This window comes from Hippopotamus amphibius, chromosome 12 (genome assembly GCF_030028045.1).
Source record: "Hippopotamus amphibius kiboko isolate mHipAmp2 chromosome 12, mHipAmp2.hap2, whole genome shotgun sequence".
NCBI lineage: Eukaryota > Metazoa > Chordata > Mammalia > Artiodactyla > Hippopotamidae > Hippopotamus > Hippopotamus amphibius.
In genome coordinates this window covers 87228105-87371152 of record NC_080197.1, presented here as the reverse complement: position 1 = coordinate 87371152, position 143048 = coordinate 87228105, and the positions used below count along the sequence as shown (strand labels likewise).

The window sequence follows — 143048 nt, the reverse complement described above, 5'->3', positions numbered from 1 at the left end:
AGGACCAACTACAGCAGTGACAGTACACAGAGAGAAGGTGAGAGGAACAGTAGCCTAGAGTGATTCCCAGGTGTCTGGCCTGCATGACTAGTTGGGAAAAGGTGCCACCCCCTCCCCCCAACCCTAATACAGTGTGTAAGAAAACACTAGCAGGTAAAAAGTAGATCACAAACACTGGACACTATGCAATGAGTAGTATTAATCGAACACCTACATGAACAAGGCACTGTTAATAATACAAATTATTTAGTACAACATTTCATCTTAAAGGAAGGCAAGATAGATTTGGCAAAGGCAAGAATTAGCCCCAAACTTGGTGACTAGAAACAGAAGCATCTATGCTTTTTAGACTTCTGCAATTCAGGGGTGACATGTAGGGTCATCTTCCATCCAGTTTTACTTAAATCAAATTATTCTGATTCTCTAACCTGTAAGGGCTGAGTATTTATTTCTTATATATTTCAATTATTCAGTGTTACAAGCAAAACCATGAATGGCCAGGAACCACTTACCAACTAATCTCTATTCCCCATTGAAAGCCTGAGCAGGAAGGCCTCCAGAGCCTTTTTTTAACAATCAAGGACCCTTCAGACAAAACTCTCTGTGAACTGACCAATTGTTCTGATCCAGCCTCAGCTCTGTGTCTATAACTAGGATCCCCTACCCCAGCAGGTGGGGCTCCCGGCTGCCCGTCATATATCTGGCTCATTCTTCCTCTTTAATCCCCTCCCATACTGCTCTGGCCTTCAGCCTCCTCTCTCCTGATCCATACCTGTCCCCTTTAAGACCTGATTTAAAGTCCATGTCCTCCTGAGAAAACTGCCTGATTAGCAATCCTATGGCAGGTTAATCCTTCCCTAACCCTCTAGTCCTTCTGGGCTTGGAGCTGTGTGGCACCTCGTCACTTCCTGATCTCATCTGGTCTTCACAAAAACATCTCATTGGTCAAGACAAATAGTAGCCCCATGTTACAGATAAAATAACTGAAGCACACAGAGAGCTGCACAGACAACCTCATGACACATACTTGTTTTAATTCTCTAGTTCAAAGTACAATTCTAAATATGTATTTTGTCTCTCCAATTTGCACCATCTTCTATTTCTTTGGTATTCTCCAAAGCACTCAAGAAAGTGCTGTATATACAGCAGGCACCTAAGACCTATTTTCTTAATAAATCAAGAAAGGAAAGGAAAAATATTTATATTTTTTTCTCAGATTCAGATGTGTTAAGCACGATGAAAGAAATGGGACTATACAAGAGTAACTCTTTTATATAAAGTTGTTGAAAAGAAGTGACGAGAATTGAGACCTGCAGGATGACAGGGAGCTTGGAGAAAAGAAGATCATTTTGATCCAACAGAACAGAAAGAGCAAAGACCCCGGGGATGGGGTGGGACATGTACTTGGCATGTCTCAGGAACAAGAGCCCTAAGGCTCATGTCAGGCATAGGCTGGAGAAGTCAGGGCTCAGGCCAAGCACATGGCAGCCTATGAAAGGGTTTAAACAAGGCACTGACATCAGATTCTTACCATAAAAAACATACTGCTGGGCTTCCTAGGTGGCGCAGTGGTTAAGAATCCGCCTGCCAATGCAGGGCACATGGGTTCGAGCCCTGCTCCAGGAAGATTCCACATGCCGCGGAGCAACTAAGCCGGTGCGCCAAAACTATTGAGCCTGCGCTTTAGAGCCTGTAAGCCACAACTATTGAACACATGTGCTGCAACTACTGAAGCCCACACGCCTAGAGCCCGTGCTCCACAACAAGAGAAGCCACAGCAATGAGGAGCCTGCACACCACAACTAAGAGTAGCCCTCACTCATCACAACTAAAAGAAAGCCCGCACACAGCAAAAAAGACCCAACACAGCCAATAAAATAAATAAATGAATAAATTTATTTAAAAAAAAAACAAAAAAAACATACTGCTATGAGAGAAGACCAGGTAGAGTGGAAGGAGGGAGACCAGTTGCGAGGTTAATGAAAACATGAACAAAATGATGGCTTGTAAAAGACTGGGTGACTGGAGATGGAGAGAAATACATCAATTCCAGATAATGTTTGAAAATGTAATGCACAGGATTAAAAGTGAGTGATGGTGAAATAAATGATGAACTTTAGATTTCTTTGAGCTCTGGGTTGGAGGGAACTGAGAGGTATAACAGGAACATATTCTGGACTCAAATTACCTAACTTCAAATCCTTGGTGTGATACTTGGAAGACATATGCCACATATGATTGTGGGCAAGTTATTTACACGCTGTCTCTCAATTACTCTTCAGTAAATGGGGACAATAATAGTAACTGTTCTTGCAGGTGGTGATGTGAGGACTAAAGCAGCTGATACATGCGAAACACTTAGGTTACTACCTGTAACAGGTACTCAGTAAACTTAGCTGTCCTTTTTTGGTGGGGCTATATAATGAGATGGGAGAAGGCGTCTGCTTCCTTTTTTTCCTATCTTATAAATTTATTTATTTATTTTAAAAAAAAATGAAATGAAAGTAGAAAGTCTCTCATAGATTCCAAGGCTGCCTCTGGGCTTCACTGAGAGGGGAACCTTGGTTATACCCTCTCCTAACAACCTGTTCTTTGCCTCCCAAGGACATATAATTTGTGATTAAGTATTTATTTGTTTAATATCTGCATTCCCATCAACTCCATGAAGGCAGAGGTAATATTTGTTTTTCACCACTGTATACCCAGTGGTAACACTGGCACATAGTAAATAAAAAAGGAAATACTTGTTGAATAGTGAATATCCTAGTGGGATAGCTGTGATTCAAACCCAAGTCTGGCACTCTAAAGCCCAAATCTTCCCACCACACCTCTTAGCAAAGGAAGACTTGCTCTACTTTCCCTGCATTCCTCTGTAATATATACAATCCCTACCAAATCAGTACTGAAGGCAAGGTGGCGGGGTTGGGGGGAGGGCTGACCCTGGAAAGAGAAGGAGATTGTAGTTAAGGATGTGGGTTTTGGAGTCAAACTGCTTGGATTCAAATTCTGACTTCATCACCTACTAGCTGTGTGATCCTAGGTGAGCTGTTTAACTTTCCTGGGCCTCCTTTCCTCCTCTATAAAATGGAGATAATAATAACTACTTCACAGAGTAATGGTGATAAAATGAGATAATGTAGGAGAGTAAGTCAAAAATTATCTGCACTCTGGCTATAGAACTTACAGAAGTTTTAATATAACTGGAGTGTGGATAATTTTTGACTCATCCTCACACATAAAGAGCTTTGCCAGGTGCCTGACATACCATTAGCATGCAATGAATATTATCTGTGAAAATGATTAGCTATCCATATTTCTGGGAGACAAGAACCTAGAGAACATAGTTTCCTTGGGGGTTGGGGCTGCTGAACTGACTTAACTTTGAGAAGCTTAGCTGCAGTGAAGCCCAGAGCTCATGTTTATTCTCTTTGCTGACTTCACCTGCTAAACCTCTACTAAGGCTGGAGGTGCAGTTTTCACCAGCCTAGAAATGAAAGAGGCTAAAAATATACAACCTGGCTGTGTCTGGGGGACCAAGACTGTGCCGACACTTAAGAATTTAAAATACAGCCTCAGGGCATAAGGGAATCTTTTAGGATTCTTTCTACTATGAAAACTAGTGCCAAGCTCAGTACAGGGCAGGGGATGGCCCCACTGGTGTCCTTTCTCCCTCTTGCTTTCTTCTTTTGAGAGAAGAGCTTTCGTTTTCGCAATAAAAGCCTTCCTCCCCTATTTTTATTCCTCCTTTTCCCTTAAAGAAGGAACAAATACATGGGTACATACTGTTAAAAAATTAATCAACTCAAAAGCTTATAAAAATAAAAAAGTCACTGTTCGGTCCCCAACCCTCTCCATCCCCCTCCATAGGTCACCACAGGGACCAAGAGCTGGTATTGATTGTTCCATGCCTTTTTTTCTACGCATCTACATACAAACATGTGGCTTTACAAACATGTCTCCTTTTAATTCCCCTTTCAGATGATTTTTTTTAAATTTATTTATTATTTTTTTTGGGGGGGTACACCAAGTTCAATCATCTGTTTTTATACACATATCCCCATATTCCTTCCCTCTCTTGACTTCCCCCCCACCCTCCCTTGAGTGCCCCCCTCCTCCCCCTCCCAGTCCTCTAAGGCATCTTCCATCCTCGAGTTGAACACCCTTTGTTATACAACAACTTCCCACTGGCTATCTATTTTACAGTTGGTAGTATATATACGTCTGTGCTACTCTCTCGCTTCGTCTCAGCTTCCCCTTCATCAGATGATTATATTTATACACACACATATCCTGGAGATTCCCATGAACCACAACCATTTATTGAGCACCTACCCAGTGCCAGGTGTTTGGCTGGACAGTGATACGCATACAGAGTCTCCACCCTTATGGAGTCAATAGTCTGGGAAGACAGATAATAAACAAGTAATTAAACACATAATTTTAAAATGGGAAATAATACAAAAGAAGTTAATAGGATGCTAAGATAGAGAATAAGAAGGAAGAGAGGTCTCCCTGAGAGGTGGTATTATTAACACTGAGCCCTGAAGCATAAACTAGATTGAGCCATTTGAAGATCCAGGGACAAGGCATTCCAGGAGACAAAACAGCTTGTGCAAAGGCCCTGAGACAAGAAAGGAACTTGTCCTGAACCAAAGGAAGGCTAATGTGGAGGCAGGCAATCAGGAGGGTGAGTAAGGTTAAAGAAGTCAGCAGGAGCCAAATGATGCAGTCCTAAGGGCCAAGGCCAGGAGTCTGCTTTTTTTTAGTGAAAAAGGAAACCATTAAAGATTTCTAGGTAGGAAAATGATGCTATTTGACTTACATTTTACATTTGACTGCTTTGTGGAGAACGGATGGGAGGATAGACAAAGGAACAGTAGAGGAAATTGGGAGGCCAACTGATTGGGTGTAATACAAGCCAAAGTTGATATCAGCTTGGACTGAGGCAGTGGCAGTAGAGATAGAGAATGGGTAGATACGAAACATATTTTGGAGATGGAATCGTCAGGGTAATAGACTGGGTATGGAGAAGGAAGAAGGAAAAATTAAGGATACCTCCCAGTAATTGCCTGGAGTAACCAGATGAATGGAAAAGAAACAGATATGGACAGGAAATGGACAATCAGGTTTTTCCCGGGTGTTTACTGTTAAACAATGCAGCCCTGAGGATCCTTTCCATGCACGTTCATGCCCACGTATAAACAGTTCTGTAGGACAGCTTCCCGGAAGTGAGATGACCAAGTTAAAGGGTATGCACATTTGAAACTGGTAGACCCTATAAAATGTCTTCTAAAATGCCTGTACCAAATTACACTACCACTAATGGCATATTAATGTACCACTAATGACAACCATAGACATCACCGATTTTTAAAATTTTGCCCAGATGATTAGTATAAAAGTGTATCATTGAAATGTTCATTTCCTTGATTTCTAATGAGGTTAAGAATTTTTTCTTTAACTTTTAATTACATAACTAACATGTAAATACATTCTCTTGGCGCTTCCCGCGGCCATGAAGAAGAAAAAAGGACTAAGTGCAGAGGAAAAGAGAGCCCGCATGATGGAAATATTTTTTGAGACGTCTTTTCAGATATTTCACTTTTGTTATCCAAGTTCTTTTTACGAGTTCAAGCAAAGCTTATTACAAGAAGAAAGGAGTACTTTAAGACATTGATGAAAGAAATCAAAGACGACACATACAGATGGAGAGACATACCATGGTCCTGGATTGGAAGAATCAACATAGTGAAAATGACTGTACTACCCAAAGCAATTTACAGATTCAGTGCAACCCCGATCAAATTACCAATGGCATTTTTCACAGAACTAGAGCAAGAAATCTTATGATTTGTATGGAAACGCAAAAGACCCCGAATAGCCAAAGCAATCTTGAGAAGGAAAAATGGAGTTGGTGGAATCAGGTTTCCTGACTTCAAACTATACTACAAGGCCATAGTGATCAAGACAGTATGGTACTGGCACAAAAATAGAAAGGAAGATCAATGGAATAGAATAGAGAACTCAGAAGTAAGCCCAAACACATATGGGCACCTTATCTTTGACAAAGGAGGCACGAATATACAATGGAAAACAGACAGCCTCTTCAATAAGTGGTGCTGGGAAAATTGGACAGCAACATGTAAAAGAATGAAATTAGAACACTTCCTAACACCATACACAAAAATAAACTCCAAATGGATTAAAGACCTACATGTAAGGCCAGACACTATCAAACTCCTAGAGGAAAACATAGGCAGAACACTCTATGACATACATCAAAGCAAGATCCTTTTTGACTGGTGCACCTCCTAGAATCATGGAAATAAAATCAAGAATAAACACATGGGACCTCATGAAACTTAAAAGCTTTTGCACAGTGAAAGAAACCATAAACAAGACTAAAAGGCAACCCTCAGAATGGGAAAAAATAGTTGCCTATGAAACAACGGACAAAGGATTAACCTCCAACATATACAAGCAGCTCATGCAGCTTAATACCAAAAGAGCAAATAACCCAATCCACAAATGGGCGGAAGACCTAAATAGACGTTTCTCCAAAGAAGACATGCAGATGGCCAACAAACACATGAAAAGATGCTCAACATCACTAATCATCAGAGAAATGCAAGTCAAAGCCACAATGAGGTATCACCTCACACCAATTAGAATGGCCTTCATCACAAAATCTAGAAACCACAAATGTTGGAGAGGGTGTGGAGAAAAGGGAACTCTCCTGCACTGTTGGTGGGAATGTAAGTTGGTACAGCCACTATGGAAAACAATTTGGAGGTTCCTTAAAAAACTACAAATAGAACTACCATATGATCCAGTAATCCCACTCCTGGGCATATACCCAGAGAAAACCATAATCCCAAAAGAAACATGTACCATAATGTTTATTGCAGCACTCTTTACAATAGCCAGGACATGGAAGCAACCTAAATGCCCATCAACAAATGAATGGAAAAAGAGATGTGGCATATATATACAATGGAATATTACTCAGCTATAAAAAGGGATGAGATGGAGCTATATGTAATGAGGTGGATAGACCTAGAGTCTGTCATACAGAGTGCAGTAAGTCAGAAAGTGAAAGACAAATATTGTATGCTAACTCACATATATGGAATCTAAAAATGGTACTGATGAACTCAGTGACAAGAACAAGGACGCAGATGCAGAGAATGGACTGGAGAACTCGAGGTTTGGGAGGGGGTGGAGGGTGAAGGGGAAGCTGAGACGAAGCGAGAGAGTAGCACAGACATATATATAGTACCAACTGTAAAACAGATAGTCAGTGGGAAGTTGTATAACAAAGGGAGTCCAACTCGAGGATGGAAGATGCCTTAGAGGACTGGGACGGGGAGGATGGAGGGGACTTGAGGGAGGGAATACAGGGATATGTGTATAAAAACAGATGGTTGAACTTGGTGTACCCCCAAAAAAATAATAAATTAATTAATTTAAAAAAATACATTCTCTTATAAGAAATGTCAACATTATAGATAAAGCTAAATTCCCTTTGACTTCCCTGTTCCTCTTATGATTCCTTCCCTACATTTCAGAGGTAACCACTGTTATTAGATTTATTTGTATACTTTCAGAAATTTTTCTATGCATTTTTAAATCTCTACATGTAATCAAGGATTAAGCATCTTTTAGAAGTTGTATTTCTAGCAGTCCCTTTAGCACGAACAAAAAAATCTAACCAAAAATTTTTACTTAAGGCCTCTCTAAGTGACATCTAAGCTGAGACCTTCTCAAGGTTAGTTAACCCCTCTGAGCCCTGTTTTCATCACCTGTAAAACAGAAGTAAAAACCATAATTCAAAAAGATACATGTACCCCAATGTTCACTGCAGCACTATTTACAATAGCCAGGACATGGAAGCAACCTAAATGTCCATCAATGGAGGAATGGATAAAGAAGATGTGGTACATATATACAATGGAATATTACTCAGCCATAAAAAGAAACAAAATATTGCCATTTGCAGAGATGTGGATAGACCCAGAGACTGTCATACAGAGTGATATAAGAAAGAGGAAAACAAATATCGTATAATTTTGCTTATGGGACTTCCCTGGTGGTCCAGTGGTAAAGAATCCGCCTTCCAATGCAGCGGATGTGGGTTCAATACCTGGTCAGGGACCTAAGATCCCACATGCTGCAGGGCAACTAAGCCCACATGCCACAACTACTGAGTTTGCACACCTCAACTAGAGAGCCTGCAAGTTGCAAATGACAGAGCCCAAGCACTCTGGAACCTGCACGTCACAACCACAGAGCCCACGAACCCTAGGGCCTGTGTGTCACAACTAGAGAAGAGAAAACCCACACACCACAACTAGAGAAGCCTGCACACAGCAAGGAAGAGCCCACGCACAGCAACGAAAGATCCTGCATGCCTCAACAAAGATCCCGCGTGCCACAACTAAGACCCAATGCAGCCAAAAAACAAAAAAATTCTGCTTATATTTTGAATCTAGAAAAATGGTACAGATGAACTTATTTGCAAAGCAGAAATAGAGACACAGGGGGTTTCCCTGGTGGCGCAGTGGTTAAGAAGCCACCTGCCAATGCAGGGGACACAGGTTCAATCCCTGCTCCGGGAAGATGCCACAGACCAACTAAGCCCATGTGCCACAACTACTGAGGCTGTGTGCTGCAACTACTGAAGCCCACTCACCTAGAGCCCGTGCTCCACAACAAGAGAAGCCACTGCAATGAGAAGCTGGTGCACCACAATGAAGAGTAGCCCCTGCTAGCTGCAACCAGAGAAAGCCCATGCGCAGCAACGAAGACCCAACGCAGCCGATAGATAAATAAATAAATAAAAGTTAAAAATAATAAAAAACATAATAAAATCATGTGGCATATACCCAACAAAGGTTGAACTCTCTTTCCTTAACCTATACAAGTTAAATCTAGGCATTTGGTGGAGACCAGAAACTGAGCTATTCCTATAAAGATGAGATGGGAGACTCTACCCAGAAAAAAAAATTTTTCAATGTTGTCCCAAAAAAACTTTTTATCATAATAAATTAAAGCCCCTAGAAGATCTGAATTTTTCTTCAAAAATTTTGGTATAAAATATTCTGAGCAGTCAAAAAAAGTATAGGTCTTTTTTTTATATATAAGGTAGAAAGCAAAAGGATTTAAGCATAGAAATAACTGCTAGAGACTGGATATCGAAGTCCCCTGTTAAGGCACAACCTGGGAAACCACAGGTGCCTGGATTTTCCCAGAGACCTTAGGCCTGCAAGGAGAGAGTTGCGGCTCTGGGCAGGTACTACCTCCAAACATAGAATATGACCTAACCTTTGGGCTTCACTGCAAGGATGCCACTGGTTCCCCTGGCTTGTCAAAGCATATCCTGTCATCTCTACCTGGATGCTCCTGGAGGTTGAGGGTCTGGCTCAAAGGGGGAAAACCTCACCACAAAGTGTCCTTAGTCAAAGCTAAATTAAGATGTCCAGGGGCCAGAATATCTCCCTCTGAATGGCATTTCAACCAAGTTTCAACAAGTTCCCTTTTTTGGAACCATGAGCAGCGGCATCATTTTATCTGAACTGATAACCAGGGCTCCATTCCCCTTACAAAAATATTGAGTGCTGTTTGTATCAAGGAGCTCCTGCAGTGGCTTCTCCTTGCCCAGCTCTCCCTTCCCATTCCTCTAGGCTCAAAGCCAGGGATTCTCTAGCAGATCCAAGAATGGGTTTTAAACCCCCAAAGGACTGTATGTGTGCACAGAATTAGGGAGTCACAAGTCTAATCAGATTTTCAAAAGAGTCTTTTACTCAAAAGATTCAGAAGCACTGTTCAAAAAGCTCTCAAACATATTCCCAACCTAAAAGGATGTTTATCCTGGCTTGAGGAGCTAATGGGGTTAGTAAAGCTCAGCAGTCAAATGTGTATACCCCAAACTACTCCTTGGCAAGTTTCAGGGTAGAGCCCGCAGTCCGGAAGGAACCAGGGAATCAGCCCTTAAACCTACAGACAGAGGTAATAAAAAGACAGAGGTCCACCTCCTGCTTGAAGGTGCAATAGGAAATGGGAAAACCAAGAAAGCACCAAAAACTTGCTCTGCCTTTACTTTCACTGCTCTTAAAGCTTCATACCCAACTGGGACACAAGGCAAGGAGATACAGATTAGCAGAGGATAATTCACAGCAGAAGTGCTGTAAGCATTTTGGGTAGGATCATTCTTTATTGTGTGGGATTGACACAAACACTGTAGGATAGTTAACATCCCCAGCCCTCAGGCACTAAATGTCAAAGGCAACACCCTCCCCCACCCCCATGCCCCCCTTCTCGTCAGTGTGATAACCAAAACATCCTCACTTGCCAAAACTCTCTCCTGGGACAATACCTCCCCCAACTGAAAACCACTTTAACTAGAATAGAGGTGGTGTATGGTGGGTAATGCATATGCCACAAACATTTAATTGTAGAACCTTTATAAAGTATTTTTACTATGTTGTTTACTTTAAACATCCTCAAAAGCCTGTAAAGTAAGTATTATCACCCATTTCATAAGGATGAAATTGGCTTAGAAAAGTTATACACTTTGCCTAAGGTCATCAGCTGTGGGGTGGGGGGAGGCTATCAAGCTGGATCAGAACCCAAGTCTTCCAAAACTGATGTTCTTTCTTTCAAAACATCCTTAGCAAACAAACAAACAAAACATCCTTAGACGGCAAGAGTCTCAAACCAGCTACTTCCATCCAGGACAGATTTTTTTATTTAAGGTTTCATGGGAAATACTGGGAAGATCTAGCTGGCTCCCCAGCTCCCTGCAAGTAAGCTGGTAAAAAGTGAGTGGAAACTAACTCTGCTCTAAACTGTAGATAATTCTTACAACAAGATAACCATCTCCAAAAGAACCCAAACCCCAGGCTCACGCCTAGCTCTTACTTACAGACCTGCTGGAGCAATTGGAGGAGGGCTATGACACTCTCTAGTCTAGATCTGAGTAGACATGAGCAAGCAGGGGAGGAAGAGAGTATATCCCATCCCCGTTAATGTTTTTAGGGACTGAGTGAGGACCACCAGTCCATTCAGCCCTGTCAATAACCTGGGTGAGGGTGAGAAGGTAAAAGAGATGGGGAGGGAATGAGGAAAGAAATGAGGACAAGAATTGAACCATCATGGGTATACACCAGCCTAAATCCTTCCTCTAGTTGCAAAATTTGTCACATAAACAATTCTGCTATCCCCTTATGGTTCTGAACATTATTTAGAACACTCTTCAAGTGCCTCAAAGTATTTTATAAACTGAGAAGAGTATGCATATTAGTGAGGGGTGGGGGAGGGAACTGCGCTGACAAAACCCTGTCCAGGTCCTCCCCTACCCAACACACAAACTTCTAATCCACAACTTCACTGTGAAGTGATGGGAGACAGAAAGTATAAGAGATTCTGCAAAGAGGATTCTGAAAGATGAAAACAGAAGAAGCAGAGAGGAGGGTGAGAGGCAAAGACAACCAGAGTATCTCAAGGACAGAGAGGCAGCCTGATACCTTAACATCTTTTTTGGGGGACTCATTCTTCCATGGAAGGAAAACAAGATATAAAAATTTGGCTCTGCTGAGGGAGGCAAAAGAGAGAGTGGAAATGGCAACTCAGGAATTCTAACTGCCTAGTTCATCCCTATTCTGGAACCCTCTTCTTCATGGATGACAATCTTAAAACCCTTAAGTTCCCATATGGTGCTATTCAAAGAGGGGGCCCTAAAGTACCCAGCAAGAAGCAGGGAGCGGGGGCTGTGCAGAGACAGCACCCTCTCTTATCTTCAAAGAAAAAGGTCCTTCCTCTTCTCTGAAGTGCATTTCCGAACTGGAATGAACCCCCGGCCTTTCCCTGGCACTGCTTCAGCTCAGCTCCGACTTAAGAGAAACATTTCCCCAGAATGGAGGTGACCAGCCTGGCTGAGAAGATAACACGCTGACTTCAGGCATCCAGCACTGCTGTCCCCTGGGCCAACTACAGTCAGCTCTGGGGCAGATTCTTTGGTTTTGACCACAGAACTGGGGCCCTGGCTCCAACCAGCCTTCCCAGGCAACCCCAGGGGCAGGGGAGGATCTGTGGTCTCATTTCCTCTCCACCTTGGCTTCTTTTTTCACTTCATTGAAGATTAGCTATTTCCACCACGACCAGTTCCTGTTCTCACCAGCTGTAGCAGTTGTTTCCCCACAGACAGAGCTATGAAGCACTGGTGTGGCTGCCACCTGGACTGTCCCAGCTGCAGAAACAGACCCAATAAGTCCTGAGCTAAAGGCCTTTTTCATCCCAGATAAAATAGCAGGGAGAAAAAATTAAGGGGCAGGAAGCAATTCCAAGAACTCCCCAGTGGATACCCTGGTATCCATTTTATTACTATTTTAATCTTACATAATAGTTACAAATGCTCTTTCATATATGAAAACTATTTTACAATGAAAAAGTTTGGAAATGTATATACATTTATTACATAGAAATATGTGTATATAATAAATCCCCAACAGAGAACTAAGAACACATTAAAAAGATGGCCAAAACACTTACGATGAAATGCTAAAAGAAATGCAAATTAGAACAAAATACCATTGCTCACTAATTAAACTGCTAAAGGTGTTTAAAATTAAACCATTCAGTGAGCCACAATTATTGAGCCCATGTGCCACAACTATTGAAGCCCACACGCCTAGAGCCCGCGCTCCACAGCCCACTACAATGAGGAGCCCGTGCACCACAACGAGTAGCCCCCGCTCGCAGCAACTAGAGAAAGCCCGTGTGTAGCAACGAAGACCCAACGCAGCCAATAAATAAATAAATTAATTAATTAAAATAAACCATTCGGTAATAGTCAGCTTATTGAGAAAGGCACACTATCAGCCAACTGGTACAACTTTTTTAGAAGGCATACTTCTCAAAGGCCTTTAAAAAGCATATACCTTTGATCCAGTAATTCCACTTCTAGCAATTTATCCCAAGGAAATAATTAGAGATGTACACAAATATTTAGGCACAGAAAATTCATTACAGTGTTAATTACAGTAGCAAAAAGGAGAGACAGAGAGAAATAAAGCAGTAATAAAATAGTATATTACGGAATACTCTGCAGCCATGAAATAATGATACTGAATAATATTTAAACAAATGAGAAAATGCTTCAAATAGTAAATTTAAAAATCAGTTTACAAAACAATATGCACAGTATGACTCTAATTGTTAATATATAAGTACATCAAAATGTTAATAGTAAATGGAGAGATTACAGGTGATTTTAATCTCTTCTTTATAATTTTCTATATATTTTATACTTTTCATATTTTTTAACTTGTAAATTTGCTTAATAAATGTTATTTTCAAAATCAGGAGAAAAGCTATTCTCAATCCTCCTACTTCCCTTTAAAGACACTCACATACATTAATCTCTTTTTAAAAAACATTTGGAAATACGTATTTAGGACCTTACAAACAGTATATCCTACAATCTAGGAAGTTCAATTTTGGGTTTCTACCCTAAGGAAAACTCTATTGAAAAGGTACACCAAGATGTTCATCGCAGCATTGTTTATGATGGCAAACAGAAGCAAACAACCTAAATGTCCAACAACAGGAGAAGAGTTAAGTAAACAATGGTACATTCACTTGATGGACCATTATACAAGCATTTAAAAATGTTTATAGGGACTAGCCTGGGAAAACTAATGAAATAACAAAAGCAAAAAAAAAAAAAGAAAAGCCATGTTGGATAAATATATGTATGTGTATACACATACACACACACACGCTACTATCATAGCACTGTACAAAACCCTATGCAGAGACAAAAATATGAAAATTGTTAAAAACATTGTCTCCATTTGCTAAAGGAATGGAGAAAATACGGACTTTTTTTCTTCAATCTAAATCTTCAATCTTTACTTCTTTCTAAATTGCCCAAACTTTTTTTTAGGGAATGAGTATTACTTTAACAGAAAAGAGAAAAAAAGCTGAGTCTCCCTTTGAGCAATGAAAACATTCCCAAATCACAAGTTCACTGCATCAGTTCCATCTCCCTCCCACCCACCCCTACACCTCCCCAATCTAAAGAAGGGTCATATGGGAAAGTCAAGGAATGAGACTCCTCTCTGTGGCCTAGGGTCTTCTCAGTGGGGTCTCTAAACAAGGAGGTTCCTCTGACCAGCTGCTGTCAAGGGCCCTTTCCCTCCCTCAAGTCCTATCCCAGCCTGAACTAATTCACCACAATCCCCAGGGCTGGGAAAAATATTTCCAACATGGCGATTTGGAACTTGATATTTAGTCCAAGTTTTTCCCAGCCCCTTTCTATGTCAAAGGAGGCCTCTCAAAGCCTCTTGACAACTAGCACCCAGGCCTGCTTAGCTCCCACATCAATGCTACACTTATAGCAAAACCCTAAGTCATCAGTCACCATCAGGGAAATGTGAAAGGAGGGGCCACAGCAGGGACAGCCTATCACACAGCCCCACCCTCATGTCCTGAGAGCTTCCTCTTGAGGAATATCCAGGGCTTTTTCTGGCATCAGAACCTTTAGACTTCATTTCAAATCCGTAGTAAGCCAGCAAATAGAAAAATCAGGGTGCAAACACAGCAAAAGCAAACAGCTATCCTTTTAAAGCCATTAAAGCGCTCTGCCTCCCCTCTCTATCTAAGGAAAGGCCAGCACTGGCCAGCATCCTAGCTGCTGAGCAACTAAGGATGGGTAGTAATCTAGTCGGGACCAAAACACAGAGAAGGGGGCTTTACTAGACCAGAGATCGGCTCTCATCCTGGTATTAATAAAGAGGAGCTGCAATAAATGCCTAAACTTCTCAGTCCTCAACAGAACAGGGGCTGCTGCCAAGACAGGGGGTAAGGAAGGATCCCAAGGAAATAGTGTAACACAGAAGCTTCACAACCTTTTTAACATCAGGGCACACCTAGAAAATAAGACTATTTGTACTGTACACAGGGTAAAAGGTGGAAGCAGATCCAGCCAGAGGGGACCCATGCGGGACCTGTGCGGCTCCCAGGGCTGAGGGGATCAGTATCCCTGCACACCAGTAGGGAAGCTCTGGATTAGGACACTGGGCTGGGGTAGGACTCTTGGGAACAATGTGCCGCACAAATCACCTCATGGGTTTGGACTTTGAGTTCTCCAACCTCGGCTGACAGGCTGTGGGTCATATCATGTGTCTGCACCAGAAAGCTGGGAGCCTGTGGTCTTGACTCAGCAATGATACAACTTCCCCAGCCAGGGTGCTTTTCAGGGGGGGTTTCCATAGACACATTGGGACTGGGGAAGCCCTCCATGTGACAGCAGCAACATATCCTGAGTCTGGCTATACAGGATGGGGTAACTGGTTTCATCAGATTTCTTAACTTAAAATACCTTTTTGGGAATACAACTGATCTCAGATCTGAGTCACTGCTGCGAGCTACACATTTAAAAACTACCATTTACTGAGCATATAGTAGATGCCAGATTCTTCTAACTAAGTACTTAACTTCTAGTTTCGTTAAATTCACACAATAACCTCATGTGGAAAATACTATTATTATTCTCATTTACACAAGGAAACTGGGACTCAAAGAGATTAAGTAACTTGCTTGAGGTTAAACACTTTTCTAACAGGGGACTGTGAGGAGCCAGTATTTGAGCCCACTTTGACTTGAAAATCCATATGCTTAGCCAGGACACCAATACATCACCTCAGCAAAACCAACAAATAGCTTTATCATAAACCAAATCAATCACAGTGAATCTGACAATCTAGGAAAGAAAATGGTGAAAAAGGAGCAACCTGTCAGACTCTTTTATACAATCAAGAAAGGAAACTAATCTATAGTGAGTATCTACTGGGTGCCAAGCACCTTGTATACATACCTCACTTAATTCTCAAAATCCCACCAGGATGGGAATCATTAACCCCATTGCACAGATGAGCAAATCTAGGCTCAGAAAGGTTAAGACAATCGCTAAGACAGAGCCCCTACTTTTTCTACTGTCCTATGCGTCTCCTGACTGTCAGGAAGTATACCTGAACCTGTTCCAGGGTCAAACAGCCAATAGCTAGAACTGTTCCCAAAGGATAGCGGAAAGGGAATGTTTTAGGAACAGAGGAAAGGGGGATCTTTAAGAGCCCCGAGAGAAGAACACAAACCCCCAAGAAAGCATGATTTCCCTGTGTCGGAAAACTGAGGTAAAATCCCCTCCTTTCCTAAGACAGCTAACTAGCCCTGGCCTGCCCTGTTTCAACTCCCCATCAACAGCAGCTCAGGCACACAGAAACAAGACCAAAACAAGAGCCACGAGGAAACAAATCAAAACTTTATACAGAAAAGAAGGATTGCAAGTGGGTGGTCCAGTCCCCAGCTTGACCTGGGCTCTCTGGCTAGTAATCAGGATACCATGTGCATTTTGCGAATATTAAGCCATTAATCTGCCAACTAAACAAACCTGTCAACCAAACTCCAGTGAGGACATGACCAACTCCAGTTCTAAGCTCTCACAGCAAACACCCTGATAGCCCCTACCTGAGGCAGCCTCCCACCCAGTCCACCTCTGAACATCCCTCTCTCTCCAATTTCTGTAGCTACCTCATGCCACTCGATGAGGGTTTTCACACCCCCACTGGAGTGCAGATTCCCTCCCACTCTTTTCCCCAACAGTTGAGCTCTTGTTCACAAGAGCACCAAGTCCCAGGCTCTCCTCCTCAGCCTCTGAGATGGCCACAGCACACAGCACATTAGTAACCACTGACTCACCCCATCCCCCTGAGGAGGCTGGGGGGAATGCAGTGGGCCACAAGATACGTGGCCCAGATCCCACTGGCCCTTCACAGAGCTGATGGGTAGAGAGGTGCAAGCTTCCCCTTGGACCCTCTCTGATCCCCCTATGGTGCCAGTGGGCTGATGTCAGGCTCTGCACCATCGGAGAGGCCAGGATCTCTAGAGAGCTTCGCTGATGCCAACAGATCTAATCTTTCTATTCCAAAGCAGATGAAATCCAATAAGGCTGCTAAGTCCACAACTTATCCCTCCTCACAAGCAAAGGCAAAGTCGGCCCTTCAGGCCATAGTAACAATAATGGCAGCCTTAAACTGCCTCTTAGAGAGTTCGCAAAGAACTACTGGGGAACTATTTCCCCAAGTTTCTCTAAGATTTACCTCTGTTAGCAAATGTTCCATCACCTAGTTCACTTTCTTTCTCCAAAACTTCATTTTTTAGCTCCAACATATTCTCTGCCTCCATCTCAGTGATACCAGCTCAGATCCTCTGTCCACAGAACCACTGACATCAATGTCCAATTCCCACATCAAAGAAGAATCCCAAAGTCAGCTCTAAAAACTCATCCACACAGATCATTTAGGAACCTACAGAAAGGCTAAAAAGAAGCACAGGCGGAAACACAAACCAGCCACTAGGGCTTAACATAAAAAGGGGGAGGGGGGAGAGGCAGGATGGTTTGTGTATTGTTTCAATTGGAAAAATACACTAGTGAAATGGCTTATCCACATGTTCAGCCCTTTTAGGCAAACCCACTGTAACTTTGCAGGATGCCTGCAGGCCGTTCTGAAAATAAGTGGAATGGCATCACTCTTTATTCCACCCCCTCACGAGTTGCCAGCCCCCCTCCATTCCCCCCCCACCCCCACCCAAGACATCTGGTCCGGGCTGCGAGTAGGACCCACTCCCTGGAAAGCCTCCATGTTAACACGAGAGGCGGTCTCCCCAGTCAGAGAACCCGGACTTAGGCTGAGGAGTGGGCTGGCCCTGAGCAAATTCCCCCGCACCAGCCAGAGGTTTAGGAAGGAGAATCCTAGGGACCTGAGGAGACTGTCAGGGAAGTGAGGAGAAGTGTGAAAGGCGGCAGAAGCGGGAGGGAAGAGGAAGAAGTCTGGATCCTGGGGCGGTCCCGAGCTGGGGACCCCTCCTAAGTGTCCAGCGGTTGAGGCGTCGGTCGGGAGGTCCCCGACGGGGTTGCTCAGAGGTTCCTGGGAAGGCGCTGGGGGTCGAGATCCGTCGGGGGGCCTGACTGAAGGGGTGGACCGGACCGAGGGACCCGGGCAAAGCCCCACCCGGGGCGCTGGGACCTGGGGGGGCGGTGGGCGGTAGGAGGGGGAAGGGACTAGGCTCAGCTCTCACCAGCACCAAGGCGAACCTCTCTTCCAGCTCACAGGGCTCAGGCATCGGCATCTTGCCGGGCGGCGGCAGCAGCGAGACAGAGGGAGGCTCGCCCGGGCCCCCCTCGGTGCTCTCCAGGTTGCCCATAGCGGCGGGGCCCCCTCGGGGGCCTCAGCCCCCCACCTCCACGCCCGGGGGTCTTGGGCTCGGCCGATTGGACCCGGCTGCTCCCTCAGCGCCGGCTACCCCAGTCTCGGCTCCTCCGCCGGGTCGGGGGCTCCTCGGGGTCGGGTAGGAGGCGGCGCAGCGGACAGCGGCACCGAAGCGACAGGCACCGCGGCCACGGCTCTAGCTCACACCCGCCGCCTCGCCGCTCTCTTCGCACCGCCCCGGCACTGCGCCTCCCCGCCCCCCGCGTTCTTTCCCTCCCCCCCACCTCGCTTCCTCCCACCCACTCCCGGCCCGGACTCTCGCTTCCCCCGCGAGCGCCAACTGCAGCAGCGCGCCGCGCGCCCCATTCATGCAGGTCCCGCCTCTCGCCCACGGGCCTCTCCGGCGGCCCGGCCCGCCCCGCCCCCTCCTGCGCCTGATTGACGGCCGCAACTTCCAATCACAGAGCCTCCAGCCCTCGGCGGCTTCGCGCCTGGCGCTTGGCGCGCCCTGGCGGCCCTGGTGCGTATCTAATCGTCGCAGTTGGGAGGGCGTGAGGGTGTCGGCTTGGACGCGGGGAACGGCCCTTTTCCACAACTCCTCATAATGTTTGCAAATAAGTAACATATAGAGCACAGTGTGAAAAGATAACTACAAGAGAAGTAGAAACAACTAAGATGCTCAGATGTGGGAGAGAGACCACATCTGTTAAAGAGTCATGGTAAGGGAGATCATATTTGAATCTGGCATTTAGGGATGGGGAATACCTTAACTGACAGAGACAGGTGACAAGGCATTTAGGAGGAGAGGACCTTACCAACTTTCAGAGGTTGATCTGGTTGGAGGTGAAAATGGAGGGACAGGAGACGAATGCTGTTCTGGACTAGGTCTGCTGGGTGGGTCATCATTTGTGATATGTTGGACATTGTTGTTTCTGCCCCCCCGAGCCTTACACCCTTCTTCTTCAACTGATAGAACCCCATTTTCTTTTAGGGAACTACATTCCCCTGTTCTCAGTCTATGTAGAGCTGAACTTCACCCCCATCCCAGGAGGCTCCATGACCCAGGCCTGGCCAGTCACTAGAGACTGTTTTAGGAATTGGCACTTGACCCAAGCCAGAATATAAAACTCATTTCTAAGGCTTTCACTGGAATAATCATGGAAGAGGCACTCTCTTCCCGTTAAAGTTGCTGAATTGCGAAAATGTAGATCTGGGGCTGCTGGTAGCCATCATGCCATCACCCATAACACCGCAAGCCTGTTTGAGAATGAAGTCAATGCAGAGGAAATCAAAGCTAAGAGAGAGTTCTAATAACGTGCTGAGAACCTGACTCCAACCATGCCTGAAGTTATCACCTTGACTTTTTATTCATTTATTCAACAAATATTTACTGAAACATTCGTTATAGGTCAGATACTGTTTTAGGCATTGAAGATGTTATCTGTGAACAAAAAAGGCATACAGGGAATTCCCTGGTGGTCCAATGGTTGGAACTCTGTGCTTCCATTGCTGGGGACCTGGGTTTGATCCCTGGTTGGGGAACTAGGATTCTGCAAGCCGTGAAAAAAAAAAGAAAAAAAAAAGTAAAGAAAAGAAAAAAAGAGAAACAAAAAAAAGCATACATCTTGCTCCCCTGGAATCTACATTCTGGATAGGAGAAGAGATAGACAATAAACTAAATAAGTAAAATGTACAGATGTTAGTAATCTATGTTAATAAAAATAAAATCAAAAGGGGATAGAGGTGGAAGGGGGTTACAGTTTTAGATAGGACAATCAGAGCAGGCCTCACTATTAAGATAAAATATGGATTAAAGATCTGAAGAGGGACTTCCCTGGTGGTGCAGTGGTTAAGAATCCGCCTGCCAGTGCGGGAGACATGGAATTGATCCCTGATTGGGAATAGCCCGCGTGCTGCAGAGCAGCTAACCCCTGTGCCACAACTACTGAGCCCACGTGCTGCAACTACTGAAGCCCTTGCACCTAGAGCCTGTGCTCTGCAACAAGAAAAGCTGCTGCACTGGGAAGCCCGTGCACGGCGACAAAGAGTAAACCCCGCTTGCCGCAACTAGAGAAAGCCCTTGCACAGCAACGAAGACCTAACACAGCCCCAAAAAATTAAAAAAAAAAAAAATCTGAAGAAAGTGAGGAATTAAGCCATGTGACTATCTGGGGGAAGAATGATCCAAACAGAGGGAATGGCAGGTACATCCTATGCCTGATAGTTAGGAACAGGAAGGAGGCCAATGTGGCTGGAGTGCAATGAGCAAGGGGAAGAGTAGTGAAAGATGAGGTCAGAAAGGTAACTGGAAGCAGGGCACTGTAGGCTGTTGCAAGGACTTTGGTTTTTCTCTAAGTAGGATAGGTAGCCATTGGAAGATTTTAAGCAGAGGAGTGACATAATCTAAATTATGCTTTAAAGGATCTTCTGGCTCTTGCATGGGAAATAAACTGAATAGAGGCATGGGCAGGAAAACCAGTTAGGAGGTTATTACAGTAATAGAAGTGAGAGATGATGGTGGTTTGGAGCAAGGTGGTAGCTGTACAGGGAGAGAGAAATAGTCAGATTTTCGATGAATTTGAAAGTAGAGCCAATAGAATTGTTTGACAGTTTGGATATGGAGGGTGAATGAAAGTTAACTCCAAAGCATTTGACCTGAGCAACTGGGAGAGTGGAGTTTTCATTAACTGAAATGAAGAAAGATTGTGGGAGGAGTAGATTTGGTGAGGGACAGCCAGAAAGAGAAGATCAGGAACAGTGTTTTGGCCATGTTGTGCTTGACTTGCTGATCGGACATCCAACTAGTGGAAGCCACCAGGCATTTGGATACGCATGAGACTGGAGATCCAGGCTGGCAATATCAATTTAAAAATCATCAGAGACTTCCCTGGTAGCGCAGTGGTTAAGAATCCGCCTGCCAATGCAGGGGACATGGGTTCAATCCCTGCTCCAGGAAGATCCCACATGCCTTGGAGCAGCTAAGCCCATGTGCCACAACTGTTGTGCCTGTACTTTAGAGCCCGTGAGCCACTATTGAGCCATGCGCTGCAACTACTGAAGCCCATGCTCTGCAACAAGAGAAGCCACGGCAATGAGGAGCCTGCACACCACAATGAAGAGTAGCCCCTGCTCACCGCAACTAAGGAAAGCTCGTGTGCAGCAACAAAGACCCAACACAGCCAATAAATAAATAAATAAATTTATTAAAAAAAAAAAAAAAAGGATCCGCCTGCCAATGCAGGGGACTTGGGTTTGATCCCTGGGCTGGGAAGATTCCACATGCTGTGGAGCAACTAAGCCCATGCACCACAACTACTGAGCCTGCGCTCTAGAGCTTGGGAGCCACAACTATTGAGCCCATGTACCGCAGTTACTGAAGCCCAAGCGCATAGAGCTAGTACTCTGCAACAAGAGAAGCCACTGCAATGAGAAGCATGTGCAGCGCAACGAAGAGTAGTCCCCACACGCAGCCATGAAGACCCAACAGATAAATAAATTTATTAAAAAAAGTAAAAATAAAAATCATCAGCATATCGATGCAATTTAAAGCTGGTAAATTCTACTTTTTTGTAAGTCAGTCTGAGTTAGGTTTCTGTTATTTACAACCAAAAAGTGAAGTCCCTGTCTTTGCAAACCGTTGAAACTCCCAAAAAGCTCAGCCTCCTCCAGTCGGTTGGACAAATCAATTAACTCACATCTTATCCCCTCTCCTCCTCCCTCACTCCAAATACTTTCCCAATTGCTGTAGCAGACTCTTCTAAGACAGATGAGTTATAACAGAACTGAAGACTTCCACTAGACAAAAAAATTTAGAATTTGAGAGAGGAAATAATTCACCAGTCATTTATTATGGAAGCTTAAGGAAGAGCTAGCAAAAAGGAGAGACTTGATAGGACAGTTAACAGTGATGTATTACTCCTGTGAGGTTCCTTGGTCCCAAACTTTTTATTTTTTGTTTTATTTGACCACCAAATTTACATACTCTAGTGTCTTCTGGAGTCTGCTAGATTACTTCTTTCATTGTTAACTCTCTGCTCACCCACCTTCAAAGCTTTCTTACTTTATACGGGATAAAGCCAAACTTAATCTGGTATTCAATGATCTGTATCATCTCCAAACCCCGATGCCTCTCCAATCTACTTTTCCTGTCTTACCTGGCTCTAATATTCATGAACACTTTGCCTCAGCTGGAAAGGTCCATCTCCTAACATTAGTTGTGCATTCTTATGTCTTGAGCTTTGTTTCTTGCGGTAAACAGAATAATGGCTCCCCAAAGTACCCACATCCTAATCCCCGGAACCTGTGGATATGTTATTTTGTGTGGCAAAAGGGACTTTGCAGATGAGATTAAATTAAGGATCTTGAGATGGGAAGATTATCCTGGATTATCTGGGTGAGCTCAATGTAGCCACAAGGGTCCTTAAAGGGGGAGGCAGGAGGATCAGAATGAGAGAAGGAGATGTGACAACAGAAGCAGAGGTTAGAGTGATGCAGGGTCACCAGCCAAAGAATGCAGCAGCCTCTACACACTGGAAAAGGCAAGGAAACAGATTCTCCACTAGAGCTCTTAGAAGGAACACAGCCCTAACAATTTAATTTTAGCCCGATAGGATCAGTTTCCAGACTGCTAACCTCTAGAACTGGAAGATAATAAATCTGTATTGTTTTAAGCCACTAAGTCTGTGGTAATTTGTTAGAACAGCAACAGGAAACAAACACACTCCTGCTGTGTTCCTGATCTGGATTTCCGCCTTCTTCTATGTGCCTGTTCAAATCTGCCCCCACCCCCACCCCTCGTTCAGCATAATCTTTGGTTTTTAACAAAATGCAACAAACATTATTGGATGCTTATCATGTGCAAAGCGTCTGGCTAAATACCAGTAGATAAAGAATGCAAGATACAAAGATGAGTAAGGGACTCCCCCCTCCCCGCTTCAAAAGAGCTCACAGTCTGGAGCAGAGGAGGTAAGGTAGGAGGAGGAGTATGGACTGAAGTTTGAAGGCACCGGATAGGATAATTGGTATTATATCAGTGGGTACCAGCTTTTAAGTCCCATCCTGGAGTTCTCCCAGATTTAAATGATCATGATTCTTATTTTCTCTACTTTTCATTTGGAACGTATTTCAGTGATGTTACTGAGAATCTACTACATGGCAGACACTGGGCTATTTGCCATGCAGGATACCCCATATATAACTCATGGTTCCTCTACAGCCCTTTATTGTTTAACTTTTTTGTGTATGTCTTGTCTGGACTGTGGGCTTTTTTAGTTTGTTTATGTAAGATGTGTATTCACTACCTGCTTTGTTTCAAGTACAAAAGAAGATTCAATGATGAATGTGTCTTTATTTCAGGTTCTTAGAATCTAGTAGGAAAGACTCTGAAAATAATGTTTACAAAACAATGTGATACATTTTGTAATAGAAGCGTATGCAAAGCGCCGCCTAAGACTTCAGGAAGTAGATGACATTTGATCCAGGGCTGAAGGATAAATAGATGTGCCAGTGGAAAAAGTGAGGCAGTGTGAATGAGAAGGTGATGGAAGGAGGGGTGATCAGAAAGGGGAAAAGGCATTTCAGGAAGGAGGAACCATGCAGGCGAAAGTGGAGAACTGTGAAAGAGCACAGAATGTCTGAGCAATGGTAAGAATTTCAGTGAGGCTGGAGCAGAGGGTATGTAGTGGGAGGACAGGAGACAAAGCTAGAAAGGCAGGTGAATCAAATTTAAAGGCATTTCATACTCAGCTGAGTCTTTTATGCTGTAGATCATGCTATGTCCTAGTCAGTTTTTAAGTATACTCTTTGGAAGGATTCCTTTAACAGCATTTGAGAATTCAGAGAGGTCTGCGGAGATGATATGGAGAAGATAGGGCCTGAACAAAATTCAGGACAGGAGGATGAAGAGAAGTAAAATTGGGGGGAAAGATTACATTAGTCTGCTCAGGCTGCTGTAATAAAATACCAGAGACCAGGTTCTTAACCAACAGAGATTTATTTTCTTACAGTCTTGGAGGCTAGAAATCCAAGATCAAGGTGCCATTAGGGTTGGTTTCTGGTGAGACCTCTCCTCCCAGCTTGTAGACGTCCACCTTCTCGCTGTGCCCTCACATGGCCTTTCCTCTGTACTCACATGGAGAGAGGGCTGTAGTGTCTCTTCCTCTTCTGAATAAGGACACCATCCTGTCGGATTAGCACCCACCTTTATGACCTCCTTTAACCTTAGTTGCCTCCTTAAAGGCTCTGTCACCAAATACAGTCACATTGTCAACATACGAATTTGGGGAGGACGCAATTCAGTCTATAACACAGATATACCTGAGACAGAATCAACAAGACTGTTACCTGTTTGTTAATAGTGACTAATATTTTTATAGTGCTTTATAATTTACAACTTTTTTTTCACATCCACTATCTGGTTTGACCACCACAACATTGTGAGAGGGAGATAGTATCATTATCCTCATTGCATAGATGAGTAAACAGACTAAAAGTTAAATAATATGTCCAAGGCCTTATAGCTAGTAAGCAGAGACCCTGGCGCTGAACCTGACAGTGGACTCCAAATGCCATGCCATTCTGATTCTCTTGTGAGAAGTGAGGGGGTAAAGAGGATTGAAAAGTTGAGGCCAGCTTGAGGCTGCCTTACCCTTAGTCTCTAGGGAAGCCCAGAATCTCTCTTAGGTCAACTGCTTCCACCCGCTTACTCAAAACACTTTCAAACTCCCGCCTCTGCCTGCTCTCTCCCCACCTAGGAAGCGCCTACATTAACCCCAGCCCCCTCCTCTAAGGTCTTTAGAAACACACATTTGCTCTCTCCTTCTCTCTCCTGCAGAGGTGTGTGTATAGGGGGTGTGAATACAGAAATTTAAAACTTTTTCTTAATAATTTACACTGTTACTGATAGAAGGATCGTCCCCTTCCTCTTGGCTGGCTAATTCCTACTCATCCGTTAAAACTAGGCTTACAGGTCATCTCTTTCATGACTTCTCCACATTTGATGAGAGCATGTCTGCGAGCACATAGTGTCCCAATATATCTCTGTCATCATATCATGAATCATCAGATTGTGTAAGCTCCTTCAGGGAAGGCTGATATTCTTAGCGTCTAGCAACAGCACCCACTTTGTGTCTGTTACATGCTCCTTGAACAAATGAAAGATTTCATACATTGAGACATTCTTCCCACACCACGAAGCCCTTTGACTCTTCATCATTCCTCTCAGATACAGTCTGACTGCTTGTATCACTGGGGGTTCAACGAAGGAAAAAAAAAACCTCTCCAAGTAGTACAAGGATATGAAGACATAGGTGCTTACAAAATCAGTTGGAAAGTCTAGAGGGGCTCCCCGGGCTGAAACTCTATCAATGAGCTCCAGAACACGATAAAAGTGCTCTGCCAGGGAAACTGCTACCTCTGCCATAGTCAGGGAGGGTGGGGCACCTAGGGGTCTCCACGGACGATGGGGCCTGAGAACAGGTAGTTGCAGCTATGGTCCAAGGATCTGGAATCTATGATCAGGATATTGCCGCTGCTACACTCTGATGCAACCACCTCTCAATAGTTGCAAAGCTTGAGACATCACTGGATTACTGCAGTAGAAATAGATCACATCTCCATGGCCTTGCTTGCCAGGAGAAATAGCCAAAGTAGCAGCATGATGGCCTTTGTCTCATTTCTGCCTTTTAAATCTCACCCGAGTACATCTGACTGGCTACAAGGTATGCTGAGAAATAATAATCCTTATCTTTTCAGCCTCTGCAGTATAGGAAAGCACACTGGAAGGAAAATACATGCTGGGAATGTGGGAATATATGCTAAATGCTAATAAACCATATCCACTACTCTGCTTGTGTGAAAATCCACCCAATGTCTTAATCACCTGCAACTGGGTCTCTTCCTTCTCTGCCACTCCCCTTGCCCAAGGGCCCCCTGGTGACTGTCCCTAGTCCTGTCTCTTCAGTCTTCTCCTTCAGGCTACAGTTTGGGTGAGGCAAAATTTCTTAGCTATCCTTAGCACAATCCTTAAAAGAACAAATGGATATACTGGACTTCATCAAAATTAAAAACTAATGCTCTTTGAAAGGCATTGTTAAGAGAATGAAAAATAAGCCACAAACTAGGAGAAACTATTGCAAATCACATATCTGACAAAGGACTTGTATCCAGAACATAGAAATAACTCTCAAAAAACAGTAATAAAAATGGGACTTCCCTGGTGGTCCAGTGGTTGACTCTGAGCTCCCAACGCAGGGGGCCCAGGTTCCATCCCTGGTCCAGGAACCAAGAGCCCACGTGCCACAACAGAAACCCAGTGCAGCCAAAATAAAATTAATTAATTAATCAGTTTTTTAAAACCCAAAAAATATTTTTAAGAAATCAATAAGAAAACAAACAGCCCAATAAAAATATTGGGCAAAAGATTTAGCAGATTGTTCCGCAAAGAAGATATGTGGACGACAAACACATGAAAAGATATTCAACATCGTTAGTCATTAGGGAAATGCAAATTAAAACCACAGTGAGAAACCACTATACATACACCTAAAATTCAAAAGTCTGATCTGAGTGTCTGTGAGGATGTGGAGAAACTGGATCTCTCATAGACTGCTGGTGGGAGTGTAAAATGAATGGTACAACCACTTTGGAAACAATTTGGCAATTTTTAAAAAAGTTAAACACATAGCTACCATATGATTCAGCCATTCTACTCCTAGATGCTTACCCCAGGGAAGAAGAAACTGCTGAGCTCAGAAAGACTTGTACACAAATATTCTCAGCACCTTATTTATGATAGCAAAAAAACCCCACAAAAAACCAAAGAAAACCCCACAAAAAACTGGAAACAACCCCAGAATTCATCACCAGGTAAATAAATAGTTTATGGTAATCCATACAATGGGATACTTCTCAGGAATAAAAAGAAATGAACTATGGTACCACAACAATAGATGAATCTTGAATTTATGCTGAGTAAAAAGAAGCCAAAGACAAAAAGAGTCTATATTGTATGATTCCACTTACATAAAATTCTAGAAAATTCAAACTAATCTATAGTGGTAGAAAGCAGATCAGTGGTCGCCTGTGGATGGGGAAGGGGGCTGAAGGCTGGAGAGATTATAAAGGGCCATGAGGAAGTCTGTGGGAGATAATGGATATGTTTATTATCTTGATTATAATGATGGTTTCATGTCAAAACCTTATGAAATTGTACACTTTAAATATGTGCAGTTTATTATGTCAGTTATACCTAAATAAAGTTATTTAAGTATTAAAATAAAGCAGAGGGACTTCCCTGATGATGCAGTGGTTAAGAACCCAACTGCCAGTGCAGGGGACATGGGTTCGAGCCCTGGTCCAGGAAGATTCCACATGCCACAGAGCAACTAAGCCCATGTGCCACAACTGCTGAGCCCACGTGCTGCAACTACTGAAGCCCATGCTCCTAGAGGCCACACTCCACACAAGAGAAGCCATTGCACTGAGAAGCCCATGAACCGCAACAAAGAGGAGAAAAGTAGCCCCCACTCACCACAACCAGAGAAAGCTCACGTACAGCAATGAAGACCCAATGCAGCCAAAAATTAATTAATTTAAAAAGCAAAACAAAATAAAACACTAATTGGGTTATGTGCCTAGTTCTTCCACAGAATCTCCTTGTCATTTAGTTCCCCTCTTTTTTTTTTTTTAAATTGGAATATAATTGCTTTACACTCTTGTACCAGTTTTTGAGGTACACCAAAGTCAATCAGCTGTATTTATACACATATCCCCATATTCCCTCCCTCCCTCATAGTTCCCCTCTTTACCCCAATGATTGGCACCCAAATGTGTTTAAGCTGTGAAACTCTCAAGCTATGTCACATCATCAGCTTGAATCAAGAAAGGAAACTAAGTAAGGGTATTAGTTATATATTTCTGCCTAACAAATAACCCCAAAACTTTGAGGCTTGAAACAAAAACAACCAAAAAAGCATTTATTATCCTACAGTTTCTGAGAGTCAGGAATCTAGGAAAGGCTTTGCTGGGTGCTTCTGACTCAGGGTCTCTCATGAGATTGCAATAAAGCTGGAGCTCCAGTCATCTGAAGGCTTGATTACTTTTTTTTTTCTCTTTTTTCCTTTTTTGGCTGTGCCTCGTGGCTTGTGGGACCTTAATTCCCCGCAATGCACTCTCAGCAGTGAAGGCACAATTCTTAGCCACTGGACCACCAGGGAATTCCCTTGACTCCTTTTAAGATGCTCACTCACAGGGCTGTTGGCAGGATGCCTCAGTTCCTTGCTAGTTGTTGGCAAAAGGCGCCAGTTCCTCACTACATGGGCCTTTCCACAGGGCTGTTTGAGTGTCCTCCTGCCATGGCAGCTGGTCCTGAGTGATCAGAGAGAGAGCAGAGAGGAAGCTGCAGTGCTTTTTCTCACCTAGTCTTCCTAATCTCCATCATTTGCACTTTAGAGACAGTCTCCAACTTACCCACTGTTAAACTTACAATTCTTCAGCTTTATGATGGTGTGAAAGTGATACACATTCATTAGAGACTGTGGTTCGAATTTTGAATTTTAATTTTTTCCTAGGCTATTGATACGCAGTACCATACTCTCTCCTGATGCTGGGCAGCAGTAGGGAGCTACAGCTCCCAGTCGGCCATGTGATGGATTGTGAGATAAACAACTGATACAACCATTCTGTACCCATACAACTGCTGTAGTTTTCACTTTAAGTATAGCATTCAACAAATTACATGAGACATTCAACATTTTATTATAAAATAGGTTTTGTGTTAGATGATTTTGCCCAACTGTAGGCTAGTAATATGCTTTCTGAGCACATTTAAGGTAGGCTAGGCTATGATGTTGTGTAGGTTAGATATATTAAGTGCATTTCAACTTAAAATCTTTTCAATTTTTGATGGGTTTATTGGGATGTAGCCCCATTGTAAGTTAAGGAAGATCTATATTGTGTTTATTAGAAGCAACTCATTAAGTCCAGCCCATGCTTAGGGAGGGGAATTAAGCTTCACCTCCTGAAGGGAGAAGTCTCAAAGAACTTGTGGACCTATTTTAAAACCATCACATAATATAGAAGATAAAAAGGAGAATAAAAACGTACTAACATGATGAAGACTGACAGAAAATACAGAAATATGAATACAGAGAAAATAAAATCATAATAAAATATTTTGCAGTGGCTTAAATAAATAAATAAATAAATAAAACCATCACAGTAAGGCAAAGAAAAAAAGATATGTTGAAGCCTTAAGGAAGAAAGGATTTGTGTCGTCAGTTGTGAATAGTCATTTAAGAAGTCAGGGCAGTAAGCAATGTTTACAAAAATTCAGTGTCTTTCTACTGAAACTGAGTCCCCCCTAAAACCAAGTTCCCCTGCAGAGTTTATGATTAACCTCCCTACCCAGAATTTTATTCCCTTTCTGGTCCCCTCTGACCTCAATCCTGTACTAACTGAATGCTAATCAGTCAGAGTCAGGTGGCTAAAATTGCTGCTGTCAATAATAGCGTTAATGACTAAAATTGCTGTTGTCGATAACATCACTACTGTACAAACTCAAATTGTTTCTCCAGGGCAAGATGAGCTAACAGACCCCCAAGCCATGGGCCACCTGGCCAGAGAATTATAAACCAGAGATATCCTGATTCCAAAATTACGATTAAGAAGTGTCACTGAGGGAGTTCCCTGGTGGTCCAGCGGCTAAGACTCCATGCTCTCAATGCAGGGGGGTTGGACTCGATCCCTGGTCAGGGAACTAGATCCCACGTGTTGCAACTAAGAGTTCGCATGCTGCAACTGAAGATCCCACATGCCACAACTAAGACTCAGACCCAGCAGAGCCCCCCCCAAAAACGTGTCACAGAACTGTCACAAGATGATGATTAATCCCAGCCTCTTTGCTCGTCCCCTTTAAAAAGCCCCTAAGTGGGAGTGGGAGTGGATCGGAGGCTTGTCTCCCACTCTCTTGCTTGGCGCCTGAAATAAATCCTTACTCTGCTGCAAACTCCCGCTGGCAGAGGTTGGCTTTCTGCACCTTGGGCACAAGAGCCCTTTGCTTTGTTTCAATACCTGCACTACGTGACAGAGGTAGGACCAGGGAAAGCAGATGAAGAGGTTGGCCAAGTGTTTGGGGCTTGGAAATGGTGATGGGATAGAAGAGTGTAGACTTTAGAGTGCTGGGAAATAGTAAAGTAATTGATCTGAAACTCAGACTGAGGCTCCACAGTAAAATGGAGAGAGCTAATTACTTCTCAGAATGAAGCATCTCTCGTAGCTCTTTACAGAAACTAACAATCTATTTGAGTTTCAGTTTCCTCATCTGTAAAATGGGACTAATTGTAACTGAAGTACCTTCTCCACTGAGTTGTTACACAGATAAAATGCAATGACAGATGGAAACTTACTTTGAAAAGAGTAAAGCATTCTTCTAATACTCGTTACTGTTAATCACTGCACTCTGAAAAGTTAAAAGGGGGTGAAAAAGTACTGCACTCTGAAAAAGTACAGTATTGCAAACTGTACTTTTTAGTTTTCTCCTGCCAGTCTTCAGTAATAATAGCCCATAATACTGTGATTGGAAAAAGAAGCTCAATTTTCTTCACTCCTGTCCTTAGATGTCAATGGAAATGCAAATGAGACCTGGGAAGTGAAAAGTCTCCTCCTAAATCTTAAACAGAATGTTAAATACACATTTATAGGTGATGATGTGGATTTTAATGTGTTTCATTCCTTTTAGCTGCTTGTATTCATAACCATTGGGCAGAACAAGGTCAGTGAGTTTGAAGGAGGGCCTGGAGTTATAAAAGTAGACAAGGAAAGGTGTAAGATTCAGAAGACATGACCTCAGGGAAGCCATATTTATTGTTGGGAAACCACTTAGCTTCCCTGCCGTTAAGAGTAGGGCCCCCAGTCATTCCAAGTTGTCCCACTTCTGCTTCTCTCAATCCTTGCCCTGGGCTGAAGAATCCAGCCTGCTTTTCACCGCCTCCCTAGCTTCTGGAATGCAGAATCTGTTGCTGTCTTCCCACCTCCTCCCGACCATTTCTTAATCTCCCCTAGCCCTTAAAATCAAGTACAACTGCTGTTTTCTTTCAAAGACTTTATAAAAAAACAAAAACAAAAAAAACACACAAAACTTTACAAAATTGCAGAAACAATATGTGCTAATTTTACAGTGAGAGGCAGTATAGCTTAACGATTAAGTCTATGGGCTTCAGAATAAGGTACTCAGAGCTCAAATTCAAGCTCTGTGACCTTGGGCAAACTGAGTCTTAGTTTCCTCATCTTTAAATGTAATACTTGTTCCTGCCTCTCAGGGTGATTGCAAGGATTAAATTAGTTTATACATATAAAGCATCTTAAACACTGTCTAAAATATAAGAAGCAGTACACAATACATATTAACTAGTGTTATTGTAGAAAGCAAAGTAAAAAGAAAAAAAATTAACCTATAATCACAAGTGTTTTTCTTCTGCTCACTAATAAAAACAAGCAATAACATTACAAACGTGAGACGTTATAAAGCTAAAGAGATCTTCCTGAGGTCTTTTGCTTCTTGGTCATTAGTTGCATCTACACTCTTTGACATCATTGGAAACCCAACAGAATTTTCCTTCAAATTCATTTCTTCACTTAGCTTTCTCTTCTCCTGCCATGTCCCCTGCCAAGCCCTCTATCCTACAACCTTCACTCTGTCCCAGGTTTAGGACTGGCAATCATCCCAGTTTGCCTGTCCTGCACCCTGGGAAACCCCTCAGGCCCAGGAAAATGGATGGTTGGTCTTTTGTTCCCTTAACTTTGGGTTGGACTTATACACAGGGATTATCTTCAGGTAGACTGAGTGATGGGCATTTCCTTGGGCTTCTGTCTTATATTGAAACATTCTCCTTGATCCATTTTCTAAGAATATTTCTATGCTTTCCAAAAGTCAAGTTCCAGCTCTCTTGGGAGGTGCCTTTTATGTAATTGAGCTTGGCATTGGTGGATAGAATGGGAACCAAAAGGTTGACAGTGATGTGAACAAATAAAGAAGCAAGGGGAAAAAAGTCTAATTTAGGAATCTTGTCTGTTTAAATTTCACAATGTTGTAAAAGGATCTAAAGTACAGTGCCTATCAGATAGTAAGTACTCCAAACATGGCAGCTATGGCTGAGTGTCTTAAATCACATTTTAAGACGCTCACCTTTATTTTTCCCTTAGTTTCCCCTATCAAGTGGCTAGTTGGCTTCATGCTTATTTACTTTGAGGGGAAATATGACAAATAGGGCAGTGTCGGTGAACAAATAATGTCTGCCAAGCATTTCACTCATTGGCAAAGTACTCAAGGGTGTGGGCATAGTATCCTGGCCAGATAAGAAAGGAGAAGGACCTTCACTCCACCAAACCAAGAATTTCCCTCCCTTGAGTTAGAGACATGATGGAGGGGAGGTTTGTAGGCACCTGAGAGCAGAGGATGAGGCAGGCAGTGTTTTTAAAAACTATTTGTCTTATAAGCAAACCCTGTCCGCTTCATCCATTCACATTTTATCTTGCTAAACTGGATTTCACTGACACAGACTCATGCAAAACAGATGCACTTCACACATACCTAAAACAAATAGGAATGTTTTTTAATATTTAAATTTTTATTTTCCTTCAATTTGAAAAGTTTGGGAGAAAGAAAAAACAGAAAAGCACAGAGAATAGTAATAAATGCCCACGTTCCCATTGGTTAGAATCAGGAATTTTAAGATTTCATAACTTTTTCTTCAGATGATTTCTCATAAAGGTAGGATATTATAAATACATTGAAACTTCCTTTCCCTAATCTCATTCACCAAGCATCCTCCTCTGAGACCCCTATTATCATGAATATAACGTTTATACAGTTCAAGTTTTTTTTTAAACCTTTGCTTTGTACATATTTAAACAATATACATTATTGTTCTGGATGTTATTTTATATTTAAGTCAATTGTACCATTTTGCTTGTAATATTATGTAATTTGTTTTCATTCACATTGTGTTCAAGAGGTGTCCATGTTGATACATATAAATCTACTACATTTGTTGCAGCAGCTGCACAGTTTTTCACTGTATAAATTGGTTTCTCAAATTTTCTTTTGTTATTTCCCCCAGAGAGAAATTTTAATTAACTATGAGTTATTAAATGAATAACATTTAATTTTAATTTAATTTCTCCCAACCAGAGAAGTTAATACTAAGGAATAAGATTTTCGTTGGATAGAATTGAGCTTTGGAGGGTCACTACCACAAACCATATCTAAATTTTTGGCACCCCTAAGAATGAATTTTCATGCCTTTTAGGGTGATTTGCCCCTGTTGAGAATGCATGGTATAAATATACCATGTTTCTAATTTTTTGTCTTTCAAAAAATGTTGCAATGAATAACCTTACTTTGTATCTTTATACTTATGCATTAACATATACATCTAGGGGACTTCCCTGGTGGCACAGTGGTTAAGAATCTGCCTGCCAACACAGGGCACACAGGTTTGATCCCTGGTCCAGGAAGATCCCATATGTCGAGGAGCAACTAAATCCGCGTCCCTGGAGGCTGTGCTCTGCAACAAGAGAAGCCACTGCAATGAGAAAGCTTGTGCACTACAATGAAGAGAAGCCCCCACTTGCCACAGCTAGAGAAAGCCTGTGTGCAGCAGCGAAGACCCAACACAGTCAATAAATTAATTAATGAAGATAAATAAGTAAAATGAAATATACACCTAGAAGATATGAGGTATGTTCATTTCAGCTTCGCTAGATCTTGTTAAATTGTTCTCCAAAATGTTTATGCTAGTTTTTCATTATACCAATAGTGTATGATTTCCTGTTTTTCCACTTCTTCACCAATACTGGGGTTGTCAGACTTGTTGATTTTGCCAATCTTATGTAAAATGGTATACCATTGTTTCAATTTGCATTTTTTAAATTACTAGTGAGAATGAACATACTTTCATGTTTATTGGCCATTTGGGTTTTCTTTTGGGTGAACTGCCTGTTTATACCCTTTGCCCATTTTTATGTTGGATTTGTAGAAAGAACACATTTATCCACGCCACCCCAAATTTGGCATACACCAACAACCATCTGATTAGGCCTGTGGATTCTATGAGACAGGAATTTGGACAGGGCATAGCAGGATATCAGCTGGGAAGACCTGAATTGCTGGAATCATCTGAAGACTTCATTGCTCACATGTGTAACATCTGGGCTAGGATGACTCAAAAGTTGGATTCAATTGCAACTGTTGATGGGAGCACCTATACAAGGCCTCTTCAAGTAGCTTAGACTCACAAGCTAGCAGCTGGGTTCTAGGAGAGTCTCCAGAGAGTATTCCAAGAACAAGTGCTCCAAGAGAAACAGAAGCTGCACGGCATTTAATGACCTTGTCTTGGCAGTTACACTGCATTACTCCTTCTGTAGTTTGTTACCGGAAGCAGTCATAAGCTTGCCCAGATTCAAGGGAGAGGAAATTGACTTAATCTCTTGATAAATGTCAAGCATTCAAGGCCATTTTAGGAAAAAACACCCCAATTATGGCTCCAGATCCAGCAATTCCACTCCTAGTAATAGACCCAAGAGAAATGAAAACATATGTCCACACAAAAATTTGTACATGAATGTTCACAGCATTATTTATAATAGCCAAAAAGTGGAAACAGCCCAAATGTCAATGGATGAATGGGCAAATTGTGGTATTGCCATGCAATGGAATGTGATTCAGCCACAGAAAGGAATGAAGCACTGATATATGCTACAACATGAGTGAACATTGAATATATTATGCTAAGTTAAAAAAGTTAGACACAAAAGGCCACATATTGTATGATTCTAATAGATGAAATGTCCAGAATAGGCAAATTCATAGAGAAAGTAAGTTAATGGTTGCCAGCACTGGGGAGAAGGGGAATGGGGAGTGATTGCTCATGGGTACAGAGTTTCTTTTTGGGGTAATTAAAATATTTTAGAATTAGTGGTGATGGTTGCATAACCTTGTGAATATACTAAAAAAAACAAAAACAAAAACAAAAAACAAACCACTGAATTGTAGTCTTTAAAAGGAGAAATTTTATAGTATGTGAATTATATCTCATTTTTTAAATGAATTACCAAATTTTTGAGCCTATACAAGGTATAATGATTTATTGATGAAGATTTAGAAGAATGGATAGTGAAGAGATATGTTTGTTGTACACATCAGAGGATGTGTAGCAAAGAGATATGTTTGTTGTACACATCAGAGGATGTGATGATTCTTCCATGTCCAGGTATCATCTCTTCTTGTTCAGGTTCAGAAATCATTTTCTTCACGTTCTTTACTGTCAAATGTGTCATTGCTGGCTAATTTCATATCTCCTACAAGGGGAAAAATTATAGTAACACTTTTTTTTTAAATTGAAGTATAGTTGATTTACAATATTGTGTTAGTTTCAGGTATACAGCAAAGTGATTCAGTATATATGTGTGTGTGTGTGTTTCAGATTATTTTACATTATAGGTTATTACAAGATATTAAATATACTTTCCTGTGTTATACAGTAAATTCTTGTTGTTTATCTATTTTAAACATAGTAGTGTACTGATCCCATACTCCTAATTTATCCCTTCTCCCTCCCATTTCCCTTTGGTAACCATAAATTTGCTTTCTAAGTCTGTAAATCTGTTTCTGTTTTGTGAATAAGTTCATTTGTATCATTTTTTAGATTCTGCATATAAGTGATATCATATGATATTTGTCTTTGTCTGACTTACTTCACTAGTATGATAATCTCTGGGTCCATCCGTGTTGCTACAAATGACATTATTTCATTCTTTTTTGTGGCTGAGTAATATTCCATTGTATATATGTACCACATCTTCTTTATCCATTCATCTGTCAGTGGACATTTAGGTTGCTTCCATGTCTTGGCTATTGTAAAGAGTGCTGCAGTTAACATTGGGGTGCATGTATCTTTTCCAATTATGCTTTTCCCTGGACATATGCCCAGGAGTGGAATTGTAGGATTATATGGTAGCTCTGTCTAGTTTTTTAAGGGACCTCCATACTGTTCTCCATAGTGGCTGTGCCAAATTACATTCCCACCAACAGTGTAGGAGGGTTTCCTTTTCTCCACACCCTCTCAGGCATGTATTGTTTGTAGACTTTTTGATGATGGCCATTCTGACTGGCGTGAGGTGATACTTCATCATATTTATGACTTGCATTCCTCTAATAATTAGTAATGTTGAGCATCTTTTCATGTTCTCTTTGGTCATCTGTATGTCTTCTTTGGAGAAACGTCTATTTAGATCTGTCCATTTTTTGATTGGATTGTCTAATAACACTGTTAATATAACGCCAAGTGTCTTTGGACTCTGTTTCTAGTGAAACAATATAGATATTCTTGTTCTTGTAGTTCCCTTATACTATTTATATACTCATGGTTATATCATTACCCATGACACCACATTATCCACCATGTCACCCATGACTCTCTCAAAAATTATTACTGTGCTTTGTTTATGAAGACCACAAATACATCTTACCCAGAATATGCAAGAAAATTTGAACCATCATTTGTTTCATGGTCATGTTAAATTTTTATTCAGAATTTCATACCATAAGCATAGAACAACATCTCTTCTAACAGTATCTTCTCTTATACTCTTTAAACCATAATCCAAACTCTTATACTCTTTAAACCCAGACTGTGATCTCTTTCAATGTTAACCACTCCCTTACCTTCCACACATCATGGATAGAGCAAGAGGAATGATGTTGTTTGTGCATGTCTCATTTGGCATGACTTAAGACTGACATGGGTGAGAACACTGTATTATCATAGCATTCAGAAGCAAAAGAGGACATTAGTTGGGAAGGGCCTGTTGACACTGTAGAGCAAGAATCTCAAAAGCACCCAGAAGTGATCTTGGAGGAGAAAGGTGGGGCTATTCCCAGAGGACTGCCTGACATATGTCCCAGAGTCTTTGGAGGAGGTGGAGTAACTGCCCTGGGTGCCACTGGTGGGGTGAGTGGGGGGTGGCTGTGGGGTGGCTCGTGTATGGTAATGTACGGGGTAAAAGATGCCTGCTGTCACTCTGTTGTCCTCTGGTGCTATGGACCACACATAGCTCCACAGTCAGAACACTAACAGGAGAGGATCAATACAGGGACCCACACACACAACTCAAGGCCAAAGGTTAGTAGAAGACTGTAGCCCAGAGGCCTGAGCTGATCTTCTGTCTGACCCCCAAGTAGGTATGTCAGCATGATCCTGGAGACCCAAACTCATGCAATTCCACAAAAGAAATACTGTGCTGGCTAGCAAGAGTGATCAGCTCACCAGGATGCCCTCTTGGAACTGAGACCTGATCACAGGGCCTTAGGATAATGCCATTGGCATGAGTTCCAGAGTTCCTCAGGCATCCTGGAATTGGAGGATCCCATGAAGGGGAGAAATTGGGACAAGGGCTCAGCAGGACATGGTCTGGGCTGAGCCTTGATGGTACTACTGGCCCAGGTTGATCCCAGGCACATGAGGAGACTTAGAAAATTTCCAGAAAGGTGCTCCAAATCATGAGGCCCTCTGAGGCACAAGACCCAGGACAGGAGTCTGGGAATAAGGGTATTATTATAAGGGAGTGCTTGCTATGCAACATATGAGGATAAATTATAAAAAGAGCTTCCATCTAATTCTCTCTGCCACTGGGATTGCTCACTCTGGGAGAAGCCAAACCTCACACTGTGAGGACATTCAAACAACCCTATGGAGGAGCTCATTTGGAAAGGATCTAAGGCCTCCTATCAATAGCCAGCACCAAATTGTCAGCCATACCTTGGAAGTAATTCCTCTAGCTCCAGTCAAGCCTTTGGATGACTGCATCCTTGGCTGAGATCTGACTGCAACCTCATGAGAGACCCTGAGCTAGAAACGAGTAAATCATCTATGTCATCAACGAATGAATAAACTCTGTTGGTTAACACCGTACAGGCCGAAGTCTTAGCAATCTCTTGTTCTAGGTAGAGAATTTGATATTAGCTTGACAAAAGGTTTCTTGTGCCTTAAGTACCTGAAAGGGCCACACCAGTACAAAAACCTCTGCAGCAACCTGTATGAATTGATGACCAGGAACCAAAAAACCCTGTTCCCAAGTACTTAAGCCCCAGAAATGTGGCAGAAATTAGGGTAGGGTAGGGTAGGGAGACAAACCTCAAGGAAGACTGATAATGTATTTTCTCGCACTCTGGTAGAATAAGGTTCAGAGCAAACATTAGATTGCAGCATAGAAAATAAAATGCTTATTGCATATCTGCATTTGTGTACTGAGAACCATACCCTGCCCATTTGTATTCTTTACTGAAAAGATAGCTATTCTAGCCTTCAAGGGAATTCCCTGGTGGTCCAGAGGTTAGGACTGTGTACTTTCACTGCTGAGGGCCTGGGTTCCATCCCTGGTCTGGGAGATGCCACCAAAAAGAAAAAAAAAAGAAAAAAAAAGCTCTTCTGTCCTTCTAGAAAGCGGTTTCCTAAATCCTACATTCTGATTTGTTCTTCACCAGTCAAATGCTTAATCTAAATTTCTTCCCTTATTTTGCCAGAATCTTTTCTGTCCATGGGCCTGTTTCCTTATTTGTAAAATGAGGGGCAGAGGTGGATCTATGTTTTGTGCAGCCCAAATACAACTGTAGGGCTGTATTTAAGAAAAAGTATACAAGATTATGTAATAAAGTCAATATTTATTTAGAATAAGAAATCATTACAGATTTTAAAATGCTGATGAAACCACAAACAATTCAAAAAACCCACATTATTATTATTATTAACTTGCCCGTCAACTACTATAAGCTTTTTTCTATTTTTCTACTTTTTTGGGCTGCATACTCTTTGCCTCTTGTCTCTTGGTATGACCATGTTGTATTATTTTTATAAGATATTAAGAGATATTGGAAAGATAAATTAGCAAAAAAATAATTTTTGGAAAAAATTGATAGTGTAGAAAAGTTTTTTTGTTTTTTGTTTTTTATCAGTTTCACAACTCTTTACTATAGGTTCTTGCGCAACTATTGCTTCTCGTCCTCGGGGAGCCCTAGCACTTTGATCTTCCTTGGCTTCGTTTCTTCAGGGCCGCCACGGCAGCTCGGGCAGATAGCCATCCTCGTTCCCCTCCCACTCACCGCACTAATACCCACCTCCCCCAAGCAAGGTGGATGGGGAGGTGGTCCTGGCAGCCCGGTGGCCCCGCCCACGACCGCAGGACCATCTCTTAGGCTTAGAAGGTGACCTCCAGGGTGGGCTCCGTGCGTCCGATGCAGGACTGGGGCTGCTAATTCCTCCTCGCGTTCCTGGAGAATTCGCTGAGACTTCAAAGGTGTTCTGAAGTTTAAACTTCACTAGATTCACGGTAAACTGGCCCTTGTGAGAGCGCTTTTCTGTGTTCTCTGAACCTCTTTCCCCCTTTAACATTCCATAACAAGCCTAAAACCGGAATCCCGGGACTTTGAAGCGCTATCCCACCGCGCCTGTTGGAGGCTGCATTACTTGCCCTGTGTCTTGGGTGGGGCCTGCCCTTCCTCTCTTTGCCCACTAGAGGCGGCTTTGGACCGCGACCCTTCCCTACTAAGCGGGAAGAAGGCGGAGATCTTTTGTTACGACGCTGGTTGGCGGCTAGAGTCTTGATCGACAAGGGCGTGAAGCAGATGGCTCTGAAGTAAGCAGCCGTTGTTTATGCACGTACAGCCAATGGAAAGGCAGAAGTGCAACCAACGGCCAATGAGGACTGGCGTTAAGCGGAACTCGGGGGCGGGGCTTCCCTCGAGGGGCGGACGCAAGGTAAAGAGTCTGGAGCAGACCCTGGGAGAGCCAGAAGCACATCCGGTGTTAGAAGAGCTGCGTGGGCTCCTGAGCGGTGGGTGAGAAGGTACGTCTGAAGCTAGAACTGCGGAAGCCGGGAGTGAGAAATGGAGAGTTAGCAGTTATTGTCTGAGCAAGAGAGGGAGTAGCCTCCGTTTTCGGACGGCCTGCGCCCTGGGGGAACTGGGCCCTGCTGGACAACTGGACTCCGGAAAGCTAGGCGGGGAGGGGAGGGGAGGGGAGGCGGTAGAGAACTACCGCGCATGCGCAACGGTATCGGAGCGGGGGAGGGGCGGGGGCGAGTCCCCAGGGTCTTTGCGCCGCGTCGAGGCGCGGATTCTGCACGTGAGCTCTAGCGAAGGCCCCTTTTTGGCCTTTCTTGGCGCGGACTCCGCGTCCCTCTTCCTCCTCCGCTAAATGTAGACAACCCAGGCCCAGCCTCGATCTCTCGAATTCAGGGCACGTCCCCCGCACCTTCCTTCGGAAGAGGATGAGAGCGTAACTTTACGGGTTTGTGGTCGTTCCCGGCCCGCCCGACCGGTCGCTGGCCTGCTGGGGTTCTCTGGCCGGGCCGCCTGTGGGAGAGCGGCGGGGGATGGGACTCAGGAGGGCCTGGCCCGGCAGGCTGCCCTGTCACGGCCGGGCGGGTGATGTCACACTCCTCTGTGACACCCGAGGCTCCTTAGTTACTTAGAAGCCAACAGCAGAGGCGGATGGTGAGGGGAGACCGGGGCTGGGCCTGGCGTGCCAGCCCACAGGACAGCCCCGTTCTGGTCTGATTGGTTACCTTCGGACAGGTGAGGTGGCTTTGGCTTTGCTTGGTCCTGGGCCTTGTGGGAGTCTTTCTCAAAGTCCGTTCTCCAAGTCCGTCTTTGGGCGGTTTTTTGTTTGTTTTTTTCTTGGACCTACTTGCTGGAGCTGTGGCATTTTTGTGTATTTATTAAAGTGAGGAATTGTAGCCCCGTGCCAGCCCAGGTTGCATTGTCTGCTGCATCAGCCTTTCATTGAGCAAACAACAAAAACCTTTCTGAACTTGGGACTCTGTTCCAGCAGTAGTTAACTTGTGAATGTGTAATCACGTAGAAGAGCAGACTGTTCCTGAAACAGAGACAAAAATTGCGAGGTTAAAGGTTAATAGCAAATGGGCTTTTCTAGTTATTTATTTCAACTTTATCTTTTGGTTGTTATGTGTAGTTTAAGAGTTAAGTTCAAGAAAGATAAAAGTTTCATAACCACATTTCTTATGTCTTCTGCAAACACATTTCTGTAATTATTTGATGTACTCTTTTTGGTGTTTTCCTCTTCCTCCTTGTGTAATATTTTTTTTGTCCCGGCTTCAAGAATATGTTGACATTTAGATTCTCTGCCATTTTCCTCCAGTGGGGTCAGAATGGTTGAATCCTTGAGAAATGCAGTCTGTAATTTAAATTCAGAGCTTCCTTCTTCCATTAGTCATTTTGTTGTGGAAACCTGGCTTAGTACCCTCTTTTTTCTCTTCATTCCTTTCCCCACTGTTGATCCACTGAAGTCTCACTCTCCTGAAGAATAGGAAAGGTAAAATTGTTCCATATATTTTGTCAGCGTTTCCAGGTTTTTTCATGATTTATGCATATGGTTCATACTTACTGTAGAAATGCTGAAAAATACAGAAAAATATTGTATAATAGGAATCAGCATATGTTTGTTGTTGTTGTTTTACAATTTCTCTTGACTTATAGCTGAAACTGCTTTAAGGAAAACTTCCTTTTCTACTGTAGGGTGTAGTAGTAGAAGGAGCACCAGACTATAGAGATCAGAAGACCCCTAACCTGGTTCTGGCTCTGCTGTTTATTTCAACTTTCTGATGTTAGTCAGTACTAATGTCCATTTTATGTCCTTTGCAAAGTGTTTAGCACTTTACAGTAATTTCACAGAGATTTTCTTACTGGCATTCAATGAGCTTGGTAGAGCAGGTATTAATCATCCTTATCTTACAGATGAGGAAGCCTAGATGACCTTAGCTAAAATGATTTTCCTGAAGTTATGTGGTAGAATATGGCAGGACTTGTGACTCCAAATCCAGGGCTGTGCCACTATTATGCTGCCTTTTTGAACTTTCTTTTTTAATCTTTAAAGTGGTGCTAATCATTCTTGCCCTTTTTTCATGCATATGACGCTCAAGGGGGATAATGTATATAATAAAACACTTTGAAAGTTGTGCAATTGTATATAAATGCAGTCAGCAGTATTGTTATAGAAGGTACTACTGCTACCCTGAAGAGTTTCACTTTATTTCATAAAGTACCCAAGGGTATTAGTCTCCTCTGGGAAAACACTGAATATTCTCTTGATGGACTATCTTGCTAAATTTTCCTTTGCTACTTTGACTTGGCTGTAGAATCTGGTAGAAGTGTCTTTCACTCCACATTGTTTTCCTCTGGAGTTTCTAACCAAATTTCACAGAGTAGCTTTTATATTATACATACACATCTTTGTTTTCAAAAACAGTGTTCAAACCAGGGAGAGAAAAACTGTAGAGATTGGCTTTTAGGGCCTCTTGAGTGACCCTTTAAGGTAGGTCCCACTCTGAGCCAGCTGGGGAATGTTGATTTGTGGTTTCCGCATTTGATTAGATAAACAGGGTCTAGATTTACTCTGGAGACTTAAGTGGGGGGTGGGGGGGGATGGTGAGACGAATCAGATGCAAGCTCTTTTCTCAAGGTGCTTATAATGAAATGTGTGAGAAAAGTTTCTTCACAATTAACTGGAATCCAAAACACTTGGGGGAAAAAAAGCGCTTCAAGGATGAGGTGTGTTGTTTGACCTAATCTATGCCTGCTGTCATTTGGGCTTAAATATGGTTTTATTAGGGAGGGATTGCTGGTTTATACTGGAGGATGACTATGTGTTTAGGACATTGGGACCTTTTTACGGCTCAGTGTCTGTCAAACAGTTGTGCTTATAGAGAGGGAGATTCAGTAGTGTCAGTTTGATGCAAAAAGTAATAATAATAATTTATTGAGGACAGTAGACATTCCATCTCGAGTTACTGGTTTGCTTCTGAGATAGCCTCCTAGAGATTCAGTGTCACCTAATCCAGGGATTTTGGTCCAAGTTAAGGGATGGGCTGGAACATCTAGAGTCCAAATCTAGGTTGAGCAAAGTGCAGCCCTAGTCAAGACAGAATTTCTTGGATTTCCTGAAATCAAACTGATCTGCCTCCTAAGGGGTGGCAAGGAAAGCATCAAGCTAATACAAGAAACGTTTACTTCATCAAATTCTCTACCACCTCAGATTATCACTTAGTGGTTATTAGGCTGTCTCAAAACACCTCTGTGGCCCTAGGGGACAGGAGGTACAGTGTAAATGTGCCTGAGGAGAGACATGCCATTTAAACAAAAGTCATTGTAATCAGTAGTAAGGTTTACCAGGTTCCTTTAAATTCCAGTTTATAATGTTCTTAGATGCCCTCTCTCCCACCATTTAACTTTAGACTTTTAAAAGGTGGAAAATCACCACCTGTAGCCCTGTGAAGGGCGTGTTTGGAACATCATTAAGTGATTATAAACAAACAAACTTTTTTTTAAAAGGGAAAATCATGCACTGAAGACATGAGAGTAATGAATTATACTAGTAATAACAATGATTAATATATTGAGCTGGTCTTATGTATGAAGCACTATTCTAAGCACTTTGTATTATCTCAGTCTTCGTCCCTGTGAGGTAGGGAATATTAAGTGTTATTATTTTACAACTGAGGAAGCTGAAGCACAGTGAGATTAAGTGCCAGAAACTTGCTGCATCACACTGCTAAGGAAATAGCCAGGGTTCAAATGCAGCAGGCCGTGCTCTTAACCACTGTGCTAGGGACATGGTTGTACAGAGTCTACAAACTATTCAGTAGGAAGAACTACTAAACAAAAAACAACCCTTTTTTTTAAACCACATGAGATTTTTCTTCTATCAGTTTGATCCCTTTTGGATGTATGGGAACAGGATTCAAGATGGTTGAATTACTGCTGCAGGAATGAAGAACCATGTAGTTCACACACAGAATGTTTAAATGTGTAAACAATGTTTCTTTGACTTGTTGGTTTAATGTTGTTAAACTGGATACACTGAGGCAGCTTCTGTGCTGCCTCCAGAAGTCAACAAGCTTTTCTTTTTCAAATGCAAGGACTTCTGAAAAATGGATACTAAATGGGTGATTGTTTTGCATGGCATTTGGTGTTTCATATGCATTGTACTTAATAGGTGTTGGAATAAGAGGAGCTTTTTTTTTTTTTAAGTCTTGGCTGTTGATAATGATATTTTGTTTTAGAACAAGAGTAAGGAAGATTCTTAGAACAAAACAAGAAGAGATTTAACAATGTGTAGGAAGACATAGGTGTTCACTGATGGTGTTCTCCTCCTAGCTGCCCTTCGCTCCTCAAACATAAGCAGATGGCAGGAATACCTAACTCAAACATTGTGTTTACTTCAGTTTTTCTTTCTTGGTAAAACTATGCAGTAAGTTTTTTGTTTTGTTTTTGGGTGGCTGTGGCAGAGAGGCTGGCCTGGGGAACCACAGATGGTGATACTTCCAACAAAGCTTTAGCAATATATTCATGATAAATTTTGACATGTTTTGAATATTCTGCCTTTCTAAGGATGAAGGCATAAAGTGAATCTCTAAATTAAAGGAATTTGGTTATGGTTAACATCTGAACATTTATTTCTCATTTACAAATGCAGCAAGCAAATGTCCCATGAGTCTCAGAGGCACTGTCCACCTCCTTATTTTAGATTTGAGTATAGAACTCTGTATGAGTTGGGGTCCAGGGTGAGACAGACCAATGCTGGTATCTATTCCAAATGGGCTTCGATGTATGTTAGGGGGAATCCTATTATTGAATAATTTTTTAGTAACATGTAGTATACTTTTCCCCTTTAGTTTGGTAAAATACACATAACATAAAATTTATCACTTTAATGTACTTTTAAATTTATTTTGTATTTTATTTTTTGCCCGTGCCACGCGGCTTGTGGGATCCTAGTTCTCTGACCAGGGACTGAACCTGGGCCCTCGGCAGTGAAAATGAGGAGTTCCAACCACTGGACTGCCAGGGAATTCTGTACTTTTTTGTAAAACAAAGATTTTTACTTAACTGCGGGGACCCCTCTGAAATTTTAGCCGAGTTACTTGGTTTTAATGGTTTTGAACACTTAAAGCCCTGTTAAGAGCTGACTGTTCTTGGGACTGAAAATGCTTTTGGTATGGGTGCTGCTATTTTTGAGTAATGAATGCAATTTGATCTTCTTCAGCTGAGTTTGCATATGAACCATTGCAATGTAGATATCTTCTCTGCAGCTTCTGAGCACAAGTAGTTGAGACTAAGGTAGAAAACTGGTAAGTTTAGTCTATCTGGCAAAACCTGTAAGAACAGTTTTAACCCATTACTTGTCTGTATGTTAGTTCTTGTCTGGAACAGACCAAGAGCAAACTGTCATGTATTTCATTGATTCTAAGACCTAATTTTTTTCCCCTCTAATTTTAACAGTTCTGAATTATGTCATATATACATCATGTCATATTTATTAAATGTATACTTTATTGCATTTCCCCCCATAAAGCTGCTGCTAAAATTGCTGTATACCTTTGTGTCTAGAAAATTTGGTAATTACGTATTGCACTTAAATTTTAGAGTTGGTAGGAATGTTGGAAAACTGGTTTTATTAATTAATTTTTTAAAGATTTTAAATCACAAGGCACTAAATCATGAAGAAATTCTTATTTGACACCTCCGTGCCTACCCTCACAACCTTTGATGGTTTTGGTTTTTCCATCAGCAGTTGTAAGAGAGACAGTAGCCCCTGGGAAATGCCAAAGAGCAAACTGTCATTCTCCCCTCCCACAGTTTCCACTCAGTGGGGTCTGGTTACAGAGAGTTGCCCCTTTCTGACTAATAATAATCCCCAGGGTATTTGAGGATTTACAACCCCGCCCCCCCAAACTCTTGAAATTGAAAGCAAGAGGCACTGTAGCTTTGTTGTGAATACTGAGAAACTTGGCTCTGACTGTTGCTTCAGTGCTGTTGCAAGTTCTGTCTAGGGATGTCATTAGGGCTGTTAATGAAAGCTTTAAACAAAGACACTTTCCAGGTGGTGGATTCTGCCATCCTGTAAGTGTGTTCTCTAGAGGATGGATTCATCATGGTTATGGAAGGCTTTGGTTGGCCGTGCAACAGCCTGCAATCATTGCACCATCTAGATCAAGAGGGCCCAGAGCCTTGTGACTTAGAGGTGAGAGGAGCAGCTTTAGTAGGTTCTGCAGCTTCTCACTGTATCAGTCCTTAAGAACAAAACTGAGAATACAATTGAGGTGAGTAGGGATGCTGGTGAGAAAGGAAAGAGGAAATCAGAGAAAGCCAGCCTGCCATTGGAATTGTCTTCTATGTGAGCGAGAGCCTCAGGATAGTGGTGCTTGTGGACTCTAAGGATGGCATCTTTCCACTGGCCCAGGAGTCCTCAGGAAGTTGGTTTCGGGATTGTAACTTTTATTGTCTGGATGAATTTTGCTGAGTATTGGGCTAGGTGCTGATAGAATGGGTGTAAGTAGTTGGCCTGTCTTTCAAACAATTTACTTTTGTGTTTTAATCCACTCCTTTCCCCTCTTTTTGGTTGATTTGAAATGAATAGGTATTATGGGTCTAATAAGAATCTGGAGGGTTGATATTTAGGAAGGGTGAAAGCTCTTGATTAGATTTTAGTTCTATAGGTTGAATGTGTTTATTTAGGATTGCATGTGAGATAGAGGAGGGAGCAAAACTTAAGATCCTGACTTTATGGTATTGATGTAATGTAACCTGGCTGTGGTTCAGTGTTAAAATGCCCTTTCTGACAGTAGGGACAGTTGACAAGAGCTGAATAAGGTCTGTAGGTTAGATAATAGTATGGTATCATTGTTAATTTCCTGATTTTGGTCCTTGTTTTCAGGATATACATGCTGAAGTGTTTAGGTGTATAGAGGCATTTGGTCTTGCTTAGTCAGGAAAAAGTCTCCATATATTGCTATACATGGGAGGGGGAATAAAGCAGATGTGGTGAAATACGAACATTTAGGAAATCTGGATGAAGTATGCAGAAATTGCTTGTACTGTTCCAACTCTTCTGTAAGAAAGGTTCTGAAATTGTGCTTAAAAAAATCCTCTCTGCACAAATTCCTTTTTCATGGAGGAACTTTCCTCTTTTAAAAATTCTGGCTCCCTTTCAGTTAGTTCTAAAATGCATTGGGTGGAAAGTTTCTAAGCGTATATTTTAAAAATGCAAGCCCTAGTGCCAGACCCAGCTTTATAGTTTTTCTTTTTTATCTTTAAGCTTCTGTGCCTTTGCTGAGGGAATTCTCTGGCATCTTGAAAAAATGACATAAATTGGTTTATGTTCCAGTAGGACTGGGTACCTTTAACTAGATTGCTAGTAGAGAATTTCTCAAAACAACAACAACAACAGCAACAAAAACAAACCCTGTCTTTTAAAGGGGCAAGTTACCTTCTGAAAGAAATTAAATGCCAGTAATGAAACAATTTAGGGAGAAGAAGGTGGGTTCCCCTTTCTCCTTTAAAATGGTTGCGTATGATTGCAAAGGTATTCTAGAAGGAAATATATAAAAATGAAAATGGTGGTGTTAGGGCAGTGGGATTTTATAGATAACTTTTGTTTTCCCAAACTTGTATGTTGCTGTTTTTCTTAAGAAAGTTATTTATTTTGTGTCCTTGTATCCTTGAAATAATTTTTCTTATGTCTTTGATGCCACAGAGCGGAGGCTGTGTCCCACAGACTCTAGCATCATGAACATATTTGATCGGAAGATCAACTTTGATGCACTCTTTAAATTTTCCCACATGTAAGTACTTTGACCTTGACTGTACTTCCTTTATTACATTTCCTTTTATATTTTGTTTCTTTTCCTGGTGTATTAACTTTAGTATGTATAAACTAACAGATTAACTTTGTTAGAATCCAGAGGCTCTGATGAAAAGCACCCAGATCCCAAGGGCTGCTGTATGGTCACTGGAAAGCCATTTAGTTATTATAGTCTGGGTACTGATTGTTCATAATTTTAGGCTTTGGGGCCTTCCTCAGCATTTAAGATTTTCTGTTTGTTAACCTGTTTTTCAAAGCATTCTTTTTTTTATTGTATCAAAACTTTCACATATTCTCTGGGAAGAAGGAAGATTATTCTTAGCTTAGAGATGAGATTGGTCCCGGAGTGATGGCTGTTATTGACATTCTTTCCTAGAACCCCCTCGACACAGCAGCACCTGAAGAAGGTCTATGCCAGTTTTGCCCTCTGTATGTTTGTGGCGGCTGCTGGGGCCTATGTCCATGTGGTCACCCGTTTCATTCAGGTAAGAGCGGCTTTCTCCTCTAGTTGCTGTGGCACAAATTGCATTAGGAAGAAACTAGCTCTGTAGGATGGTACAAGCCTATGTCCTTCCTCAAAATGCTCTTCAGTAGTTTGGGACCTGAACCCAGGCAGAGCTAGCTGTAAATCAGGACATGCGAGCTGTTTAATTTTTCTGGCAACTCTGCCCTCTAGATACTGAAAACAGGATGTCTTGACCCTGGGTGTGCTGTTGACGTACAAGACCCCCACCCACTGAGTAGAGGCTTGACGTATGTGCTGGGGTGGTTTCACACAGTAACCTTTTTATCTTTTCTTCCATTCTTCCTCTTTTTTTTGCCTGAATGACTGTGGAGTACTTGGATACAAAACACTGATTGTATGATTAATTATCAGGAGAGGCAGGGTTGAGACCTTTAAGGAGTTAGCCCATTTTATTCTTTGATTCACTTATATTCGCATGGTTGAGTCAGAACCTTCGACGACTCATTTTCCTGTGTTGAGAGAGAGTTTGAGTTTGGTTAGCAGCAATAAAAGGGATTGTTGAGGAATAACCAAAAAGTTTGAAGCTCACTAACCAAGGCTTGTCCCTTTCAGAGTGTCCTTTTCAGTGTAAGTACAGGGGTGTGCCTGTCTTGGCATTTGCCGCTGATGAGGAGTGGCCTGCTCAGGCATCCCTGTGCTCAGGTATCTCCTGGCAGAGGTTGTGTGAAAAATTACTCTAGATACTCAGAGATAGGGCTTTGATCCCTCAAATTTAGACTAAAATGTAGTCTACCTTTTAAGCAAAAGTGTCCCTTTTGGTTTCTGGTTGTGTTTTGTTTGTTTTTTTAAGTAATGTAGTGAAATAAAGTTATCCTGTTTATTCATGGATTCTGTTTTTGTGAATGTTACTACTCTCCAAAATTCATCTGTAACCCTAAAACCAGTCTTGATGGTGCTTTTATGGACATTTGCAGCCATACACAGAGCGGTAAAAAATTCAAGTTGTCCATTGCACTGTGTTATAGCTGAGGGTGAACAAGGCAACACTGCCTTCTTTCAAGCTCTCGTACTGTAAACAAGTATCCTTTTCATAGATTATTTAGTGTCATATTTTTTGCGTTTTTATAATTTTTGTTGGCGATTTTGCTATTTAAAATGGCTTCAGAGGGACTTCCTAGGTGGCGCAGTGGGTAAGAATCCGCCTGCCAATGCAGGGGACACGGGTTCGATCCCTGCCCCAGGAAGATACCACATGCCGCAGAGCAACTAAAATGGCCTCAGGCATGGTGCTAAAGAGTGTTGTCTGGTATTGCCAAGTGCAAGCTTGTGATGTGCCTGGTGGAGAACATATGTGTGTTAGATAAGCTTTATTCAGGCATGAATTACAGTGCTGCTGGGCACAAGTTCTATGTTAATGAGTCAACAGTGTATATCCAGGTGTCTTTAAACAGAAAACACATACACAGCAAGGATTTTTCATATTGACCAGTTGATAAAAATGTTGTGATAAGAGGCTTGGAAGAACTTAAACCTTTATTTCCTCCCTGAGCATTTGTTCAGTATCACAAATTCATTGCTTACAGTGACAGTATAGAGCATAACTACTGTGAAAACTGAGAATTGACTCTACCCTTAAGAAAAGGAACGAACTTCGGTGTCTATGTATATCCTTAACGGTTTTCCTCTCCTTCTAATGCCTGTAACTTTTTCCACTTGCTTTAAAAAAAAAAATTTTTTTTCTTATAAAACGAGTGCATGTTCATTGTAGAGAATTTAGAAAACAGACTAGTGATAAGAAGAAAATACAAAACTCCATAATTCCATCACCCTAAATTAACTGTTAACAAATTTTGGTTCTTACTCTCTGTCTCAGTTCATTCAGGCTGCTCTAACAGAATGCCATAAATTGGGTGACTTAAACAACAAACATTTCTCACAGTTTGGGAGGCTGGCAAGTCCAAGATCAAGGCCCTGGCAGATTTGTTGTGTGGTGAGGCCCAGCTTCCTATGTAAACAGCCATCTGCTCCTGCCATGGTAGAAGAGGCAAAGGACCTCTCTGGAATCTCTTTTATAAGGTCACTGATCTCTCTTTATGAAGGTTCCACCCTTATGACCTAATCATCTTCTGAAGACTCCACCTCTAAATACCATTACATTGAGGGTTAGGATTTAAACGTGAATTTTGGGAGGGACACAGTCATTCATTGTTTTCTCTGTGTGTGTATATTTATTTGTGTGTGTGTTTTAAAGTGATCAAAAAGAGGTCATTCCTATTTGTTGTGCAGATTGGAATGTGCTTCAAGCACTTGTCACTTTGATTCCTCTTTTCTATTTCTCAGGCAAGACCATAATTTGACTTGGGTAGTTATAGTTGATGGACTGCCTCCAGCTTCCACCATGGTTGTAACCCTGTCCTTCAAGGCTTCTGGTTTTTCTTCTCAGCCTTCATGGCCTTTTCTACTGCCTCCAGGTTAGAAGCGACTATTAGGAAGTTCAGATGGGTATTTGAACCCAATAAGATCTCCTGCAAAATAAATTTGATATTTTCAAGTATTTAATCATTGACTCTGGGTCTGACAGGCTGGCCTGCTCTCTGCCTTGGGCTCCCTGGGGTTGATGATTTGGCTGATGGCAACACCTCATAGCCATGAAACCGAGCAAAAAAGACTGGGGCTTCTTGCTGGATTTGCTTTCCTTACAGGTATGTTAAGGGATTGGTCTAATTTTGAGGGAGGGACACTGTGTTTTTAGCATCTCTTTAGACTAAGGCCCAAGATATGTATTTATTCCGATGCCCCCCACCTGGCATACTGTACTATCGTGTCTTGTATTCGAGTGTGCCTTTGTATTGCGTTCTTATTTCATATAGGTGCATCTTGCTTCCCCATTCAGAGGACTAGTGACTGTGACTTCTACTTTTGTATCCAAAAATAAGCATTTGTATGCTTGAATGAATGACGTTCAAGAGCTTAGGTAGAATAACTTGTCAGTGGTGAACAGGGGACTAAACTAGGCTCAAGAATCTGACTTAGTTGAACTCACACTGGCAGCTATCACAGGAGCATCTGTTCTGAATCTTGCAGATAGTTAATTAAAGTCACACCTTGAGATCCATCCTACAGGGCACTTTGCTGATTCTCAAGAAAAGAGTTAAAAGCACAGATCTTCTAGAATTGTCATTAAGGGAAACAGGCCCCACGGTGCATAGTAAAAATACTTGCAAAGCAACATTTGAGTTAGTACAACTCGTCCTGAGTGCGTCTAATCTATACAGTGTTGAGGAAATTATAGCAAGGAAGGGATTTAGAGATTAAGATTTTTAGGTCAGGGAAAGCTACTTTTTGAGGGTATTAAAGGGGTGGGATTTTCAGAAGGGGAGAGAAAAGCCAGAATAGAGGAAATGTTAGAGCTGGAACAGGTTGCCACTGCACCTTCCTGTTGGCCGGTGTCCACCTGCAGAACCAGTCTGGCCTCTCCTGCTACAAAGGCAGGCAGTGAGCACGGCTGCACAAGGCACTGTGTTGCTCTTTATCCTTTTCTTCTCTTCTAATTACAGTCTCACATCACTGCTCCTCAGAGTTTTGCAGCCTTACAGTTTACCTCGAAAATGTTTGACATGCCTGCTTCACTTTTCCTAATGTCTACTCCTCCTGGGTCGTCCATGATTTTCAGCCAAAGGGACAGTTTTGCAGCTCTGTCCATAGATAACTCAGTCAAGTATCTGGTCTCTGGAAAACAGTTGAGGATGGAGGAGAGAGAGATTTAGTTATGGTAGTCCACATGTTTTGTTGTTTTCCAGGACTGTAGGCATGCCCATGCTATAGATGACCAGCTTTTGGATGAGGATCCTCTTCAAAAATTGGTGTTAATGCTGTTTTCTGGGGCTTTTTGTTTTCTAGGAGTTGGCCTGGGTCCCGCTCTGGACTTGTGCATTGCCATCAACCCCAGGTAACTATTTAGTAGTGTCTTATGAATATACCTTCTAAATATAGGTTATATACCTGTAGCCCTTGATATAACGGTCTTTTTCTTTAACAGCATCCTTCCTACCGCCTTCGTGGGCACAGCAATGATCTTCACCTGCTTCACCCTGAGTGCACTCTATGCCAGGCGCCGTAGCTACCTCTTTCTGGGAGGTATGTGTGGACTGGAAAATAGGGAGAGGGTCTCCACTTTAGCTAGAATTCTCACAAGGACCCTTTCCTTCCCCTCCAACTTGTGAGTTTTGGGTTGAAATTGAAAGCCTTCGTTTTGGGGGGATGGTAAAGAATGGCCTTAAGGGGATTGCTTCTTTGCTTTGGCTTTTCTCAAGATGGCTTTTTGTCTCTTACAGGTATCTTGATGTCAGCCATGAGCCTGATGCTCTTATCTTCCCTGGGGAACCTTTTCTTCGGATCCATTTGGCTTTTCCAGGTGAGATTTGCTATAACTTTGCAGCAACCATTTACCTTGCATATCTTTTTCTTGCTTGATCCCTGAAAACCAAGATAGACTAAGAGTCCTCCAGAATTTTCCGCCTTGTGGGGAGTGCTCTTGAGGCCTGCGCACTCACCCTCCCAGGATGGAGCCTTCTGCTCCAGACTGAACAGGGCTTGGACATTGCAATGGAGAAGATGGTTTGCTCAGAGATCATTTTTCTAAAGCCAGTCCAGCAGTGGCTCCTTGTTAAAATGATTGAAGCTCTTCCAGTGACCTAAAAATAAGTGCAGAATTGTGCCTAGGGAAGTAATATGGACTTCACTTTGGACATCAGTTCCCATGAATGTTAATGTCAGTAGAGTTAGCGTTTGATGTACTTTCAAGTGTCCAAGGGCCAGGAAGAGGTATGGCTGTTTTTTCTCTACAGTGTCTACCACATGGTAACCTCATTTCATTCTTTTTTGCTAGGCAAACCTGTATGTGGGGCTGGTGGTCATGTGTGGCTTTGTCCTTTTTGATACTCAACTCATTATTGAAAAGGCTGAAAATGGAGATAAAGATTATATCTGGTGAGTGTGAAAACTGGTCTTTAATGAGTATGACGAAGGAGGCATACTCTTCCATTTGATGGCTTTTTTCTGAATTTCTGGGATGATGTTTTGCTGGGCTCACTTTTCTTTCCACATTGGTAGGAATAAGAGTGGACCAGATGGCACTGGCTGACTGATGTGGCCAACCTTCAGGGATGTGCATGATAGGCTATCCATGGTTTTGGAACTGTGCACCAGAAAGCATCGTCTCCCTCCATTCCTGAAAGACATCAGATTTTTAAAGTTGGACTAATAATATGTTTTTAATTGTCCATACTTTGAAAAGTGGTTACCTCTAGGCAGAGGAGAGGGAAAGGGATTTTTCACCTTTTACTCTTTATACTATTGTATTCTTTAAACCTTTAACAATGAGAAGAAGATATACATATAATTTTTTATTTTTTTATTTTTATTTTTTTAAATAAATTTATTTATTTTATTGGCTGTATTGGGTCTTCGTTGCTGCACACGGGCTTTCTCTAGTTGCGGCAAGTGGGGGCTACTCTTCCTTGTGGTGTGCGGGCTTCTCATTGCGGTGGCCTCTCTTGTTGCAGAGCACGGGCTCCAGGTGCATGGGCTTCAGTAGTGTGGCACATGGGCTCAATAGTTGTGGTTCACGGGCTCTAGAGCACAGGCTCAATAGTTGTGGCGCACGTGCTTCGTTGCTCCGCGGCATGTGGTATCTTCCTGGGGCAGCGATCAAACCTGTGTCCCCTGCATTGGCAGGCGGATTCTTACTCACTGCGCCACCTAGGAAGTCCGTGTATAATTTTTTAATGTAGTGAAATCCTCTCAGAGTCTCAGCTAGTTAATGATAATTCAGGGTTCAGACTTAGGCTTCTGCAGAGTCTAAATTTTCTTTTCTCTATGCTCCATGGCTTCGCTGAGTTGAAGAGGATCTCAGACACTAGAGTTTTTCTTAGTTGGTGGTGGAGTGCTGGGGAAGCTGACTTTTGGGGTTGGGGTGGGGTTTCTATGTTCTGCACCTTTGTGGGCTTGTGCACAAAGGTAGTGGGAAGTGCAGTTTGTAACCTGGTTCTTCTCTTTCAGGCACTGCGTTGACCTCTTCTTAGATTTCGTTACTCTCTTCAGAAAACTCATGATGATCCTCGCTATGAATGAGAAGGTTAGCACCACCCAAAGAGGAAAGACTGGCTCCTGAGCTCAGCATCTGTGTGTACTTCAGGCTTGAGAACTCGCTCACACTCTGTGGGCCCAGGGTAACTGAAAGGCAGGCCACTAAGGAAGAGTTAAACTAGAAATCTTTAGCTGTTGGAGAAAAAGGAACAAGTAAAAACAATTTTTTTTTTTAATGTATCCCTGAGATTAATATCAAAAGGAAAAGAGCTTCAGTGGCAACAAGAAACAGTCTACTGAATGAAGAATTTAAAGGCTGTAAAGATAGTTTTGACTCGAAAAGCTATCCTAAAAGATTTGTATAATACTGACAGCCAACTTTTATGTATGTATTTCAGAAGTAGGCCGATTTTACCCATTTGTCAGTCTTAATTTTTTTCAGGAGAGCATTCTATATAGGGTTAGTGAATGGCAAACATCATCTACTCCAATAGTAGGGGAACAAATGAAAGCACAAACCTTTCTTTACAGAACTTAAGATGGAAGGAGTGTCAGTGCAGTGGTGGTAGAGGCAGGTGACTAGATGGGATTGGTGGTCCTCTGTCTGGTCTACGCGATTGGACTGAGCACCAAGTAGGTCCTCCAGTTTCAGTCAGAACAACTTGCCTTTCATCCATGTAATGATATGCTGGGCTTTCCCCCCAGTGCAATGAAAAGTTCAACTGGACTAGATTATTCTGAGTATTGTTTTATGCCCAGGATTTATGCTTCCTTCTTAGGCCTAATGGAGAGTTGATCTTGGCTTGTTCTTGGCCTCTCATTTAGTTCTTTTAGGGTAGACTGCCAGTCTGCAGCCTTCAGTGGTTGGGATCTGAGCTGTCATGGTTGTGTGTAGCCAGGAGTGGTCAGGCAGCCCACCTAGCTTCTCATGGGGTAGGAGTGGCAACAACTGCTTAACCTTTATTTTTGCCAAGTCTGTAGCAACTTGGGGGACCACCAGCAGAAGACGGTTAAGATTTAATTCCTCCTACACTGAAGGAGCATCTCTCCTTCCTTTTTATCATCCTGATCCCTTCTAATCCCTAAACAAAGGCAGTCAGGTATCGGCTCACTCAAGAGTTTTAGCTTAAATGTCAGTGCCAGAAGTTAATTAGGTAATTTTCCTCCATTTCTAGGACAAGAAGAAGGAGAAGAAGTGAAACGACCATCCAGCCTTCCCCAGTTTGACTTCTCCCTCCACCCCTCATTTCCTCTTTGCACACATTACAGGTGGCGTGTTCTGTGCTAATGAAAAGCATCAGAAAAGCTTTTGTACTTTGTGGTTTTCTCTATTTTGAATTTTTTGATCAAAAAACTGATTAGCAGAATATAGTTTGGAGTTTGGCTTCGTATTCTGGGGTTCTTCCCCACTCCCTTTTCTGTCAACCCCCACCCCTAGCCTCTTCCCCTGCTCAGGCAGCCAGTCCACCATGATGAGCAGCGGGATCTGCAGAGGAAGCAGACTCCAGGAGTCCACTTTACGACTGAGCTTCACCAAGTGGATCTGAACTGTTTGATAGAGACGCTTCAGCGCTTCCTTCCCCAGCCTTGTTTGGTTTGTGCGCATTTCCTGTGAGACTGGGCAGTGTGTTTTCCATTGGAAAGACATTTGCTGGTCCCATTGTTATCCAGGCTCATTACATCTGAGCTGTCAACACCTACAAAGAAAATGAAAAGCCTCTTCTGGTGGATGCTTTGCTTCCTCTGAGCTGCCCAAGTCGCTGCTGGTCTGGCAAACACACCTTTCTGCATTGCTGTCAAAAAGGAATGTGGGTTTGTGTGTGTTCCCTTTCCAATCCCTTGTCTGACCCTCAGGGAATTTGCCTGCTTTCCATCCATGGGGTGGGAGGATTTCAGCACAAAGGGAAATTCTTATTGGGCATTTATGTATGGCAAGATATAATGTAGAATTCCCAAACTTCCCCAGTCTTTTTTTTTTTTTTTTTTGGATTATTACCTTAGTTACTGCGTGGCCTCTACCAGGTGGCTATGATTAAGGGTCCCGGGAGAGGAAGGATAGAGAAGGGGCATGGTTGAGCCTCTGGGGTAATTGTAACTAATACAGACAAACCCAGCTAAGGACCAGTTTGTGGCAGGGAGGAGTAAAGTCTCCCCCACTAACAGAGTGGATCTTTGTTCAGACCAATGGAATGGGCTGTGATGACTTGGGAGGCAGCATTCATAACAGTCCTTAGGTGCATTTTTGTCTTATCCCACCTGGGCACCAATAGGTAGTGTCAGGCCAGAGATATGGGGCAGTAGATAAATGTCCATTTTACACATGCACTTCAGTTTTTGGTCTGTTCCCCTGTTTCTAGAAATCTACAGCCTTCTTTAGGCAGGGGCCGAGTGACCACACCTAAGACTTCAGATTTCCTACAGCTGTGTGTTTGCAAGTGTCGGGGGGCAATACTAATGGGTATCGCCAGCTCCTTCCCTATGAGCTGCCATAGTCAGCTGGCTCAGGCAGCCTTGAGTGGTTGTGGCTCTGGCTACTCACAGGGCTTCAGCATAAGGGGGACTGAGCCATCGGAAGACCATTGCTAGTAGGACACTATTTTTGGCTTTCCCTGTTCACAGCCAGTACACAGTTTGACCCAGTGGCTACTGGTTCACAGTGCACCACACCACTGTGCCATCCCGTGCAAGTTTTGTTCCCAGGCTGTGTGATTCCTGGAGTGGCATGCCACCTGGAATGGCTCGCTTCTGCAGAGGATGCCGCCCTCTGATTTAGCTGCTGTCTCCCGCCTGTGGCTTGAGAATTTACTAAAAGGGATTTCCTTCCCATTAAACCCCCAATAGCAACTCTCCATAAATTTGTTGATTCTCTGCTAGGCCAGAGAATCTGAGTTACATCTCCTGAAGCCAAACTCCACCTCTTGTGCTTTTTTGCTTGGGATAAAGGAGTTTTTCTTTAGAAACAGTGCCAAGAATGACAGGATGTAAAAAAATGACTTTTCAAGAAAATGCCTAACAGGTTTTTAATACAGCAATTGCTGTAATTATCACTTTCTTTTCTAGTTCTTTGATTTTTCAGCTCAGGCTGCATTCTCTAACTCATACTGTGAAGACAAAGGTGTTTTTGATTCAGAAATATATGAAATCTACATAGTCTTAATTTGTAAAAAATAAAATTCCTTAACCTTTCGTGGTGTGTGTGTGTGAAATTTAAGGCTGCAGATAAACGGAATTTGGAGTGCTGTCTGACTTCTTGTTCTTGGGGCTAGGAGTGGGATAGGATTAAGTTTCTGTTCTAGGTATGAATAGAAACAGACCCCCACGTAGGCCTCCCACTCTGTAGCCCCAGCTTGCCACAGATTTTGGGAATACTCTGTTCCGTACACACCCCAGGCCTTTTTCTGGGCCCCCCCACCAGCCTTCATCATAGGGGGTTCACGGTAGCGGCACATGTAGTTGGTTCCAGTATGCAGCCAAGCTTTGAAATTTGGGGATGCATAATGGAAAAAGCATCAGTCCACTCATTGTGCAAGTATTTGTGGTCACCCACTGGGCCAGGCTCTATTTTGGATGCTAGAAATCATCGGTGAAAATGTAAAAACCCTTATCTTCATAGCATTTATATATGTGATTATAAACCAAAATTTGCATTACAGTCAGGTTAGTCCATTTTGGCACCCTTGCCCTCTGGTTGTCACCCTCATTGTAAACAGCTGCCTGTTCCTCTGACTCCTGGCTAAGGCTCCATCTGAGGTAAAGCGGGAAATGTGAGGTGTTTCAGGCACTATTTCCCCACCCCCAATCTTTGTAACCGGAGTAGGACAGTGAGCTAGCTCCCTTTTAGCCTTCTTCCAACTAGCCCACCAGTACTAGTTAAACAGAAGAAGTTAACACACAGCAGCTTATTCCATCCCTAGCAGACCTGCAGGCTGAACTAGAGTGGGGAAGGCATTGGGCGGCAGAAGTGGAGGGACGTCTGTGTTGGGAGAAGAGAGTCTGTCCTGCTAGGCAGGGGATCAGATAGGGGCTTGCACTCGGTGCCAGGTAATATGCTCCATGCTGGGGGTAAAGATGGGTAAGGCAGTTACTGCTTTTCAGTCCTCAAAGCAGAGCAGTGCAGGAAGAGGTACATGCAGACGTTAAGTTCTTACATGTAAACACAGGGACATGGGACAACAGAGAAAGACAGCCCTGCCCCTGTTTCAGGGAAAAGTACTTTGGAGCTAAAGTGAAATCTGGAAGATGGAGTCAAGTGAGATAGTTGATGAAGTTAAGAAAGGCAGTGGTGGGCATAAATTTGGGATGGTGGGCGTGGGGGGAAGGGTGGGAGGAAGGTCCAAGAGGGAGGGGGCATAGGTATACATACAGCTGATTCACTTCATCGTACGGCAGAAACTAACAACATTGTAAAGCAACTATGCCCCAGTTAAAAAAAAAAGTGGGAGTGGGTGTTTTCAGGTCGAGGGATTAGTATGAGAAAAGGCACAGGAGTGTGACTCAATGTGGGGAGTGCTGGGAGCGCAACTGCAGGGTTGTAAATTTTAAGGAGGGGACCAGTAGGAAATGAGAAGGAGGTGGTAAACAGCAACTGAGGGCCTGCTATGTGATGCTAAGGAGCTGGCCTTGTCCTGAGGGCGGCAGAGAGCACGGAAGGGCTTCGAGCGTGGGAGTGGTCAGGTTTGTGTCCTCTCATCTCAGGTGACTAGAGAGTAGACTAGGGGAAAGGGGCTAGTTGAAAGGCAATTATACACCAGTGTCCAGATGTGGCCTCTCTCCTGTCTCACTAAGAGGAAGCAGAGCTTCTTGGAGAAATGGCACTTAGAGGTTGGTCCAGGATATGTACAAGATGAACCTGGAACATAATGTTATGTCAGAAAGCAAAGGAGCTGTCAAAGATGACTACTGTAGTATCATTCAAAAGGACTCGGGCTAATTTAAAGAGGCTCCTCCTGGCCAAAGATGGGATAATTTGAGCATCAATAAGAATTATAAGTGTAGGGCTTCCTAGGTGGTGCAGTGGTTAAGAATCTGCCTGCCAATGCAGGGAACATAGGTTCGATCCCAGCTCAAGGAATATCTCACATGCCACGGAGCAACTAAGCCCGTGTGCCACAAAAAAAAAAAAAAAAAAAAAAAAAAGAATTATAAGTGCAAAGGGTTGAAATATTTTTAAACTCAAGTTCATGATGATATTTTTAAAATATTTTATTGGTCACCTTTGGCGGATGCTAGAAACCAGTCACTTCTGAACACTTGTCAATAAATAGGAAGAATTTATTCTTTTCTGGATAAACTGTACTTCAGAGTGATCAAAAAGTAAGTAAAAGTTTCTCTCTATAGAAGTATTCCAGGGACTCCCCTGGTGGCACAGTGCTTAAGAATCTGCCCGCCAATGCAGGGGACACAGGTTCGAGCCCTGGTCTGGGAAGATCCCACATGCCTCGGAGCAACTAAGCCCGTGCGCCACAACTACTGAGCATGCATTCTAGAGCCTGCGAGCCGCAGCTACTGAGCCCATGCACCTCAACTACTGAAGCCCGCATGCCCAGAGCCCGTGCTCCGCAACAAGAGAAGCCACCGCACTGAGAAGCCCTCGCACCGCAACGAAGAGTAGCCCCCGCTCTCCACAACTAGAGAAAGCCCTCACACAGCAAAGACCCAATGCAGCCAATAAATAAATAAATAAATAGAATAATAAATCTTAAAAAAAAAAGTATTCCAGCTAATAGATGAAGGAATTATATAGCATTATATAGCATTAGTGTGACTATTTTGTAAACCTCAGACAAAATAACGAAGCTAGGTGATGAGAGTCAATAGCCACCAACATCGTATTAAGAGCCAAACTGACATGTGCCTCCTGATGGAAGTCAGCAACTCTACCAATACAGCTTAGGTGCCAGAGAAAGGTGAATCTAGGGCATGTTAGGTCCGAGATCCAAATACCTGTTTACAGGAAAGACTGGTCAGAGGACTATGTTATAAATGACATCATGGGGATGCAAGCAGCAAAATCTAGTAAAACGCTAGGGACAAACAACCTGGTTTCTTTTCCAAAAAAAGAAAAGGCAGGGGGCTTCCCTGGTGGCACAGTGGTTAAGAATCTGCCTGCCAATGCAGGGGACACGGGTTCGAGCCCTGGTCTGGGAAGATCCCACATGCCAAGGAGCAACTAAGCCCGTGCACCACAACTACTGAGCTCACATGCCACAACTTCTGAAGCCCACACGCCTGGAGCTCGTGCTCCGCAACAAGAGAAGCCACTGCAATGAGAAGCCCAAGCACCACAACGAAGAGTAGCCCCTGCTCGCCGCAACTAGAGAAAGCCTGCGCGCAGCAACGAAGACCCAACACAGCCAAAAATAAATAAGTTAATATAAAAAAAAGGCAAAGAAACAAGAATGCAATAAACAAAAGAGGGAAAGGAACCATATCAAGAAAATGCAATGATATAGACCTGAATTGGATCCTGATTCAAATAAATCAACTGTAAATGTGAAATAGAAACAGAGAACTGGGGCCATTTGAACCTGTGGTAACCATTCTCCAGGATGCACCCCCCCCCAAAAAAAAATCCTGGCCTCCTGGTACTCACACCCTCTACACTGAAGCAGGCTGGCACGTACGATGGGAGGAATACTGCAGAAATGTGTGTGATTTACGAAGCTTCGTCATGAAAGGCATTGCAGCTTCCTCCTTGGTTCTCTGGTTCACTTGCTCTGAGGGAAACCAGGCCTGAGTTCTGAGGCTGTTCAAGCTGCCTGATGGAGAGCCCTCACAGAGAGGACCTGAGCTCCCTGCCAACAGCCAGCACTGACTTGCCAGCCACTGTGAATGAGCCACCTGGAAAGCAGATCCTCCATGACCTGTCAAGCTTTCAAGTGACTGCACTCTCAGGAGACACTGAGCCAAAACTAGCTAAGCTGCTCTTGAATTCCTGACCTACAGAAACTGAGTGACAATAGATGTTTAATGTTGTTTGAAACTACTAAGTTACCCAGCAATAGATAACTAATACCAACATGGAGTAGATAGTTGATGATTTAAAGAAATATTGCTAATGCTAAATATAATATAATACAGTATAATGTTAACCATGTAATTGTGATGTTCTCTAAAAGTTATCTTTTAGCGATGCATACTGAAATATCTATAGATGTATTATTATGCTGTCCGAGATTCACTTCAAAATAATGCGGTTGGGTGGCAGCAGAGAGTGGAGGGTGTAGATGAAGTGAATGGTTATGAGTTTGTATTGGCTGTAGCTGGGCAATGGACATATTCATTGTACCATTCTCTCTAGTTTTTTGTATGGTTGAAACTTTCTATAAGAGAAAATTAAAAAAAAAAAAAAGTACTTAACAATGGTCCAGGCAAAAGAAAAGATGGTCTGAAATAGAACAGTAGTCATAAGGATAGGAAGATGGACAATGAAATAAAATAATCAGGAGGTGAAATGTCCAGGCCTTAGAGACTGAACAGATGTAGAGAAGAGAGAGAAGAATCTAGGGTACCTCTCAGGCGTTTAGACGGTCCTACCGGCCACTTGCCAGCTCTGCAAATTTGGGTGAGTCACTCAACCTTTCTGTGCCTCATTTTCCCATGTGTAAAATGGAGGTAAAAACAGTACTTACCTCACAGGATGATTGTGAGGGTTAAATTAATTAAACCATGTAAAGTTCTTAGGACGGTGTTTGGTAAATCCTCCAAGTGTTAGCTTTTTCCACCGGGGAGGCCCAGGACAGGGGGTAGGATGGCAGTTTGGGTTTTGGACATGCTGAGAAGGCAGCCATCAGGGACTTCCATAAAGATGGCAGGAGGCCTTTGCTTATGAATCTGAAGCTCAGGGGAGAAGTCAGGGATAGAGATGTGGATGGTTTGGCACATTTTAAAACCGTACAAATGAGTCAGCTCCTTAAACAGACACTTCACCAGAGAAGATACACAAATAGCAAATAAGCACATGAAAAGCTGCTAAACATCATTAGACATTAGGCAAATACAAATTAAGGCAACCATGAAATACCACTATACACTGATGAGAATAGCTAAAAATTTTTTTTTAATTGTGATAAAACCAAGTACTAGTGAAAATGTGGAGCAACTGGATCCCTCACACACTGCCACGTGGTGAGGCAAAATGGTACAACCTCTGGAAAACAATTGGCAGTTTCTTATAAAATTAAACATGCATTCACCATACAATCTAGCAATCATACTACTGGGTATCTATCCTAGAGAAATAAAAATTTATATCCACCCAAAAATCTGTACATATATGTTCAGAGAAGCTTTATTTGTAAGAGCCAAAATCTGGAAATGATCCAAACATCCTTCGACAGGGGAATGTACAAACTAAGAGTAATACAGGCAAGCAGTGGAATAATACTCTGCAATGAAAAGGGAAAGCTATAGACACATACAACTCAGGTGGATCTCAAAGGCATTATTTTATGAAAATTAAGTGAGCCCAGTGGAACTCCAGGAACCTCACCATTTAAGGAGCATGTGGAAATCTTTTAAATCTGTGCACTGCCCTCTAACCCCACTCCTGCTGCCTAGGTGCAGGCCCTACTGAATCTTGCCAGGAATATTGCTCCAGCCTCCTCACCGGCCTCCCAGCCCCCAGCCTTGGGTCTCTCCTGTGCACTCTGCCCATGATTTCTAAATGACTCTTTCTGATGGCGAACATTGAACTTTTCAATGACTCATTTTTGCTCTCAGGATAAAGTCCAAACTTCCCATCATACATTTGAGTCTCCTGCTTACCTCTTCCTCTCATCTTTTAGTCCTGCAGCCATAAAAAACTCATATTTATTTTAGAATGTTCCATTTGAGCCCTCACTGCTAGGCCTTGGTATTTTTATTTTTCTGCCTGGAACCCTCGTCCCCACCCACTTTGCCTGACTCATCATACCCACCCTACAGGTCTTAGTTTTGATACCACCTCATCTAAGAAGCCTTCTCTGAGCCCCAAGACTGGGTTTTAGCCCATTCTGAGACCTCCATAGCATCCAGGCACCCTCCATCAGAACACTACCCGCATTCTCCTGTGATCTATCACCCGGTGACGGCACCACCCACTAGAACTGTGAGTCCTGAGGGCTGGGACATGCCACGTTCATCTCTGGGTCCCTGATTTAGCTCAGCGCTTCGCATCTATTAGGTGCCCAATGAACGTTCATTGTGTGAACAGCGTGGGTGGAGGGGGAAATGAAGGAATGAAAAGGGAGGCATGGCGTGGCGGGGGAGGGCCCAAGCAGAGTGTCCTGACTTCAGAAAGGGCAGGAAGAGAGAGGCAAACCAGGCCCAAAGTCCCTTTTGCTCCCTGGTCAACACTGCCTGCCTTGGGACTGGCTGTGGGAAAAGTGCCCGCCCTGAGGCCCAGCTGGAAGCTGCACTGGCGGGGGAGGTTCCAGGGTTAACAGCCTCTAACAGGGACAGTTTATGTCTGTCCAAGTCCACATATTCATGTTCTCTGTACTTTGTGCAATGCATGTAGTGGGTGTGGGGAGAGAGTAGCCAGGATTCACCAGCGGTGAAGGGCGTGCACCCTGCATTTCCTCTTCTCGCCACAGGGTGGCACTTCAGGCCTGCAAACCTCTCAGATGGGCGCGGCCGCCATTGCGCCACCTGGTGGCCATGTGTTTTCCAACTCTTTAGTAGGAAATTATTTTTTTCTTTTCAGGTTGAAGAATTTCAAACAAAGAACATACTGCGGCATACTTAAATTTGAGGTTTTAAATAACTTCTTGGAGTGCTTCTGCCTTAGAGAAGGCCCCCAGTGCTACCCTGTTAGCTTCCTAACCGGTTAACGACACACACCCAATGTTTTGGTGGCTCCTGCCGCATTAGGCCCCAGCTGCCCTCGGCCCAGACTGACTTGCCCGCTCCCTCTCCTGCAGGAATCAACCGCGGCACTTATCAGAGACCTGTCTTCAACTGTGCTCCTGTGGGTGGTCCTCCACCACCCACTCCCGGGTTCCTCGATCTTCACGCCTCCCAGGACTTTCACCTCTGGCTCGTCTCAGCCAGCCTCAGAGTGTAGAGGTCAGCATAGAAGTCCACTCTTCCGCTCTCAGAGCACAGCCCACAAGGTCCCAGCTCTCGCACGCTCTCTCCCCTGCACTCTGGGTGCACTGAAACTTCAGACCTGCCCCCTAATCCCTCCACTTTATCCTGCTCCTTTCAATGCCACTCTGGCATCACCTTCCGTCTTTGTCTAATGCAGATTCGAGCTGGATTCCCTGGGTTTGAATCACAGGGCTTCCACAGATAAGCTTTGACCTTGGGCAACTTACTTGAGCTCTTGGAGCCTTATTCTCATATTAAAATGGGGACAGGGCTTCCCTGGTGGCGCAGTGGTGAAGAAGCTGCCTGCCAATGCAGGGGATGGGTTTGAGCCCTGGTCTGGGAAGATCCCACATGCCCCAGAGCGACTGAGCCCATGCACCACAGCTATAGAGCCTGTGCTCTAGAGCCCGTGAGCCACAACTATTGAGCTTACGTGCCACAACTACTGAAGCCTGCGTGCCTAGAGCCCGTGCTCCACAACAAGAGAAGCCACTGCACTGAGAAGCCCATGCACCGCAACAAAGAGTAGCCCCAGCTTGCCCCAACTAGAGAAAACCTGCGCAGCAACAAAGACCAACACAGCAAATAAATAAATTCATTTTAAAATAATAAATAAATGGGGATTAAAAACAATATCCACCTAAAAACGTTGTGGTGAGGGTGAACTGAATTAATGTGTGAGCACTTAGAATAGTGGCTCGCACACTGTACATGTTGTGTACGTATTTGCTCTTATATGTTATTATTATTGCTCAAGCTGGAGCCTACGATGGAGCCTATGGTACCAGCCACTCAGCAAAGCCCATCCTTGCACTAAGCCCACACGCTTCCTTTTCTAGTCCGAGAACCAGGCCTCTGCACCCTGCTAAGAGAAGAAACAAGAATCACAAAAACCCCACTTTCCTGCAGATTGTGCCACTGGACATTTTTGCTTCTCGGCCTCCCCTGGGCTCCAGCCTCCTTTGAAAAATCCTTGACTTGTCTTTAGGCTGGTCCCTCTCCTCTGTCTGATGTGACCGTTCCACACTGTCACCACTTGCCCCACGAAATTCAAAGGGTATCAAAGGTTACAGTGAAAAAAGAGTCCCTCTGTGGTAACTTGATGAACACGCCACCATATTTTGCAGTTGCGCCCCTTGAGGCGTGATGACCCTTTGTCTCCCACACTCTGGCCCTCACAGCCCTGCACGTTCCCTGCTCTCTTCCCATCTCCTGAAACCCTTCCACTGGGCCCTCTCAAGCTCATGGCTCTTCAGCAAACTTTCCATGGACACAGCCTCTTTGAATAGTCCCTTTGACGCCCTCCCTGCAGACCTTTCTCCCTCAGCCCCTGGGCCATGAAGGCCAGAGGGTGTTTAGGTGCCTTCCTTCCTCCTCGGTGCTGCTTTCGGATCGTTCTGCTTCCTGAAAGTCCCTCAGCTTTGAATCTCAGGTCAACGGGCTATTCCACCCACCATGCCCCTCTTTTCCACTTGTCTATCGGTCTCTGGGTTACTTCTTCTTATTTCTTGGGGTTTTGGCTCCTGCCTCACTGTCACCCCCTCTGGTGCTAATTCTGTCCTAACTCTCAGAGATTTCAATATCCACAGAGATAATTCTCCCAATATCCTGGCCCCTGCATTCCATGACCTCTTCTCCAATGACCTTGCCCTCTACCCTATCTGAGCCTCTCACTCCCTGGTCTTTCTCGTCATCAGTGACTGAACCCTTGTGGGGTTAGTGTCCCAGGGCTGCCGTAACAAAGTGTCACAGATTGGGTGGCTCAAACAACAGAAATGTATTGGCTCACAGTTCTGGAGGCTAGAAATCTGATCAAGGTGTCAGCAGGATTGGTTCCTTCTGAGGGCTGTTGAAGGAGAATCAGTTCCCCTCAGCCCTCTCCCGCTAGATTCTGGTGGTTTGCTGGCAATCACTGGCATTCCTTGGCTTGCAAATGCATCACCCTGATCTCTGCCATCATGTTCACGTGGCATTCTCCCTGTGTCCGATTTCCCACTTTTTCATAAGGACCTCAGTCATTTCGGAGTCGCGCCCACCCAAATGACTGCATTTTAACTTGATTACTTCTGTAAGGTCATTTTCCAAGGTACTGGGGTTTAGGATTTCAATATTTTTTAAGGAGGGGAGGGACACAATTCAACCCCTAACATCTCCCATTCTCCCATAATCTCAGTTTCATGCATCCCACCCTCTATCACCTCACTTCTTCCCAGCATCTTTCCAACTCATCCCCACTAATACTTTATCTCCAGATCTCCTTTGATCCCACCAGGACCTTCAGTCCACTGATTCTGCCTCCCTTTGTGCCTCTCTCCTTTATTGTTCTCTCTTCCCTCTTTAACCAATGCAAAGCCCACAGCCAGTTAGAATCGCTTCCATGCATACATCTTCAATTCCCTTGCTCCCCTCTCTCTCTGTTGCACTTATTTGGCAAATTGGCAACCCTGGCCAATCCAACTTGCTGCCTATTCTGTACTTAATACGGCAGGAGAAAACGCTCCCCCCACCCCGCCCCCGTCCCAACACATTCACATTTGTCAGTCTCACTTTTAATTTCTCATCATGTCAGGTGGACCCTTCCTGCTGCCTGGTAATCCTACTACGTTCTCTAGCCTGTTCACTAACTTTTGAGCTCCTAGATAAGTACTCACACTATCTCCTTTCTTCTCAAACCCCCAACAACTCTTTCTCCCATCCTTCCTCTTGGCCAATGACCGTGATTAATTCCTTGAGAAAATAAAAGCAATCAGATAAGTAATTCTATGAGAGACACCACCACATACACTCACCTAGCTGTCTTCCTGTACCTGTGGATGCTGCTTAAGTCCACTTGTGCACTGAAACCCAATAACTTCCTCTTTTCTCTTTAGCATCATCAAATTTTCTCTATTTTGTCATTCCCATAAGTATAAGAAAATGCTTTAACTTTTGTCTTTAAGAAACCCTCTCTTACAGGACTTCCCTTGTGGTTCAGTGGTTAACAATCTACCTGCTAATGCAGGGGACACGGGTTCGATCCCTGGTCTGGGAAGATCCCACATGCCGTGGAGCAACTAAGTCTGTGCGCCACAACTACTGAGTCTGTGCTCCAGAGCCTGCAACCCACAACTACTGAGCCTGTGTGCCACAACTACTGAAGCCCATGCACCTAGAGCCCGTGCTCTGCAACACGAGAAGCCACTGCAATGAGAAGCCCTCGCACTGCAATGAAGAGTAGCCCCCAATCACCGCAATTAGAGAAAGCCTGTGCGCAGCAACGAAGACCCAATGTAGCCAAAAATAAATACATAAATTAAAAAAAAAAAAAAAAGAAAGAAACCTTCTCTTAGATCCTGAGAGCAGCAACTCCCCCATAATAATGAGCACACCCAGTGCCCAGATCTTGGTTTCTAGAGATTGTTCCCCACTAAAAGAGAGCAGGGCTCTTAGGAAAAATGGCTGATTTCAGGGCTGGGTTTGGGAAGATGAATCTTGAACATGTTACACCAGAAGGATGTACTCAAAAAAGAATGATAGGGATCTGTCATAAAACAAAACAAAACAAAAGCCAGTTTTAAGAGGCTCCTACTGGCCAAATCATGGACAATTTGAACACCAAAGTAAATAATGGTAGTAATGGATTATAGACCATTGAATAAAATAGGACACCATGAGTCCACATTGATATAAATAAAGGCATAAATAGAAAGTTTGATGAAAGTGAAATATTTACATAGTTTCAAAGTACCTTTCCACTATGTTCTGTGCTGTTTCTGCTTCATTTCCTCTACCTCTAAAGAGATGGAGTATCCCAGGGCTTAGGACTCAGACTCCTCTTCTTACTCTCTTGGTAATCTCATCCAGTCCCCTGGCTTTAAATAACAACCATATGCTGATGACTTACCAATTTATATCTCCAGCCCGGACTTCTCTTCTGAACTCTAGACTTCTGTAACCCACTGCTTACTCCACATTTTCCATTGGATGTTGTCCAATAGACATCTCAAATTTAGCACTTCCAGTACTTACCTCTTGATCGTCCCTCCCCCAAGTCTGCTCTATCCAAAGTCTTTTCCATATCAGTTAATGGCAACTTCTCCCTACCAAATGCTCCAAAAATCTTAGAGTTATCCTTTTTTTTTAAATTGAAGTATAGTTGATTTACAATGTTGTGTTAATTTCTGCTATACAGCAAAGTGAATCAGATACATATATATACACACACACATACATTCTCTTTATATTCTTTTCCATTGTGGTTTATCTCAGGACATTGAATATAGTTCCCTGTGCTATACAGTAGGAACTTGTTTTCCATCCATTTTATATCTAATAGTTTGCATCTACTAACTCCAAACTCCCAGCCCATCCCTCCCCCACCCCCTCCCCCTTGACAACCACAAGTCTATTCTCTATGTCTGTGAGTCTGTTTCTGCTTTGTAGAAAAGTTCATTTGTGTCATATTTTAGATTCCACATATAAGTGATATCATATGGTATTTGTCTTTCTTTCTGACTTACTTCACTTAGTATGACAATCTCTAGTTCCACCCATGTTGCTGCAAATGGCATTTCATTCTTTTTTACAGCTGAGTAGTATTCCATTGTGTATATGTACCACATCTTTAACCATTCACATGTTGATGGACATTTAGGTTGTCAGCTATTGTGAATAGTGCTCCTATGAACATAAGGGTGTATGTATCTTTTTGAGTTATAGCTTTGTCCAGATATATGTCCAAGAGTGGGATTGCTGGATCACATGGTAATTCTATTTTTAGTTTTTTGAGGAATCTCCATACTGTCTTCTATAGTGGCTGCATCAACTTATGTTCCCATCAACAGTGTAGGAGGGTTCCCTTTTCTCTACACCCTCTCCAGGACTTGTTATTTGTAGATGTTTTACTGATGGCCATTCTGACTGGTGTGAGGTGGTACCTCAGTGTAGTTTGTTTATTTATTTATTTATTGGCTATGTTGGGTCTTTGTTGCTGCACATAGGCTTTCTCTGGTTGCGGCGAGCAGGGGCTACACTTTGTTGTGGTGCACCAGCTTCTCATTGCGGTGGCTTCTCTTGTTGCAGAGCACGGGCTCTAGGTGCACAGGCTTCAGTAGTTGTGGCATGTGAGCTCAATAGTTGTGGCTCAAGGGCTCTAGAACACAGGCTCTATAGTTGTGGTGCATGGGCTCAGTCGCTCTGGGGCATATGGAATCTTCCCAGACCAGGGTTCAAACCCGTCTCCTGCATTGGCAGGCAAATTCTTAACCACTGCGCCACCAGGGAAGTCCCACCTTAATGTAGTTTTGATTTGCATTTCTCTAACAATTAGGGATGCTGAGCATCTTTTCATGTGCCTGTTGGCCATCTGTATGTCAGCGTTATCCTTAACTCTTCTCTTTCCCACAGCAATTGCATTAGCAAATCTTGTTGTTTACAGTGCCTCTGCCCTGGAACAGGTCCCCGTTTCTCACTGGAGTTACCCAAGAGGCTCCCTTACTGGTCTGCTTCCATACTTGCCCTCTACAGTTTATTCTCATCACTCTCTAACTGCTCCCCATTTCACTCTGAGTAAAAGCCAGAGTCCCTACATTGGGCTCCAAGACTCCAAGACATGATCACTTACTCCTGCAAAATTGGCTAAGAATAAAAAGTTTGATAATACTTGATATGGAAGATAGTCCCTCTTATACATCGTTAATGACGTGCAATTTGTTAATATCTATAAAAAATTTTTTAAGTAAGCATATTCTATAATGCAGCAATTCCATTTATTGGAATTTATCTTATGGAAATACACAAGTGGCCAAAGACACATATGCAATGTTCACTGCAGCATTGTTTGTCATGGCAAAACATGTAAACATTGCACACCCACACGATGGAAGACCGTGTATGATAACGGAGGTTCACAGGCTTTGGAAAGACCTCCAAGATACATCAGTAAGTGCCAAAAGAAGAAGCAAATCAGTAATTATAGAATAATCTCATTGTCTAATAAAAGGTCAACATGAACATGCTGTGTGTGTATATGTGTGTGCATTAAAAAGCAATTTGAGGGAGCTGTCCCTTAGAGCTATCTGAGAGATTATCTTCTAGGCCTGAAGTCCTCAGGATGTCTGGGGTATAACACATAATTCTCAAAAAAAAAAAAAAAGTGATTTGAAAGAAATACCAGTCAACTTGGGTTATATCTGGGGAGTGAGACTGGGAGTTGGAATACGAGAGACTCTTCCTCTTCCTTATATGAATATTCTATTCTATTTCAATTATTTTTTAAATGATGAATATGCACTTTTATAATCTATATGTCTTTAATAATTACAAAAAAGGTTTTAAAAAAGGTCCTTACCCCAAGATCAAAGAAATGCTCACTTATACTTACTTTAAATTCACATTTAAAAAAAAATTACTTATATGTTGAATTAATTCAGCCTGGACTATAGAATGGGGATATGTACCTAGAATTTGTTGCAGAGAATGCTTGTTTCTTTAAAAAAAAAAAATTATTTATTTATTTATTTATTTATTTTCAGCTGCGTTGGGTCTTCGTTGCTGCATGCAGACTTTCTCTAGTTGTGGTGCGTGGGCTTCTCATTGCGGTGGCTTATCTTGTTGTGGCGCATGGGCTCTAGATGCTCTGCAGCATGTGGGATCTTCCAGGACCAGCTCGAACCTGTGTTCCCTGCATTGCCAGGTGGGTTCCCAACCACTGCACCACCAGGGAAGCCCCTGATTGTTTCTTTAAAAAACTTTTTTGATAAAGAAAACAACACATACTATTTGTAGAAAATCTAGAAGAGGATAAGGAAGAAAGTGAAAACCACTGGCAGCCCACAGAAAACCTCCATTAGCATCTTGGGACATTTCTTGCAAGAGACAGGGTGCCCAGTAAGGTGGAATCTGGAAACTTTTTATAGTCTTTTGCTGATGCCTTGATGTGAGGGACAAGGATGGGAGGTCTGGAAGTTTTGGCTTCTGTTGTTTGGGAAATCCAACAGAAAAGGTCATATGCAGTGGTGAGGCAAACACTCACCCATTGTTCCCGGAGAAAGCAGTGAGGTCAGCTTAATCCTGCAAGCAGATGTTGCAAACTGAGATATGAAGTGTTCTGCCACAGTGAGGATAAAGTGGTCTTTTAGCCAAACCCTTCCTTGAAGTGTAAAGAGAAATTGGTTTCCTGGGAGTGTCTTGAACTCACCTGTGTGTCCCCTGCCACGGAATTACTTCAGATTCAATATTCTGTGTGGAGGGCACACACAGTCATGTGGGCTTCTCTGGGCCCAGCACCCCTTAGCAGCACACTGGAGGACTTAGGAACGAGAGCTGCCCACCTTGGAGGAGTCGGTAGGGAAGGGCTGGCTCCAGATAGCAGGTGTGGCTGATGCTACTCTGCCCTGTGACTGACTGTGAGCTTTTTCTCAGGTGGCCCACATTGCCCTGGGGCCCAAGAGGCCACCTTGCATTTGCAAATACTGCAGGACAGAGCCCGGCAGCAGACTGAGCAGACCCTGGTGACAGAAACATACATGGACCCTTGGTCTCAGCTTGTAGGAGGTGGCGTCCAGAGTCGAACCCACCATGCCAAGCTCCTTCCTGGAAAGGAAGCAGGATAAATATCCTGTAGGCGAACAATTCTGTTTTAACAAGGAAATGAGGTAATCCATCAGGTTCAAACAGAGAAAAGGGCTTAAGGAACCAAGAAATAAAAAGTAAGAGAAGGATGTAGACTTCTTTGAGCCTGCCTGGCAAGAGGCAGAGATCAATGGCTTGGTAATAACATCCTTAAGCCTATTAAAAGCAGATGGGACAGTGGGATAGGCACCTGGAAGTAGAAGACAGAAGAAAATGCAATCCTGACATTTGAAGAAAATCAAGACATCTGACTTGACCCTTCTCTAAGTTTTCCTAATTTCCTCAATGCTGACATCAACTAAGGGAAACAGGAAGGAGAACAGCCAGATTGGGAGAGGGGTGGGAAGAGCAGAAAGCTAAGGAGAAAGCTGGTCTAGTCCAACTTCCCAGTCTTCCATAGATAAGGAAAACCAAGGCCATGGGAAGGGATGTAACTTTCCCCACAGAACCAGACTCAATGGCTAAGACTCTTGACTCTCAGTCTAGTGCTCTCCAGCCCTGCCCGTCAGGAGTGATCCAAGGCCAAAAAGGGAGACTAAAGACCTGGCAGAAGAAAGCAAAGTTATACACCCCAAAAGAATCACTCCCACCAGGCTCCATCACTTCTCACCCTTGGAAAACCACTGAATGTTTATTTTTTTGGCTGTGCGGTGTGGCATGCAGGATCTAAGTTCCCTGACCAGGGATCGAACCCATGCACCCTGCGTTGGGAGCACAGAGTCTTAACCACTGGACCACCAGGGATTTCCCCCAATGAATATTTTTGAGCTTCAGTGTCTTCATGTGTGAAACGAATCAGCAGGCTGGCAATATGATAGGTATTTAACAGGGAGTCCTTTCACTGCCCTCTGGACCATTCAGAGCTGCAGAGACACTGCTGGAAGGAGCTAGTGTAAAGGGAGGCACTGACATCCTCCCCACCTCCAACCTTCCTTGGGCTGGGGAACGCACAGGATGGCATCCAGTGGTATAACCGAGTTGTGAACAGGTCCAGCACTACTCCCCGTCCAGGCACTCCTGACCTTGGCTTGGCAAGCCTGCAGTATCAACCAAGACCATGTAGTCACTACAGGGCCCCCAGCTCCATGATGAATTGTCCAGAGTCCCCGTCACAAGGCCAGGGATGTTAAGCATGCATGATGCCCAGGTGGCCTCCAGACAGTATGTCATGGGGAGGCAGCAAGTGTAGACTATGGCAGGTGGGTGCTCTGGACAAGTCACCCCAGATCTTGCAACCTGGGCCAGGAGGCCCTCTAGGCCCAACCCAACGAGCCAATGTGAGGTGGGCTGGGGCCACCTGGGTCACCTTCAGGTCATTGTCCAACTCCATGCCCAACAGGCAATCCAAGGGCTGGAGGGCCACAACCATCCCGTGGCGTTCTCATCTCACATGGAGAGTCCAAAATAAATCCTAGAAGACTAGACCCTCTCACACAGCCTCATTCTCGGTCCCCCCAATCCTAAAGTGAGAATTTGAGAGCCAGGGGAACCTCTGGTTGAAATCTGACGTAGAAATAGGGGCAAGAAGATCTGGGGAAGGCCCAGAGTCTGTGGAGAGACTAGAAGGCAGCACGTTTGAGACCCAGTCGCGCCTCACTTCGTGACGATAGAAGGCTGTGGACACAACCCTGTCTACCCCTGGGACCCTGAAGCTCAGAGCTTGCACATCCCACCCAACCTGGTATGTCCAGGAGTTCAGTGCGTGCCCCCAGCCACCCTCCTCACCTTCCTCTCTGAGGGGCAGCTCAGCCTTCTGCCTCGGGCAGAGTCCAGGGCCCGGGAGTCCAGCACCCTGGTGCCCACGCAGTCACCACCCACCTGTCCGCCCCTGCGTCCTCCCACAGAATGAGCAGAGACAGGGTCAGGGAGGGGCCTCCACATTTTATTAGGGATACGGCATAAGCTGAGGCTGGAAGCAGAGCAGCCGCGTTTTTAACGACAGATAAATTAACCGCAGTGCGGGGATGGGGGTGGGGTGGGGATTGGACCAGGCGCTTTATCTAAAAACAAAAACAAAAAACAAAAAAAACCCAACACAAAAGACAGACAAATGGACCCCAAAGACATGGGGCAGGAGAGGGCAGCACCATCCAGACAGCGGGGAGGACCAGGGCAGACAAAGAGAAGGCAACTTGAGCCCTCGCCCCTGAACTCCACCAGCATGGGGCTTCTGAGGCAGGCGAGCCGCCTGGGTGGGTGGAGATGGCACGGCTGGTGGGCAGGAAGCCCAGCACCACAAGATGGCTCAGCCTGAAGTGGGAGCTGGAGGCCGGGACACAGCGGCCTTGAACCCCCAGTCCCTCAGAGGAAGAGCCTTACTCTGGGTGAGAGATGGGACCAAGGGTGGGGTCTCTCCCTGAGCTGAGAGCGTTTCATCTCCTCCACAGCAGCGGCGGGGACCTCCTTCACCTTCCTGTCCATCTGCCTCCTTGGTCCCTTCAGGGAGGGGGCCGCACGGCCCCGAGGGGGCGGGGCGTGAGGCGAGCCGGTCCAGTCCCTGGTCTCCGACTCCAGAGCGGGCGCGGCTGCCGCAAGCGCTCAGCCCTGACTCCCGCAGGAGGACAGCGAGTCGTAGAGCGAGTCGCTCAGAGACTCCGAGGTCTCCAGCCCCGGGGGGCCCCCACTGGCCGCTCTCCCTTCCTCGCCCACGTCCGATGTGCTGGGGGTGCGGCTGCCCGCAAACGCCGGGCCCTGGGGCGCAGGGGCTGGGCGGCTGGGCTCCAGGCTCCGCTTTCCGTCCACGGGCAGGGCCTGGGGAAGGAGGGGAGGCTGCGGCGGAAGCTCCTCTCGCCTCTCGCCGCCTGAGAGGCTCTGCCCGCCTGCTGGGGACGCTGCAGAGGAAGCAGGCTGCAGGCGCGACTGAGCACACTCCTACAGTCCTAGCAAGGCTCCGGAAGGAAAAGAAACCCTTTCCCCAAGAGGGGTGGGAGAAGGCAGGGGGGTGGGCTGCCCAGAGGGGCATCCAAGGGCCTGGCCACTCACTCCTCCTCCCGGACAGGGCTGTACCTCACCCCAGGTCATCCCCTCCTGCCCTCCAGTGCTGTTTCCTTTCCCCTTCGGCCACGCTCACCATGGGGGTTCTGGGCAGCCCCTCCAGCTGTCGGGCTGGGCATAGGAAAGGGTCAGAGGAGCCGCTGGCTGCCCTCGCGTTGGGGAAGGTCCAGTTCTTGGCCAGCTGGACAGGTGGAGGGCCTGGGTCCTCGCAAGGATCTATCCGAGGATAAAGGGAAGGTGGGTGTTGGGTGCAGCTCCCAGAGAAGCCCACCCCCCTGCCCAGGCACTCACCGTCTGGGCAGGTCTGATGGCCCCGGTGGCCCGGAGCAGCCGTTAGCAGGGCAGGGAAGGCCGGCATGCTGGGGTGCCGCCCGCTCACCAGCAGCTCCTCTATGCCGGGCACCTCACGCTCCAGTGTGTGGGCACGGCGGGGGACTTTGGTGAGGGGTGGGGGCCGGGCTGGGGGCACCCCGGGTGGGGCCTCCAGCCGCGGTGGCTTGGTCTTGGGAAGATTCTTACTGGGGGTCCCACTGCTGCCATGGTCTGGTGGCGGGAAGGTCCCAATGCCACTGTCCAGAGTTCGAGTCAATGAGCCACAGGCTGGGGAGCGGAGGGTACGTCAGGGCAGTGAAGCTGCAGGCGGCTCAGCCTCGCTGGCTTTCTGCCCTGGCCCAGGCTCCAGCCTTGGTCAGGGGCCCTCCTGGTCCCACCCGATCAGTCATCCCTGCCGGCCCTGCCCCACCTCCCCTAGTTCTGGGAAAGAGGGCAGGGCAAGTACCCTATGGGGTAGGGAGGGTTTTATTCCTGTACAGCCCCAGTGCCCACTGGTGCTTGGCACCAAGGTGGTACTAGGGCCTGGGACCTGTGTGGTGACAGGAGGAGTAAAGTGAGCAGAGGTTGAGGGGCAGGTCCCAGCCTTGGCCCTTGACCCTGCTGACCTGTGAAGTGTGAGGTGGGCACTGGCTCAGCCAGACTGTCCTCTGAGGGCATCTCTTCCCGCCTCCCTGGCTCACTGCTTGGCTGTACAGGATACAGGAGACCTCAGAGCCCATTCCTCCTCCACCCCAACTCCCTCCATCAGGATCCCTGGAGTATGGGTCTGAGAGTCCTGGCAACCTGCCAGCCCTCTCCCCTCCCCATTCTCCTTGGAGACCAGAAAGGCATCCAGCAGCTTCCAGGCCCCAGGGAAGGGGAGCCCTCCAGGGGTAAGAGACCTGGCAGGGCCACACAGCCAGGCCCTCCACCCAGCCCCTGCTCGAGGAACTTACCTTCCCTGGAGGTTTCCCGCAGCCCTGAAGAGGGCCTACCAGGCCATTTCTGGGCCCACAGGCTGGCCAGGGGGTTTTGGGGTCAGAGGACACTGGCCGGAAATCGCCGTATTCAGGTTTGGGCTCTTGCCAGCTCTTGGGGGGCAGCTCCTTGCCATCCACCCTAGGGGCAGCAGTGCAGATGGAGGTGAGGGAGGCCTGGGCCCACCCACACACTCTGGCCTGGATCCCTCCAAAAGTGCTGGGGAAGGGGACATAACCCTGGTGGCTTCCCGCATCAACCTCTCCTGACACCAGGAACGGGCCAAGACCCCAGGGAAAACTCCAGAGGACCAGCAAGAGCAAGGAAGATGGGAGAACTCCCCCAAATCTACCCAGGGTCAAGCCTAGAGACCTCTCCGACAATGTCTGCCAGTAGACAGCAGACACAGTCACATCCTGCCTGCCCCAGCTGACTTTGCGAGCGCTTGCTGTCCAAACCACATTGTACCTGGAGCCCGAGTCCTGAGGACATTTTGCCTTACCTGACCCAGACAGAGCCAACCCCAAGAGGGGGTGGCCCCTTCTCTAAACCACAGCTCCCTCTGCTAAGTCTATGGCAAGTGCCAAAGGGCAAGATGGGAAGGGAGCCCTCCTTGTTCTACAGGATAGAAAACCCCGGAAGGAGAAGACCTGCATCAGCCCACAGTTAGGTACAGGCACTCCCTTGACTACTGGCACATTGCACCTCAGACAGGCTGCCTCATCTGACTTGAGGCGATCTAAGAAAATGTAGACTGTTAACTCCTATCAAATGAGAAACTGGGTCTCAGCAAGTCGAATGTCAGCCAGAGAGGAGGGGAGCTGAGGCACAAGCCCTTGGCTCCTTGTTTGAGGGCCCAGTCTCTCCTCTGGGCCAGGCCATTAACCCCCAGATGCTTTGGTGCCATTTCATTTGACCACCTACATCCTTTGACCTCTGGGGAGTCCCAGTTCCCAGGAAAGGCAATCCCAACCCCAGAGGTGCCTATGGAGGGAAATGTGCCCCCAGCCACTGAGTCCCTGACAGCTGGTCCCAGGCTCTCACCTGTTGAGCAGCTGCTGCATGAAGGTGTCCGCACCCTGGTACATGCCGGCCAGCTGGCCCTGCACCTGCCCCAGGCCTGCACCGGGCCCCGGTGCTGGTCCCCCGGGCCGTGGCCGGGCCCTGCTGCTCAGGTAGGCCTTCTCCTCTTCCAGCGCCCAGCGCAGGTCTTCTGCCTTGGCCATCAGCTTGGAGATGTTGAGGCTCTCAGCCTCCAGCTTCCGGGCTTCCATCTTGACCTCCTTCCGGAGTGGGGAGCTCCCGCTGGCCCCTTCCTTGCCCTTGGCGGCCTCTGTGCGGCGGCTCAGCGCTGGCAGCTTGCTCTTCTTAAGGCCGAACCAGCTGGCGATGCTGCTGGTGTTGCGGTGCTTGGCCTCGGTGCCAGGGGCCCGCTCCTGGCCCCGCAGCCGCAGCACGTTCTCCTCAATGCCCTTCATCACCTTCTCCTCAATGGCCGAGTGTAGGGCCCGCCCCTCAGGGCCTGGGCCTGGGTCGGCAGGGCCCGGTGCTGGGGATGTGGGCTGGGCCGTGGTGCTGCCACAGTCTGCCCAGGGTGCGCCCTTCCCCTTGTCAGGCTTGGGGGGCTCCTTGGTGGCTGGCGGGGCCACAGGCCGGGGCACCACCTTGGTGGGTGACTTAGAAGGCAGCTTTGTTGGGCTGCCGTGGGGGCTCTTATTGGGCTTGCCAAGGCTGGGGGCTGACGTGGGCACTTTGGCAGGGGCACGGGGTACCTGGGGACACAGGGCCCCTGCCAGCCGGCTCTTGGCCAGCTCCACTTTGGTGAGGCAGCTCCTTGGTGAGACAGGCTCTAGGTCCACCCGGGCCCCCATGGAGTGGGAAGAGTAGACTCGGGCCCCAGGGTCCCCCAGGAGCCCAGGTTCCTGTTGCTTCAGGCTGCTTGTGCCTAAGGCCACCGCCCCTCGCAGGGCCCCCTTGGCTTCTGGCTGCTCAGGGGGCCTGGAGGCAGGGGGAGCTGTGTCTCCAGTGCTCTCCCCTGACCTCCCTGCTCCCCGGGCCTTGTCGGTACCAGGCCTGGCTGGCACCCCATTCTTTTCTGAGCCCTGGGGCCCTTCGGAGCCAGTCTTCAGTTTCCCCAGGGCTGCCAGTCTGTCCCGCAGAGGTGTGTAGCCGGGATCCCCAGGTCGCCGGCCCGCCCCCTGGCCTGGCTTCTTGGACGAGCTGCCTGGGGTCCTGCGGCCAGGATGGGGAGACTCTGAGCCTGCCTTGTCCAAACTCTTCTCCTGGGCGCTCTCATAGGGGCAGGATTCTGGGTGGCAAGGGCTGGAGGGGACTCCAGGGCTTCTGAGGACCTCGGGGGCCCGTGGCACCTCCAGAGTTAGTTGTGGGTAGGTGGGCACCTGCAGTGGGGATGGAGGCGGCTCTGGGGAGGGCCCCCTAAAGGTGCTCCGGGAAAGGTCCAGAATGTTCTCGTAGCAAGGAGACACCACTGGTCCCGGGGAAAGTGTAGTGGACAAGGCTGGCTGGGGAGGTCTGAGCTGTGCAGAGTCCGGGGTTGTGGAGCAGGGTGAAGGGCTGGTGGGCAGGCCCTGAGCCCCGTCTGGGGACAGCTCTCCTCCGCCCAGACCCCTGCGGGCCAGCAGGGGGGAGGGGCTGCCGTCTGAGCCACTGTTCCGACAGGGAATTCGGGAGTTCCGGGGGAGCTGGGGGCTGAGCTGGGGGCCTCCTGGGCTGGGTACCTTCTCTGAGGCTGGAGGCAGCTTTAGAAACTTGAGACCTCTGGCTGGAGAGGGCAGAAGGGGTCCTTGGGTCTCCCCAGGAGAAGGGGGGCCAATTTGGAGCTTGCTTTTCACCTGAGATGAGGAGTGGGGGTGGCCAGGCCGCGAGCCCAGGGGGGCATCCCCTGCACCCATGAACACGCTGAGGAAGGGGAGGGGCCCCTGGCCCTCTGAGGTAGCACCAAAGCCCGGCCTGTGGGCCTCTGGGGTACCCCCACCCCAAGCTGACTTGGGGAGGCCTTTGGACGTGGACAGCTGTGGGGGCTCCTGGTCTGGGGAGGATGGCTGCCTGGGACCTGGGTGGCCCCCACTGAGTGGGCAAGCAGCCCCGGCCAAGAAGGCCTGCAGGTAAGACTCGGTATCCTCAAGGAGCTGGCCCAGGTTCAACTGTTTGCGGGCCAGGGCCCCGAGCAGGGTGTCGGGGCTGGGAGCCTCGTTGGGGTCACCGGCCTCATCAGAAGAGGAGGAGGAGCTGCTGCCTGGGGCGCAGGGTGGCCCAGAGCTGTTGCCCTGGGCCCCTGGGGAGCCCCGACTAGGGCCCCATGGCCGCCCAGCACCCTCTTCCTCCCCTGGGCCCCCTAAGAGGCGCTCCCAGTGCAGCAGGCCTCCCAGGCTACCAGGACCCAGTAGCAGGTAGGGGGCCCAGGGGGAAGGTTCAGGCTGAGGTGGGCCATATAGCTCGCCATTGATGGGCTCTGGGGAGCCAGGACCCTCGCTTGGAGGCTGCCAGGGGGTGGCAGGTGAGCACAGAAGCAAGGGGTCAGTCTCTTCCAGGGCTCTCAGCACCTCCAGGATCTGCGCCTTCTTTCGAAGGAATGGGGATAGGGCATCCAGCGCTGGGGGTGGGGCAGCCGGGGGTCCTGGGCCTCCTGGCCGCAGCTGCTGCTCCCAACACACCTTGGGGGAGAAATGGCATGAGGAGGAGACCATGTGCAGGCCGGGGACCTGAGCTGGCATAACTAAGTATGTCAGGAACAGAGCTGGCCTGGTTTGTCTGTGTCCCCAAAAGGAACGGATAGCTTCTGGGATGTGCTGGAAAGCTTCCTCAAGAGTCTCTGGGTCCTGGTTACCCCAACTGTCCTTCCTGGCACCTCTGGGGTTGGGTGGGCACCCACCTCGCTTCCTGGTTATTTCAGTACCACTACCTACCACTATTTGGGTCAGCAGGGCTGACCACCTACAACCCTGGTATCTATGTTTGCCCCAGGGGAGGAAGGCCTGTCCATTTCTCAGGCTCCAGAAAGAACACAGACTCAGGAAAGGGATGTGATGTGGCCAAGTCCTAAGTCAGTCGCTGCAGGCAAGCCCAGGCCTTCTCGGGTCAGACAGCTATCCTGCTGAGCTGATCCCAGTGGGGAAGCAGACTGGGGATGACTCCATTGCAAAGCCCTTTCTTGCTTCTCCCAGGCCCCTTCTTAGGCCTGGTCTAGCCTGGTATAGTCTGGAGCCAGACTGTGCAGGTTCAAGACCCAGGTCCACTGCTTCACTAGTTATATGACTTTCAGCAAGTTATTTAATCTCTAGCTTTCACTGTATCATCTGTAAAATACGATGGTGATTATGTCTAATCTCATAAGATAAATGAAACCAGATATGCAAAAGAATGAATAATGGTTCTGGACTTGGATAAATAAATATGTATGATTATAAATTTATGCCAAAAATGACTGGGGAAAAAAAAAAAAGATAAATGAGATCCAGGTGTCCAGCACAGTGCCTCGCACAGAGTAAGAGCTCAGGAAGTGTTAACTCTGAGTCTGACTGCTGTACTATAATGCCTTTGCTCGTGAGACCAGAGGTTGGGGGTGGGGATCTGTTTTTCTTGGTACAAGGCTGACAGTTGAGGGCTCACACCCAGCCCGGAAGCAGCCCTTCCCCTGGGACTCATTAGGAAACAGCCGTGGAGCACTGGCTGATGAGCCCGGAGCCAGAGACCACGGTGCCCAGCCCTCCTACCTCTCTCTCTCCAGCACAGCGCCCCAGAGGCAGCGAGGTGGCCGGTCCCTCTGTGGAGCTCAGGGAGGGGGAGGCTGGTGGCTCTGAAGGAGGCTGGAGTGGGGCCAGTGGGATCTGCAGGGGAGAGGTGAGGTTAGCACAGGTTCTGTCCGTTGCAGGTCCCTACTCCTTCGGGAAGCTATGGCTTCCCATCCAGGGGCAGGAAAACATTCTTCCAAGTCTGCTCCTTCGGTGATGTCTCCTGGACCAAGGTGTGGCTTTCACCACTTGGTCAGAGGAGCCTCGAAAGACCATAGCACAGGTAGATTGAAGAAGTGCAAGCCCAGGTGACTGGGCAGTGGGACAGGGTAGGGAGCTCTGGAGAAAAAGGGGCACCCCTGGGCCAGCAGAGGGCCTAACACGGATGTCCAGTGAGCCTCTAGGACTCTGCTTTTCTGCAGGGCCTCTCCCCTGATTACAGACAGGGTGAGCCTTGAGGGCCCTTCCTGTTCTGACTACCTGTGACCCAGCATCCACAGGGATGGCTGAGACTAACGGAAGAGGCATTTGTTACTGGGTCCTGGAAAAGAGATGGCGGGAGTTATCACTTCTGTCTCCCCTGAACGGCCTTATGTAAAACCTCTGCTCTGAGGATTACAAAAGTAGTGTTTTTTTTTGGCTGCACCACGCGGCATGTGGAATCTTCGTTCCCCAACCAGGGATCGAACCCATGTCCCCTGCAGTGGAAGCGTGGAGTCCTAACCACTGGACTGCCGGGAAGTACCACAAAAGTAGTATTTAATCATGCATCACATCTCTCTCATTCCCCTTCTCCTAGGCATCTTGACTAGATACAAGTCAGCTTTAACTCTCCCCATCTCATCTTCCACAGCTGTTAAGTCCTGTCTCTGTGGTGTCTCTGCCTCCCCTCCAGCCTGCCCATCTGCAGCCTCTCCTTCAGCCCGCGGTCCTCACGCCTCTGACCTGGACACTGCTCAGCATTTCAGTCTCCCTGACCTGGCTGGGTGGCTTTTCAATCTCTTGTGCACGAGGCAGCCCAAAGCATCTTTTTCTTTTTCTTTTTTGTCTAAAGCATCTCTGTGCTCAGAGCCTCCTCTGCCTGCCCACTGCCTCCAGAGACAAGTCTGAACCCCTCTGCCGGCATTCTGGCCGGGCCTGCCAGTTCTTCCCTGATGCCGTCCCCAGCTCTGTCTCACTCACTCTTTACACATCCTTTGCTCAAGTCCAGCTGAACAGCTCTTGGCTCCCTAGGATACCCTGATTCCCTGCTCTGTTCCTTCCACAGGGAACCCCTTCTCTGAGACCCCTACTGCAGTCCCATCCATCAGGGCCCAGGTCTGACGTCACCTCCTTCAGGGAACTCTCCCCAGCCCACCTCTGACGGCCTCTCTCCCCCCGGGCTCTTGGTCAGCACTGTCACACTCTGTAGCCCTGCCTTAGTGTCCAGCAGCCCCAGCTCTCAGAGGTTACATTCGCTCTGCACAGGCCACAGCTCTGTCCAACTCCATACCTGCTGGCAAAGGCACTGCTCACAGTAAGAGCTTAATTAGCATTTGCTCAATGGAGCTTCCATCCTAGCAAAGCACAACTTGGAAATAACATTAATAATGATAACTAGCTGCCAATCATTGACTGTCCACTACGGGCCAAGCACTAGATATTATCTCATTTAATCCTCACGACAACCTGCAATATAGGCATTTTTATGCCCATTTATAGGGAAAAAAACCTGCGGTTTGTATGGTTAAATAATTTACCCAAGGTCACACAGCTAAGAATTAGCTAAGTTAGGGACCCAACCCAAGTTTATCTGAGGCCAAGGTTTATGCTCTTTCCATTACGTCATGTTACTTCTGGGGAAGATAAATCTATGGTCCCAAACCCCAAAATTCATTTAAAATTCCCCAAGGCAAATCCCAGAATTCATTTAAGTAAAAAACAAATGATTTCAGGATGATCTACACCTCTCTTGTCGTCAGTCACTGAGAAGGGTATGGACAGGGTACGCTTGGCTGGTGTGGACAGGCCTCTGGGGAGTCCTGGGTCAACCCTACAGCAGGGACAGACCCAGGGCAGGGGAAGCTGCAGAGTCACTGCTGCTGATTCACCCAGGGCTGCACCAGCCTGGTGAGACAGGGGCTGCAGAAAGGCCATGGTGGTGAGAGGCTTCCTCTGCCAGGGGTCAGGCTTCCCAGGGAGCTGAGGGCATCCTGCTCAGGGTCCGAGGGCCAACAGCTGCCTGGTTTGCATCACGGACACACAAATTCAGACACACACGTATAAGGTGCTTCTCTTCTTGTCAACGTCGGGGTGGGCTGGGGGTGTGCTGGCTGACCTCAGGACCCACTGTTCACCTCAGGTACCTGGAGCTGCTCCTGACCCACCCAGGCCTCACTCCATCCTTGGGCCTTCCTGACAGAGTGGACCCTAAGTGACATCTTAACTGAGCCCAGGATTCACTCCCAGCAGCCTCCCGCTTCTCCCGGGTAAGGCAGGTGTCAGGGCTGGAAGCGGGGACAGCGTCTGCAGCCATGCCTGCGTCAGTGGGTGAGTACATGCAGCGAGGCGCACACAGAGTCCTCTGGGTGAAGTTCCTTTCCTGACCTCTCTGTGACACCAAGCACTGGGTGCCTTACAGCCGGCCCCACCCCTGCCCCTGGCCAAGAAGAGGCAATGCAGTAGCCAAAGGGGCCCCTTGGGAGCTTGGAATAATTGCATTTTCAGCCTCCACCCATCTCCCCACACAGGGTGGAGGAAGCAAGGACCTTCTCTCTCAATAAGAAGGGATACCATCCAGCTGGGCAGGGAGCACGTTGGAGGTGGGGGAGAGCCAAGCTTAAGGGGACTCAGGAAGTTTCCTCCCATCGAAGGCTTCGATCTATCAGGCTAGGTCTGCCTGCCCTGGATGGCCACAGCCCCCAGAGCGGAGGGCAGTGGCTGACGGGCTGCTTCTGTGGGTGTCTGGGAGAAAAGAAGGCGATGATAAAGATGCGGCTGGAGGGACGCAGGAAGCTGAGATGTGAGCAAGGAAGGAGAATCACTTGTGCCCACCTGAGGGAGGGAGCCTGCGGTGAGCTGGAGTTTCTGCTGAAACAGGGCGCTCAGCATCTGGTTCTGCCGTTCTAGGTCAAACACCCTCTTCTTCAGCTTGATGCACTCCTCCCGCAGGTCCTGCCGCCCCCAGGAAGCGGAGGAACACAAGGAGAGGACGGTGGGGAGAGGGAGAGTGGTGTGAGCAGAGTCACCTTCATCAGAGCAGCGGGCGCGCCTGCTGGGCATGCCCTTCCCTTGCGACCTCCTTCTATGAGGGAGCCGAGCCTGCCCATGTTTACGCCTATCACATCTCCTGGGGGTGGTAAGTCTTCGAAAGTTTACTACCTCTGATTGGATGTAATTCCATTCCCTTTGGCAACTTTTCCCTCCTTGGAGCCAATCCCCTGCCTCTTAGAAATCACACATCAAAGGAGGGCCCATATAAGACAAAGGAAGACCTGGGGGTCACAGTGGCACACATGTCAAGAAATTACCCACAGTACTTGAGTAAATATTTAGATGTCACCTTATGCTCACAATATCAACGCTGCTATCAGGGCTATCACAACCTGGAGAAACTAGCTGGGGCCAGGACAATGGAAGGATTCAATCCCAAATCAAAGTTACCATAGCTCAGAGACCTGGCCTTACCTAGCCCACCCCTGGCTCCAGGCAGAACGGTACAAACTGTCCAAGACAGAGAAAGGGGACTACGTTGGAAAGGGGACTACGTTGGAGGACCAAGAGCCATTTCCACCCTCCTCTATCCGCTAGCGAAGCAGGCTCAGGGGTCCCCCTAGGAAGGACCTCCCCTGCTGTACCCAGGGCCTCCTTTCAGGGCGTCTGGGCTCAGGGCGGAGGGTGAGAATGTCTCGTGGCCTTTTACCTTTTGGTTCAGCAGCGCCTGCACCACATGGTTGGCAACCTGGGGACAGAAAGGCAGGACTGAGGAAAAGCTGTCTGCCAACCCAGCCTCTGCCTGGAATCGACAAGCTATCCTCCCCACGGAGAGCATCAGTCCCACAGACCTCGTCCAGACAGCGCTCGTAGGTCTCCCGCTGGTTTTCGTTGGCCTGGGCAAGTGCCGAGTTCTCTGCCTGCAGGAGGGAGGAGGAGGGTAAACAGGAGGCTAAGGGGTCATTCTTCCCCTGGGCAACTTCCTCCTGGAGAAAGGGAGGCAAGGAGTCCACTAGCTCCATCCCTGTCCCAGCTCTTGGCTCTGCCTGATTATGCCATGGGGAGGCCTGCAGAGACAGAACCAGGGCATGAAGAAGGCAGAGCTGAGACGGCTGGTGTTTTGTTACCCCAACTTCAGTCAGTGAGGCTGGAGGGACTGGGGAGACAGAGTAGCCAGGAAGACCGAAGGTGGGAGGTGCCGAAAGTAGCCCTTATTTCCCTGGGGAATGGGCAGAGGAGGCCGGAGGGAGGAGGGCACGGTCTTAGGAATGGGGCAAAAGGCCTAGTTTAAGGATCCATGTCCTTGTCCCTCAACTCCTGAGACCCTTCTTTCGGTGGCCTCTGCAGCCACCCCTTTTGTGAAGCAGGGGCATGAGAGTGGGGAGAAGAGGGGAAAGGAGGGGAGACATTTTGGGGATTAGGATGGCCCCACCCTTGCGCACGCCTCTTGTCCTGAGCTGGCACGCGGGCTGGAGGGCAAAAGAAAGGGCTTCTCAGAGGGGCTCTGCTAAAGAAACTCTGCTCCAGCCTGGCAAAGTGGGCTGAGAGGAAGGTCCACCCACACCCCAAAGCCCACCCGGCTCCCCAGGGCTCTGGCCAGCACTGCTGCCCCTCCACTTCCCCGTGCCCCACCTCCAGTTCCCGCAGCCGGTGCAGGAGCTCCTGGCAGGTGCCCGGCTCAATGCTGCCATCACCACCCTCTCCTGGCTTCGGATTTCCAGGACTCCCGGCCGGCTGGTCCATAGCCTCCGACATCAGGCCCTGGGGACAAGTGAGAGAAGCCCTGGCAGGCTACTCCAGGGCACAGGGAGGTGAGCGGAGGAGGAGGAGGAGGACAGAGAGGAAGCTTGTCAGTATTCTTGGAGTTTGGATCAGTGGGACCCCTGTGCCATGGACACTGTAACAACCCGGGGTCAGGATAGGACTCTTGGTCATGGGACAGACGCAGAGACACAGCCTTCCCATCTCAAGAATAGAGACCATTGTTTATAAACCCCTATAATTGCCCTTGCCCTCTCACAGGTCACCCCGATGCTGGCCAGGAGCCAAGAAACCTGAATTACCCGCCGAGGTTGGCCTCAGAACGGCGCCTGTATCCTCTCAGGCAGAGTGGGAGGTGGCCTGCATGCCTCCAAGGCTCCCAGCGAGGCCCCGGCGGACCAGCCTCTGTGCACGCTGGGCCCTCTGTAGGGGTCTTTAATACCCACTCCTCCTACCACTTGGCCAGCTCCTTCCTATTCATTATCCAGGGCCCCCACTCCAAGGCTGGATCAGGTACTGCTCCTGCACGGCTCTATAACTCCCCCCAGACTGTCAACTCTGTGAAGGCAGGGACACTATCTTCATTTCACTGTCCAGACTCACTCTTCTTGGTGACACCTGGTGTATAAGAGACAGACTGACAGCTGTGCAGACTAGTTTGTCATTGCCTGAACTCACAGAGCCAGGTTTCTGACCTGTATTGCATTATGTGATACCTGTACCTCCCCAAACTGTTGCCATAGTGATTGGCTTTACTTGACTAGTTTTCATCTTCTATTTGAGTTTCAAATTCTCAGCTAGAGGAAAGTACTCATTTCCTTCCCCTGCACAAATATTGTAGAAATTTCCAGCAGATGGGAAACCCTTTCTAACATAAAAGGGTGGAGGCCCCCAGTCTACCACCAACTACTTGCCTCCCTGATCCACTGAAGCTCCCACAAAAGGGGGTTAGCACTTTTGGACCAAGGAAGAGAGGAGCCCTCCGCAGCTCACCTGCCAGGCATCTGAACGCTCTTCCCTCCCGTGGGGCACAGGGGCTGCCTCTCCCACCCCAGCCCTCCTCTCCTCCAGCCCCCACCACCAGCACGCACAGGCTCCACAGCCCCTCACCTGTCTCTGCCTCCTCGCCCAGGCTGGCACACTCACGCAAGCAGCCAGAATGGTCACCTTGCCTGTGGAGACACAGAGGGAGACGATGTCAGTCACGCCGTTGTTGAGTTCCCGCTGCCCGGCCTCCTGGGCCATTGGGATAAACGAGCCAGAGAAAGCCCTGCCTTTATGAAGCTTCCATTCTACTGGGGGAGGCAGGTAATACCAGATAAACCAATGAACAGACATCAGGTGCCAAGAAGGCTCTGGAGGGGACAGAAAGGCAGAGACCTGAATGAAGCCTGGATGAAATCCTGGAAGGGGAAGAGCATTGCAGCCAGAGGAAAAAAGCCAGTGCAAATGTCCCCAGCTCCCGGCCAGAGGGGAATGAACAGCAACACAGCCCTTCCACAACATACACTGTCTTCTTGAATCCTCATAACCACAAAGGGTTATGTGCTATTATCAACACCTGTATTTGAGATGAGGACGTGGAGGCAGAGAAAGCTACACTCACATACCCAGAGTGCAACCTGTGCGCTGACACTTTCTCACGCGTCATCTATCGCATCTGATTCTCTACTGACCTTGTAAGGAGCGGGGAGGGGTGGGGTGCAGGCTCCAGAGGCAAAGGCTGCTGCCCACATCACATGGCTGCTTCACCAAGCACACTGGACAGGCGTGGGTCCCCCCTTCCTATGCAGCCTCTCCACACACACATGTTGTACTGTGCTCTGTGTAGTTAGTCCCAGTGCTCCCAGAACTTTGCAGTTGGATAGATCTGGGTTAGAATCTGACTCTGCAAAATCTGTTTCCTCACCCGTATAATGGGGATAAGAATACTTAGCCCACAGGGTTGCTGGGGCATGAAGTGAGATGACCTATGTAGAGTGTCTCGCGTGGACTCAACAAATGGAAGCTTTTCACATTTTGGAGCCGCTGTCACTCCAGCGGGTCCCCTGCAAGCAGACCCCGAGTCCCAGGCCCCTCACCCTGGGGGTCTGAGCAGCAGGGGCTCCTGAAGACCTGAGGGGCAGCCCCTGTGCCCTGACCTTGGGGCCTCCTCCTCTCCAACCCCCTCCCTGCAGGGCCAGCCCAGCCCTCATTCTTCTCTGCCTGGTACCCTAGAAAGAGAAAGGGTAACAGCAGAAGGGGAGGATGCTTCTTCCTGGGTAGGGATGGGGGTGGGGGGGTGGGGAGGGAGAGAGAACCAGCATGTGTGCACAGTAATGGGAAGGGGGCTTCCGAAACCTAGAGAAGAAAAAACTGTGTAATGCTTATTTTTAACCCCCTGCCACACTCTAAAGTCCTTTGTTATTTTAACATCATAAAAATGTATCAAGTATAACTTCATTTGCTTGTAACATTATCATGCTTGATATATTTAGCTATGGAAAGGCCTTGAAAGAAATGAAAAAAATTCAGGAAAAATCCTCCTTCCCACGTGCACAAAGAGGGGTTAAAACCACAAAAGGCCTCAGGTTACCTCCACCACTGGACCAGTTCCAGCCCACCCCACACCACTCATCTCTGGGCCACTATCCCCATGCCAGGCGGAGGCTCCCACTGCGCTAGGAGAGGCCTGTCCCCACAGATCACCAGCGTCCCCTCAACCCCCTTCACCACTTAGTTCCCCAGTGGACACCTCCAGGAATGGAGGGGTTGGGGCGGGGAAGGGAGTGCTGGGGAGTGTGAGAAAAAACCAGGAGGATGAAGGAGGGGAGCGGGATGAACAGGGCGGTGTCTGGAGGCCAGAAAAGGGAAAGATAAAGCAGTAGACACCTTGAGTCTTTGTTTTTTTCACACAACAACAAAAACCAAACTATTAGTGAAGGTGGTTTAGGAGGGTATCTTTTCCTAAATAAGTAAATAAATAAGCAAGCGAGCAAGCACCCAGGTTCGGCACAAGGCCCAGGCCGCGAGGGCTGGCTGCGGAGTCCGTATGCATGGTTTTGTGTGTGTTGAGGTGGGCGGGGACCCAACACACTCCATAAAGCCAACCACTGCCACCCTCTGCATCTGGGGGATCCCAGCGCAGGGAGGCCTGAGTCCCACTGTGACCTGGGCGAGACCCTCCAAGGGACAAGCCACCCAAGCACAGCAGCGCGGTCACGGGGGTCGGTCTCTGCATCCCGGGCAGGGCCTGGAAGAGGCTCCGGGAACGTCGGCTGAAGGCAGGCTATGACTCAGCCCCGCGTCGGGGAGACGTTTTCTGCCCTCAGCCGAAGTGGTCTGGCCCGCTCAGGACGATGGGCCTTCTCTGCGTCTGCAGGGCCACAAGCAGAGGGCAGGAAGCTGTCAGCCTGGATTGTTGAGTCACTCGGAAGAGGCCTGCATTTACACTTGGCGCTGGGGAGGCACGCTGGCTGTAAGCAGGGTGAGTCTGAGCTCAAGATTTCTATGGTGAAAAGAAAACTCTGGCCTCTTTACCCTCCTCTAGGGACTATTAAGATCCAGAGAGAGAATACCACCTCTAGCTCCCGATCAGCGCCCAGTTAGGAGTCTGGCTCTTCAGAGTCTGGGTTTTCGACCCAAATCTCATGAGAAAAATCACCACCCCCCCCCCAGGTCAGCTCCCCAGTGGCTGTCCCTGCGGGGTCCGTGGGGGCCCCCTCCCCAGGGCCGAGCCCCCTCCTTCTCAGGCCCCACAACTGCTACTCACAGCTTCTGTGCTCAGCCCCACCTGGGGCCCACGAGAACCCCTGGCCTGGGTTTTTCAGGATGGCCCTGGTTTCAGGCATTCCTCCGGGGGTCCCACAACATAACCCGGATATTGGATGTGAGTCTGGAACACAGGACGCTGGCCGGGCTGGGTAGGGATGGAGCTGCAGGGGGTGGGAGCTCGAACTTGAATCAGAGGCTTCTCCCGCCAGAACTGCCAACGGGCAACCCCGCCCCCCACAAAGGCCTGATTCAGAGGGAGGTGACCTCAGTGCCGAGGGGAGGGAGGGGACGGGAGGAAGAGCAGAGCCTCTCGGGCCCTCCTTCAGAGGCGACAGGGCAGGGGGAACAGCGGCTCAGGGGGTCTCCGGGTGACCCGGGGATGAGGCGGGGGCAGCCCCATCCCGGAGTGAATCTGGGAGACCACCATCCCTCAGCCCCCGCCCCCTCCGACGACGGGGCTGCCCTGGCCTTGCCACGGAGCGGAGCCTGCAGCTCCCAGCCCCTCCCCAGCCGGGGCACAGGCAGGACCCCTCCCTAAACTCAGAGTCCAGGCCGGAGAGGAAGGGGCCAGAGAGATGGCAGCAAGCCTGTCCTCCAGGCTCCCTCGTCCTGGCCTTCAGCCAAGGCCTTCGGGCCCTGAGGAGCCCCTCACTCACCAGCTGTTCCCCCCAGAGTCCTCTAGGGAAAAAAAAAAAGTAAGGGGCCAGGAGGTGGGGGAGGGGTGGGCAGCTGTGGGAAGGCAGAGACGGAGCTCCCTTTAATAACAGCACCATCCGTAACACAACCGTTTCCCCCTCTGCTCCCCCCATCCCCCAGCTGCTTTCTGGAATCCCCGTCACACCCAAGAGTCTACTCGTAAACAGCAACTTCTTCACCCACAGCAAACACTCCTTTCCGGACAAGATCTGCCCTGGGCTGCCCTGGGGTGTGGAGGGGAAAATGAGGACGGAGGCCCCAGCGCATTCCTAGCCTGAAAGTGGCCGCCTCAATCTGGCCTAAAGCATCCTTTAGCCCTAAGTATTCCAACTGGCCTCCTCCCCCCTCAGGGAGAGAGGCAGACAAGAATTTCCTTCCCTCCTGACAACTGGCCCTAAGACACAATAGCCCTTCTGAGAGGCAAGGGTCCACAGGGAAGGGGCCCCCTGCACCCCTCCTCCAACTTCCTCTTCACAGGCACTCCAAGAACCTGCAGACCATGGTGTAGGTTCTTTCAAAATGACAGTAGGTCCGTCCCTTGCCTTTCCAGTCAGGGCAGCAGGAAGGCCATAGTGTTATGAGCCCAAAAGGCTTATAGATTTCAATACCCTTTCTCTCTCCTCCCCCCCAGATCCTTCATGTTCCCTGTTCACAGCATAACCAACAATAAAGGCAGCTGCTGGGGGTGGGGAGAGAGAAGGGGCTCCTACAGACACAATGGGTTTATTTATAGGGCCACACGCCAGGGGCTCTGCAGCCAAGAAGCCTAGGCCCCACTCCCAAAAGCCCAGCAGGCCCATCCTAGCCAGGCCAAGGGTACTGGGAAAAGCCTCAGACCAGAAGGCAGAAGGCTTATAGTCCCAACAATGCAGTTTATTTGCTGTGTGACTTTAGGCAAATCACTCAGTTTCTCAAGGATAAGTTCCCTCATGCCAAGTGGAGGTTGTCCTAGAACAGTGGTTCTCAAAGTGTGGTCCAGGGACCCTGAGGCCCTTTCAAGGAGTCCACAAGGTCAAAACTATTTTCACAGTATCACTAAGACATAATTTACCTTTCTAACTCTCATTCTCTTATGAGTATATAGTGGCATTTTCCAGAGACTACGTGATAGATAACACAACAGATTGAACACAGAAGCAGACATGAGAATCCAGCTGCCTTCTATTGTCAGACATGACAGATTTGCGAAAATGAAGAACAATGCCATTCTTTCCACTATTTTTTGCTTTGGAAAACATATAATTATTTTTCATAAAATATGTTAACATGGGTTTATTATTTTAAAATGAATTAAATAAATATTTAAAACTCCAGGTTCTAATTTATATGACAGTAAATGTCAATAGGTACAATCCATATGAACCAAAAGCTCTTTGGGGTCTTCAATTTTTAAGAGTGTAGAGGGGTCCTTGGACTCAATAGTTTGAAAAGAATCACTTTTCTCAGAACAGTGTTATCCAGTAGAACTTTCTGTGATGATGAAAATGTTTATTCCGTGCTGTTCAATACGGCAGCCACCAGCCACACATGGCTACTGAGCATTTGAAATGTGGCTAGTCCAACTGAGGAACTGAATTTTAAAACTGAACAGCCATACGCAGCAGGTGGCAACTATACTAGACAGCGAAGTTAGAAGATCCCTGGGATTCCCTGACTTGAGCATTTGAGGTCAATGCTTCTTTTCAGTCTAGAGGCTGCAGGCAGGGAAGGACAGGACTCGACACTCCTGTCCCCAGGCTTTTGCTCACACGATTTCTCACTCTCTCTTCACCAAAGGAAGGCCATCTCAGCCAGATGGGCAGTCCTGATGGCACTCCTGCCAAGGCTTAGAGTTGCTCTCTCATTCTCTGCAACGACCACTTCGCACACTCTCCAGTCGCCTCAAACTTCTTGTCTACTACCTCCCCTTGTTTCCCCAGAGGACTGAAGCCTGCAGAGGGGAAACCCTTCAAAACTCCCACCTCCACCCTCCCAGCCCCACTGGAATCCTCTGTACCTCCTTCTCTGCTCCTGTTATAGCAGAGGAGCTGCCCTCTTCCCAGGCAAGGCCAGTCCTTCCTGTCCCAGACCTTCCCCGTTTGTCTTCAGGGTCTGCTTCCTGAAGGGATCTTTCCCATCTACCTTTACAACTTCTCAGGTATCTTTCATCTCAAAAATAACTTCCCCCTGACATTTCCCCAGATACTGCCCTCTTTTGCCTTTCACAGCCAAAGTCTCCAAACAAGCCATCCTCACTTCTCACTCCTTCCTCAACCTGGTTCAACTTCAGCAGTAACTGCCACAATGCTAAATTCTACAATATTTTTCAGTCCTCCTTGCCTACTCAGGCACAAATGCCTCTGCGTGGCCACCTCCTGCTGGACTATGTTTTTTAAAGCTTTGAGACATAGTTCAACTCCCACCCAACCCACCACCCATGTAAAGTGTACAATTCAGTGGTTTGTAGTATATTCACAGATATATACAACATGACCACAGTCAATTTTAGAACACTTTCATTACCCCTTAGTTACCACCCCTCACACCCAAACCTGGGCAACCACTAATCTATTTTCTGTCTCTACAGATTTCCCCATTCTGGACATTTCATATGAATGCAATCATACAATAGGTGGTCTTTTGTGACTGGCTTCTTTCACTCTGCATAATGTTTCCAAGGTCCATCCCTGTTGAACATGTATCAGTACATTCCTCTTTACGGCCAAATAATACTCCATTGTATGGCTATGCCACAATTTGTTTATCCATTCAGCTGCTGATGGAGATTTGCGCTGTTTCCACTCTTCGGCTATTATACATAATGCTGCTCTAAGCACTGGTGTACGAGTTTTGTGTGGATGAATGTTTTCATTTCCTCTTGGGTATACACCTAGCAGTGGGACTGCTGAGTCATATGGTGACTTTAGGTTTAAGTTTTTGAGGAACTGCCAAACTGTTTCCCAAAGTGGATGCACCATTTTAGAGTTCCATCAATAGTGTGCGAGGGCTGCAGTTTCTCCACAATGTCACCACTTGTTATTGTCTGATTTTCTGATTCTAAGTCACCTTAGTAAATGTGAAGTGATTTTTATGGTTTTGATTTACATTTCTCTGATGATGTTGAGCATCTTGTCATGGGCTTATTGGTCATTTGTATAACCTCCCTGGAGACATGTCTATTCAGATTCTTTGCCCATTGTTTAATTGGGTTACGTGTCTTTTTATCATTGAGTTGTAGAATTCTTTATATATTCTGAACACAGGTCCCTTATCAGATATATGATTTGCAAATATTTTCTCCTATTCTGTGGTTATCTTTTCTCTGTCTTGATGGTGACCACTTCCTCCTGGACAACATTTCCCTTGTCTACCACTTTCCTCCTCTCTCTGAAGCTATCTTCCGCCTCTTCTTCTGTGTTATTTATTTATGTGTGTATATGTGTATACCTTAAAAAAAAAAAGAGAGACATGCCAGTGTGTTCTCACTGTTATACATCATTCATTAGCAAAACAATTAAAAACAACAACAACAACCCAGAGATGGGGATTTCCCTGGTGGCACAGTGGTTAAGAATCCTCCTGCCAATGCAGGGGACACGGGTTCAAGCCCTGCTCCAGGAAGATCCCACATGCTGCGGAGCAACTAAGCCTGCGCGCCACAACTACTGAGCCTGTGCTCTAGAGCCCACGAGCCACAACTACTGAAGCCCGCCTGCCTAGGGCCCACGCTCTGCAACAAGAGAAGCCACTGCAGTGAGAAGCCCCAGCACCGCAATGAAGAGTAGCCCCCGCTTGCCACAACTAGAGAGAGCCCATGTGCAGCAACGATGACCCAATGTAGCCAAATAGAAGCAAACAAACAAACAAACCAACCCAGAGACTTTATTTGGATCTTAACCAGTTTTTCCACTGATGTCCTTTCCACTGGTATTCTAGCCCAAGATCCAATCCAGGATCCCACTGTGTACTTAATCACCATGACTCCTTAGTCTCCTATGATCCATGCCAGTTCCTCAGTCTTTGTTTGTTTTGGCTGTGCCGCTCGGCTTGCAGGAACTTAGTTCCCGGCCCAGGGATTGAACCTGTGCCCTCTGCGGTGAAAGCAAGGAGTCCTAACCACTGGACTGCCATGAAATTCCCAGTCTTTGTCTTTTATGACCTTGACACTTTGGAAGGTAACTGGTCAGTACTTTGGACGATATTCCATAATACGAGTTTGTTTGATGTTTTCTCCGATGAGATTGAGGTTATGGATTTTGGGAAAGAATACCACAGAGGTGATGTGCCCTTCTCAGTGCATTCTATCGGGGGTGTGTACACATGATGCTGAGACGTCTTCTTACTGGCGATGCTAACCTTGGTCACTTGGTTAGGTGGCATCTACTAGTGGGCTTCTGCACCGTCAAATGAAAGAATACTTTTTCTTTTGTAATAATAAATATTTGGGGGGAGGGCAATACTTTGTGATTATGCAAAATCCTGTTTCTGCTTAAATTTTCACCCACTCATTTTAGGATTCATCAGTAGACCTTGTTTGCAGCAATTACTATGGTGTTCTAATGATAATTTTCAATTTCCCTCATTCCTTATCATTTATTAATTGGAAGTTTTCCGTAAGAGAAGCTGTCTTTTCGCTCCCATTTATTTCCTTAATCCCATATTTGTATTAGTATGGACACAGGCATTATTGTATTCTTTGGATTATAATCCAACATTATCATCACAACTTATTTTATTGTTAAATTCCAGCTTTGACCATTCTTTCAGGTTGGCTTCTGTGTCCTTTCAGCATGCCTCCACTAAAAAAAAAAAATTATTTTTTAACATTTGCTTACTTTCTGGCACCAGAAGATGTTCCAGGCTTATCTTGTATTTTCCTTGCCACAATCTCTTTTCCAAGGAGCTCTAGCAGAGCAATCTTCTTTCTGAAACTGTAAATCTGATTGTGTCCTTCCCGCTTCAAATCTTCCCATGACCTCCTACTGCTTTGGGGATAGTCAAAAGCCCTCAACACAGCCCTGGAAGCCCTGCCCTGGGCTGGCCCCAGAGCAATATTCTTCTGAAAAGCTGTCCTGGACTGACGCGCCCATGTTGGTCTCTCGTCAAGTGCCTCCTGCAGGATCAGTATTTCAAAGTGTAATGCGTCCTGTTCTCTAGTACTCCCTAAGAGAAGGGGTGACTTCCATGCTGTTAGAAGGGGAGCTCCCTGAGGGGGGCCCTGCTTATATTCCCCTTCTCCCCCACCTACTTCCTGCTAGGGCACTGCTCCTGCCAACGAGGCCCTGAACTTGGTGATCTCCTTTCATTCCAGACGAAAAAAGACCAGAAAGAAGAGACAGGCGGGGGACCTCCCTGGTGGCATAGCGGATAAGACTCCGCGCTCCCAATGCAGGGAGCCTGGGTTGGATCCCTGGTCAGAGAACTAGATCCCACATGTATGCCGCAACTGAGAGTTGGCATGCCACTACTAAGTAGCCCACCTGCCGCAACTAAGACCCGGTGCAACCAAATAAATAAATAAGAAGGGACACATGAGAATGTACAGTGGACTCATCATGTTCCCTTAAAGATCACCAGTGACCCCCCCCAAAGTGGCTCTGAAGGCACATATGACAAGCCTCACTGAGAGGTGAGCAAGGATTTGTCCCGAACATGGATAAGATCTTTTCCAAGCTCTCAACTTTCCCCCAGGTCTCAGTGATGCCCAATCTATTCATTCTGCAAATATTCTGGACAGGTCACTCAGTAGAAGGTACAGTGCTGGGTACTGGGGGGCAATTTAGAGATGGGTCGGCTCTTCTCAGACTTCTTTGAGCTTTCAGACTACTAGGGGATGTAAGACATGCAGATAAATGGCTGTACTGTGAAGGAAGTTCCACAAGAGAAGTCTTTGGAGAACTTCAAAAATCAGGAGAAAAATATTAAGCTGGAAGCGTTTTTCAGAATTTGAGGCATCTAGTGAACTCAGCCTTTACAGACAGATAGGGTTCAGCTACAGGGAAGAGGGACGGGGGTCATTCCAGGCAGCAGGAGGCAGAAGTCTCTGGGTGTGTATGGAAACAGAATGACTCAGTGCTGCTCGACTGAAGGGCACTGGAAGGTGAGTGTTTCCTGGTCCCCTGGCCCAAGCCAGTTACTAACTCCTCTCCTATCCCCTGACCGAATAGGAGAGTCAGCATCTTTTCAACATCCTGGGTGTAACCAGAGACATATGCTGGGTCCCACAGGAGGAATCGAGGCAGAGAGGCTCCTGGAGACAACAGCAGAGCTGACAACTGGAACTTCAGCTATCTGCTCTCAGATCTGAGAAAAAGGGCCCTACTGGCTCTCAGGCTACACCTGCAGGCCCCAAAGAGCTGGGCATATACTCTCCCAGCCCCCCATGCTCAGCCCCTAGTGCTCACTCCCCCAGGCTTCATATCCTGGCCTCCTTCTTCAAAGGGAATGGGCTCTGGCCAACCCAGTGTCTTCCTGTCCAGACAGCTTTAGTGTTGACTCAGTGGGTACCATCTGGCCAGAGCCCGTAGGTGACCCCCTAAGCTGCCAGCTCTGCTCTGGGAGGAGAAAGTAGCTCTGGTTCACCCACAATCCCGACTAGGCTCTGCTCGTTTGTGCCCAAAAATGGGAGTCAGGCTTCCTGGATTCCAGTCTGGCTCAGCCCTACTGTGTGCTCCTAGGTGAAGCCTAGAACCCCGACTCAGTTTTCTTATCTGTAAAATGGGGTGAGCTCTCTGACTCCTCTTCCTGCAGGGCAAAGAGAAGGATGACATCGCGTCTGGAAATGGGTTGCAGCTGAGAAGACAGGTCCCCCTGTGTGGGGTGAGCAGCCGGCAGGGCCTTTAGGGAGAAGCCCTTGGCTTTGATGCTGCCTTCCTCCTACAGGCCCCACAGGCTTCCCAGGAAAGCAAGGGGGGTAGAGAGGAAGGGACAGCAAAGCCAAGAGCTTTAGCCTTCTTCTAGCCCCGGGGACAGGAAGTGAGGTGCCGTCTACAGAGGAAGTGAGAAGCAAACACCCCCCCGACTTCCCCTTAGCCTGCAGTGGAAAGGAAAGCTCTAGCTTCAGGAGTCCACAGGCCCAGAGCTGGGGAAACAGAAGGCAATGGGGTGGAAGTGGGGGAGGAGGTATTTTCAGCACCATCCATCTGGCAGAGAAGGGGGCCTCTTGTCTTGGACACAGTAAAACTCAAGGGGTCCAGGACATCCCACAGACTAGGGTAGAGGGGAAAAAGACACCACTGAAGTCGAGTTGAGAAACCCAGCTTCCCAGGTCACATGTACCATTCCTGCAACCCTGGTCCCGGACTCCTGCCCCAGCTCTGTGCTGTACCATGTGCCTGCCCCCAATACACATACATCCCACACACACCAAGGTGGGTAGGGCCTCTGGTTATCTGGTTTCACAGTACTTGTCCTTTTTTTGCAGCCCCCATCACAGCTGTAACTTTATAACTAAAGTTATATTATAATTCCTTGATTAATATGGACTTCTGGGATCACCACTGTATCCCCAGAGTTTGGTAGCACACCTACTAAGAGCTGGCCATAGCTTGAGAATTCCTCAGAGGCTGGTTTTGGCATCTGGATGCAGTTTGGTATATGAAGGTAAATGGACCCTGCTCCTGGCCTGCAGTCAACTGGGGGACCCTAGGTGGGTGGTAAAGGTCAGAAAGCAGAGACCCGACACAGTGGCAGAAGAAATCGCTGTACACGCAGATATTGCCAACTGGTGACAGATGAAGACAGAATATGCTATATGTTTTCTTTTGGGTGGGTGGGGGGATATATATATTTGTGTTTGTGTTTGTATTAAAAAATCCTTGAGGGATATGTAAGAAATTAATGTGATTATGGAGAGGGAAGGGGGTGGAGGTGGGAGTGAGATTTCTCAATGTATGCCTTTTTGTATCATTTTGATCTTTGGACCATGTGAAAAAAATTCTAGTGAAAAAAATATACATACAACTTAAAAAAAAAAAACGTTAGAAGGAATAACCACTTGACCAGGTGATTTCTAAAGCCCCTCCCAGGTGAGGCCATCTTCTCTCTTCCTATGTTAGGAAGTAAGAACCAGGCCCCGGGACAAGGGAGGGGTGAGGCGGTCTAGACAGATAAGTGTGGGGTCTGGCCAAGGAACACCAGTGTCTTCACTCCTTTTCTTCCCAGCAATCTCTCCCCAAACCAGGGGAGAGGGCTTCCCGGCCCCCAGCTGTGGTGTGCATTGGTGGCGACAACCCATCCAGAAGTTAGGGCCGCTTCTACTTGGGTAAGTGCTGGGTTCGTTCTTACCCCTGGGAAGTGGGTAAGGTCTGGCCAAGGGCAGAGGCAGAGGCAGAGGTGGGAGCCTGGGCAAGAGGAAGGTTTGGGGCAGGTGGGGGTGAGGTGGCGTAAAGGACTCCTGGAAGTGCCTGGGGCCTCTGCAGGCAGGCTCTGGGGGTGTCCCAACAGAGCCTCACACAAAAGGGCCAATCACAGCCCCCACATCAAGCCGGCTGGGGGTGCAAGGAATCAGCCCCTGGGAACTGCAGCTGCTGAGAGTCTCAGGGCCACACCCCCGGAGGTCCAGGGCCCCTCACATTCCCCTCTGGGAAAGGCCTCATCATTTTCCTACCCAGAGGGTCTTCAGGGAGCCACAATTTCAAGCCCTGCATTATAGTAAGAACCACAAACCAACACCCCAAGCAGCACCCGTGACTCAAGCCTTGCAGGCAACAGCATGAGCAGCAGAATGGGGCATCTCTCCTTTCAAAATACCTATACACTATTATTATTATTATTATTATTATTATCATTAGAGCTTAGTGAGTCCTGCAGAACTCCCGGAGCTTAAGGACCAGCCTAAGATTCAGGGAGCTGTGCCTGACTGGGCTCTTCTCAGCAGCTGCTGGATTTTTAGAAATTGGGAATAGCAGCAATGATAATTCACTGTAATAACAACCCGGCCTCCTCAGGCTTCTTTCATCTGTGTAACTCCCAGAGCAGGGAAAACAGTAATTATCAAGCAGGTGCCACACCCCAGTGAGGTCTTATTAATCCATCAGCACAGGCTGGGAAACTGAGGCCCAGGGGAAAAGATCTGGCTCACACAGAGCTGAGGATATAGGTGCCGAGGGCCACTGGGCAGTGAGGAACCAGAGGCGCCGGCTCCGTATCTGCTGTGCTTTGGGAGGGCGCTGCAGACAAGGCCATTTCTTTCAGAGTCAGGCAGACCTCGGTTTGGGGTGAAGGTGAGGAAGACCCCAAATATGTGTCCCAAGCCCCCTCCCCAGGCTGCCAGGGTCTGGTGGAAGCCTTGGCGAGGAGTCCAGAGTTCAGATCTTAAGCCAAGGCACTACTCTCCCAAAGCACTGCAAAGCAGGCCGACAGCTGCTTTGAGCATCTCTGCAACACGCACAGTCACTACAGGGTAAGTGAGGGCTCAGCTCTCCAAACAGTCCCATGCTACAGGCGCAGTCCAAGAAGTGGGAGCAGGGGGCACCTGGCAGCTGGATGGGTAGATCAGATTAAAATCATGTCCAGTGGGGAGACGGCTTCTTTGGGACCCAAGCCCATCTCTGCAGCTCCCATCCATCTTTGGCACTGACCTTAAAATAATCAGCTCTTTTCTACAGCAAGGCCTGCCTAGTCGGTCACTGCTTTAAAAACCTGCAGAGAGGGCTCAGCTGGCCTGAGGCCTCTGGAGGGAAGCCACAGACACTTGAATGTGGGTGGAAGTGTAAAGATGGAGGCATTGCTCGTGCAGATCCATCTGCAGCCTACTACGTTCTTGGTACTGTGAGAGGTGCTGGGAACAGACACAATCTCAGCTCTGGGGAACCAAAACTGCCAAGCCAGGTAGCAACCAATGACCTTGTCTTCCAATCCTCCAGGGCAGGGCCTGGCAAAAAGTATTAAGGGTGTTGTTCTAAGGGATTTGAAGTTATTTTTCTTCAGCATGTTGAGAGCTGACCATAGCCCGTGGGGGACCCTGAGATAACACTCTGACCCCTAAGGGCTTAGCTCTCCACAATCTCAGGTTCAGGAACTGCCCTCTCTGCTTTAAATCTGGCCAGGCCCCCTCATGCACAAGAAATGAAGGCAGAATGGTACAGTGTGAAACACTAGACCAGAGTCAGAGCCCTGTCTCTGACACTCATCAATGTATGAATCACTTCCCCCTCTAGACTTCAGCGTATACCCCCCTCCCCCCCTTTTCTTTTTCAGTTTCCCCATTTCTAACATGAGGGCGTTGGACTAGTCTCTAGGATTCCTTCCAGCCTGTGACTCTATGTTGTTTTGATGTAGTGGCAGATCCCAGATTGATTTACATAAATTTGCATGTTCAATCAGAAATCCCAAACTCCAAGTATAGAAAATCCAATCAGTCCGTTAGTGCAGCCAGACTGGGGCTGGAGGAGCCTGCCAGGTTTGGGTGAGGACTGTCAAAGCAGACAGTGGTAGTGGTGGTGAATTAGGAGCCGCCGGGGAAGCAGGGGCAGAAGCGGCATTTGTTCTGAGAGATGTGCTTCTGGTGACCCAAGGCTGATGGGGCCAGGGACCCCTCTGGCTCTCAGGCAAGAGCCCTTTCTCCTCCTGCTTCTAAAGGGGCCTCTGGCTGGCCGGCCTCAGAGCCACACCCCAAGAGGAAACAGCAGCCTCTGCCTAGCAACAGCCGCATCCTTCACTCTGACAGGGACTCCACCATTAACTACCTTCTGGGAAACTGACCTTCCTGGGAGCTTCCATTCTCCATCCCAGGGGCTTCTAGCAGTGAGGAAGGTTTCCTTGAGGTCCAACCTAGATACCTCCTGCTGTGGCTTCACTCCCATGGGCAGCAGGGCCCAGGTAAGAGGGCTCCTGGGGAGCTAGCAGAGGGAAAAGCAATGCAGGGGAACGTGCTCCAATCCAACCAATCCCACGGCCTTTCTAACCACCACCTCTCCTTTGACATCCCCCTCAGCACCTGGGAGACCAAAGCTGAACACAAACAAGGAGAACGTGAAGGCCTCTGGCTCTTGGGCTAGAAAGCAAGTCCAAACCTGGTGAGCCTGACTCCTGAGAAAGCTCTACCCCCCAGAAGAGAAGGAGTCTGGGAAAGGTGGGGTTGGGACAGCCTTTCCCTGCTGCTGCCTGGCTGGCGTGGCAGGGTCTGGGAGGCTGGCTGGGCTGGGTGAGGGCAGCAGGGAAGATTCCTTATGCCTTGTGCCTGGGAGCTGGAGGTGAGGTGTGAGTGCAGAGGTGAGGTTAGCAGGAACAGGGGGTGGGATAGGTAACAGCAGTGCGGCTCTCCTTATTCTCTTTCCATAAGAGGGTGGATGAGTGTGCTGTACTTCCTGGCCCAGATCCTAAAACAAGTCCCAACAGCTGAGATGCAAACTGTCTCCGGGGAATCTGCTTACCCTGCTGGCCCTCGGCTGCCTCCTCCTCTCTCAACCCCCCCCCCCCCCCAAAGGCCCAGCTCAGAGACTGGCCTGCCAGGATGTCTCACCAGAGGCCTTGATGGGTGGGCCAGATCCCATCCAGCAGGAGTTCATACTCCAAGGCACCAGGGGTGAGCAGGATGGTGGCTATTCTTAGGTAGGATAAGGGAGTCTGCTCCCCTCCACCCAAAGTTCTAATCCTAAGCAACTTACGTCTCCAAACTTAGCCATCCTGCTGGAGGAGCTTATTCCCTTCCAATTTCACTCATCAGTGGAACCACACAACATTAAAAAGTGGAAAGGAATAGTAGAGCTTTCTAATCCAACTACTGAGTTTCACATATGGGGGGAAAGAGCACCAGAGTTTAGGCAAACTGCCTTGGCTAACGTCATACAGCAACCTATAAAGAGCAGGGACCAGAGCTCCCGACTCCCGGCCTACAGTGATAACAGCTTGGTCCTCATACACATTGGTTTCCGCCTGCCTACTGCAGAAGGACCTTCTTCCCTGCAGTCCAGGCTATCTGCCTCTCCAGGTTCTCACTCTCTTCTAAAGGCCTGAGCTGGAAAGAGATGCTGGAGGGCCCACATCACCTCATGCACAGACCATAGATTGAAAACAAAGTTGAACTAAGTGGGAATATCTCCCCAGACAAGGATACAGGTGTTTCTCTGAGGTAAAAAACCCCACTAACCCCAGGTTGTTCTTAGAAAGACAGGGACCCGATATGAGAAGTGAATTTTGTGTCTCCTTTCTTGAAAGACAAGGAGTCTCCGAGTCAGCTGGCATGTCTTGCAAGAGGTAGTCTGCAACAAGGCAACTGGGCTAGGTTCATCTTCCCCAAAGTACTGCCCACAGAACCGTCAGACGCTAACCCTCTGCTACTGTCCTCCAGGACCACACCTGTCCCAGCCATCTGTTTCCACCACTATCTCTGGCAGACAATTGTGCTTAAGTAGGAGGAGCTGTGGAGGAGAGAGAGCAGTGGTAGGGCGGGAACAGAAGCATTGCTTTTACAGCCAGATAAGCGGGCAGCCTAAAATCCCTGGCTTCTCAGGAAGGAGGACATTTAAGAAGTAGCAGCTGGACAGGCTGGTGGATATTGCTGGGACACCTGGAAAACCAGGCCTGTGGGAGGTAAGGGTCCTCCGTGCCCGTGGGGCAGTGCCAGGGCTGGAGAGACCGCTGGGCCTTGGGCCCAGGATAAGGAGACGGGGGCTGGGGTTCAGACAGCCGCTTTCCTAGTCAGCCTAGGCCAGGGGAGTGTCGGGCACAGATAAATTCTCTGCATTCTTCTGGCACCGCAGCCAGGACCCAGAGAGCCTTTCCTGCAGGCGCTGCCCTGGGTTCACTCTCTGCCCAGCCCTTCTCCCTTCCTCAGCCTCTCTTTAGTGTTCAGCCCGCCTGGCTCCCCTTCTCCTTCCCGCAGCCTCTCAAAGCTACCGAAGGGTCGTTCCGGGAGACCCCCGATGTCTCCGCCTCTCCCCACCTCCCCCACGCCCTACCGCCCCAGGCCACGGGGACTGCAAGGAGTGCGAAGAGGAGCCCGAGGCTCGTCTCCGCGCCTGCGCTTTGGGGAGGGCCTCCCCCCGCCCTCCCCGTCCGCAACAGCCCTGCACCGCTAAGCAGCACCGGGACGATGGGATGCGGGTGGGGTGGGGTGCGCAGCTGGGGCAAGGTCAGTGCTTTCAAAGGGGGAGGGAGACCGGCCCCCGGAACATCCCCCTCTCGGGAAAGTTTCCCTTCCGGGGCCACGGAGTGTGCGCGAGGATGGCGCGGGGGGCGGGAGGGGCTGGGGTGGGGGTGGGCAGAGTGCCGGCCGGACCCCCCGGAGTGAGTGCAGCGGGAGGGAGGGGAGGGCAGGGAGGTCCGGCAGGAAGCCGCGCTGCCCTCTCCGACCCAAGGCTGCCACGGGAGCCTTACCCTCCATACCTCCCACCCCCAGCCCTGGCTTACAGATCCCCCCACTCTCCGCCCTTTAAATCGCAAGTGGGCCCAGAACTCACCGAAATCAGGTGTTGAGTTGGGCCACGGCAGGCCGGATCCGCCGGGTCCATGGCCGCGGCTCGGGGGCGGGGGGCAGAGAAAAGGGGGGGTACTGGGGCCGCCTCTTGATGTCAAGGCTTTAAAGGGGCCAGTGAACCCCGCCCCTCGTTCAGACCCCGCCTCCCCCCCCCCGCGCAGCCAATCCACGTTCACCTTGGATGCGCGCCCCTCCCAGCCCCCTCCAGATGTTCCCAGGACGAGAGCTAGGTCCGCCCGGCTGGAGCGCGCTGCTTCCGCCCTGGAGGAAAGGACCTCCCATCCCCCCTATAGCGAAACAGTCTTCCCAGACCTGGTCGGGTCCAGCCTGGTAAACCTCCCCAGTGCTGGGGTAGGAGAAGCCGGGCTGGGCCTAGCGGGGGTGGAATGGGGGGCATCTATAGAAGAGAAAACTAAGTAGGTGCACGCGGACCGTGGGCATGCTCGTCTGCTTCTCTAGGGCTGGGCGTGCACGTGTATATGTGGTTGTGAGCGTCGGTGTTTGTAATTTGCTTTCCTGCTTACGTGTTGGGTGTAAATCTAAGGGAAGAGGCTTGATTGCCGACTTGGCCTTAAATGCTCCCATCTCCCTTTTCTTCCTCCCGGATCGGGTCCTTCCAGCAATATGGAAACCTGGGCGTTGGGAACAGGCTCTGCGCCTCTCAGAGCAGTGCTGGCCTTTTCCTCACTGGTTAAGGAGGAGGGAAGGCTGAGCAGAAAAAGGATACAATCTTCTTCTCAGCCACTTGCTATCTCAGTGGGGGCGAGTTCCTTCCCTGTTGAACTAACTGCGTGCTTGAAAGAGAAAAGCAAACAGCCCACATAGGCCTGCAGGGCCTCAGAGCTCCCATCGATATCATTCTCATCGGTCCCTGGTTAAACAACTATTTGCCCCTGTCTGGATACCGTCTGGCCCGTTAGTGCAGGTTCTGAAGGGGCTTCTGCAGAGAAATGCAAAGGGATCCCTAACCACAGTCTCTGCCCATTTTATTAAAATTGCTTCTATTGTGGGTATACACGGGATGTATTAAAGCACCATATTATCCAATAAATGAACATAAAAGCTGAGCGAACATAGAGTGCTCAAACTGGCTGGAATTAACAGAGAGTTCCTCTCTGAAGGAGGCGTCTTAATTTAAAATGGGATTGGAAGGGCAGAGAGAACTTGAGTAGGATCCAGGCGAAGTAAGGACACAAGGAGATTCAGGTAGGAAAGAGCAAATTATCTGCATGGTACAGTGAGCAGGTAACACTGGTAGGGTGGGAAGTGGGAGAAGTTAATGGAGGAAGTATGGAGGAGATCAGAATAAGCATATGGATTTGACAGGACAGGTGATTAAAAAAAGTCATTTTGTGATGTGTTGATGCCTTAGAGGGCCAGGACAGGGAGAGCGGGAGGGAGTCGCTGGAGGGAGGGGATATGGGGATACATGTATAAGTACAGCTGATTCACTTTGGTGTACCTCAAAAGCTGGTACAAGAGTGTAAAGCAATTATATTCCAATAAAGAGTTTAAAAAAAAAAGAGTCATTTTGGATTCTTGAGTATAGAGGCAGCTTGATGAAAAGAGTGCTTGAGGATAGTGATTATTGGAGCCTAGAAGATATCATGGAGGTTACTCCCACCAGCTCTCTCACCTTTGTTTTAAAACAATTTTTTAAATTGATTTGTCCTTAACATACAATAAAATGCACAGATCTTCGGTGTTTTGTTTGGTGAATTTCAACAATACATACACCTATGTAACCCCTCAAACAAGATACTGAACCATCAACCCCCAAAATTCTTTCCTTCCCCTGTATAGTCATTTACCCTGCACATACCAACACCCACCCCCTGCAACTTCCTGAATTTTATCACCATGGTTTTGTCTTTTCTTGAATTTCACATAAGTGGAATCATACAGTATGTACTCTTTTGTGTCTATATTCGTTAGCTTAGTAATGTTTTTGAGATTTAGCCATGTGTAGTCTATTCTTTTATATTGCTGTGTAATAGTCCATTGTATGACTATATTGTAATTTATTTATCCATTCTCCAGTTGATGGATATTTGGGTGTTTTTTCAGTTTGGGGCTGTCATGAATAAGGCTGCTCTAAATATTCTTGTGCAAATCTTTTTGTGAATGTGTTTTCATTTTGAGAAAGCTCACCTTATTTTTTGATGATAAGTAGTGACATCTTTGGAATCCTGTAGCACTGATTAATTCTTATTCATTCAGCCATCTAACATTTATTGAACAGGAATCAGTGTCCCAGTCCTGGGTTTACAACAAAAATTAGACGTGATCGTTTCCTGAAAGGGCTTAAAAGTCCAGTAAAAGTCCACGAATCTATTGCATTCCACAGCCATGGGGTGGAAAACCCTTACGAGTCTGCCAGGCATTTCTAACTATTTTCGGATGTTTCCAAATAACTAAATTTTTGGAAACAAACAAACCATCTAGATGATTTTTTACTTTACATTCAGATGTTTACCCTTGTTTAATAAACACAGCCAGAACATCTGCACTGTCAGAATAACTATCTATTCTCCTTAACTTAAAGGCTCTTGTATACTTGAAAGTTTAGACATTCAGATTTTGGCAGATTCTCTATGCTTCACAGAACTTTATCTTCACTGACAGGAGGTGAAAGAAGTACTGAAAGACAGAAGCTACCATTACACCATGCTTTCTGTCTCTGATGAGGCTTAACACACTTTAATTCCTTAGTGCTATTATTCACTTATTAAAAATTATACTGAAGTCCCAATGTGGGTGTTCCACCCTTGTATACCACTGATCATAAATTGTTCTTTACGAGAGTTATCTATGTTACAAAACAAGCTAGGCTTCTTAGGTATCTGGTTGCTGCAAGCTGTCGGTAACAAATCAGTTTGGTGGCATGGTCTAACTGTGCATATAGTGCTGATGAATGACGGGTAGATGGCGTCTCAGAGAACCATGCCCTCACTGCTCACATGAGTACTTTGAATGGGGTCCTCTGCTTCAATACTATGTGTTCATTTATTGGTGGAGCATCTTCATTCTTCAGTTTGGCATTGTAGCCATTTGGCTACTGTGTTACATTGGTTGATGGACTGACCCCAGTTTGGAATTCCTGACATCAGGAGATGGTCAGGTTGGTAACCGACCTCTCAAAACATTTTAATAATCTGACTATTCTCCAGGTTGGATTGACTCTGAGTGCATTTTTATTTATTTATTTTTTGCAGCACCACACATCATGTGGGATCTTAGCTCCCCAACCAAGGAATCTTAACCACTGGGCCACCAGGGAAGTCCTCTGAGTGCATTCTTGATGTCTTTCCTGCTCAGTAAGAGGAAGAAAGGAGCTGGGAAGAGGCTATTATTTGGTCCATTTGCTGAATAGGGATAGGAATAGATGTTTGCTAGTGCTGCTTAATTCTACACAGGACAACATGTTCCTTGGGTTCTGATAGCATTGCTGGTATTTGCTTTGAAACCTCTTATCTGGCACAGATATGATGGATCTGCTCAGGTCCTTGAACCCCTTTCTCCTCATTTTCATCATTCAAAAATTCTTATTGAGTCTTTACTGTATCCCAGGCACTGTGCATATAGTATTAACTACCTAATAAGGAATTCATGTGGGGTATGATAAGCAATGAGATTGAAAAGATAAGTAGTGGGATGATCATACTTTATCCTAAAAGCAATGCAGAGCCTTTGAATGGTATTAAGCAAGGGGGTGTCATGATTAGAACTGCATTTTAAAAAGATCGCTGTGGTTGCAATGTGGAGAACAGATTAGAGACAGCAAGATTGATGTCAGGGAGACCAGACAGAAAGTTTTTGTAGTAATTTGGAAAAATGAGAAACGATGTGTGCTGGACTAGGAAAATGATGATGATGATGGAGAGGAGATGACTTCAAGAAATAAACAGTATTAAAGTCAGCAGGTCTTGGGATTGGAAGTGGAGGGACGCAGAGAGCTAAGCCAAGACCTCCGGACCACTCACTGAAATATCAAACACCTGAAGGAAAGCAGGTTTGGGAGATGATATGCTCACTTCCAAACATGTTGACATTGAAATGCCTGAGAGATGTCCAAGCGGAAATGTCTATCCAAGAGGTCAGAGCTTCTCAACTGTTGTGCCTCAGGAAGAAGTTACAGATGTGCTGCATGTTGATGTTCTCAACCCTCAGAGCAGCACAAGGTCCCTCCAACAGACAGCAGTCTCAGTTAGGTGGACTGCCACGAAAACACCATCATTTTCTATGCATGCCATGATGTGGGAAATGTTGGGAAGTACTGATATATGATGATGTTGGATAAATAATTCTGAAGCTCAGAAGAGATATCTGGACTACAGATAAGACATCTGTGAGTCATCACAACATCAGAACATAGGTGGTAACTAAAGCCATGGAGTGGAGGAGATCATGCAAGGAAAGAAGGGGGACTGGAACAGAACCCGAACAAACATTAGAGAGGGATCTGCAGAGAAGGAGGAAGACAACTGGCTAAGTGCTGTCACCAGAGCCCAAGAGGTTTCCAAAAAAAGACCAAATAGTTCCCGATATTGCTGACGTCAAGTTGGATCAGGACTGAGACATACCTGCTGACTTTAGCTACATGTGGTTGGTGACTTTGGCAGAACCAAATTTCGAGAAGCGTTGAGAAAGTGGTACACAGTAAGGAATGAAGACAAGAAGTATTTAAAGAATTTTGGCTATGCTGTGAGGGAAAAGTTAGACAGATAGGTGGGTGGGGCAATGGGGGATAAGAGTTATTTTAGAGAATTAGTTTTAGAAAGACAGTGCTTCTTAATTTTCAGAATTATTTAAAATTTATTTTAAAAAAGCATTAAGTGCATTAAATGCTTATACTGTTATTCTTTGATTTTTCACTTTTAGGATATTTTATTACCCTCTATGTATATATTCCTTTCTTTTCCTTTTTTCTTTTTTCTTACATATTTTTTTAAAAGGTACAAAAATGGGATCTTACCATTCATATTGTTCCGCACCTTACATTTTGTGCTTAAAATATCTTGGAGACCTTTCAGTACTAGCATATTTAGATCTACCTTGTTCTTTTAAACAATTGCATAGCAATCTATTTATGACTGTACCATATTGTTTCCTAACTGATGGCCATTTAGGTCGTTTCCAGCTTTTCACTTTTATCAACCAACTGTAATGGATGACATTGTATACAAATCCTGGCATACTTATGTGAGTGTATCCACAGGATAAATTCCTAGCGGTAGAATTCCTGGGTATGTTCAGTAAACATTTTGGATAATTATTGACAAATTGCCTTTCAGATTTGTCACGCTGATTTACATTCCCACCAATAAGGTATAATAATACCTATTTCCCCACATTCTCACCATCACTGTTTAAAAATTTTGTGAATATTGCTTTAAGTGATGAAATGTTCTTTCATTGTTTTTATTTGCATGTAATTAATAAGGAGAAAGAGTAAACAAATTATCAGATGTTTATCTGCCAGATAATAACCAGATGTTTGTCATGTTCTGTGAATGTCTATTTGCCATGGGACTTACTGAAATTCTCTCTTTGCCTTAGGTAGTCAAATTTATTGCTCTTTTTCTTTATGGCTCTCGGGTTTTTTGTGTTTAGAAAGTACTCCAAATTTTTAAGTTAACTTTTTTCTCTAGTATGCTATGGTTTTCTTTTTACTTTAAATATTCCACCCAGAAGAAATGTGGATGGACCTAGAGACTGTCATACAGAGTGAAGTAAGTCAGAAAGAGAAAAACAATATTGTGTAATATCACTTATATGTGAAATCTAGAAAAATGATACAGATGAACTTATATTCAAAGCAGAAATAGAGACAGACGCAGAGAATGGACATATGGAACTAGATCCTGCATGAATGCCACAACTGAGAGTCTGCATGCCACAACCAAGGAGTCTGCATGCTGCAACTAAGATCCCACATGCTGCAGCTAAGACCTGGTGCAGCCAAATAAATAAACAAATATTAAAAAAAAAAAAAAAGCACAAGTGCCTTAATGAAAAGGGTTTCTCTGTAAAAAAATAAATAAAATAGATAACTAATGAGAACCTACTGTATAGCACAGGGAACTCTACTCAAAGCTCTGTGTGACCTAAATGGGAAGGAAATCCAAAAAAGAGGGGATATATGTATATGTATAGCCGATTCACTTTTCTGTACAGCAGAAACTAACATAACATTGTAATGCAACTCTACTCCAAAAAAAATTAATTTAAAAAAATTTTAAATAAATAAATATTCCATCCAGAATCTACTTAAATGGCAAAAACCACTGTTACTTCTCACTGCTGCTCAGAACAGCTCCATTCTAGACCAGCCAGCTCTTTCTGTTCTCAATGTACAAAGCACCCATTCCTTGTACCCTTGCAGAGAGGTTCCTTTCCACAGGGCTCATAGGGCATGCTCCTTTCCCTCTTGTTATCATTACAGAAGCTATACAGTTGTCCCTTGGTAGCCATGGACAGTTGGTTCCAAGATCCCAACTGATACCAAAACCCTTGGATGCTCAGGTTCCTCATATAAAATGTCGTAGTATTTCCATATAACCTATGCACATCCTCCCTTGTATGTTAAATCATCCCAAGGTTACATATAAGACTTAATATAATGTAAATACTACATAAATAGTTGTAAATACAATGAAAATGCTATGCCAGAGGTGCACAACAAATTCAAGTTTTGCTTTTTGGAACTTTCTGGAATTTTTTCCCCAAATATTTTTGATCCATGGTTGGTTTAATCTGTGGATGCAGAACCTGCAGATATGACTCAGAAGAGCTGAAATCCCGTAGACTCCAGAAATTCTTCCAGGCCCACTGTAGCCCACAGATTCTTCCTCTTCTGAAGCTCACATGATCACATGCTACCATTTTCTCCTCAACTTTGACACAGTTGCTAAAAGAATCAAATCTAAACTTTAGAAGTCCAGGTTTGTTTAACTGATTTTTCCTTACCCCCCCCCCCCCCCCCCCCCCCCCCCCCGCAGCAGCTAAAAGCATGCTGGGTATATGGAAAGAACTTGATAAATTACCATTTTTAAAAAAAATTATTTATTTATTTATTTATTTATTGGCTGTGTTGGGTCTTCGTTGCTGCACACGGGGTTTCTCTAGTTGCGGCAAGTGGGGGCTACTCTTCGTTGTGGTGTGTAGTTGAGGAGCACAGGCTCTAGGTGCACAGGCTTCAGTAGTTGTGGCACATGGGCTCAATACCTGTGGTGCATGGGCTTAGTTACTCCGCGGCATGTGGAGCAGGGATCGAACCCGCGTCCCCTGCATTGGTAGGCAGATTCTTAACCACTGCGCCACCTAGGAAGCACTGATAAATTATTTTGATTTGCCATAAATGTGTAGCATTAGCCACATGTGGCTAATAAGCATCTGAAATGTGGCTAGTCCAGACTGAGATGAGCTGTAAATATACACACTAGATTTTGAAAATTGTATTAAAAATAATATATCTCATTAATAATTTTTATATTGACTGCATGTTGAAATGCTAATTTTTGAATATACTGGATTACATGTATATATTTAAAGTAAAAGTATATCCAAGACCATTCTTCATTCTTGTCTTTCAGTAAGTCTCTTGTTATGTTTGGTATTGGTTCCTAAATTTGGCTGTTTTGAGGATAAATAAAGATGATCTTTTCTTGAAGCCAAAGACATTCTTACCATCGCCAAGGGCTCTCCTATTACATAATCATTACCTTCTTGGTACAGAGACCCCATCGTTATGAGCATTATTTACACATCTTTTTAGAAACTAACTGCTACAGACTTCAAATACAACAGTTCCTCCCAACATGTCAGGTAACTGCTCAGCCAATAGAAATGTTAGGAGGGAAGAGGTCTGGTTCAGATGCTGAAGGATCTCCTGAAGCGTTTACTGACTGAAGATTCCTCATTTACCCTTGTAGCTGGAGTCCCAGCCTATTCCTTTCGTCATTGTGGCCATTTTCTGCCATCAGGAGTTATTTGGGACGGGTGCTGCTTGGCTTGTGGCCTAATCTCATTGTAGCCAGAGTCCCTGTGTTAGTTTCCTGTTCCTGCCATAACAAATCATCACAAACTCAGTGGTTTAAAACAACACAAATTTATTCTCTTACAGATCAGAAGCCTAAAATCAAGGTATTGGCAAAGCTGCGTTCCTTCTGGAGGCTTCTGGGGAGAATCCATTTCCCTGACTTTTCTAACTGCGTTTCTTGGCTCACAGCCCTTCCTTACATCACTCCAACCTCTTGCTTCTGTCATTACATCTACTGTGGTCACATCTCCCTTTGCCTCCCTCTTATATGGACACTTGTGATTACATTTAGGGCCAACTGTGATAGTCCAGATTAATCTCTTGATCTCAAAATCCTTAATCCTTAATCAAGATCCTTAATCTACACATCTGTACACATCTACAAAGTCCCTTTTTGCTATCTAAGGTAGCATTCACTGGTTCCAGGGATTAGGATGTGGACATTTTGGAAGACCAATATTCATCCTGCCACAGCACCATATATATTTCTTTGCACTGCCTTGGTGAAGGAAGAGAGCACCAGCAGGGTCACAGGTTTTCAAAGTGTTCTTAAGATCCACAGAGAAGTAGGTACATTCACATTTATAATCACTGTTATCACTCTGTGACCATCATAAACCTCATTTCCATTAGCAACGACCACTCCCTCCCAGCACCGCTTCCTTTAAAATGCTCTGTAGGCTGAAACTGAACTCCTTATTACTTCCTCAACTTAAAAAACAAATTATTCAGATTAGTAAGATGCATGTTTTCTATAGAGATGAGATGTTTTTCTCCTAAGTCTTGGATCTAACAGGCATGGTTGTGGTGTAGCATGCTTAGAATGTAACAGCACTTTGTTTAACTATCCATATTCTGCAAGTTATCTTCATGTCCCTTAGCTCATTTGGGCACAGAAAAAGGAAGGTCTTGTTATTTCAGTTGTACAGATGAGTAAACTGAGGCTCAGAGAGGTTAAATGAATTGCATAGGGTGGTCATAGAATGAGTTACTGGCAGATTCTGATTCCAAACCTGATGTTCTTTCCATTGCACTGTTCCCAGGCCAAACTCAATCCCAGAGGGCTGAGAAGGATCTGACTGATCTTGGGATATCAATACATTCTGAAGTTGGCCTTGGAATCCCTACCTCCTGAGCAGGAAACCCACTTCTTGGAGGTCCTACCCAGAAGTCAAAGCTAGGGGCATATTGGGAATTTCAGGAAGTCAGGGGAAGGTCAGGGTTGCTGGCAAGTCAAGGGTACAGTAAAAGGGTAGTTAGGACTTACGGGGACGTAAGAGTGTCTATGTTTGCTATATCTGCCTATTTAACTGGTAGGCAGCAGCAGGGGTACTACTAGGCACTCAACCTAGAATTAGGCCTGAGTTCTGCAAGGGGAATTCTAAGAACATCAGGGATAGCTAAGAGTGGCCTGGCTGGGTCTCTTATTCCCAGGTCTGAACACATAATTTGAGAAAGCACAGTAACTCCAAAGCCCATGCTCTTTTACACTGGCTTTCTGGAGTCTCAGTCTTGATTTCTGTGACATTTCAAGGCATAGTAAGCCAAGGCCCACTCTCTGCAACCACACTGCCTAGGTTCAAAGCCCAGCTCTGCCACTTACAAGGAATGTGACCTTGGGAAAGTCACTTAACCTGTGTGTGCTTCAGTCCCCACATCTGCAAAATGAGGATAATAATAGTATCTACCAGATAGGGTTAAGGATTTAAAAAGTTAGATTGTATGGCACAGGGCGCTACATTATTATCTTTTTCTGTTTTCTTTTTCCCTGTTTCTAACCAGCCCTCTTTTGGTTCTTCCTTTTTCCCTCACTCAAAAACCATTAGCAGCCCAAAATCTTGGATCTTGTCCCTTCCTATTATATCCACTTAGTTTTGGAATTTACTACTCATTAAATCTCAATCATTCTATGTGAATGCCTTCCAAATTTTTATATCTAGTCTTTATCCACTGTCCTCTCCCAAACTATCAATAATGAGGGCTGTGAAACGGACATTTTATCTCAAGGATACGTTTGGGAAACATAAATCAAAAATCCATGCCAAAGGCCAAGCTCATCCTCCTCTTCACTTTCTAGTTTCTCCCCATTTTTACAGTATCTGGGGCAGCCTTTTGCCCAATCACAGATATCCCTTTTCTTCTTAGTACTTGAATTCAGGTGCATTTCTCTTTTGTTCACATATATATTCATTCAACAAGAAATTCTCAGCTGCCTGCCATGTGTCAAACATTGAGCTAGGCCTAGGTATACACAAGTAAGTTGGGCTTGAGGAGCTCAGTCTCATAGTGGTGGGGAAGAGACATAGAAACAACTATAATATGATGAGGTAAACACTGTAATAGAGGCTTCTATGCAAAGTCCTCACGACAATACAGTAACAAATGCAAAGTGCTATAGGAGCTGGGGAAGATTTCTGAGAAAATGTAACATCTGAGCCATCTTTTAGGACAAACAGTTGAACCATGTTGCAAAGTGGGAGAGTTGGGGGAGAGACACGGGAAGCAGGAGTTTGTGCTAAGAAGTGCAGTGTGGCTGATGTGTGGAGGAAAGCCATGAAGACTAGCACTGTCCTATGAAACTTTCTGCAACAATGGAAATTTTCTGTATCTGTGCTGTCCAATAAGGTAGTCACTAGTTACATATGACTACTGAACACCTAAAATGTGGCTAGTGGGATTGAGGAGCTCAGTTTTAAATTTTATTTCATTTTACTTAAATTTAAATAGCAAACGGCAACCTTATTGGACAATATTGGTTTAGGCACTGGATAAAGGACAAGACTCTAGGCACTAGGAAACCACTGATGGTTTTTAAGCATAATACTAGCATAGCTAGACATTTGAGAAAGGGAACACTGGCAGCAAGACAGAACGGATTGGAGGGTAGATGACTTAACACAGAAACATTTGGTAGGCACCAGCCACGTGGATGGACTAAGCGGAACTTACATGTTATTGGTAGAATTTACTGGACTTTGTGACTATTTCAACGTGGGATGAGAATTAACTGAAGTTTGTAACTTAAGCAATGGGTGAATGCCAACAATTGAGATAGGATTAGGTTTGGAATGAGGGTAACTAGTTTGCTTTTGGGATATGTTGAATCTGAGGTGCCAAAGAACTATTTAGGAGAATATGGCTAGAAAACAGGAAAAATATCAATCTGGAACTGTGAAGGTGGGGCTTATAACAGTTGGGGGTTATCAGCATATAGGTAGTTGTTAAAGGATAGGAGTGGAGGAACTCACCCCAGGAAAAATGTATAAGAGGACTGGATAGACCCTAAGGAACAATAACCATCAAAGTGTGGTCTGTTTTAGCTCCACAAGAATTATATAGGGTGGACTTCCATGTTGGCACCGTGGTTAAGAATCCATCTGCCAATGCAGGGGACATGGGTTCGATCCCTGGTCCGGGAAGATCCCATATGCTGTGGAGCAACAAAGCCCATGCGCCACAACTACTGTGCCTGTGCTCTAGAGCCTGCAAGCCAAAACTATTGAGCCCACGTGCCACAACCACTGAAGCCCGCATGCTTAGAGCCTGTGCTCTGCAACAAGAGAAGCCACCACAATGAGAAGCCAGCGCACCACAACAAAGAGTAGCCCTCGCTCGCCACAACTAGAGAAAGCCTGTGTGCAGCAATGAAGACCCAATGCAGCCAATAAAATAAGTAAATAAATAAATAAATATTAAAAAAGAAAAATCATAGGGTGCTTGTTAGAAAGATTTCTCATTGTGAAGGCATTCAATGCCATAGAATATACACATAAAAATAGTTAAAACTATACATTTTATGTTACATATATTTTACCACAATAAAAAAAATGCAAAAAAAACCAAAAACAAAAAAACCCCAAATCAAACAAAACCAGAATCCTAAGCCCCATTTCTGACCTGAATCACTGTTTTTGGAGATGAATCCAGGACTCCCCAGTTAATTCTTATGCAAATTAAAATGTGAACCAGTTGCTTAAGGTATAGAGAGAAACCAAGAGATTGGAAGAGAATAAAGGAAAGGAAGAGGGGTATGGCAGAGAAACCAAGGGAGAGTGGTTCAATAAGGAAGGAGTCAATAGTGTTGAATGGTTCCGTGGCCCAGGAGGAAGACTGAAAAGAGGCCTCAAAATATGGTGTTCAGGTGGTCACTGATGAGTGGGAGGTGAGGGAGCAGAGGCTGTGGCATCTGTTCTTTCAAGGGCTTTGCTCATGTTTGGTGGTGAAGAGATGGAAAGACTGCATAAGACTGAGAGGGAGATAGGACACAGGAAAAGTTGTTGGTTTTGAAGATGAGAGAAAACTGGTAGGTGGACAGGAAGCGTCAATGAGGCCAAGGAGACACCAAGGGGATCCTTAATAAAATACAGTTTGGGAGACGCAGTTGAGGTTGGGATCAGGAACTTAGGCAAAGGTTATTTGGGTAAAAGCTCACTGGGTAAGTTTGGAAGTGAAAACGAGGGAAGATGAAGGAGTTCAAGATTGAGGGCAAGAAAAGACTTCCTGACACAGTAAACAAGAATAGCACTAGTCGGTGGTTAGGTCACCTGCTTAGATTAATGGAGCAGGAATAGAGTCAAGAGCCTGCTGAAGGGTAAAAGTCTGGAAGAGCCACTAGGATAAAAGTGATCAGGAGCAGCAGTATAAAAAGACTGAGAAGTAGTACTGGAGTCTAATTGAGATTGGAAATGGCACCAACCATACAATTATCCTGCGCAAAATAGAAAAAACTGGTTTTCCTAAATGAAGGTTTTGGTTCCATCCTCCTATTATTTAGGGACTGCTCTGGCTTCTGCTCTCTCATGCATAAAGTTCAAATTCCTTAGTAGGAACTTCTACCAACTTCTTCAAGAGGTCCAACCTCTAACTGGTGGTGCAGACTCTCTTATTCCCTGCTTTTCCTTCTATAACACCAACTTGGAAAAGAATAGGATCTGAGGGATTTTGGAGCTCATCAACCCAATCTCCCTTCTTAGCTAGGTATGTTTTGTTTTTCCATCTTCTCTCTACCAACTCTTTCTCTATCTTCCACTTTCCCTTGGAGTGGACTCATGGGTATTTTAAAAATCAACACCTGCCAGACATCAGTGACATCTATCCCACAGCACTGATGCTGTAGCCATCCAGTTGCAGGCTGCATTTTGTCTATGCTTCCCTGCATATACTCCCACCCCCATACCGATGCGTCTCCCCACCTCCATATCGGTGCGCTTTGGCAGAGGACTCTGACAAAAAAAGTCCTGAATTAAGTTACTCGCTGGCATGTCTTCTGTTTTGAGCTTGGGTAAAGTTCTTTTTCTTGAGTTGAAACCTCCATGGGTAGAGTGGTTAAAGGCAGAAATTTTAGGGGCTTCCTAGGTGGCACAGTGGTTGAGAATCCGCCTGCCAATGCAGGGGACACGGGTTCAATCCCTGCTCTAGGAAGATCCCACCAAAAAAAAAAAAAAGGCAGAAATTTCTTTTCTGCTCCAGATTCACAGGGCATTCTCAACCATACTCAAGCCACTTTTATTATATATAAAATATAATGGTATATACTGTATACAATCCCACTTCATTCATTTGTACCAGTTGGATTTTGAGTTCATAATTTAATCTTTTAAACATCTTTTAAATGCTAGTCAATGGATCTTGGTTAGTACTGTATCTGTAACTGCTGTGCTCCACCTGGGCATGTTGGAAACTTGACCTGTTCTGGAAAGATATTCTTCCTACCAAAGCTCTCCTTTAGCCAGGCCAGTGACTTTTCATTCCAGATTGCATTGAGGTTTTGCCTCATAGGCAGGATGAATAAGTCTAGAAGAAACCTGAAGAAGGCAGATCAGATTCAAGGAGCCCAGGGAATGGATACATTCTAAGGCTAATCTGGTCTAAGGCTTCCTAAATAACCACCAAAGGCAGCCCCTTCCATATCCCAGAACCAGGATCACTTTCTCTAGGTCATTCCAGATAGCACAGATCATTGCCCCACAGATACATTCTCCTCAGGGATCATCCTCCAAAATGGGGAGCAGATACTGATTCTTTTAATTGCATGTCCTGGACATTTAAAAGGCTTCTGCCAAGTTTTGAAGCTGCCTATCAGGAATTAAGGAGAATGAGTTTAATTCTTTGTATAAAACCCTTTCAATATCTCTATCTGCCCTCCCATCTCACTGTCTCCAACAGAATCTTATTCTGTTCCTTTCTTTCCCTTCTTCTATCAGTGATTCAGGGATCGGATAAGTCTCTGTGGCTTGTTTTGCCCTGAAGAGCAGAAGGCTTCGGTCCCAGCTGGTGTTGCCGAAGCAGCATACTAATTCCATGCCATGGTCCTGGGTCAAGATCTGCACAATCTGATTGGCCATATCACCTCGGATGGCTAGGGAGCGGAAATGGTCAAAATCATGGAGGCCCAGCTTCCGGAGACGCCTTGCAGCTGCCCGATAACACTTCCAGGGCTGTGGTTCCACAAGGAGGTAGCGGCATAGGGAAGAAAGGTGGGCCAGGAACTCCCATAGGCCTTGGTCTCCATGGTTCAGATGAATCCACATGGTTATTGACATGCAGAAGCCAATATCAAAAACTGAGCGTCCAAACTGGCTTAAGAAAGAGCTCAAGAGAACTTTCCGGGTCCTTTGATTCATGAAGTCCAGGGTGATAAAGGTCAAGCCATCAGGAAAAGGGCATTCTTTTTCAGCTCGTTCCACCAGGACTGGATCTATGTCGCAGCAGAGGAGATGGAGTTCTCTTGAGGCATCTGAGCAGGTCTCCCCATCATGTAGGGAAAGGAAATGTTTGTATAGAGCCACACTCAGATCCTAGAGGAATCCAAAAGAGCTTTGTCATTGCAGCTCTCAACCAATGAATGGAAGAGAAACCTATATCTCTCATCCTCCCATTGAGACTGCCACTTACTCCTGGCTTAATAGGATGAAGGTTCTTAAACTATAGCCTAAGGAGGTTGCCCCCCAAAAGTTTTCCAAAGAGCAGGCTCTCAGCGCCCTCCAGGGGTCTCAAGCTGTAATGCATCATTCTCTACACTTTCATGACATTGACGGGTTGTAAAGTTGAAAGTTACAGCCCAATGGATGCAGCAAAGGAGTCCAGAGCAGTATTTTCCAGCTTAATATGCTGGTAAGCTCACTATCTTTTTCTTTTTCCTTTTTTTTTTTTTGAGTATCTCAGACCCCAGGGAGGAGAAAAACACTTCAGGGGCATAACCAGTGTTCCTTGCCCAGGAAGGTAAGGAACAGAGCAAGCAACATCTTATAAAAATCTACTACTCAGACCTGTGGTTGGGAAAGTCTGGATTCCAAGAAGACCTCATTCAGCCTTCACTCTACAGCTTCAATTTTCCTACATGTGTTATGCTTCACCACCCCCTTCTGAGACTTATTCTGCTTTTGCATCCATTTCCCCAAAAGTCACTGCTGAGCTCCTTCTAGCCAAGTTCAATGATGTGTGATTTTCACCATCTTAGCATCTTTTTTGACTCAAACAAGTCACCATTTCCTTTCTCTAACTTTGATTTCTATAACCATTATAACTAACTCAAATTTGTGTTCTAATCTGTTTTTTAAAGGCATTTTTATTCACTACCCTGTTTGCTCTGTGCAACAATCCTGTGAGGAAAATGTTTATGCCCTTTGTGCAGGTGAAGAACGTGCGGCTGGAGACAACCCAGACTTCCAATAATAGTAGCATGGATTAAGATGGAATACCAGATAGCAATTAAAAATGAAGGAATTCAGCTCAGTGCAGCAACATGGATGACTCACACAAATACATAATGCTGAGTAAAAAAGCAAGACACAAAACAAAATACATGGCAAGCTTCCATTTATATGAAGTTCGAAAATGGACAAAATTAGACCACATTGTTTAGGGATACAAAAGTAGTAAGCTATAAAAAAAACAAAGAAATAATACTAATAAAAGTTGGGCTTTCTGGGTGGAGGGGGGCTTATGAGCAGGGAAAGGCATATCGGAGACATCTTGGGGTGCTGACAATTTTTTATTCTTGATATAGACAGTAGTCATAAAGGCGTCTGCTTTATAATAACTCGTAAAGTGTGAATTTATGTCTTGTCCACTCTTCACGTGTGGCACAGTTCACCAAAAAAACCTGTATTTTAAAAATTATGGTTCAGCGGCCAGTGACTTGTCTAATGTCACAAGGTTACTACGTTGCAAGATTTAGGCAACATTAAGTTCTTTACTCCACACCAGGCTTCTCATACTTTAATAGGCATATAGGTCACCTAGGGATCTTATTAAAATAAACATTTTGATTTAGTAGATCTGGGTTGGGGGCTGAGATTCTGTATTTCTAATAAACTTCCAAGTCATGCTAATACTGTAGTTCAAGGACCATATTTTGAGTAGGAAGATTATGCTGCTTAAAAACTTCTCCCCATCTTTCTATTTATTTCTCTGCTGTCTCCCACCTCCTATCTGGTCTTGGGTGTGCCCCACGTTTGACCAGTCATTTCATCACATCAGTCCCTCCTCTACCACATCTCTTAATCCTCTCCATCCTCAAGTCCCCAATCCTAGAGTCCCCTGGAAGCTTAAAAAAGAAAATACACACTCAAGGACTCAATCCCCAAGATCCTGATTCAGCAGGTCTAGAGTAGGGCTTAGGAGCTTTTAAAATTTAAACAAAGCACCCCCAAAATTATGGCACATCTATACAATAAAATATTATGAAGCTGCTAAAAAAGAATGTAATGACATGCGTGGTCTCCAAATTATTAAACGAAAAGCAAGGTGCAAAAGAGTGTGCTATTATTTGTAAAACTAGAAGAGGTGAGATATTTATACATACATACATAAATATTTGTGTACACATAGGGTGTATACTCAAAAAATTACAAACAGCAGTTGCCATAGTGTAAGAGAAGAGGATTTAGGGTCAGGAGTAGAGACTTGCTTTTTACTATATACCTCTTTGTATTTTGATTGTGTGTGTGTGTGTGTGTGTGTGTGTCTAATCGAGTGCAAGCATCTTTTCTTAAGTGCAAAATAAAAAAAATCCCTAAATGTACAGCCAGGTTTGGGAACCACTGCCCTAGTTAACTGCAACTATGTCCTGGCCCCTAAGGTGCACATATACTACTTTCAACTTCAAAATCTCCTGTAGTTTCCTAATGCCTTTCATGAAATCTCAAGTCTTAAATCCAGTCTCTCTTTTCCCCTCTGATTTCCTATCTCATCACAGTAGAGAAATGTTTGCAAGGGATAGCCATCTGCTCATTCCAGCTTTTAGCCTGTGTCCAAATGTCCCCCTCAACCCTCTACCAAAGTCTCTTCTGCCTACGGCCAGAAACACAATAAAATTCTCCTCACCCCTCTTCCACTCCTGGTCTGGAATGGAGTGAGAGTACTAACTTTTTGAAGCTTTTGTAATCATAGGGTCTGAATGCCTGCTCCTCTAGGATATCCTAGTGGCTACAAATAGGTGTCAGAGAGACATTTCTCTATTTTGCTTGTGGTTTGACTATAATCATTCTTATGCCTAAGAATACTTTGCGGTAAGAACATGTGGCAACGCCTTCCTCCAGCAGGATGCTTTATTTTCTTACTCGATCTTCTCCACTGTACTCAGCCAACTGATTGCTTTTAAAATAAATAACCACTTGGCTCCAGGGTGCATTCTGCACTGTTTCACACGAACCAAGTCCAGGCATGATTCGGTCACCCTTGGTTCACCTCTCCCAGTAAACCAATTTCAACCCCACGCTTCCAAACATGGGTCTCGGGAAGCCCCCTCTCCCCCAGCCAGGTCGCCAGCAACGCTGGACAGGAGGCAAGGGCTGGAAGCCCCAGGCACAGTGGCCCTTCCCACCCGGGGTTTAGCCTTGAGGCAGCAAGCGCGGAGACGGGGACGCAGGAATTCGGAACGTAGCTGAAAACGATTCCTCCCCAAGATTCCTGAAAGAGATGGTGCTGGGACCCTAGAGCACGCGGTCGAACGCTACGCCTTTAAACTCATTTCGGGAAAGCAGTGAGGGGCGCGATGCCACGCCCAGGCCGGAACCCCAGGGGATGTGAAGGCTGCCAACCTCTCGGCTCAGCCGACGTCCGATCCCTCCCCCGTCACTCACCCCGGAGTTACACCCCACGTCGAGCCCCAGGATCGGCCTTGTCTCGGGACTCTGAGGGAAGAGCCGGCGAAGCAGCTCTGGGGGCAGGAGGCGGAGCCGTTGCTCTGGAGGGTAGAAGCGGGAATAATGCGGGAAATTTCCGAATGGGGCGGCCCCAGGTTCCAGAACGCGCGATTCCTCTTCCGCCGCGGTCTCCTCAACACCCCCGGTGGCTTGCTTCATGGACGCCGCCATGAGTCTCAGTCTGGCCTCTGGGTCGCCTCGGAACCGGAAGTCGGGAACCGGCAGGCCTGGCGAGCGCGGTCCGGGCTCCAGCGCGCCTGCGCTGCATGGCAAAGGCCGGCGACTATAAAGGCGGCCTCCCGTGGGCGAGCGCGGAAGCGTGGGGTTTGCGTTGCGTTGGGGAGTTCTCGCTGTAACCTGGGAGGTCTTAGTAATATTATTCGGTTTTTCTGGTGAAATAAGCGCAGAGAGGTTAAGTGACTTGCTCAAGCCCATATAGTTTCAACTTGGGCTACCCAGAACAAGGAGTTTGTTGGGATTTGGAAATCAGTTTGGGTCCAGCTTCCTTCCTTTACAAATGCATAAATGAGACCCAGAGAGTAGGAATTACTTATCTATGGTCACACGCGAATCTGTGGCGCAGGAACTTGTACCCAGTTCATCCTGTGATTGGAGGACACGGTGGCCAGGAACTATGGGCCACTGGAGGTTCCAGAAGACACAGATGGCTCTGCCTGCCAGGTGGATCGGGCGGACGGGGGCAACTGTAGACTGTAAACTCTTGAGAGGCAGACTATGACTTAAGAGCTAGTACATAGGGACTCACCTGGTGGTCCAGTGGTTGACTCCATGCTCCCAATGCAGGGGGCCTGGATTCCATCCCTGGTCAGGAAACTAGATCCCACATGCATGCTGCAGCTAAGAGTCTGCATGCCACAACTAAGGAGCCCTCCGGTCGTAATTAAGACCTGGTGCAGCCAAATAAATAAATAAATAAATATTAAAAAGCAAAAACAAGAGGCAGTACTTAAGAATGCATACGAGGGCTTCCTAGGTGGCACAGTGGCTGAGAATCTGCCTGCCAATGCAGGGGACACGGGTTTGATCCCTGCTCCAGGAAGATCCCACATGACCCAGAGCAACTAAGCCCGTGCACCACAACTGTTGAGCCTGCACTTTAGAGCCCGTGAGCCACAACTATTGAGCCCATGTGCTGCAACTACTGAAGCTCATGCGCCTAGAGCCTGTGCTCCACAACAAGAGAAGCCACAGCAATGAGGAGCCCGCACACCACAACGAAGAGTAGCTCCCACTCACCACAACTGAAAAAAGAAGAAAGCCCACGCACAGCAAAAAAAAAAAAAAAAAAAAAAAGACCCAACACAGCCAATAAAAATAAAAATAAAATAAATTTAAAAAAATGCATGCGAGGTTCTAGACACCTTTCTAAGCCTTTTACATGTATGTATTTAATCCTCACACCAATCCCTATGAGGAAACAACCGTAACTAATATCCCTTTTATATAGATGAGGACATGAGGGCACAGAGAAGTTAGTAACTTGCCCAAGGTGATGCAGTTAGAAATGATAGTACCAGGATTTGAAGCCAGGCACTTTGGCTCTGGAGGATGTACTTATAACCATTATATTATTCTCAGCCTGAATCCCTTAAGCCTACCATAATGCTTGGCCCAATGATGCTTAATAAGTATATGTTGAATGAAAACTCAATATCTACAAATGGTATTGGGAAAGCTGGATATTCATATGCAAAAGAATGAAAGTGGACCCTTACACAAAAATCAACTCAAAAATAGATTAAATGTAAGACCTGAAACTGTGTAACTCCTAGAAAAAAATCATTGGGGAAAGGCTTCAAGACTGATCTTGGCAATGATTTCATGGATACGACGCCAAAAGCACAGACAACAAAACCAAAAATAGACAAGTGGGACTACATCAAACTAAAAATCTAACACAGCAACAGAAACCACTGACAGTAAAAAGGCAACCTATGGACTGGGAGAAAATATTTGCAAGCCATTTATCTGATAAGGGATTAATTTCCAAAATATATAAGGAACTCCTACAACTCAAAAGCAAAAAGCCTAATAACTTGATTTTTCTAATGGGCAAAGAACCTGAATAGACATTTTTTCCAAAGGAAAACACAAATCACCAGCAGGTATGTGAAAAGATGCTCAGTGTCACTAATCATCAGGGAAATGCAAATCAAAACTACAGTGAGCTATCGCCTCACACCTGTTAGGGTGGCTATTATGAAAACAAAAAGACAAGAGGTATTGGCAAGAATGTGGAGAAAGTGGAGCACTTGTGCATTGTTGGTTGAAATGGCACAGCCTCTATGACAAACAGTATGGATGTTCCTCAAAAAATTAAAAAAGAACTACCACTTGATCCAGCGATCCCATTTCTGGGAATTTAACCAAAAGAATTGTAATTAGGATCCTGGAGAGAGATTAGCGCTCACACGTTTGTTGTGACACTATTCACAATAGCCAAGATGTGGACACGACTTAAATGTCCATCTACAGATGAATAGATAAAAGAAATGTGGTATTTAAATACAATAGAATATTATTTATCTTAAAAAAGAAGGAAAACCTACCATATGTGACAAAATAGATAAACCTTGAGGACATTATGGTAAGTGGAAAGCCAGTCACAGAAGGACAATTACTGCATGATTCCACTTATATAAGTTATCTAAAATAGTCAAACTCACAGAAGCAAAGAATAGAATGGTAGTTGCCAGTGGCTGGAGTGAGGGGAAGGGGCAGTTGCTAGTCTGCCGGTATCAAGTTTCAGTTATGCAAGATGAATAAGTTCTAGAGCTCTGCTGTACAACATTGTATCTATAGATAACAGTACTGTACTGTTCGGTGAAAAACTGGTTAAGAGGGTAGATCTCATGTTAAGTATTCTTGCCACAATGAAATAAAAAGAAAAACAAAAAGCAAAAAACCCAGACTCCATAGAAGATGCAAGTAGGCAACTAAAGCCAGGTCTGTTTTGGGAACACTGAAAAGAAAGGACGAAAGGAACTGAACTGAAAGAGACCTGGTGGAATGGAGCTAGGCAAAATGCGGGCTAAGCCAGAGAAAAGAAAAAAAAACTAAGCTGGTGAGAAACTAGGTGTGAGGGATTGGGGGGTGGGGGGCATGGCATCAGCCTAGGTAGCAGGTTCAAGTCAGCAGCCAGGATGGCCCAGAATATCCAGCAGGTTCAGCCAGGAGTCTGCAGAGTTGTGCTGACCTCTCCCCACCCGGCCAGCCATGTTAAAGGGGCCTCCAGCTTCGTGAGGCTAGTGATTTGCCAAACGTCTTCCAAGGACGGAAGCATGACTTCTGCAGACAGTGCCATCAGAGGCTTATAGGCCTTGTCCCTTTTCCTTTCAATTTTTGCTTCATACTTTCATCTCTGTCTGATCTATCAGACAGAGTGGACATAAGTTAGACCAAAAGTCACAGTGGAATTGAGTTAACCACAATATCCTGCACAACTTCTAGAAAAAAGGGGGTGGCGGGTGGGGGCAGCAGCGGCACCGTTTCTCTCTCCAGTGTTTGACGGATTTTGGTGAGCTGAGCTTACCCCGTTTTGTCACTAGATGATGCTAGCACAAACACTTGGCAACCCTTAATTTTCGAAGAGCAGGAATCACTTTGCTTTTGTAAGCAGTTTTTTGTCAGTCTGTTTAAACACAGAATATATTTTTGCCATCGAAGAGTTTAACTTCATTAAGGAGATGGGCATGGTTTTTGAGTTCTCAAAACACTGTTCACCTGAAAAGGAATAGGCAACAGGCCTAGGTGGTGAATGGCAGACTCCTCTGGATCCTGGGAGCCTCAAGAAACAAAGATAGGAGTGGCCCCGGTAATGCTACTGGGAACCTGAAATGCCTCAGAGGTGAGCCCATAAAGAGGCATTTGAGTTTGACTCACTGTGGGAACTTTTTGAACCTGTGCCCATTTTCCAGAGCCTGATGAGCCCAAGTGACCTGACAACACTCAGCCTGAGCCTGGGGCCTGAGTAACCAGCCCCAGTACCTCAAATAGCTGTAATAGCACCTAAGAGCACGCTCTGCACTGCAGTTGGTTAGATTTTGTGGAGCCTGATGCTTATACAATTGTGGGGGTGGGTAGTGCTTTAAAGAAAAAAAAAATTACAAACATAACGACCGATATGAAAGTGAATATTTATTTACAATGAGAAAATAAATCACAATAAATTATAATTTTTAAAAAGCTGACAAATAGCACAAACCACAAAAATTTCCATAATAGTTTGATGAATGAAATGCCAGTTGCACTTGAATATTACTTTTTTCTTACATTTTTTGGCTGCATACTTTGATCGCTTCTTCACATGGTAATGTTTTGAAAATACCATTTTACTAAGAGGATTAGAAAGATAATTCGTCTTTTCTGAGCATGGCAGCTCAAATTTGTCTTTTTATTTGATCATTTAGCAAAGTTTCTTTCAGGTTCATGATTTGCTGTTGGCAATGTCATGTAAATCTTTAGGTTTGTTATCAAACTGGGGAAAAACCTTGACCAAGTTTCTTTCATCTAGGAGCAATACAATTTCAGAGCATTTCAAATTTTTTTGTGCAGGGACTAATCTTAAATATGCTCTTCAAATGGACTACATTTACTAGCCAATTTGTCTTTGAAAACCTCATTATAATTGGTGTATTATGACTTTTTTATTTTGTGCCTTGATATCAGTAATTTGTGTCAAATCATCAAAAAGTGTAAAGATGGGAGTTTTGATAAATTGTATTTTGAACAGTTCTTATCAAAAAAAAGAACACGTGGTACATTTATAACAATATATGCTGTGTTGTTGGGTATATTGCTGACACAACAAAACTTGTTTTGACTGGATGTCAGTAAGGACAGAATCCAGCTTATATTTTTGTATAGCTGACAAGTGTAAGAGTTTTGTCAGACTAGCTTTTGGCTTCGTATGTTTTTTTAATTTTTATTGGAGTATAGTTGATTTACAATGTTGTGTTAGTTTCTGCTGTTCAGCAAAGTGAATCAGTTGTACAAACACATATGTCCTCTCTTTTTTAGATTCTATTCCCATATGGGTCATTACAGAGTACTCAGTGGAGTTCCCTGTGCTAAGACAGTAGGTTCTCATTAGTTATCTATTTTATATATAATAGTGTGTATATGTCACTCCCAATCTCCCAATTTATCTCTCCTCCCCCTTTTCTCCTTGGTTACAAAAGTTTGTTTTCTACATCTGTGACTCCATTTCTGTTTCGTAAATAGGTTCACTTGTACCATTTTTTTAAGATTCCACATACGAGCGCAATCATATGATGTTTGTCTTTGACTCTGGCTTTACATATTTTCAAAACTTGATTTTCTTCTACTCCCACATACTTCCGGTGCCAGGAGCAGTAGGACACATTTAGATCTTAATTTGAACTCTGCCCTTGCCCCTTTAGGTCACAACTTCAGGTGAGTCAGCACGGTGGGTGGATAAGAGATTCCTGGAGCTATTCCTTCATCTGGGTGGCAGGCAATAGTTGTAATAGGTCAACTATGCCTGAAAGTGACTGTAAACCATGTGAATAGATCCCAAACAGAGTGTATCCCCAACTAAACTTCCCCTTGGTGGATTCCGAGAATGCCTGTGGCCATGCCAGTGCTATCTAACACAAGGGGAGATGTGAAGGAGGGGAAGTCAAAGTTTATAAAATCAAATGACCTTGTGAACACATTTCTAGGGCCTTGGAAAGGTCCTGTGTATAAGTGAGGACCCTGAAGGTTGAGTTTCATTAGCTCTGCAGTAAATCCATCTCTGTCCTGCACAGAACATGTATCCAAGCACAGTTAAAATGAAGAAGTATTTGTAGAATTGGAAATATCCAAGTTAGGAACTATGCACATATATAATGGCTTCTATAGCCTTGCAAGGAACCTCGTTCAGCTGACATCCTGACCCATGGTCCAGTCCATCCTACCATCCCATCCTCTCTAATCACACCTCAGAGCCTCTGCTGAGTCCTTCATCTCCCACCTCACTCACTGCCTCTAGCTGGGGTTTGGGGGGCCTCAAAGCTGAGGGTTAAGCAGGAATCTAAGTATATTTTAAAATATTAAATCTCTTTTCTCACAGAAACAATGTTCCAATAAGGGACGCATACCTGGACTTTTGGAACACAAACCATCTATAAATGGAGAATTTACTTTTTATTATGGTTGAGAAATTCTGCAGTTAATCCTTGTAGAGTTTTAAACCACTTGGAATTAATATCCATACAATTTATAAACGTATGGCTATGTAAAGCTCTCATTTTTAGATGAGAAAACAGAGGCCAGGAGGTAAAGGCAATTTCTCCAAGGATGGAACCAAATTAGTGAGGGTAGGTTTAGTGCTGTAACAAACAACTCCCAAATCTCAGTGGCTTACCACAATAAAGGTTTATTTCTCCCTCATGTTTCAATTCAATGTGAGTCAAGGGTAGGGTGGAGGGGACCTCTGCTTCTCAGATTTCATGAACCCATCTAGAAACTCTAAAAACCATCTGGAAACATTTCACTGGAGACAAATAAACACATGAAGAGATGTTAAACATCACTAGCCATTAAGGAAATGCAAACTAAGGCCACCATGAGCTATCCCCATATATCTATTAGAACAGAGAAAATAAAAGCATATTAACACCAAATGCTTGAATTCTTGAATGCAGAGAAATTGGATCTGTCATATCTTGTTAGTGAGAAGGTCAAATGGCATAGCCATTCGGGAAAACGGTTTTGCAGATTCTGAAAAACAAACAGCAACTGGAGTGGGGAGGAATGAGGATTAACCTTTAATGGATATAGAGTTTCTTTTGTGGGAACAAAATGTTCTAAAATTAGATTATGGTGTGATGGTTTATTCATACCTTCTAAATATACTTAAAATATTAAATTGTACACTTTAAATAGGTGAATTGTATGGTATGTGAATTATATCTCAATAAATTTGTTCTTAAAAAAAGAACAGCATGTCAATTATTTCTTAATAAAAGTTCTTAAATGTTTGAATTGTAAAAAGAAATGAACATGTACTTGCCATATGACCCAACAATCACACTCCTGGGCATTTATCCTAGAGAAATGAAAACTTATATCCACACAAAACCTTTATGTGAATGTTCATAGTGGCTTTATTTGTAGCAACTAAAAATTGGAAAGAACCAATATGTCCTTCAGTAAGTGAATGATTAAACAAACTGTGATACGTATACAGCATGGATTATTACTCACCAATAAAAAGGAACGAACTACTGATACATGCAACAATTTGAGTGGATGTTAAAGCATTATGCTGAGTGAAAAAAATCTCAAAAAATGCAAACTATATGCTTCCATTTATATAATATTTTCAAAATGAAAAAGTTACAGAAAATGGAAAACAGATCAGTGGTTTGCTAGGGTTAGGGGGTGGATGTAACCATAACAAGGTAGCTTAATGGAGATGTTTGTGATGGTGGAATAGTTCTGTATCTTGATTATAGTGATGGCTACATGAATCTATGTGACAAAATGTCACAGAATTATTTACACACATTGTACCAATGTTAATTTCCCAGTTTGGGTGGTGAACTATAATTATATAAGATGTAATCACTGAGGGAAGCAGTGAAGGGGACCTCACTGTACCTTTTTGTGACTGCTTTTACATCTGTAATTGTTTCAAAATAAAAAGTTAAGAATATAAGAGGAATTATTAGAGAATCAATTTAAGAAGCAGTTACACCCTTATCCCCTCCACTACCCAGTGTAGCCATATATGCCCCTGCCTATCTCCTACCCTGGCAGCAAAGTGAACAGGGTAAAATGGAGGATCTCTGGTCTGGGGGACACCAGCCCACTGGAAGCAAGGATAACCTGCTGTAGGCTTAAGTGAAAGTTTACACAATGAATCTTGAAAACCCCAGATTTCTTGCCCTACCACTTTCCAGATAACTGGAAGCCAGAATTACACCCTTCAAGTGGGAGGTTTGGAGAGCCTGCTCAGGGAAACTTACTGACATCTGGGGTTCCTCTGGGGAAATGGTCCAGTCAGAACTAGTGAAGCTCACAGAGACAAGCCTCAAGGTCAGCTCAAAGATTTTTGGTGCCCCAGTCATTCTTTTTTTAACAAGATTTCAAGTGTTTGTGAAAGTGGAGAGAATGGTATGATTTCCTTGTGCTTGCTACTCAGCTCCAACAATTATCAAACATACAGCCAATCTTATTTCTTCCATACCTCTGTACTTTCAATCTGCAGGTGCCTACCCTCTTTTGTTTTAAAAACACAAAAACAAAAATAAAAACCTTACAGCTTATTTGTTGAAGAAATTAGATATTTTGTCCCATAGCATTTCCCAAATTCTGGATTGTAGAAGTCATTTAATAAGTTTCTCAACTTTTGTATCCTATATAAACTCTTGGTTAGCTCTAGAATCTTGATCAAATTGAGATCTGATTTTTTGGCAGGAAAACTACTAGCTGGATGTGTACTTCCTATTGTACCACATCAGGGGGGCCCACTCTTAAAGTTGAGCAGATGAACCTAGATCATCAGACATTTGACGAAAGTCTCTAGCATGAAAAACAGAGTCCAAATAGCCTAGAAACAAGTAAGTTGGAGGAGCAAAGACCATACAAAGAGAAGAAAAATATCCCCATAAAATATTAATATTTTCTAAGAATTAAGAGAGTTTTTTTAATATAAATTTATTTATTTATCTATTTTATTGGCTGTGTTGGGTCTTTTTTGCTGTGCGCGGGCTTTCTTTAGTTGCAGTGAGTAGGGGGCTACTCTTTGTTGTGGTGCGCAGGCTCCTCATTGCCGTGGCTTCTCTTGGTGTGGAACAAGGGCTCTAGGTGCATGGGCTTCAGTAGTTGCAGCACATGAGCTCATTAGTTGTGGCTCACGGGCTCTAAAGCACAGGCTCAATAGTTGTGGCTCACGGGCTTAGTTGCTCCACGGCATGTGGGATCTTCCTGGAGCAGGGATCAAACCCATGTCCCCTGCATTGGCAGGCAGATTCTTAACCACTGTGCCACCTAGGAAGCCCCAAGAGAGATATTACATCCATGAAACAAGCTAGAAAAAGAACATTGAATCCAAGGATGGTTATATTTACCATAAAATTCTTTCAACTTTTCTATATGTTTGGAAATTTTCACAACAAAATGTTGGGGAAAAAGAACATTTAAAGAAGAAAAAGAAGTCTTGAGAATTAAATATATGATAGCAGAAATGAAACACTCCATAGAGTAGTTGGAAGATAAAACTGAGGTAATCTACAAAGTGGAGCAAAAAAGGCAGAGATGGCAAAATAGAAGACAAAAGGTAAAGTCTGGCTTAGGTGGTCTGATATCCAAATAATGGGAGTTCCAGAAAGAAAGCTGAAGGAACTATCAAACTATCTGTCGAAGAATTAGAATAGAAATCAAAGAACTAGCAAAGAAGCAATTTAAGAAAATTTCCCAGAGCTGAAAGTCCTATCAGGTGTATAATGGATAAAAATAGTTCCATGACAAGACACAACATGGTAAATTTTCAGAACACTGAGGACAAAGAGGAAATCCTATGTTTCCAAAAAGATTAAAAATATAACAAAACAAAAGAAGTATGTAAAGTATCAAGGATCATAATAGCAGTGGATTTCTCAACAGCCACACTGGCAGCCTAGAAGGCAGTGAAACAATGCCAGGAAAATTCTGAAGGAAAGTTCTTTCCAATCTTTCATTCTGCGCTCTGCCTAATGATTAATAAGTGTGAAAACAGAATGAAGACATTTCCACACATTCAAGAAGCCAAAACTGTTATCGTCAATGAACTCTTTCTCAGAAAGCTATCGGAAAATATTTTCCACCAAAATGAGGTAGGAAACCAAGAAAGGGAAATTCGTGGAATCTAGAATGCAAGTTTCTAATAGAGGAGAGTGGTGAAGGGGATCCCCAGAATGGGGATGAAGGAAGAGGCCGGAATAATAGTTGTACAGCAGATCTCTAGAGCAACCAATGCAAGTTAGAAGAAGTCAGGAGATCCCAGGAGAGAAGAGGGACTCAACAAGATGAAACTGATAGAACATCTAATATATTTGAACATATTGAGAAGAAATTTACCCACTTAGGAGAGAGTTAAGAAAAAAGTTACTAATAAGGACATAAAAATTAAGCAAATGAACAAGCAACTAACAACAATGATTAACCTCTGGAAAAGCAAAATATGCAAGAAACGAAAAATAATCATTGTATACTACATAGTTCAGTCGTCACCAAGGCTTACAGTCTTAATGATGGAAACATTAAATATTGATCAATCCATAATTATCCAGATCAGAAGGACTTGGTGGGGGGTGGGGGTAGGGGAGGAGGAAGAATGTGTGTGCGCACACACACTTGATTTGCATCTCTCTCCCAGTTTTTTTGTTTTTGACTTTGTTTTTGTTTTTTGTTCTTTGGGATTTTTGTTTGTTTGTTTGTTTGTTTTCTGCACTGGGTTTTCCTTGCTGCACATAGGCTTTCTGTAGTTGTGGTGAGTGGGGGCTACTCTTCGATGCAGTGCGTGGGCTTCTCAGTGCGGTGGCTTCTCTTGTGGAGCATGGGCTTCAGCAGTTATGGCACATGGGCTTAGTTGCTCCGCGGCACGTGGGGTCTTCCCGGACCATGTGGGATGGAACCCGTGTCCCCTGCATTGGCAGGCAGATTCTTAACCATTGCACCACTAGGGAAGTCCCTCCCAGTTTGTTTCTAATCCTTTTGGTTTCTTTCTGTAACTGCCCTTTTATTTTCTTCTTCAAACTAATGTACTTCCCAAGCTCTCTATAATGCACATGTATTAGTTTTGTAGTCAAAAAAGAAAAAAAAATAAAGGTTATTCAAAGAAAAAGTTGGGAACCGTGTCTCCAAGCATCCTCAGCTCCTCTTCTTAATTCATCTTGGACTTAGCATCTATGAATTTTTCTAAATATTACTTGAGCCCACTTATGTTTTCAGCATGTTCTACTGCTGGGACATAATGAATTCCACAGGGTCACCATGCTGTGCAAAGTATTCTTTCATAGAATCATAGAATCTTACACTTTCACTTATCATCTTGCAAATCCAAGGGATTCCCTGAATTCAAGAATTTTGTAAGGTGTGTTCAGGACAATGTGACTGAGGCAAGGTCTGTGAAGGGAAGCAGTGGGTGGAGGCCCAGAGTACTTTGGAGTTAGTGGGAAGAGAGGAGCTGGTGAAGAAACAGGAAGGAGTAGGCTGGGAAGAGGGGATGAAGAACCATTCCCTCTGAGGATGCCAGCGTAGGACAGACCTGACTGCGTCATACCTCTGCTGAAAGCCCTCAAAATCTTCCTACAGAATAAAAGCCAAAGTCTTTAAATCAGGGCTTCTTAAACTTGAACATGCACATGAATTGCTCAAACCTCTTGTTTAAATGCAGATTCTGACTCAGGAGGTCTGGAGTGGCCTGAGGGTCTGCATTTCTGACAAGCTCCCAGGTGATGCCAAGGCTGCTAGCTCGTGGAACATGATATGAGCACCTAAGATGACCCACAATGTCCTCTAAAACTGACCTTTGGTCTGTTTCTTCAGCTTCGCCTCCTCCACCCAACTCACTCCCTTCCAACATGTCTATTCCAGCCATGCTGAACCACTCATAGTTCCCTGAATGTGCTAGGTGGGTGCCCCATGTCCTTGCACATGCTGTTTCCTGTGCCCAGAATCTATTCTCCCTCTTCTCACCTACAACATCTACTTTCCTGAGACACAGCTCATGCGTGAAGACATAACCACCCACTGTCCTTCAAAAAGAGTGAATATTTCCCTCCTTCTACCTCCATGTCTATTACTGCCTTTGTCATACAATATTGAAGTTTTTGATTTACTGTGAACTCCCTGAAGGAAGTGGCCATGTCCTGTCTTTTTATTCCCAGCATCTGACACAGTGCTGGAAGCTAAATGAATGCCACCTAAATGAATGAATGCTTGTTTTATAAAGAAGGACTGGGTTCTCAACAATGTACAGTTTTACAAAGAGAACAAAGAAAATAAGATTCAGGAAAGGATACTCAATATGCCAAGTTAACTATCACTTCTGCCAGTTTCCTTTCCATCCTCCTTCCTTTTCTCCTTCTTTCCTTCTTATCATCTTTCCCTCCTTCCTTCTTTTTTTCTCTATTTTTTTGAACTTCCCTTTACAAAATATTTTAGTACACAATTTATGTAATTTTTGGTATAGAAAAATTAGTAAATCTAGATGAAACAATTTGCAAATACAGTAAAGTGACAGGGTACAGAAATCCGTTGTGTTTTTATACACTAACAGTGAGCTGGTTGAAAGAGAAATTGAGAAACAATTTCATTTACAATTGCAACAAGAAGAATAAAATACCTAGGCATAAATTTAACTTAGGAGGTGAAAGACCTGTATACTGACAACTATGAGACCTTGTTGAAGAAAATTGAAGAAGACACATATAAATGGAAAGGTATTCATGCTTATGGACTGGAAGAATTAACATTGTTAAAATGTGCATATTACCAAAAACAATCTACCTATTCAGTTCAATCCCTATCAAAATCCTGAGGACATTTTCCACAGAAATAGAACAAAAACTTCTAAAATTTATGTGGAACCACAAAAGACCCTGAATAGCAAAAGCAGGGAAAAAAAGAACAAAGCTGGAGGTATCACATGCCCAGATTTCAAACTTTATTACAAAGCTGTAGTAATCAAAACAGCACAGTATTGGCAGAAAAACAGATACATAGATCAATGTAACAGAATTGAGAACCCAGAAATAAACTCATGCATTGGTTTATGGACAATTAATTTACAACAAAGGGGCAAAGAACATACAATGGAGAAAGGATAGTTTTTTCAATAAATGGGGTTGGGAAAACTGGACAACTTAAACATGAAACTAGACTACTACCTCACACCATACACAAAAATCAACTCAGAGTAGATTTAAAGACTTGAATATAAGACCTGAAACTGTAAAACTCTTAGAAGAAAACATAGGCAGTCTGTTCTTTAACATCAGTCTTAGCAATATCTTTCTAGATATGTCTCCTCAGGCAAAGGAAACAAAAGCAAAAATAAACAAATGGGACTACATAAAACTAAAATCTTCTGTACAGCAAAGGAAACCATCAACAAAACGAAAAGACAACCTATCAAATGGGAGAAGATATTTGCAAATGGTATATCCATTAAGGGGTTGATTTCCAAAATATATAAAGAACTCAAACAACTCAGCAACAAAAACCCAAACAACCTGATTCAAAAATGGGCAGAGGAGCTAAATAGACATTTTTCCAAAGAAGACATACAGATGGCCAACAGGCACAGGAAAAGATGCTCAACATCGCTAAATATTAAGGAAATGCAAATCAAAACCACAACGGATATCACTTCACTCCTGTTAGAATAAATAACAAGGCAAGAAATAAGTGTTGGCAAGGAGGGAAAAGGAAGCCCTCCTGCACTGTTGGTGGGAATGTGCATTGGTGCAGTCCCTATGGAGAACAGTATGGCAATTTCTCAAAATATTAAAACTAGAAATGATCCAGCAATTCCACTTCTGGGTGTTTATCCAAAGAATATGAAAATGCTAATTTGAAAAGATATAAGCACCTCTGTGTTCATGACAGCGTTATTTACAATAGCCAAGATATAGAAACAACCTATGTGTCCATCAATGATGAGTGGGTAAAGAAGATGACCCAATGGAATACTACTCAGCCATAAAAAGGATGAAACCTTGCCATTTGTGACAACATGGAGGGACCTTGAGTGTGTTATGCTAAGTGAAATAAATCAGGTGGAAAAACGAGAACTACTATGTGATTTCACTCATATGTGGAGTGTTAAAAACAAGCAAACAAAAAAAACCAAACCAAACAAAATAAATGAACAAACCAAACAAAAACAAACTTGTAGAGAAAAGAGTAGTAGTTACTAGAGGGGGAGGGGTGGTGGTGGGAAAAAATTGAGTAAAGTGGATCAACCACATGGTGATGGATGGAAAATCAATTTTTGGTAGTGGGCATGCTGTCTGGTATATAGAAGCAGAAATGTAGTGTTGTACACAGGAAACATATAATGTTATAAACTAATGTGACCTCAAAAAAAATCTTTAAAAAAAGAAATATAGAAAAGAGGAAAGTAATCTGTGTGGAGATAAGTTGAAACTATATAAACATTCTGTCCCTATGAAACATTTTCCTAAAAGTTAGCATTCATTTGATGATTCTTGCCTGAATTGATTATTACAAAATGGTAATTTTCCAATTATCTCATTCCATCTGTATTTATTTGTTTGCAATTTACTATAAGGAAGTGCCATAAAATATATTTTAAAAAATGAACATGGGATTATACTGTACATAATATTTTGCAATGTGCTTTGAAATCTAATACTATGCAATATTATGATTCTGTGTAAACATTTACCCATATCATCATTCTTAATGACTGCTTAGTAGTTCATAGAATGTGTATCACAATTCATTCAACAGTCCCTTATTGTTTAATATTTATGTTTCCAAATTTCACTCTTATGAATAATATTCCAATGGACATCCTTGTATCCTTTTGGCATCTGTCCAGTCATTTACTTAGGATAAATATCTAGAAATATGATTTCTGGGACACAGGGTATATGCTTCTAAAGTCACTTGATAAACATGGCCAAATTATCTTCCAGAGTTGTTTCCCAAACACAGATCTGATTTTGTCGTTCCTCTACTTAACCATCTACAGTGTTCTCACCGCCTACAGAATCTGGTTCCATCTCCTTGGCAGTGTTGCTTGATCCCTCATATCTCAACTCCTCTCCATGTTTTAGCGTCTTCTCTTTTCATTCCCTTCCACCCCCTATGAGCCAGTTACAGCAGACAACTTGCCATCCCCTAACACATTATAACATCCCATGCCACCAGGCCTTTGTTTCAGCGATTTTCTTTGCCTGAAAGGCCCTCTTCTCCCGTCTACTTGACTAAAATGTGCTCTTTTCTTTTTTTTAATAACCTTTTTTTTTTAATGGTTTATTTATTTATTTATTTATTTTTTTCTCTGCGTTGGATCTTTGTTGCTGTGTGGGCTTCTCAGTGCAGTGGCTTCTCTTGTTATGGAGCGCGGGTTGTAGGCATTCGGGCTTCAGTAGTTGCAGCAAGAGGGTTCACTAGTTGTGGCTCAGGTTGCATGGGATCTTCCCGGACCAGGGATCAAACCTGTGTCCCCTGCATTGGCAGATGGATTCTTAACCACTGCACCACCAGGGAAGTCCACATGCTCATCTTTTAAGCTCAAAGATCTCTAAGAAGACTTTTCTTTTTTTTTTTTTTTGGCCACTCTGTAGCTTGTGGGATCATAGCTCCCCAACCAGGGACCAAATCTGGGCCCCCAGCAGTGGGAACACAGGGTCCTAAACCCTGGACCACCAGGAAATTCCCACTGAGAAGCCTTTTCTAATTCCCCATCTAACTATAATAGAATGGCACTTACTACATTGGTTATTTCACTGACATCTGCATACCGCTCTGCCGATTTCCTTAGGACAGGGGCTCTGTCCTCTGGTGGTGGACATGTACTGTTTTTGCCTACTTGGCATTCAACTTTCTCCTGGGCACCATACTCTGATTTTCCTTTGGGGAAATATCCCTCACTTCCCTGACTCCTATCAATAAGTGTGGCTCCAGGGATAAAGATATGACCTAGGTCCAATCAATCAGTGCATTCCACCCTAGTGCCATAGTGGTTGGTCCAGCAAAGAACTTCTGAACCAAGGAGGACCAATTAGGGTCAGCCAGGACTTCTGCTGGAATTGCTGGGCCAGAGAACTCTTGGAACTCACACAGCAGCACTTCTATCACATTCCATTGGTCAAAGAACTTGTGCTCATTGTTTTAAACTGCTCCATTGTATCCTCAGGCCTCATGCAAAGTATACCCAATCTTTCCTAAGACCCCCAAAGTCTCATCCCTCTGCAACACCAGGCTCAAGCTTGAGGTCCAGAATCACATCTAAACCAAGTCTATGTGCATTTGAGGCCCTTCAGGTTTGGTTCCTGGGTAAGGCTGCTCTCAATCTGAAAACCTCAGAACAAGAGAGAGAAGTTATTGACCCTCACATCCCACTCCCCACCACAGCATACGATAGGGGGACAGGGATAGGACAACCACAATAGTTGCTATGGTTCAAAAGGGAAGAAATGGGAGGGATACTGGTTATAGCAATTTTAAACTGCATATGGGCAGTTGTTGCCCGTTCCTTGACTATGGCCCAATATTGCTCTCTGGCAATGATTCTCTGTGGCTTTTAATTGCACCTTCTGGCCTTCTTGGTTTTACCTTTTGAGTCACCTTCTTTTCCATAGGAAGTAGCCCATATTGCCTTTGAATAGCTTTCTCAACCTACTTCCTGTCCATAGAAGTTCAGGGGTCCAAAGGCCTCTTCATTTTATACTGTTTCTGTCCCTTTCCGTTTGAACTGGTGGTGCTACTACAAATACAACTGTCTTAGAAACTCTGTGGGTTTTCTATGAATCTTATTGAGAATCAGTCCAATAAATGACAGCAGTCACAGCACAAATCTCTTTAAGACAAGTCCTCCTCTATCTTGGGCCCCCAGTGAGGCTGCTGAGGGATACTATCTTCAAGATGCCTAGAAGCCCTATTGTTTATCGCGGGGGCTTGCAACAAATGCCTTCAAGATCCTTAGGAGTGTTTCTGAATATTGGAAAGATTCTATGAGGCACCATCTTAGATCTCTCTAAGGTCTCAACAAAGGTTTTTACAGTCACACTTTTGGCTTCATCTTTGCCAGGAGACCATGTTTTCCTGACAGTGCCTTGGATTTGATCTTTGTCCTGAGGCCCTTATTACCTTGAGAATTCCTTGCTGGCTGAAAAGACTGTCCTGAGCTTTTTATATCTCCTTCAAACTTTAACAGAATAATTCCATCTTTAGGTTTTCTCTCACTATTAAAGCCAAAACAAGCCAACTGACACTTTCACCATTCTGCCTGGAAGTCATCTTCACCAGATCCGTCAGCTCATTGGATATTTTTTTCTATTTTTCACATTAGTGTAGATAAAAGTTTCGCTAAAATTTCTACCATGACATAACAAGGGTCTGTGTTCCTCCGGGTTTCAATCATATTTTCCTTTGAAACTTCATATGCAGTCTCCTGGAGGCCCTTCAAGCTTTCCTTACCAGTCTCATTGAGATCTGTCAGGCATCTCCTACCACCTGGTCCCAAAATCAATGCTGTGCGTTTGAAGTTTTCTTACCGCAGTGCCTCACTTCCAGGGACCAGCTTCTGTTCCAGTTATCTGTTGCTGCATAGCAAACTACTTCAAACTTAGCGGCACAACACAACAGCCATTGTGTTGTGCTCACAGAGTCTGTGGATTAGGAATCTGAACAGGGCACAGAGGGAATGGTTTGTCTCCGCTCCATGATGTCTTGGACCTCAACTGAGAAGACTCAAATGCCTGGGGGCTGGAATAGCTGGAGTGAGAGAATCTGCTTCCAAAATGGCTTCCTCCCTCCCATGCCGGCCCCTTGGTGAGCAGAACCGGAAGAAGGGGCTCAGCCGGGTCTCTTGGCTAGAGCACCCACACAGGCCTCCCTCGTGTGGTGGAAAAAGGAGCTAACAAAGGGGCACAGGGCACCTACTGCATACAAAGCTCTTCCAGAGCCGGCAGGTTATAGGAGAGGGAGCAACCACCAAGAGCGCTGCAGGAGAGGAAACATACCTGACAGCTCCAGACCACTTAGCTGAGGGTCCCAAGTAAATGTGCTTCAAAGCAGCCCCGGCAGGAAAGCAAGCGCCGAGGAGATGTGGAGCAGTGGAAAGGGGAGGCCTCTGAGTCGGGGCCTCTGAACAGCTTTCTCAGCTCGCTTCCTGTCCCTAGAAGTTCAGGAGTCCAAAGTCCTCTTCATTTTGAGACAGGGTGAGGTCTGCTCCTTTGGGCAGGGTTTTCCCAAAAAAGAAAGCAGAGACCCCAGGAGGGGTTGGGGATAGTGGGCTGAGAAGAAAGGATCTCAGCCCTCTGTGTGTGTGTGTGTGGTGGGCGGGGTAGGGGACAATCAGTGAGAGGGCAAATGCGGGTTTGCTGAGAGTAGACAGACTTGAGTGAAGACGGATGGCGGGTGTGAGCCGGCTCAGGTCAGCTCAGCTCTGGAACTTCTCCAGCCCAGCTTGGGAGCCTGGGAATGGGAATGGAGAACCTCGGTGCGAAGACCATTCCTGGGGTGGGGACGGTGTGCATGAAGGTCTCACCGCTCAAGGCAGCAGCTGCCAGAGGGGAGGGGATGGTTCAGTGGGTTGAATAGGGACCCCCGCCCCCCAAAAGAGATGTCCAAGTCCCAACGCCTGGTACCTGTGAAGGTGACCTTTTCTGGAAATAGGGTCTCTGTAGATGTAATTGAGGATCTCAAGAGGAGATCATCAGATCATCCTAGATTTAGAGTGGGCCCTAAATCCAATGACGAGTATCCTTATAAGTGAAAGGAGAGAGGGATTCAAGACACAGAGACACAGAGGAAAAGGGCAGGTGAAGACAGAGGCAAAGACTGGAGGGTAGCCACAAGTCGGGGAGCACCTGCGGCCGCCAGGCGCTGGGAGAGACGCGGAATGAACTCTCCCTCAGAGCCCCCACAGGGAGCCACCCCTACCGACACCTTGATTTCAGGCTTCGAGCCTCCACGACTGTGGGAGAATAGCTTAGTTCCGTTGTTTTAAGCCACGCGGTTTGTGGGAATTTGTCACGGCAGCCCTAGGAACTGGGGGAGACAGAACGGGTAAGCAGATATAGTGAGACTGAAGGGCTGGTTGGAGGCAGGAGGCGGTGAGGGAGCCCAGTGTTGCCAACTTGGGCTGCGATCCCTCCGTTTTTACCCGGTCCAGGCCCCGGCAGGAAAGCAAGTGCTGAGGAGATGTGGAGCAGGGGAAGGGGGGAGGCCTCTGAGTCGGGGCTGGAAGTGAGTGAAGACCTTGCCCTGCTCCAGCTGAATGGATACCAAAACCTTGCCAGAGGCAAGGGAAGCTCTCCCACTGCCCTGGTGTGATGTGTCCTTCCGCACGCCACGCTCAGCCCTGAGTTCCTCAAAGGAGATTGGTAATGTAGTCACCATCGCGTGTACCGTGTAATCCCATGCCCCATCACTCACTCGTGTGTAGACTTGGACAAGTCACTGCCCCCTCTGCTCTGTAGTTTCCTCTTAGGTAAAATAAAAGGGTTGGAGGGGATTCATTCATTCATTCCTCCATTCATTCAAAAGCTGTTTACTGACACCAATTGCCATAAGAACTATGAATTCAAAGGTGAAAAAGACAGAGTTCATGCCTTCAAGCAGCTCAGGTCTTACAGGAGAAGACAGAAGGAGAAGTTAAACACAGCTAGAGTGATACAGAGCAGGGGGCCTCCGAGGAGGTAGTGGCCAGGGCACCTGGGGGAAGGACTGAGAAAGGCTTCATAGAAGAGGCAACTCTTTTTTCTCTCTCTCTTTTTTTGACACACGATAAACTGCATATATTTAAAGTGTACAATTTGATATTTTTTTCTTATTAGTAATGTATATGTAGCAATCCCAATCTCCCACTTCATCCCACCCCACCCCTCCTCTCCCTGCTTTCCCCTGTTGGTGTCCATATGGACAGGCAACTCTTAAAGCTGCTGTTCTTGGGAATCCTTCCAAGTACAACATAGGCTTTCCTTCTAGGGAAACAGATTTTGGGTCAAAATAAGGAAGAATCTTCTAACAGAACTGCGCACAAAAGAACAGGCTTCCATGGAAGTCTTCCTGTCGGGAGGAGCCTCTGGCAGGGCTGTCACAGGTGCAAGGATCCAAAGAGTCCCCACCAAGGGTCTATATATATATATCGACAGGAGGGCCAGTGTGGAACGTGGAGATTTAATTCTCACTTAGCTGCGCTGGGAGCAGCAGCTCTGGTGTGAACCTCTCACACTGCCACACACACACACACACACACACACACACACACACACACACACACACTCCCTGAGCCATCTGAGGCAACGAGCAAAAGGCAGGCAAAGGAGAAGGTTTGGGTGTCATTATTACTTTTATTCTTATCTCCTGTCAGTCATGGACCAGGAAGGTGAGGCCGGGAAGGGAACAGCATGGACCCCGGGAAACTTGGAGGAGCTGAGACCTGAAGGACTCGTGTCTGGGGGTGTGTCTCGGCCCTCAGACACTCGAAAGCTCTGGGGCTGGGTGGCACAGGGGTGGTTTCCAGCAGACAGGTGAATGGTGTCTGAGATGCGACAGTGGTTGGACGAAAGGGAACAGCAGGAGGCTGACGCAGAGAGTGGTCTTGGGTGATCTGAGAAGAGCCGGGAATGAAGGCCAGTGGCCAGATCCTGCCCGTAAACCTCAGGCCACGCATCCTTCTGCTTCTTCGCCTGCAGAACCAGGCCCTGCTTTTCCTCAGGAAGGCACCGAGGGGCAGCAAAGTGCTTGGGTGAAATCCCAGGTGGGCCAGGGAGGGAGAGGCGGAGCCTTTTGGAACAAGGATGTCTGTCTAATCCTGACTCCCTGGGGGAGTAAAAGCTGAGGACGGGAGAACCAAGATTCCGGGGGCTTCCGGAGCCACACCTGAGCCTGGGAATCGGTGCTGGAGGCCAGGGACTTGTGTGTACCTCCTTGACTCCCCATCTACAATCCCCAGGAGAGGACCTCTAGCTCTGTCTTCCCCTCAGTAAGAGACCTCCGACCTACGTCACCGATGGTCAGATTCCTGGCTGCCTCCAGTTTCATAAAATCCAACCCACCCCCTCCGAGGCCCAGCCCCACCTCTGCCAGTAA

The 143048-nt window shown here is 45.5% G+C and overlaps 4 protein-coding genes and 1 long non-coding RNA gene across 18 annotated transcripts in view; 2 read left to right on the top strand and 3 right to left on the bottom strand.

Annotated features, from left to right (window-relative positions):
* The window catches only part of FMNL3 (formin like 3), a 56854-nt gene extending 38369 nt beyond the window's left edge, over positions 1–18485 (bottom strand). For 5 of the 6 annotated variants that reach the window (XM_057701725.1, XM_057701726.1, XM_057701727.1 and 2 more), the window contains exon 1: positions 18139–18485. In XM_057701725.1, coding sequence (XP_057557708.1) covers positions 18139–18264 — 126 coding nt within the window. In that variant the 5' untranslated portion in view covers positions 18265–18485. Of the gene's footprint in view, positions 1–4332; positions 4400–18138 lie in introns of all 6 variants that reach the window. The other variant, XM_057701728.1, reaches the window with a different exon arrangement.
* A 21580-nt stretch (positions 18486–40065) lies between these two features.
* Positions 40066–57719, top strand: TMBIM6 (transmembrane BAX inhibitor motif containing 6). 2 transcript variants are annotated; one of them, XM_057702120.1, is made up of 10 exons: positions 40066–40166; positions 47873–47960; positions 48357–48465; positions 51028–51148; positions 52347–52395; positions 52486–52583; positions 52781–52860; positions 53335–53435; positions 54507–54582; positions 55709–57719. In XM_057702120.1, the coding sequence occupies exons 2-10, from the start codon at positions 47905–47907 to the stop codon at positions 55730–55732; spliced, it is 714 nt and encodes a 237-aa protein (XP_057558103.1). In that variant the 5' UTR covers positions 40066–40166; positions 47873–47904; the 3' UTR covers positions 55733–57719. The 2 variants fall into 2 exon arrangements, with proteins under 2 accessions (XP_057558103.1, XP_057558104.1); XM_057702121.1 differs by lacking the exon at positions 40066–40166 and adding an exon at positions 40877–40896.
* A 16357-nt stretch (positions 57720–74076) lies between these two features.
* NCKAP5L (NCK associated protein 5 like) lies at positions 74077–104139 on the bottom strand. 8 transcript variants are annotated; one of them, XM_057701664.1, is made up of 13 exons: positions 104035–104076; positions 95467–95562; positions 87314–87375; positions 86075–86233; positions 85294–85362; positions 85152–85190; positions 84284–84403; positions 81233–81346; positions 77544–80173; positions 76478–76640; positions 76148–76229; positions 75286–75809; positions 74077–74966 (listed from the first exon to the last, which is right to left on the bottom strand). In XM_057701664.1, the coding sequence occupies exons 4-13, from the start codon at positions 86195–86197 to the stop codon at positions 74754–74756; spliced, it is 4077 nt and encodes a 1358-aa protein (XP_057557647.1). In that variant the 5' UTR covers positions 86198–86233; positions 87314–87375; positions 95467–95562; positions 104035–104076; the 3' UTR covers positions 74077–74753. The 8 variants fall into 8 exon arrangements, with proteins under 8 accessions (XP_057557647.1, XP_057557649.1, XP_057557643.1 ...); XM_057701666.1 differs by having other exon boundaries at positions 86075–86203; XM_057701660.1 differs by lacking the exons at positions 95467–95562; positions 104035–104076 and adding an exon at positions 89955–90135 and having other exon boundaries at positions 75286–75425; positions 75501–75809.
* On the top strand, positions 103027–110481 carry LOC130832811 (uncharacterized). The gene is made up of 3 exons (XR_009048373.1): positions 103027–103165; positions 107267–109783; positions 109874–110481. It is a non-coding gene; the product is annotated as an uncharacterized LOC130832811 (long non-coding RNA).
* Positions 110482–117581: 7100 nt separating this feature from the next.
* BCDIN3D (BCDIN3 domain containing RNA methyltransferase) lies at positions 117582–122486 on the bottom strand. Its single transcript, XM_057701667.1, has 2 exons — positions 122178–122486; positions 117582–118889 (listed from the first exon to the last, which is right to left on the bottom strand). Exons 1-2 carry the CDS (start codon positions 122409–122411, stop codon positions 118242–118244), a joined length of 882 nt encoding a protein of 293 aa, XP_057557650.1. The 5' UTR covers positions 122412–122486; the 3' UTR covers positions 117582–118241.
* Positions 122487–143048: the final 20562 nt, after the last annotated feature.

Excerpts from the sequence above, each read along its gene's own strand:
- TMBIM6 (XM_057702120.1), top strand. The coding sequence starts at position 47,905 with ATGAACATATTTGATCGGAAGATCAACTTTGATGCACTCTTTAAATTT. Across the intron at positions 52,396-52,485 it reads TGCATTGCCATCAACCCCAG|CATCCTTCCTACCGCCTTCG; the intron begins GTAACTATTTAG and ends TTTCTTTAACAG. Across the intron at positions 52,584-52,780 it reads TAGCTACCTCTTTCTGGGAG|GTATCTTGATGTCAGCCATG; the intron begins GTATGTGTGGAC and ends TGTCTCTTACAG.
- BCDIN3D (XM_057701667.1), bottom strand. The coding sequence starts at position 122,411 with ATGGCGGCGTCCATGAAGCAAGCCACCGGGGGTGTTGAGGAGACCGCG. Across the intron at positions 118,890-122,177 it reads ACGTGGGGTGTAACTCCGGG|GATCTGAGTGTGGCTCTATA; the intron begins GTGAGTGACGGG and ends GGATTCCTCTAG.
- NCKAP5L (XM_057701658.1), bottom strand. The coding sequence starts at position 90,033 with ATGCCTGAAACCAGGGCCATCCTGAAAAACCCAGGCCAGGGGTTCTCG. Across the intron at positions 86,234-87,313 it reads GGGCGAGGAGGCAGAGACAG|CCTGCCAGGGCTTCTCTCAC; the intron begins GTGAGGGGCTGT and ends GCCCTGGAGTAG. Across the intron at positions 84,404-85,151 it reads AGGCGCTGCTGAACCAAAAG|GACCTGCGGGAGGAGTGCAT; the intron begins GTAAAAGGCCAC and ends TGGGGGCGGCAG.